This window comes from Corythoichthys intestinalis, chromosome 16, assembly GCF_030265065.1.
Source record: "Corythoichthys intestinalis isolate RoL2023-P3 chromosome 16, ASM3026506v1, whole genome shotgun sequence".
Lineage (NCBI taxonomy): Eukaryota > Metazoa > Chordata > Actinopteri > Syngnathiformes > Syngnathidae > Corythoichthys > Corythoichthys intestinalis.
Window position 1 is genome coordinate 51,341,370 of NC_080410.1, and position 121,674 is coordinate 51,463,043.

At 41.4% G+C, this 121,674-nt stretch overlaps 1 protein-coding gene across 1 annotated transcript; it reads right to left on the reverse strand.

The window, feature by feature from the left end:
* Positions 1-3,648: 3,648 nt before the first annotated feature.
* On the reverse strand, positions 3,649-93,840 carry shank1 (SH3 and multiple ankyrin repeat domains 1). The gene is made up of 28 exons (XM_057860695.1): positions 93,663-93,840; positions 86,370-86,551; positions 84,126-84,587; positions 64,306-64,509; positions 62,344-62,415; positions 60,178-60,286; positions 55,901-56,055; positions 53,004-53,171; positions 48,812-48,928; positions 48,646-48,723; positions 48,438-48,504; positions 48,191-48,360; positions 47,989-48,113; positions 47,764-47,909; positions 47,569-47,682; positions 42,093-42,168; positions 21,327-21,409; positions 21,139-21,263; positions 18,508-18,643; positions 18,354-18,434; positions 18,202-18,210; positions 17,774-17,800; positions 17,649-17,705; positions 17,379-17,494; positions 17,197-17,311; positions 10,162-13,540; positions 7,779-8,669; positions 3,649-5,464 (listed from the first exon to the last, which is right to left on the reverse strand). The coding sequence occupies exons 1-28, from the start codon at positions 93,838-93,840 to the stop codon at positions 5,386-5,388; spliced, it is 7,521 nt and encodes a 2,506-aa protein (XP_057716678.1). The 3' UTR covers positions 3,649-5,385.
* Between the last annotated feature and the right edge of the window lie 27,834 nt (positions 93,841-121,674).

The window sequence follows — 121,674 nt, forward strand, 5'->3', positions numbered from 1 at the left end:
AAAAAAAATAAATAAATAATAATAATAATTGGGAGTGATACCTCTCCTTAATCCAGCGAACGTGGATTTGTGCTTAGGGCAAGATCATCTTTCCTCAATTAACGATCTTTGATGCTATGCCTTTTTTTGCCCTTCATTCAAGAGAATCATGCTTGTTTTCTCACTCTGCGGCTGTAACACTCGACGAAGTTGCTCTCCCAGCTAAGCCTAGGCTAACATTCGTCTTTTATAAGCTTTTAGTTAGTTTGTATATCGAATTTCAAAGGAAAATATGTGTTTTGTTTTTGGCGAACTCATAGTGCTAATCTGTTTAGCTACTCACACATGGAAAAATACAATTGTACAACGTTTTAAATGTATTCATTCTGTATATTTCACTTACCAGGATTTGAGAGCTCAATAAATTGAAGAAAAGTATGCCTTATGTTTGGAGTATTTGTTTAGGGTTCGCTGGCTGTTTAGCCGATAATCACTTTCACACGCAGCAACAAACGGGAGGGGGTGAGCGCTGCCGCGCCACGCCACTTCTGGCTGGATTTTTGACACATGAAAAATGGCGAATACCGTACTACCGTCTGACGGAAAATTTTAGTGGTTTTGAAACCGCGACGTTTTCACACCACGGTAAACCATGAAACCGGTAACCGGCACATGTCTAATAGCAATAGAACAGAATTTTCTGCGGTCCTTCTTGCAAAATCAAGTAAAACAGCCGGGAGCAAAGAGCCTTGCTCCGGAGAAAATGGCTGGGAGTGAATGAGTTAATCTTCGTCTCATCAGACCGTAGGACATGGTTCCAGTGATCCATGTGCTTTGTTGACATGTCTTCAGCAAACTGTTTACAGGCTTTCTTGTGTACTGTCTTCCTCCTGGGGTGACAGCCATGCACACCAATTTGATGTATGGTCTGAGCACTAACAGGCTGACCCCCAACCTCTTCAATCTCTGCAACGATTCTGGCCGCACTCCTGTAACTAGTCACATGGCATTTTGGAGGGAAAATGACAAGCAGTACTCAATTTGGACATTTAAGGATGTAGTTTCTAAGGGGTGTACTCACTTTTGTTGCCAGGGGTTTAGATACTAATGGCTACATTTTGAGTAATTATGAGGGGAAAATAAATGGACTACTTTTCACTGTGTCAATTAATTTAACATTATCTGACAAAATTGCAGGGGTGCCAATACTTTTGGACAGCACTGTATGTCTAAAGATTTTAGGAATGAAAACCTGAAATGGTTCCGTTTTAGTTGAAAAGATGGTTTATGTCTATTATGTGGCCGAGTCCACCACTTGTTCCCGAAATCTTTTTGAAACAGATTTTAGAATCGTCAATTTATGGCTGTAATGCATTCATGAAAAGTTATGTTTTTGACTCAATACAGCATCATAAATATTCAATCTATTTCATAAAAAAATGTTTAAAACTATATCATTTGGAAGATTATGATGAGCTACGATGGTTTCTTTGCTTAAAAATGTTGAAGGAAAATCTGGTGTCCAAACATGCAGATTTCATTACTGTTGCACTGTGTACACATGTATGTATCTTTTTTTTTTTTAATATAAATGAAGCTTTTCTGACCCATAACGCACCACAAACAACGCACGACAAAAAGATGGCCACAAGGAAAGACTGACCTTTAAAACATTTGCCTATTTTCTCACTATAGATGATTATTACAATAATGTGGAATATGACATCCTTTTATACATGAATAAATTAGATATTTTACTGTAAATAAAGTATAAGGGAGCTCAAACGGTTGATGAAAAAAATGCAAGTGCAAATGCACGCAATGCATAGCTTTCACGAGAATTATGGAGGTAGATTTGTCTTTATTATTCAATCAAAATAAAAGTCGCTTCAATCAAAATACATATATTTTCAATAAAAAAAAAGTCACTTCAATCAAAGAAATAAAGTGATTCAATGCAAAAATAAATTTGAAACAAAAAAAAAAATGCATTTGAAAACATTTTTCTTTCATTGATACATATATATATATATTTTTTTTTAAGTCAAGTTTTTTTCAATTGAAGCAACTTTTTTGATTGAAATAATGTAGTTTTGCATTTGGGCCACATTTTGGCTAGGACATTTGTGTCTTTATTATTCAATCAAAAATAAGTTACTGTCAAAAAAAAAAAAAAAAAAAAATTTCGAAAGAAAAATCACTTCAATCAAAAAAAAAAAAAAATTTAATTGTTGAAAAAAAAGTTTTTGAATGTGAAAAAAATATTTGACACTCAGAAATTTTCATTTGAACACCTAATTTTTCATTGAAACTGTTTTGTTTTGAAGCGATTTTTCTTTTGAATTTTTGTTGTTGTTGTTGTTTAGCAGCAACTTACTTTTGATTGAATAATATAGACACAACTGTCCTACCCAAAATGTGGCCCAAACGCAAAACTACATTACTTCAATAAAAAAAAAGTCACTTCAATCAAAAAAAAAAAAAAAAAAGTGTTTCAATGCAAAAATAAACTTGAAACAAAAAAAATGCATTTTTAAACATTTTTTGTTTGATTGATTTTTCTTTTTTCTTTTTTTTTTAATTTTTTTATCAAAGTCAGTTTTTTTTTTTTGATTGAAGCAACTTATTTTTATTGAAGTAATGTAGTTTTGCATTTGGGCCACATTTTGGGTAGGACATTTGTGTCTATTATTCAATCAAAAAATAAGTTGCCTCAAAACAAAGAAAACAGTTTCAGTGAAAAATTAAGTGTTCAAAAAAAAAAAAAGTCACTTAAATAAAAAAAATGTGTTTGAATGCAAAAATAAATTTGAAACTCATAAAAATGCATGTGAAAAATTTTTCTTTGATTTAAATTTTTTTTTGATTGAAATCAGGTTTTTTTTTATTGAAGAACTTTTTTGATTGAAGTAATGTAGTTTTGCATTTGGTCCACATTTTGGCTAGGACATTTGTGTCTTTATTATTCATTCAAAAAATAAGTTGCTGCAAATCAACAACAACAACAAAAACTCAAAAGAAAAATCACTTCAATCAAAAATAAAAAAAATTCAATCATGTAAAAACAGTTTTTGAATGCGAAAAAATTATTTGAGACTCAGAAATTTGCATTTGAACACTTAATTTTTCATTGAAACTGTTCTGTTTTGAAGAAAATTTCTGAGTGTCAAATATTTTTTTCGCATTCAAAAACTTTTTTTTCTATGATTTTTTTTTTTTTTTTGGATTGATTTTTCTTTCGAAAAAATATATATATTTTTGGCAGTAACTTATTTTTTGATTGAATAATAAAGAAACAAATGTCCTACCCAAAATGTGGCCCAAATGCAAAACTACATTACTTCAACCCCCCCCCAAAAAAAAAAATCAAAGAAATTTTTTTTTCAAATGCATTTTTTTGAGTTTCAAATTTATTTTTGCATAGAAACACATTTTTTTTTTAATTGAAGTGACATTTTTTTTGATTGAAAATATATATTTTGATTGAAGCGACTTTTATTTTGATTGAAGCGACTTATTTTGTAATTGAATAATAGACACAAATGTCCTACCCAAATGTGGCCCAAATGCAAAACTACATTACTTCAATCAAAAAAGTTGCTTCAATAAAAAAACAAAAACTTGACTTAATAAAAATAAATAAATAAATAAATAAAATCAAAGAAAAAATGTTTTCAAATGCATTTTTTTGAGTTTCAAATTCATTTTTGCATTCAAACACTTTTTTAAAGTGACATTTTTTTGATTGAAAAATAAATATTTTGATTGAAGCGACTTTTATTTTGATTGAAGCAACTTATTTTGGATTGAATAATACACAAATTTACCTCCATACAGAAACACCCTGTTATAAAAAATGTCATACTTTTCCTATGATTTCACAAATCAAATGAGGAAGATTCAATGTCCTTTCTAAGCCATTCCAATTTGTCATTTTTCTCAAAAGAGATGAAAGAAGTAAAGAGAATCCAAGCGCGTGTATCAAAACCTTTTCATCATCTTTATTATAATTCTAACAATTTGTCTCTTAAAACACTTTATATTCATATATATTTATAGGAATGTGTATATGCATCTCACATATACATACTGTATGTATATATATATATATTTATATGTAGTAAATTATCTTGCCATAGTTCGTATTCTTTTTTTAAAATATCTCTTAAAAGAAAAGAAAAAAAAAATGCTTTCTATGCAGTCGAGCCAAATTATTTATTGACCAAGTTTCAAGCGTTTAGAATGTTTCTGCGAGTCTTCTGTGGTGACGGAAGCAAAAGGTTTTTGCATTTAAAAAAAAACATGCTGGTCAACAACAAATTAACAAATATAGGGCTCCAAACTGTATAGAAAGCGTTAATTAGAATAAACACATAATACATCTTTTCATTTGGAAGACAAGAGATTGCGTATAGAGCTTAAAACCACATTAGCTTCATTCGTCCTTATTGTTATTCTCAAATGACCAATCATGGCAAAAGACGCAAATATTACAATAAAACCCCCGATTCACCACGGCTGTAGAAGATGTGAGACAAGAGAGAGCCCTTTTTTCCACCCTTTTTGTTTTAAATCCATTTCAACTAGCGCTACGTCGTTAGCATTTGAGCGTCCTAGCGCAACGTGAGCGCGGAAGCGGGAAAAAAAAAACAACAGAAGACTGAAATGTGCTCGAGTGCAAAAATACTTTGTCTGGTACTTAAAGCGCGGGAATAACAGTAAGGACGACGACAGCGCCGTCGATTGAAATGTGCCCCGTCGACGACGGCTGTCGGCCTGCTAAAAAGTTGTACGAAGAATCCCGAGTTGTAAAAGGAGTCCCCCGGGATCGGGAAGAAAGGGGGGCATGGCAGTTCGTATCCAGAAAGTGGTTTTTCCAGACTGAAAGTCTTCAAAATTGTGTTTTTTTTAAATCCAAAGATCTCCATAGATCAGATATTCCTGCATGTGGCTCATAAACGTGTTGAGGGGAGGGGGCCTCGGTCATTTCCTACTATTGCGTGGAGTTGCCTTACCAGTGAGCAGAAAGAAAACCTATCGGAGGTACTGGAACTAAACGCTCAAAGGGCTTTTTTTATCTGTTGTCGGTCTGGGCACTTGTTTATGCTACAACATGGGGATACAGTGACCAGTCTGTACGTTTGTCACTAAAAGTGACGTCGGATGTGGATCACAGCGCAGAGGTAAGCCTGGAAATAAATTTCGTCCCATGTCAACTCGTACCTTTCTCAGGTTTCAGACCTGTCCTTTGGTCAGTCTGGGAATTGCCGAACGGCGTGTCGTGTGCGTTTCGGGATGAGCGGGTCGCATACGGGGAGCCCTTTGTTGGTCCCGACACATCCCGGTCAATCCGTTTTGGGAAAAACCGACGTCTTTCACAGAGTTCTTGTAAAGCCGAGTCGCAGCTCAACTCCGACTCCCGTCATCCATCCTGCCCTCGTCTCGAGGCGAAAGGACCGACATGGGAAAGGGGCTGCTGGAAAGCCTGAAGGAAACAAAAAGCAAAGTGACAAATGAGGGCACTTACAAACTAGACCAGACATGTCCAAAGTCCGGCCCGGGGGCCAAATGCGGCCCGTGGTCGGATTTCATCCGGTCCCCAGCCTCTGTCATAAAATCAATAACGTCTGGCCCGCACACAGACTTAATAAATTGGTCAGCAGTACTGCTACAAGCTTACACACTAAATGCTGCTCTTCATTTACCCACTAAAAGGGAGCAGCACTCTAAGTAACATTAGCACATGTGACCCTTTACTCCCAATTTTCTAAAATGTCGACAATCAACAACAACAAAAAAGTTGACTGCAACGGCTGGCGCTTCAAAGATAGGTGGAAACTGGGCGATTTCGTCACTAAAATACGCAACAACTGTGTCTGCCTCATTTGCAAAGAGTCAGTCGCTGTTTTTAAAGAGTTCAATATGAGGCGATATTACCAAACAACACACGCTGACATGTATGACAACATTACAGGGTAGATACTTAGCGAGAAATTGAAGCAACTTGAAGCTAGTTTAATTTCACAGCAGCAGTATTTCGCAAGAGCCCGAGAGTCGAAAGAGAACGCCACAAAGGCTATTTGCAAAATTGTTGAAATTATTAATTAAAAAAAAAAAAAGTAGTGCTGCAACGATTAATCGATTAACTCGAGTATTTGATGAAAAAAAAAAAAAATTAATTTTGTTGCTTCGAGTATTCGTTTAATTATAGTGGCATTGTAATGGTTGATTTTAATTTTTTTTTGGAATTTTACTGATGAGGGGGGATACAATGCCCTCTGGTCTGCCTCTGATGAGGGGGGATACAATGCCCTCTGGTCTGCCTCTTTTCACATGGCTGAATCCAACTGCTCCCTGTTAAGACCAACATAAGCTAAGCTTTTGTTTGAGCAAATGATTTTTAATAAATGGTTTGTAGGTATATTTAGCCGTTTTTTGTGGGAATATGTGTCCGAACCACTTGTTAAGAGCATTGTAAAAAAAAAAAAAAAAAACTAGCATTTTATAGCATTTAAGCTAGCAGACTTTTTCTATCCAAGTTAGCCAATTGTACTTTTGTTGTACACAGATCCTCATTTAAAAAAAAAAATTATATCGTTTGAGGCTCAGCTCAGGTGTTTTAATTTTTCATGTTCCTTATCCGATTACTCGATTATTCGAACTAACTAGTCCATCGATTAATCAACTACTAAAATATTTGATAGCTGCAGCCCTATAATAAAGCAAATGTGACACACAGAACGGCTTGCTAAAATTTGCTTAAATATATTGTTCTACGTAAAGGACGTCAGCCAAGGTCGGCCCCCCACATTTTTGCCACACCAAATCTGGCCCCCTTTGCAAAAAGTTTGGACACCCCTGAACTAGACCAAAGGTTCTTAACCTGGGTTCGATCGAACTCCAGGTCAGTAAGTCTAAGCGGTTCGGCGAAGGTAAGAAACGCAAAGCCCTATTTTCGTATGCTGGTAAACAATGTTCCCTCTAATTTTCATGTGTCTTAGCAGACAAACATAAATAGTCTGAAATATCAACAAATCTCAGCTGCCTCTTACATTCCTAACCATAAAAAAGGACAAATGCTGCAGCAAGATGTTGATGAACTCTGGGAGGCATGCGAAACTGCTTTCTTTGATGTTCCTGATGACTTCATCAATAAATTGTATGAATCCTTGCCAAACCGCATAGATACAGTCCTTGAAGCCCATGGAAGTCATACAAAATATTCAATTTGGATCTCCCACTACTTAATTTGCTCATGTTATGTAACATATTTTTGTACATATTTTGTTCAATTTTCACACTACTTTCTGTAGGCGACAAAACTTTTGTCTTGCCAAAATTTGACCTTCATTAAATGATCAATCTTTTTTCAGTGAAACAAATATTCAACATCATTTGGGAGGGTCTTAGCTTTCATATGAGCCATTTCTGAAACCAATTGGATCATAAACAGTCAGGTTATTAGCAATTGTTTCTACAAAATGGATAAGCCACAAGATTTTTGTCAGGGACTGTATAGTCTGAAAATTATGCTAGACGAAATTTCTGAATTTTCATCAACGAAAACTAAACGAAGACAAACACATTTTGAAATGACTAAACTATGACTGGGACTAATATGTATTTTCGTCCAAAAGACTAGGACCGAAATTAGAAGGGCTGACAAAAAAACAACACTGGTATGAACATTATAATCATAAATAAATAACATTTTTTAAACTGAAAAATAGGGACAATCCTACTATCCTGGACAACAGTCTAGCAAAAGGTCACTCTTGACTGTAAATCGGTAGCCGTACCTCTCAATCACCGACCTCAGGGCCCGTTCTATGTTCATGCGGTGGCCCACGCGGGTGACGCCCAAATCCAGGTAGTCGTCTTTGGTGAGCGAGGGCAGGTGGGTCCCGTCGATCTCGTTATCCAGGAAGCGGTCGCGATGTTCGGCCAGATTCAGGTAGCCCAGCCAGTCGGCCACGTCGTACTTGGTCCAGTAGGGCAGCGGCTTGGAGGCGAAAGGCTTGGTTGGGGACGGGGGCGGCAGGTGGGGGTAGCTCAGACAGGTGGGCGGAGGGAGAGGGTGAAGGGGTGGCGAGGATGTCCCGGACAGGAAGTGAGTGGGCGAAAGAGACCGAGAAACGACCAAGGTGGAGTTTGGAGGTGGAGGGGCACCGGACGGTGCAAAGAGGGGCGGCGAGGGTGAGAAGTAGGGGTCGCCGAGAGGGTTACCGGGCGAGGGTGGGGTGATTGAGCCCCGTAGGTCGTACATGGCGCTGTACAGAGGAGAAGTGGGCAGCAGAGGGAGGGACGATGGACGGGGGGGCCCCAGTTTAGGCCTCTCTGACGGGGAGATGAGAGGACTGGGCGCCCTCCTCCGCTGGAGCATGTGAGGCTCAGCTTTGCGGGGATCCCGACTCGGGATGAACTGGAACTCCAGGGCTTTGGTCCGGTAGACGGGTCTGTGCTTCGGGGAGGTGGGATAAGGCGAATACGATGTAGGGGATAGCGGGGAATGAGAACGGGGAGGCTGAGACGGGGAAGTAGGCTGAGGGGACGGCGACCGTCCCCAGTTGGGGTATTGGGAAGTGGGGGTCGGGGAGGGACACAGGGAAGGTTGCGATAAAGAGATTGGCGAAGGTGACTGGGAGCGAGCCAACGGCGGACTCAGAGCTGAGGCTGAATCTTCGGAGAATCTGAGGAATAAATAGAGAAAGTCAGGAGGTCGCTGGTCAGATCGTAGAATCTTCCTCACTTATAATCAGTAACTTAACTGAACTAACTTATTACCTTCGATCTGAATATACTTCTACCTCTCTGTATTGTCTTCTCAATTAAACTGAGACTCACAAAAAGCTCAGCTGAGGTTAGACCAGCTATTGGTGAGCTAAACTTTGTGGGATTTTCAATGATAGATGTCATATATTTGGCTAATGCAAACAATAAAGATTTGTCAAGTCAATTAGTCTCAAGTCATCAATTTAGGCGAGGTTCATATCGCAGGTCTTAATCAACGAATCAGATTTTTTCGTGTTTTTCCGACTTGAGTGAGGCATTAACTTGACCAGGGGTCTCCAAACCGGTCCTCGAGGGCCGCTGTGCGTCCTGGTTTTTGTTCATACCGATCAAGCACAGACCTTTTAACCAATGTGGTTTCTACTAAAACAGGCAGCACCTGACTGCAATCAACTGATTACACTGATAAAACACCAGATTGGGGAAAAGGTGTGGTCTTGTTTTGTTCGAGTGAAATCTTGCACCCAGTGCGGCCCTATGTGGAATAGTTTGGAGACCACTGAACTTGATGGTCTGAACGGGACAAGTCGCATAGAAGAGGATCATTTTACGTCCGATCTGGGTCACTTTTGTATGTGGTTTAAATCCGATCTGGGCCACATATTTCCAGAGTGTTGCGGCGGTCATAGCTGTCTTGTCCCCCAAATTGGAATTTATGGAGCAATTAAGTCAGCAAGCAGCGAGAGAGAAAGGGCGCTACGGTAGCGGTGCAGCTGTGCATTAGCGTTAGCGCCTAGTTTGAACGCAGCTCTTGGGGAAGGGGCGGGTTTGGTCTTAAAAAAATAAAATGAGTTGAGGATAAGCCTGAAAATGCTCGGTTTTCTCTCTCTGCTCCAAATGAGCAATATTTCAAGATTGCTTACACCAGTGGTCTCCAACCCGGTCCTCAAAGGCCTGCTGTGGGTTGTGGTTTTTGCTCCTGCTGATCCAGCACAGATAGTTCAACCAATGAGGTTTCTGCTCAAACAAGCAGCACCTGACTGCAATTAACTGATTGCACTTGTAAAACACCAGATTGGTGAAAAAGTGTTTGGTTGTCTGGTTGGAATAAAATCCTGCACCACAGCGGGCCTTTAAGGACCGGGTTGGAGACCACTGGCTTACACGACCGGGAGTCGGGGCAAACTGTTTGTATGTGTGTGCATCATGTGTAGTCATCTGTTTTGATGCTTCTGTGCATGCGGGTCAGTTTGCTCAGCGCGTCTCGGACTGCAAATTAGTGAGCATGCGTGAAACTTGAACGTGCTCAGTGGACAAAGGCAGTCTGAACGGGCACGCCAAAAAAACAGATATGACAAAAAATCGGAATTGTGCATTAAAACCTGCGGTATGAACCTAGCCTTAGTCACTTTTCAGGAGAAGGCCGCAAAGCAACGAAAACACCTTTTATACCTGTGTCTGCCGAGTGGTCTCTGGCTGCTCCAGTTGTCCTTGGTTCTTTGCTGTAGTTTGTTGCTCATCTCCATCATGTTTGGCTTTATACTTGAAACCTGGCTGTAAATCTTTTTCCCCTCTAAGAGTGCCCCGAACTGCCCCCCGGCGTCACCCCCCATTTGACCCTCGCCCCAAAGAGGCTTCATCTCGGGAGTGCGTGGACGGTCAAAGTAAGGTGAGCTAGGACGTCCTAAATTCTGCATGTCTCTCATCCCAAACCCGTCCTGGTTGCTTTCGTCTGCCGTTGTGGCACCCTCCTCAGCCTCTTCTTCTTCCTGTTCTTGGTCATCTCTTCGCCTGTGAGAGAGGAAGGATGCGGGGGCAGTGCCGGTCTGTCTGTGGAGCTCACCCCCTCGAGTTCCCTCCCTTAATCGGCTGCTCTTCGGGTAGGTTGAAGCTGCCGCTGTTGCGTTCTGCATTTCAAAGGTTTGCCCGTCCAGGTAGCTCATGTAAGAATCGAGAAAATCCCCACGCTCCCCCGATTCTGCCGTCCCGCCCACTAATCGACCACCCCCTCTCTCCCCTCGGTCTAATCTGTCGGCTCGAACGTTAGCTAGGATGCTGTCCAAATGGTGGTCGCTACTACTGCGGCTGTCCAGCTCTTCTATTCCGGAATCCACCACCGTCTCCTGGGATTCTCCCTTTTTGGCAGCAGGAGGTGGCCGCTGGCGCTCCGCTGTCCTGTGGTGGGCGCTCTGGACGGGGGCCGCATATGTACCGTGCGTTCGCTCGTGGTAGAGCTGCGTGGAAGTGCTCGTTGGGGCGGCGGTAGTTGTGGTGGCACAGCTCGTGGTTGTGGCAAATGAGGCTGCGCCCCTCAGAGGGGCAGAGGCAGCGGCCGTGGAGGAAAGCGCAGGGGGACCCCGGTAGGCGGGAGGTGGCGTTACGGTGAGCGGAGGAGTGGGTGAGGAGCGCCCGGGAGCATGGGTGCTGTTGTACAGGTGGTGGGGATGGGCCACGGATAAGGGACGGTGATAGGAGCCAGGAGGCGGGGGCGGTGACACCGAGGGCGGAGGCGGGGGTCCACCTGTTGACGAAGGCTGCAGGATAGACGGTGAGTGGGGAGGAGGTGGGTTGGGTGATGTCTGGGAGGGGGAGTGAGCAGATTGAGTCAGGTTAGCGACCTCGCTGTCATAAGACGTGAGGCTGGAGGCAGTGGAGTCGCCCGCCTGCGGCGAAGGCAGGGGCGTGTGAGCGGGAAACGCACTTCCAAACATTTCTTTCTGGGCAGGCGGCGGTGGAGGCGGCGGCGGTGGGGGAGGCGGCGCCTTCTGTTGGTTGATATTGGGGAGAAGCCGATGTTGCGTATATCCCCTATCGAAGCTGTTGGCAAACTCTAAAGGCGGCGGGAGAGGTTCGGCGTAGACAAACTCGTCGTCTGCGTCTACCGACGGAGCGGGGGGCGGAAGAACCATCAGGCCGGACCCAGTGTTCCCTGTAGCATTAACCGTCGGCTGAGTACTGCTCGGTAGTGTGGAGGTTGCGTTAGGAGACAAGCCGTATGCGTCAGTTTGACTCTCCATTCTGAGGAATGAGGGTCGCCGAGGCTGCTGCGATGCCTGCTCATTTGCGGCCTGTTCTGCTCTCCTCATGTAGCCGGCCTGCTCTTTCTCTCGCTCTACGTCCCTCGAGGCCTCCCTGTCTCGCTCCCTCGACCGCTCCCTCTCCTTAAAACCGGGTTGATATGGCTGAGATTGGTAGTGGTGCGTGTGGACAGTTTTGTCTTCTGAGAAGCGAACTCTGAGTCCCTCACGGGCGCCCCCGCTTTCTCGTTCTCTTTCGGCAGCGTCGCTCTCCTCGGGCCACACGCCCCCTCTGACGATTCTGGGAGAGGGCGGCCGTCCGACAGAAGGAGTGGTGGCGGCCAATGAAGAGGAAGTGACCAAGTAGGAGCTGGAGGACTGGGCGGAGGACGACACCGGCTGCGAGGTGACAGACGATGGGAAGACCACGCTGGACATCTGGCGGATGAAGGGGCGTTCCGGGCCCCTTCTTAACCTGCTGTCATCCCGTAGTGCACGTTCTCTGGCTGCCAGAGCGAGGCCCAGCGGTGATGTGGGGTCCAGAGCCTTTCCTGTCAGCGGGTGAATAAAAGTGGAGGAAGAGGCGGCGGACTGCCTGCCCGCGGTGGTGTACAGGTCGGCGGGCACCGACTTGGGCTGATAGTCCAGGGCGGGCGATGAGTACTCGGGTAGCCCGAAGGCTGGAGGCATGCTACGGGCATGGTGGATGAAGGTGTCCGCAGAGAACATTCCCTCGTCGATCGACTTTGAGGGCCGCAGTTTTGAGGAAGAACTTTCCGCTTGCGTATTTAGCTGCTGCTGCGACAGGTGAGCCCGCGTAAGTCCTCCCATTCCGTCGCTACCGAGACCCATGTCCTCATCCGCCGACATGAAAAGAGAAGCGCTTTTCCTGCGGGCTTCGTGGAAGCGTTCGCGATCTCGCCGAGCCGCGCCCACCACCGCTGCCCCGAACTGGCTGGTGTAGTCCAGCCCGTCCTGAGCTCGCACGGAAGGCAGCGACGGGGGAGGCGGCGCGGGGACGGACGGCGGCGCAGGGGGCTGAGGAGCGCAAGTGCGGGGGTGAGCACCGCGATGGGCTTTGGAGTCATCCGCCTCTCCGGGGGCAGGGGTGTCGGCCTCCACGCTGCTGCCCTGGCTGCTACGGCCGCTGCTGCTGGTGGAGGGCGCCTTGACGATGATGGTGGGGATGGGGATGGAGCTCTTCTCCACTTTGCCTCCCAGTGTGCCTTGAGCTGCTCGCAGGTCCTCCACTTTGGATTGTTTTACCAGGGGACCCTTGCCTCTCCGGGCGCCGCCTTTAGGACCTCCTGCTCCGGTCGCACTTCGCTCTAACCGTTGTTGTTGAGCCGTCTGCTGTTGCTGCGGCATGACGGTGGCGATGCTGGAAGGAGGGACCGCGCTGCTATAGCCCCTCCGAAGACCGGCACCTTTGATGCCCCCGATAGGCTCTCCGGCATAGGCGACTTTACGCGTAGCGGTCCTGCTTTGGGGAGCGTGGGCACCCACTTGGGAATAGAAAGACGAGTGGTCCGCCGCCGTCCCGCCAGTCCTCTCCCGCCCCAAGTGGGTGAGGTGCACCGCCTGGGAGTAGGGTTGGTAGTATGAGGCAGAGGCGGCCGAGGACTGCGCCGCGGAGACGGAGGGCTGCTGGGACGACTTGGCTCGCCAACCCAAGGGCGGCGCGGAGGAGAAGGGCGGGTCCGGCGGCGCCGTGGTCGGGGGTGGCGGGATATCGTCCGGGCCGGGCACCGACAGACTACGGGCAAACTTCACAGCCGGCGGATGCAGGAACTGCTTTTCCTCTTCAGGAACCCCTGGGAAAAGAAGAAAACTCACAAGTTAGTATAGTAGAATTTCTTTGGGACAACCCACATAGGAAATCGGAGGATGTCTGTCTCTATCTACCTGCCCGTCTACCTTCCGCCAAGTCTGTCTGTGAGTCTCGGGCTAGTTAGAGTCCATATCTTTTTTGAAGGACTTGTTAATGTTTAAGTAGACTGCGTTTTGTGGAAAAAAAAATCTCCAGAGGGTCGTGCTGCCCTTTCCACCATTGTAGTAGGTTATTTTTCAGGGTCAGAAACTCACGATCTCTGTACCGCTCCACACTTCAAACTAGCTCTGTCCCATGCGAACAGATCTGGCTACCTTCCTCACTTCAAAGTCCAACTTTTGTTTTTCCTGGGTGCGTTGAAAATCAATCGCTGCACGTCGCTGACGTCGGTGCTCAAACTGTCCATTGTTTTAGCATGTTGCTTCGTTGCCACTACTAGTTTCGTTTTGGTTTTGGGCTGTGAAGAAAACGCTACGCAGCGTGCGTTACAGTGGTTTTGTTAGCCCTCGCGTTGTTATGACACGCCCGTGACGATCGGGTAATGACGGCGACTAGTAGCAGTTCTGTCGAAATGCAGGGGAAGTTGTGCGTACGGTCCAGGGGTCGCGTTAACTGAATATTTTCCGTCATTGACCGGTTTTTTAAAACTGTGATGGAAAAAACTGAAGTCCGTCCGTCATTTTGACAGGTTGCAATTCACAACCTAGACCACAGGGTGGCGAGTGAGCATATTAATTAGCTATTGTCTCTCTTAATGCATGACGTCGTTGTCTATTCTGTCAGAATATTGTCGCGTCACCGGGGTCTGGCGGCGGCGCCGTGATTGACACATCAACGCGAGGTTCCTATTGGTGCACCCGGTGTGCCAGCGCATCATCCAATTGGTGGACTAGATTGCCGCCTGTGTATAGACCCCAATCACATGACGTCACAACTCTGCCCCCCTGACTGGAGCCGCCATATTGTCCGTCAGCTCGTCGTGTTTACACATTACCGCTACGTACATCCCTCCTATTACGGCGTGTTTTTCTGCTCGTTAACAATAATAATCAAAATGGTGAAGGCGTGTGTGGCGGTTGGTTGCAGTAACAGAGAAGATAGACGGAGAGACTTGAAGTTCTACCGTATTCCGAGAGACCCGAAGAGGAGAGCGAGATGGACTGCTTTAATTCGACAAGAAATCTGGGCACCAAACGATCACCACAGACTATGTAGTAGTCATTTTATATCTGGTAAGATGCATTTAATATATATTTAGAAGATTTTGGGCTGACAACCACAATTAAGATCATTGTGTGACGTTGGTGATTGGGGTCTATAGAGTTGCCTCTTTTTCTTTGGGGGCGGAGTTGTTGTTTTGTTGGTGTTGTTGGCGGTAAGCAGAGTAAAAAGAGGGAGAAAAATACCACGACTTCCGTGTCTAATTTTTCGCCGCCAAGCGCAGCATGTGAGGTAAAAGCTAAATTATTATCATATTAAGCAATGCATTGAACTAGGCATTAGAAGCCGATTCTTGTGCTCGCGATAGCCGAATTCTATCTCTACTATCGGTTCATTGAATATTTAATGGCTAATTACTGTCGAATGGTAACTTTACTATCGATAAAGCTGTATCTCTCACCTGTAAAACTGGATAACCGGTCATATCGGTTTATCGTTCTCAAGCTTAATATACAGTGCCTTGCAAAAGTATTCGGCCCCCTTGAATCTTGCAACCTTTCGCCACATTTCAGGCCTCAAACATAAAGATATGAAATTTAATTTTTTTGTCAAGAATCAACAACAAGTGGGACACACTCGCGAAGTGGAACAACATTTATTGGATAATTTAAACTTTTTTAACAAATAAAAAACAGAAAAGTGGGGCGTGCAATATTATTCGGCCCATTTACTTTCAGTGTAGCAAACTCACTCCAGAAGTTCAGTGATGATCTCTGAATGATCCAATGTTGTCCTAAATGACCGATGATGATAAATAGAATCCACCTGTGTGTAATCAAGTCTCCGTATAAATGCACCTGCTCTGTGATAGTCTCAGGGTTCTGTTTAAAGTGCAGAGAGCATTATGAAAACCAAGGAACACACCAGGCAGGTCCGAGATACTGTTGTGGAGAAGTTTAAAGCCGGATTTGGATACAAAAAGATTTCTCAAGCTTTAAACATCTCAAGGAGCACTGTGCAAGCCATCATATTAAAATGGAAGGAGCATGAGACCACTGCAAATCTACCAAGACCCAGCCGTCCTTCCAAACTTTCTTCTCAAACAAGGAGAAAACTGATCAGAGATGCAGCCAAGAGGCCCATGATCACTCTGGATGAACTGCAGAGATCTACAGCTGAGGTGGGAGAGTCTGTCCATAGGACAACAATCAGTCATACACTGCACAAATCTGGCCTTTATGGAAGAGTGGCAAGAAGAAAGCCATTTCTTAAAGATATCCATAAAAAGTCTCGTTTAAAGTTTGCCACAAGCCACCTGGGAGACACACCAAACATGTGGAAGAAGGTGCTCTGGTCAGATGAAACCAAAATTGAACTTTTTGGCCATAATGCAAAACGATATGTTTGGCGTAAAAGCAACACAGCTCATCACCCTGAACACACCATCCCCACTGTCAAACATGGTGGTGGCAGCATCATGGTTTGGGCCTGCTTTTCTCCAGCAGAGACAGGGAAGATGGTTAAAATTGACGGGAAGATGGATGCAGCCAAGTACAGGAACATTCTGGAAGAAAACCTGTTGGTATCTGCACAAGACCTGAGACTGGGACGGAGATTTATCTTCCAACAGGACAATGATCCAAAACATAAAGCCAAATCTACAATGGAATGGTTAAAAAATAAAAGTATCCGTGTGTTAGAATGGCCGAAGCAAAGTCCAGACCTGAATCCAATCGAGAATCTGTGGAAAGAGCTGAAGACTGCTGTTCACAAACACTCTCCATCCAACCTCACTGAGCTGGAGCTGTTTTGCAAGGAAGAATGGGCAAGAATGTCAGTCTCTCGATGTGCAAAACTGATAGAAATATACCCCAAGCGACTTGCAGCTGTAATTGGAGCAAAAGGTGGCGCTACAAAGTATTAACGCAAGGGGGCCGAATAATATTGCACGCCCCACTTTTCAGTTTTTTATTTGTTAAAAAAGTTTAAATTATCTAATAAATTTTGTTCAACTTCACGACTGTGTCCCACTTGTTGTTGATTCTTGACAAAAAAATTAAAATTTTATATCTTTATGTTTGAAGCCTGAAATGTGGCGAAAGGTTGCAAGGTTCAAGGGGGCCGAATACTTTTGCAAGGCACTGTATAACTAATAAGAATGCATGGAAAAAATGTGTCCGGCATACATGTGATGCACATAAAGGCAAGCAATGCAGTGTTCTCAACAATGGTTTCAAAACACTTGAGCATAGTTGGTTAACAATAAATATTGACACAAATTATGCCCTGCAAATCAACCACAACATTTATTCTCCGTGCTCAAGTGTTAGTGGGTTGCCCATAATGATCACGTTTATGGCACAGGCACACTGAGAAACAAAACAGCGGCCTCCCACACGGGCCAAGGACACAGTGCTGATCCATAGGACAGACAGACAGACGGACGGACGCACGGGTAGAAGAAACGGACCGCCTCACCGATGGATTTCTGCCGCAGCATACCGTGCGGTGGGCCGTGCGGCGTGGCGTAGTGTCCCCGCTCGTAGGCCAGAACCAGGCCTGACGCCAGGCCGGCTTGCTCGGCGTAGTTTTGCTGCGAGAGCAGACGGGAAAATTGGTGGAGAAAAGTAGAAGGACAACGACAAAAAAACCATACGCACCTCATTGCTATAGAAAGCGCGTGCCCGGTCCCGTTTGGGCACCTGTCCCCGTGTGCCCGTCGCCTCGTTGGTGCTGATTGTCTGCTGAGCCGCTGCAAGAATTTCATCTAATTTATCTGAGAGCAAGAGCCGGGAAAGAGGAGGCCAAGGACAGAAGAGGAGGGAACGCACACGCCAGTGAAACAGAAAAAAAGGGAACAACGAGGCACGCCGGGACAAAAGGGAAGGCCAAAACGACGACGACCGTAGGCTGCGACGACGGCGCCTTACTCAGAGCCATCTGATAGACGGTCCGCTTCTTCTCAGCCACTTGCGAAGATTCTATTTCTGAGACGAGAACGCCAGGAGTGAGCGGGAGCCGGGCGGGAACAATTGGGGAACGGACGGGAGATTACCTGACTTTTTTTTCCACGGGGTAGCAGCTGCGAGGAGGACAAAAAGGACACTTGGCGTTGGCGGGAAAGTGACAGTGTTGGTACGCGGAATATTAATTGCTTTCCCTGGTCCGTTGGTATGCAAATACTTGAGTGGGAATGACAACTAAAGTTATCCCACGACAACTTTTTATACCTTATATCTCTGAATTATGTTGTTGCCTGTAGGCCTTAACTGATTCACTGCCATTGACAGTTCTAGACACCAAATCCATTTCAACTGGAACGCTAGCGTTGAGCGATGATGTTTCACTGCCTTTGACGGTGATAGACGTCCATTCCAATTTGACAGGTGGGCTATACACAGTACATTCACTCATTGGCTTGCATTGACCAAGAGTTAAAGAGAACGGATTTTAAAAATGCAATACATTTGGAAAAGTTCTCACCTCTTTCCACTGTGCAAATATTCAGACGGCACCATGTGAAGACAAAAAGATGAAAGAATTTGTAAATTGTCGCAATAGTATATCTTTTTCAAGTGAAAGCAAAACGCATGCATGCGGGCGAGGCGAGGCGAGGCGAGGCGGGGTGGCTTCACCCATCTCTTCCAGCTCGGACGTCATGGACTTGGAACGCAGGGCGATGGCCGGCGTGCTCAGACGCTTGCTCTGCTGCGGGACTGCAAGGCAAATTACGGTCAAAGGAGGTCACTCGCGCGGAGTCCGCCGCTCGCCTTCCTGTCGAAGCCTTACTTTTCTTGCGGACGCCTTCGTCCATGTCGGGGTTGCGGGTCACCATCACCACCTTGACCATCAGGCTGTTGCCGCCCTGCCGGATCATGTTGACCACTTGCCGGTGACCCACCTTCACCACGTTCTGACCGTTGACCTGCCAGAGACCGGAAAACTTTTCATTATGGCTGCATCTTTTTGTCACTCATCATTTTTTTTTGACCTCCCCGCCTGTAAAGGAAACCAGTGGTGTAAAAAGAGGCTACCTACATTTTCCACTTGCACAGCCCATCCCTACTCCCGCAGCTCCAGCAAGGGAGCCGCCGTGGTACGTATTTGGTATTTAGCAAAATGGCTTTTGGCATATGGAATTTTTTGTGGCATTTTTTTGGCATGTGGCAAAATGGCTTTTGGTATGTAGTTTTTTTTTGGGGGGGTAGCATAAATATTTTTTTTTGTACATGGCATTTTTGCAGGCCATGCACATCCATACCATTGATGACCATTTTTCATTTTGCCATTTACATGAAAAAAAAAAAAGCCATATAACAAAATCCATTTTGCCACATACGAAAAAAATGCCGCATACCAAAATCCATTTTGCCATATACCAAAACAATGCCATATACCAAATAAAAATGGCATATACCAAAAGCCATTTTGCCACATACCAAAAAATGGCACATGCCAAAATCCATCTTGCCACATACCAAACAAATGTCACATACCAAATCATAATGCCATCTACCAAAATCCATTTTGCCACATACCAAACAAATACCACATACCAAATCATAATGCCATATACCCAAATCCAATTTGCCAAATACCAGAAAACGCCACATACAAAAAAAAGTCACATACCAAAATCCAATTTGCCACATATCAAAAAATGCTACATACAAAAAAAATGCTATATACCAAAATCGATTTTGCCACATACAAAAAAAAAAAAAAATGGCACACATCGAATAAAACCATTTTGCTACATAACAAAAAATGCCACATACCAAAATCCATTTTGCCACATACCCAAAAAATGCCACGTACCAAAATCCATTTTGCCACATCACAAAAAAATGCCACATACCAAAATTCACTTTGCCACATAACAAAAAAATGCCACATACCAAATCATAATGGCATATACCAAAATCCATTTTGCCACATTACAAAAAATGCCACATACCAAAATCCATTGTGCCACATACCAAATAAAAATGCCACATACCAAAATCCATTGTGCCACATAACAAAAAAATGCCACATACCAAAATCCAATTTGCCACATATCAAAAAATGCTACATACAAAAAAAAAGCCACATACCAAAATCCATTTTGATACATACCAAATAAAAATGCCACATACCAAAATCTATTTTGCCACATAACAAAAAAAGGCCACATACCAAAATCCAATTTGCCACATATCAAAAAAATGCTACATACAAAAAAAAAAAAATGCCACATACCAAAATCCATTTTGCCACATACAAAAAAATGGCACACACCAAATAAAACCATTTTGCTACATAACAAAAAAATGCCACATACCAAAATCCATTTTGCCACATCACAAAAAAATGCCACATACCAAAATCCACTTTGCCACATACCAAACAAATGCCACATACCAAATCACGCCATATACCAAAATCCATATTGCCACATTACAAAAAATTCCACATACAAAAATCCATTTTGCCACATACCAAATAAAAATGCCACATAACAAAAAAATGCCACATACCAAAATCCATTTTGCCACATCACAAAAAAATGGCACATACCAAAATCCACTTTGCCACATACCAAAACAATGCCATATACCAAATAAAAATGGCATATACCAAAAGCCATTTTGCCACATACCAAATCACGCCTTATACCAAAATCCATATTGCCACATTACAAAAAATTCCACATACAAAAATGCATTTTGCCACATCACAAAAAAATGCCACATACCAAAATCCACTTTGCCACATACCAAACAAATGCCACATACCAAATCACGCCATATACCAAAATCCATATTGCCACATACCAAATAAAAATGCCACATACTAAAATCCATTTTGCCACATAACAAAAAAATGCCACATACCAAAATTCCTTTTGCCACATAACAAAAAAATGCCACATACCAAAATCCATTTTACCACATACCAAACAAATGCCACATGCCCAAAAAATGTCAAATACCCCGAAAAAATGCCACAACCCCCCCAAAAAATGCCATATACCAAAATCCATTCTGCCACTTACCAAATAAAAATGCCATACACCAAAATCCATTTTGCCACATACCAAAAAAAAAAAAAAGCCACATACCAAAATCCATTTTGCCACATATCAAATAAAAATGCCATATACAAAAATCAATTTTGTCACAGAGCAAACAAGAAAAATACCACATGCCAAAGGCCATTTTGCTATATACCAAATACCACTTTTTGTGCCCGGCCCTGCTGGAGACCTTTTTGTGGGAGTTGAATGAAATATAAGAGTTAGAACCGTTGCACTCACAGCAACGTCACAAAAAGCGCCACCACATGACGTCTCCCAAGAAACGTTGCCTCAAAAAAAGGCAAAGAAGAAGCGGCGAATGACAGATTTTTTTTCCCTTGAGGAAAATAAAAAGTGTGCACCTCGATGAGGAAGTCGCCCATCCTGAGACCGGCCCGCCAGGCCACGCCGCCCTCGTCCACCGACTCCAGGTACTGCAAAGCGGGGAAGGCGGGCGTCGGGGTGAACTCCTCGATGGGAGTCTGAGCTGGAAGACCACAAGGAATCAGCCAGCTCGCCGTCTTTCCGTCGCGGACATCGTCTCCCTCACCTTTGGCGCCTCGCAGCACAAAGCCGAAGCCCTCGCTGTCTTTCTTCTGCAGAATCACCGTCTTCTCCTTGATGATGTAGTCACTGCGTGGCGGGAAAAAAAAAAAAACAAGCGGTTGAGATGTCATCTGCGTGGATGGACTCTAGCGCAGACATTTCCCTAGCTTTCGTGGCTCACAATTGCTTGATCAGAATGCCAATTGCAACTACAAAACGTGCCTTAAATTGTCCTCAGAAATGGGTAATGTATTGTAATGCCCTGGTCCAGATCTGGAAGAAGATCCCTCAGGAGAACATCTGTTGCCTCATCAGGAGCATGCACAGGCATTGTAGGGAGGTCATACAAGCACGCGGAGGCCACGCACACACTACTGAGCCTCATATTGACTTGTTTAAAGTGCGTATGACACAAAAAAATACATGTTTATTTCATATTTCATGCGGTGTTTTATGCTGCTGAATGAAAAGGACTGCTTGGATGTGTGTGGAAGCGATCGTTTTATATATTCAATTTTTGAATCCCGCTCCATGAAAATGAGTTACTTCCGGTTCCAGTTTTGGGTTGAGGACGAATGCGAATGTGACGTCACCCGGGTCAGCGTCTCACAATACAGCATTGCTTTATAGCATGCAGATGGACTGCGGATTCAGCTGATTTTGCGGATTAATTAGTGTATTTTTCGCATCACACCAGCCAAACGGCTGCAGAAAAATGTTGCTGCACTAGAGAGAGGTGTGTGAGCCATTTTGGGGTTTCAAAAGGTTCCCATTCACCGGTGGATATTGGCCAAAACAAGCCCTACTACTGTGGGACCAGTGGACTCACGAGGAAGTCAAATTTTCCACCCCCATCAGAAATTGCAACTTTGTGTTAAAAATGGCCGCGAATGCAGCAATTACAAACTAAACACTACAAAATTTCTTTAAATAAAGGACTATTTACTTACGTTTGATCATGGATGGGCATGTACAAAGCTCTCCTCAGACACATTCTGTCATGTTAGCTGCACAACAACTGCAGGCGCTCTCCTATGACTCTCTCGCTGTTTACGTCTTCGCCGAGTAGTAAAGCATTATTTTGCCATACAGTGGGGCAAATAAGTATTTAGTCAACCACTAATTGTGCAAGTTCTCCCGCTTGAAAATATTAGAGAGGCCTGTAATTGTCAACATGGTTAAACCTCAACCATGATAGACAGAATGTGAAAAAAAACTCCAGAAAGTCACATTGTTTGATTTTTAAAGAATTTATTTGCAAACCATGGTGGAAAATAAGTATTTGGTCAATACCAAAAGTTCATCTCAATACTTTGTTATGTACCCTTTGTTGGCAATAACGGAGGCCAAACATTTTCTGTAACTCTTCACAAGCTTTTCAGACACTGTTGCTGGTATTTTGGCCCATTCCTTCATGCAGATTTCCTCTAGAGCAGTGATGTTTTGGGGCTGTCGTTGGGCAACACGGACTTTCAACTCCCTCCGCAGATTTTCTATGGGGTTGAGATCTGGAGACTGGCTAGGCCACTCCAGGACCTTGAAATGCTTCTTAATAAGCCACTTCTTTGTTGCCTTGATTGTGTGTTTGGGATCATTGTCATGCTGAAAGACCCAGCCACATCTCATCCTCAATGCCCTTGGTGATGGAAGGGGATTTTCACTCAAAATCTCTTGATACATGGCCCCATTCATTCTTTCCTTTACACAGATCAGTCGTCCTGGTCCCTTTGCAGAAAAACAGCCCCAAAGCATGATGTTTCCATCCCATGCTTCACAGTGGGTATGGTGCAATTCAGTATTCATTTTCCTCCAAACAAGAGAACCTGTGTTTCTACCAAAAAGTTCTATTTTGGTTTGATCTGACCAAAACACATTCTCCCAGTCCTCTTCTGGATCATCCAAATGCTCTCTAGCGAACCACAGACGGGCCTGGACGTGTACTTTCTTCAGCAGGGGGACACGTCTGGCAGTGCAGGATTTGAGTTCCTGGCGGCGCATTGTGTTACTGATAGTAGCCTTTGTTACTGTGGTCCCAGCTCTCTGTAGGTCATTCACTACGTCTCCCCGTGTGGTTCTGGGATTTTTGCTCCCCGTTCTTGGTATCATTTTGACGCCACGGGGTGAGGAGGGAGTTGAAAGTCAGTGTTGCCCAACAACAGCCCCAAAATATCACTGCTGTAGAGGTGATCTGCATGGAGGAATGGGCCAAAATACCGGCAACAGTGTGTGAAAAGCTTGTGAAGAGTTACAGAAAACGTTTGGCCTCCGTTAATGCCAACAAAGGGTACATAACAAAGTATTGAGATGAACTTTTGGTATAAACCAAATACTTACTTTCCACCATCATTTGCAAATAAATTCTTTAAAAATCAAACAAAGTGATTTTCTGGGTTTTTACCCCACATTCTGGCTCTCATGGTTGAGGTTTGCCCATGTTGACAATTACAGGCCTCTCTAATATTTTCAAGTGGGAGAACAAGAGAATAGCTCGCCGATGGATAGCACGCTAGCTCAAATCAGCTCATTCTGTTTGGAGAGCTGTGGGGTGGGGTGGGCGGGGCCAGGCAACTGAGAAAGGAGAACTAATTCTGTCTATTTTAAAAAATGAATTCATGTCAAAAATATGCACCGCTATCGTTTTAAGGCCACTTGTCGTCGTATTTCATAGCACCTTTAACCCATTGGCCGCCATCGACAGACACGTCACCCTACGCAGAAGGTTAAATAACAGCAACTGATGAGTCGCTTTGATGGCACTGTCATCGCTCAGCACGTGTTTCATACGCAAAAACGTCTTTTTTTCTGGCAGTAACTAGGATAAAAAATGTTTGAAGGCTTTGCTTTGGTTTGTTGTGTATCACAAAGTCTACTCTCTCCGGGTTTTGAATTCTCCATTTTTTCTTTTAAAGAACACCTCAAAGCAGGAGTTATTAATACACAGTAAGTTTACTCGCCTTATAATCAGGTGTGCCTTATGTACAGTGGTATGAAAAAGCATCTGAACCTTTTGGAATTTCTCACATTTCTGCATAAAATCACCATCAAATGTGATCTGATCTTTGTCAAAATCCCACAGATTGAAAAAACAGTGTCTGCTTTAACCAAAACCACCCAAACATTTATAGGTTTTCATATTTCAATGAGGATAGCATGCAAACAATGACAGAAGGGGGAAAAATAAGCAAGTGAACCATCACATTTAATATTTTTTGTCTGGTTGAAGTTATTGTAAATATAATATAAATATATATATGTGTAAATATATGTATATATATGTAAATATATTCGTTAGTAGTTTTTGAAAACAAAGATTTGAATTGAACAGTGTATCACCAAAACCAATTGTATATGGCCCGCCTCCACATTTGGTCCGGCCCCCTGAACAATACCAGAGATCTTTTTTTTTTTTCTGTCTCGTGTAGTGTTATTCATTTCCTGGCGTTTTTTCTGTGAAGAACCCAGAGAGGGTTTATTTGGTTATTATCTATTTAATTAATAGTGTTACTATCATGTATTATCATATTATATTTTATCATATAAAATTATATTAGTGCTGCAATGATTAATCGATTAACTCGAGTATTCGATTATGAATGAATATTCAGATTAAATTTTATTGCTTCGAATATTCGTTTAATTAAAGTGGCGTTGGATTGGTTTATTTTGAAAGTGTTTGCATTTAGTTTTATTGATTAGGGTGGATACACTGCCCTCTGGTCTGCCTCATTTCACATGGCTGAATCCAACTGCTCCCTGTTAATACCAACATAAGCTAAGTTTTTGTTTGAGCTAATGTTTTATTGCATTTGTAATTTTGTTTATAGATATATTTAGCCGTTTTTTGTTGGAATACATGTTTGCACCTTTTGTTAAGAGCATTGTTTAAAAAAATATTTTAAAAAACTAGCATTTTATAGCATTTAGGCTAGCCGACGTTTGCTTTGCAAGTTAGCCTATTGTTCTTTTGTTGTACATAGGTTTTTTTTTAATACCATTCGAGGCTCAGCTCATGTATTTTTTATTTTTCATGTTCCTTATCCGATTACTCGATTATTCGAACTAACTAGTTCATCGATTAATCGACTACTAAAATAATCGATAGTTGCAGTCCTATATTATATTATAATATATCTATTATTATAATTTTATTTACTTTTGTTCCGTGAAGAATCCAGAAAGGGTTATTTGACTGTGGCTTTCTGGAAAAACAATACATTTTTACATTTAGGCACTCCTGCAATCATCACACGTTTTCTGTTACAAACTGACCCCGGCCCCTCATCAGAGAAGGGAAAAGTTATGTGGCCCTCACAGGAAAAAGTTTGGGGACCCCTGATTTAGCCTATCAATTATTAAGGTTCATATCACCCAATCTATTTGGTCTTATTAATGTCCCGTCCCCAACAAAAAGTGTTCATGCAGGTTATATGGTCCCTACCAATGTTGAGACCAAACCTACGCCCTTGCTTCAGGGTGTAAGTCCCTTTAAAAAAACCAAGGTATTTAAAGGGTAAATTCAGACTTACGAGGAAATCCGGGTTACACCGCCAGCGCAGGAACGGAACTCGTTCGTAAACCAGGGACTACCTGTACATCAAATTTCCAAATATCATCCCGATATATCGGCCGTCAGATATATCTGTCTATCTCTAATATCGTCCCTACCAATGTTGAGACCAAACCTACGCCCTTGCAGTCACCAGATGCCAATGAGTTCATTGGTATTTTGGGTGGAAAGGTTGGACAACTATCATGTGGAAGAGGATAATTGGCGAGACTAAATTTCAACCGCGCATGAGTAACGTGTCCCGAAATGAAGTGGCGAGAAGAGCATAAGTCTCGCTTCCGACTGCATAACAGACCCTCAAATACAGTGCTAAATACATGCACAACAAGACTGGCGCACACAATATGGCATCAATTCACAGAGGCGTGACACACGCATGTTTGGCCATCCGGCGAAAGGTTGGCACATGTGCCTCGCATGCACGCACGCACGCACGCACCAAAACACATCCGAGCGTCGTTTCCATCGATCTCGCCGGCGGCCACGACTTAACGCGGAGGGACGGACGAACGGACGGGTACCTGTAAATGAACCAGATGCTGCGATTCATCGGGCCCAGCATCGGCCAGGAGGAGGAGAGGGAGATGGAGAGGGAGCGGGAGCAGGAGAGATCCTCCTCGCCGCATGCCCCCGTCGCCATTTCCTCCCCTCCCTCTCCTTCTCGACGGCGGCGGCCAGAGGCGAAAGGCGAGGAGGAGGAAAGCAGGAGGAGGACGGGAGTGGGCCGCGCTCCTCCAGCCCCCCTTCATGCTTAAAAAGAAAGCAGGCGGCGGCCGACGGGGGAGCTGCGTTGGCTGCGACAGGGACGGTCGGAGGAAGGATGGAGGGAGGGAGATGCGAGGTGACTGGCTTTCTGCAAGCGAGGGGGCGGGGCCTTCAGGATAACACATGCATTCGCCTCACTGTCATGACACCAGTCCCATTCATAAAAAAAAAAGAAAAGAAAAACAACACAAAGTCCGATTGGGAACCTAGCACTGGCTAGCTCCCGATACGATTTGCGATATAAGGCTCACGATAACGATGATCCCACACAGTGTCGCCTCCAGAAATTTTTCATAGAGGTGGCCGGATGGAGCCACTTAAAATCCTGGGGTGGCCAAAACTAAAACCCATAATTTCAGGTTTTCATTATATTACTGCAGTAAAAAGGTCAGGGGGAAAACTATAAGAAAGACTTAAGGACAAGGCTACTGATATACTTTGGTGTATTATGTAATATTTGATGTTACTAATGATTTAATGTGCATAGTCCATAACTGTCCTGTCAACATTTGAGTTCCACAACAATTCTGTTTTATTGTGTTATGTATATAATAGGCAAGACCGGCCCAGCCTATACGCAGACTATGCAGATGCTTAGGGCCCCTGACCACTAGGGGGCCCCCAAGCTGGCAACCTCATTTTATACGTTGTTAATAGAGCATCGTGAATAATGTGGCACACATTGCCGTTTATGTATGCAAACATCCATTTTCTTGTCATTACAATCTGGCAACCTGGGGAGTGACGTTGAACCTGCTTCGCGATGCTTGGTGCTCAAACTTGCTTGGAAAATAGATGCACGAATATGTCGAAGAGAATTTATCCTTCTGGAGCAGATATACGAAAAATCTGATTAATATACAAAATATGGACGTATGGGTTGGATTGCATGTATGGGTTTCACAGTACACTGTGACGAAATGTTGGGCCCCTTGGCATTATTTTGCTTAGGGCCCCAAAACGGCTTGGGCCGGCCCTGATATTAGGCATAAGGTGTACATTTAACGAGGGCTGTCAAACGATTAATTTTTAATCAAGTTAATCACAGCTTAAAAATTAATTAATCATAATTAATCGCAATTCAAACCATCTCTAAAATATGCCATATTTGTCTGTAAATTATTGTTGGAATGGAAAGATAAGAAAAGATGGATATATACATTTGACATACTGTACATAAGTACTGTATTTGTTTATTATAACAATAAATCCACAAGATGGCATTAACATTAATACAATTCTTTCTGTGAAATGGATCCACGGATAGAAAGACTTGTAATTCTTAAAGGATAAATGTGAGTTTGTATATTGTGACTAAATATTGCCATCTAGTGTATTTGTTGAGCTTTCAGTAAATGATACTGTAGCGACTTAACTGTTCTGCCCAAATGCATGATGGGAAGTGGTGCAACCATGACTGTGTGTGGTGGCTGCAAATGCTATATTTTCTCTGTGTTGGGTACACTACAGGGTATTAAGAAAAAGATCAACTCCTGTCATTCTTCCCCACGTCGCTTCCCACAATAGTTGCTGTGGGAGAGATGACAAAGCTTTTGCCAATTAAAAGCACGGCCCCAATGAATGCTTGTAACAACTCCACTCATATGACACTGCCTCTTATCTGTGTATATAAGTAAAACGGCGCTATTGTAGGCTGTTTGCGGCAATGTGTGAATAAGTCGTACCGCGAATGCGTTAATTGCGATAAATATTTTCACGTGATTAATTTGAAAAAATTCATCACCGCCCGTTAACGCGATAAATTTTTGCTGTTTAGAGAAAAAAATTGTTTTTAAATGCCTTCCAGTTCAAAAATTTTCTTCCCCCAGAAAATTGAAATTTTAAGCTTTCCAATGATGTATCACACATGTATACAGGACACTATTGAAATTTGGCCAAATTGGGGGTCTCAGAGCGGAACTTCAAGTCATCTGAGTGTTTTCTGCCATAGTACCGTATATACTGTAGAATGTTTTCTACTCAACAGGTTACAGGTTACTCAAGCTTTATTCTTCCCAAAAATAATTAAACAATAAAAACGCGAAAATAAAATAAAAATAAAAATAATGATAATTAAATAATGATAAAAAAAGAATATACCGTAATGCAGAACCATGGAAATATAGTCCAGTCAATACACACACACAGTAGGCTATGTGCCAACTGAACTTTTTTATAAATTTACCATGTGCCATTTTTTTGCCATGTGGCAAAAATGGATTTTGCCATGTGGCATTTTTTTTGCCATGTGGCAAAACAGATTTTGGTATATGGTTTTTTGTTTTGGTATCCGTCATTTTTTTTTTTTTTTTGTGGTATATGGCATTTTTGCAGGCCATGCACGTCCATGCCATTGACGGCTATGCACGTCCAAATTTCCATTCATTTTAAATGGCAGAAAAAGAACATGTGTGGCTGCGACTTTTGACTATACACTTACCATTACAGCCCATTGAAATCCAACAACGGAATTAGGCTATACCATTGACAGCTATGAACGTCCAAACTTTCCATTCATTTTAAATAGCATAAAAACGTGTGGTTGTGATTTTTGACCTTACACTTTTCATTACAGCGTATTGACAATCAATTGGCACCCAAGTAAGGCCATATGCCATTGACAACTATGCACCTCCACATTTTCCAAATGGCAAAAAAACGTGTGGCCAAATACCAAATACCCCCCCCCCCCCCCAAAAAAAAGCCTCAAATTCATTTTGCCACATGCCAAAAAGAAATGCTACATGTCAAAATACATCTCGCCACATGGCAAAAAAATGCCACAAGGCAAAATCAATTTTGCCACATGGCAAAAAAAAATGCAACATGGCAAAATCCATTTTGCCACATGGAAAAAAATAATGCTTTATGGCAAAATCCATTTTGCCACATTGCAAAAGCCAAATGGCAAAATCCATTTTGCCACATAGCAAAAAAATTCCACATGGCAAAATAAATTTTGCCACATGGCAAAAAAAAATGCAACATGGCAAAATCCATTTTGCCACATGGCAAAAAATGCCACATGGAAAAAAATAATGCTTCGTGGCAAAATCCATTTTGCCACATGGCAAAAGCCAAATGGCAAAATCCAGTTTGCCACATGGCAAAACCTCCTGACTACCAGTAGTTCAAATTTGTCCTCTGTACAGGACATTTATTAACCTAAATATCTCCCACCCACTGCATCCAATTGAATTAATTCCTTGCATGCTTTATAGAGGACATTCAGAGCTTTCCAATGATACCAAATGTGTAGGGGTGGGGTTTTGTTAACCTTTACTTTCCAATGGATGAAAATGGCTTCCGTCAATGCAAGCACGTTTTACGGGAAGAGGAAAAGTAAGTGTTTAGTACTTTTTATCAAACACATTTTGTCTTCAAATGCTGTTGGTGTTTTGTCTATAATACTCTTAAGAACACATTTTAATGTTGTTTGAGTTATTTTAAGTGTATTTTAGCAGAGTATTCAAGTGTTTAAAAAATGTCCAGTGTATTCGACATTTGAAGTTATTTCGTCCATTTTGCTTTTTCCCAAATGACAAGAAGGGTCATTCTCAGAAGCCGAGTGAGATTTACTGCGGATTGTTGATGGAAACTCAGACATTGAGTTATCTGATGAAGATGATCAAGATCCACTATTTGAGGCAGAAATAGAGGAAGATGATTCAGGGAGCCCTGAGGAGGAAATTCCAGCAGGGCAGACCAGAAATCGGTTTTACAAATTCAGAAACTCCATCAAGCTTGTCAACCAACTTGATGTTTCAGATGAAGAAAGAACAAGTGATCTGTTGTGGAGAGTCAGGGCCATCTTGAACAAATTAAGGCAAGGATGTCTGAGTCTGCCAAGAACAGGAAAATTGTGACAAGCAAATGGTTCCTTTCACTGATCGATGCCCAGTGTGCCAGTATGTACTGGGCAAACCAAACCCAAGTAGACTGAAGGTAGATATTTGTCTTGGGTGCACCAACTGGTCTAGTTTTGGATTTTGTGGTATACCAAGGAAAGACAACCTTCACAGTTACAGGAGGAAAGAGCAACGGGGAACAAGCTGTTCTTCAATTGACGTAGTCTGTTCCCCAAGGCACCCACCTGTTCTTTGACAGGTACTTTATAACAATCAGCATCTTGACATCCTGATGACAAAAGGGCTGACAGTGACTGGAACCCTCATGAATATCAGGGTTCCATAAGACTGCAATGTCATAGGGGATGAGCTCTTCAAAGGGGGTCACCAGAGATGGCTGTGAGACAAAGCACACCTGAACTGTCATAAAATGGTTGGACAACAAGCCAGTGGTCATGGCATCATCTGCTTATGGGATGAACCTCCAGGACACATGCAGAAGATGGTCCAAGAAATAGAAAAGGTTTGTCCAAGTGTCAAGGCCACTGGCAATTGCTGAGTACACCACCAACATGGATGGTGTGGACTTGATCAATCGAATGTTGAGTTTTTACCGGATGGCCTCTTGCACTAGGTAAATGGACAGAGCATGCCATTTTCCACTTTTTTGACCTGGCAATCACCAACTCATGGCTTTAGTATAAGAATGACTGCCATTGTCTGGGGAAGAAAACACAGAAGTTCCTTGACTTCAAACTGCTCCTTGGTGAAGAATAAATTGCTCAAGCCCAAGCAGGACGTGCTGTAAGTGATAGTGAAGATGACTACACTCCTCCATGTCAAAAATGAAAACTACAGACAAATGTAGCCCTGAGACGCTATGGTGCTGTGCATCTTCCAGAGATGGTGGATGAAATACATGCATCAAGGTGTCGCCGATCTGGCAGCAACAGTAAAACATACAGTATGTTATGTGCTCCAAGGGCAAGATTGTCCTTTGTGTTACCAAAAAAGGGAATTGCTTTTGAAGTATCCTACCAAATAAACAAAATTGAAGCAAAAGTGAAACAAAAGAAAAGACATGATGGACAGTTATTGTTTATTTTGAACCCTTTGTCAAGTTGAGTTTTTGATATTTTCTGTTGGAGTAACTGTTTGACAATGAAGTTCTGTTTCCCCTGTATTGGGTTCCGATGTCCACTTTATAGGACACATCAAAGCTTAAAAACAAAAGTAAAAATGTCAAAAAATTCTTTTGCTGTATTCCAATTACTTCACGTAGATTGGGCAATTTCAAAACAAATGTGATTGGACAACATTTTTTCCCCTGGTAGTCAGGTGGATATGGAAAAATGGATTTTGCCACATGGCAAAATCCATTTTGCCACATGGCAATTAAAAAAAAGGCCACATGGCAAAAAAAAAGCCACATGGCAAAATCCATTTCGCCACACGGCAAAAAAAAAAAAAACAAAAAAAAAAAAAAACAAAAAAAAGGCAAAATCCATTTTGCCACATGGCAAAAAAAAAAAAAAAAAACGGCAAAATCCATTTTGCCACATGGCAAAAAAATGGCACATGGCAAAATTCATTTTGCCACATGGCAAATAAAATGTCACATGGTGAAATAAAAAGCCAAATGGCAAAATCCATTTTGCCACATGGCAAAAAAAAATGCCACAGGGCAAAACCAATTTTGCCACATGGCTAAAAAATGCCATATGGCAAAATCAATTTTGCCAAATACCAAATATACCACTTTTGGTTCTCATGCCCAAGCCCTGCTGAAAAAAGTGGGACAAGCTATCAATTTTCGGTCATGTCCCATTTGCGTATTCCTCACGCAAGCGATGTATGAATAATGACGCAAAGACTGCCCCCTTCCTCCCGCCGCCACCGATTATTCATGCACAACCATTTTGTTTGCACACAAGAAACGTGAAGAGGAAGGCGGCGTAAACTCACATCATCATCATCATCTCTCAGTCCGAGTGAGGAGGCGTCCTCGGCGGATTCCTCCTCCCCTTCCCACCATCCCTCAACCCACAGCACAGCGCTCGCAAGCATCCATTGCACCTCCTTCCCTCTCTTCCTTTCCCCGCTACGCTCGTCTCCTCCCGGTTTCTCGCGCTCGCACAAACATCGCAGCTCTCGCGCATCCGTGTGTGTGAGCACGCGCGTGCGCGCTGTTGGCCGCTTTCCAGCCAGGCGTCAAGGACTCTGCAGTATGACAATTAGACTCTGAAGTCATCTCAAAGCACTATAGCTGCATGGGACAAGCACTTTTTTTTTTTTTTTTTAAACAAAAACAAATTAACTGTATTGTTTTACTTAAAATGACGTCAGACTGAAGTTAGTTTTTTTAATCTTGAAAAAGTACAAATATTACGCCTTAATTGAATCATTATTTCTAGGAAAATAACCTTTTTTTTAATTTGAAATGAATATTTTTACACCAAAATACTTCAGCTTTTTTATTTTTATAAACTGAGTAAAATGTAACTTTGACCAATTTTGAGCTTTAATATGTCATTTTACATTGTAATATTTCGTAAAATATTATTTCCGTAAAATAAGTACATTTTATCCCCCAAATAATATTTTTTTTTCTTGAAAAAAGATGACTATTTTAAGGAGTGATCTTTGAAATAGGATTTTCAAAAGCCGTTCTTCCTGAAAGATACTACTTTTTTGTTGTTTTTTTAACTCTTGCTGTTTGCCATTACACCATGTAACACATTTTGTTCCCAGGTTAGTTTGTTTCGTAACATTGACATAGCAAAACACTTGCTTCCTAAAAAGTCTGGGTTTGTGGTTACAATTTTGAAGTTCTATTTTCCACTTTCTAATGCTTTTATAAACAGTGGTATGAAAAAGTATCTGAACCTTTTGGATTTGTCACGTTTCTGCATAAAATCACCATCAAATGTGATCAGATCTTTGTCAAAATCACACAGATGGAAAAACTGTGTCTACTTTAACTAAAACCACCCAAAAAATTATAGGTTTTCATATTTTAACGAGGATAGCATGCAAACAATGAGAGAAGGGGGAAAAAATAAGTAAGTGAACCCTCTGCCTAAGGAGACTTAAAGAGCGATTGAAACCAATTTTTACCAAACATTTTAAGTCAAGTGTGTGCCCAATCACTGATGAGTGGTTTAAAGCTGCACTGCCCACTATTAAACACACACCCGGTAAAAAAAAAAAAAATGTCTTGATGAGAAGCATTGTCTGATGTGCGTCATGGCTCGGTCAAAAGAGCTGTCTGAAGGATTGTTGATTTGTATAAAGCTGGGAAAGGATACAAAACCATCTCTAAAAATCTGGATGTTCATCCATTGACAATCAGAGAAGTTGTCTACAAATGGAGAGAGTTTGGCACGGTCGCTTCTCTCCCAAGGAGTGACCGTCCAGAAAAGATCACACCAAGAGTAGAGCGCAGAATACTCAGAGAGGTAAAAAACAACCCTAGCGTGTCTGCTAAAGACTTATAGAAATCACTGGCACAGTCCAATATGTCTATGCACATATCAAGTAATGTAAAACTATGGCCAAGAATGGTGTTCATAGGAGGACTCCACGGAGGAAGCACCTGCTGTCTAAAAAATAACATTGCTGCTCGTTTAATGTTCGCAAAAAGGCAGTTGGACACTCCACAGAGGTTTTAGCAAAATATTTTGTGGACTGATGAAACCAAGGTTGAATTGTTTGGGACTAACACACAACATAATGTGTGGAGGAAAAATGGAACAGCTCACCAAAATCAACACCTCATCCCCACCGTGAAACATGGTGGTGGTAGCATCATGATTTGGGGCTGTTTGCTACCTCGGGGCATGGACAACTTGCAATCAATAATGGAAGAATGAATTCAAAGGTTTTGCAGGAAAAGCTGAGCCCGTCTTTATGTCAGACATTTGGAGCTAAAAAGAGAAGTGATGCTGCACCAAGGCAATGATCCAAAACACAGAAGTAAATCAACTTCAGAAGAACAAAATACACATTCTGGAGTGGCCAAGTCAAAGTCCAGACTTGAACCCCATTGAGATGCTGTGGAATGACCTAAAGACAGCGATTCATGCCAGACATCCCAGCAATCTGACTGAACTACAGCAGTTTTGTAGAGAACATTAGTCCTGATCAATGTGCCAGAATGATCTGCAGCTACAGGAAGCGTCTGGATGAAGTTACTGCTGCCAAAGGGCGGGCACAACATATTAAATGTGGGTTCACTAACTTATTTTTCCCCCTTCTGTCATTGTTTGCATACTATCCTCATTAAAATATGAAAACCTACAAATGTTTGGCTGGTTTTAGTTAAAGCAGACACTGTTTTTTTCATCTGTGTGATTTTGTCAAAAATCTGATTTACATTTGATGGTGATTTTATGCAGAAATGTGAGGAAATTCAAAAGGTTCAGATACTTTTTGTGTGATTCATGCCAGACATCCCAGCAATCTAAATGAACTACAGCAATTTTGTAGAGAAGAATGGGCCAATATTAGGCCTGATTGATGTTCCAGACTGATTTTTAGCTACAGGAAGTGTCTGGTTGAAGTTACTGCTGCCGAAGGGGCGCGTGGGGGTGGGGGGGGGGGGGGGGGGCACAAAATATTAAATGTGATGGTTCTCTAACTTATTTATCCCCCTTCTGTCATTGTTTGCATACTATCCTCATTGAAATATGAAAGCCTATAAATGTTTGGGTGGTTTTAGTTAAAGAAGACACTGTTTTTTCATCTGTGTGATTTTCACAAACAATTTGATGATGATTATATGCAGAAATGTGAGAAATTCCAAAAGGTTCAGATTAGGGCTGTCAAACGATTAAAATTTTTAATCCAGTTAATTAAAGCTTAAAAATTCACTAATCGTAATTAATCGCAATTCAAACCATCTCTAAAATATGCCATATTTTTCTGTAAATTATTGTTGGAATGGAAAGATAAGACACAAGATGGATATATACATTCAACATATAGTACATAAGTACTGTATTTGTTTATTATAACAATAAATCAACAAGATGGAATTAACATTATTAACATTCTGTTAATGCGATAAATAAAATTAGTAAAATTTTCAATCAAAAAATAAACTACTAGCCTGCCATTGTTGATGTCAATAATTACAAAATGCTAATGGGTGCTTAAGCCCATAAAATCAGTCGCACCCAAGCACCAGCAGAGGGCGACAAAACTCCAAAAAACACAAGTAACAAGTGGACATTGCACTGTGCTGTCATTTTAATCTGTTTGAGCGGGGCATGTGCGTTAATTGCATCAAATATTTTAACGTGATTAGTTAAAAAAATGAATTACTGCCCGTTAATGCGATAATTTTGACAGCCCTAGTTCAGATACTTTTTTCCATACCACTGCACATAAATATAAATATGAAAAATGATCACTGTATTTTTGTTTTTTAATATGCTATTCCTATGCCGATTTCTCGGTTTTGGGGCGCACGTACCATTTATATCATACCAAACCAAATTGTTTTTGTTTTAGATTTCTTTGTACAAAAAAGGCGTGAAAAGAATGGCATGATCATTTTGTTTTAAACTATATTGACAGCAATATGAGGCCTTATTCTGCAAAGGATGACTTTTTTTCCTTAAAAAAATAAAACGCTGGTCTTTCTCTCCACTGGCATGATTGCGCGTACACTATGCTCTCCCATGCTTGCGCTTGAGCCGTTTCCATCCAAGCGTCAAGGACTCTGCAGTCTGACAATTAGACTATGAAGTCATATCAAAGCTCCATCTGCATGCGTCTCTTTGTCGCTCTCAGCGTGTCGACGGAAATCTTTGAAGGCTAATTTGGAACAAATCCGCCACTCGGGATAAATTGGGATCCAATTTTGGGGCTTTGTGCACCAAGCCAGGATCCACCCTCCCCACCACAGCCCCCTTTTTGTAGTACAGCAAACTATTGCATTGACCTAAAAAATTATCGTCGTGTTTTTTTTGTGTTTTTTTTTTTAAATGTGAAATAGCACTCTTGTACTTTATAAAAAGATACATGACATCACATGGAGGCACTTGAGCTCCTCAGTAAAATGCCATAATCATCATCATGCTTTGGGGAGGATAAAGAATACGCTTGTGCATTTTTGTAACGCGATACATCCAAATGGCTGCTTGCTATGAAGTGTCATATTTTTTGCTAACAGGTCAAAGCAATGAGCAATATTTTAATTTGAACTAAGAGTTCAGTTAAAATGTCTATCTCAGTGGTGTCAAATGTATGGCCCGTCAGGGGGTCCATTTCGGCCCGCGGGGTTGTCCTGCCTGATGGGCACTTTGTAGCTCCTTCATACTGTACACAGGCTTCGTACACCTTTTTCATGTCCAAATTCAAGCACTTCTTAGAGACCTCTGTAATCCAGTGTAAATTTGTCAAAGAATTCATGTTTTCAAATCAAACTGTTATTTCGCGATGCACCTGAATGCACCACGGCGCAATGTACGCCCTCTCTTGATCAACCCACTCACTGCAAGAGAGAGAGCGGGAACATTAGACTATTTTTTTCCCCAGAAACTTCCACTTAAATTGGATGAAAATATAACACTCCATGATAATTAAATGTTAGTCATTCACGTTTTATTTTAAGCTAGAAGGTGTTGGAGACGAGTCCAGTGCGTATTGAGCCAAGGAGAGGAAAGTTTGTTAAAGTATACCTTATCTGGTGAGTTTCCTACATATGCTAATTTGGGCTAGTTGCCTGATGTTCGCTAAAAAATGTGGATATATCCAAACGTAAAGTTATAAAAACCAGCTAGGACAATACTATTGGGGGAAAAGATTTGTGATGATATTTATGTTGTAATGTAAGTTATGTTGAAGAGTGGTGAAAAAGAAAAAAAGTGTTTTAGCGAACTTTCCAATGTGTTTTTAGCATTAGCACATGAGCTATGCTTGTTATAGGAACGGTGTTGGCTGTATTTGAGTCCAGTTATATATATTTTTTCATCAAGCTAGCCTAGGGTGACCATATTTTGATTTCCTAAAAAGAGGACACTCGGCCCGGCCTCGAGATACTTGAATTTTACTCCAAGATCACTCAAAGATGCCTATATCACCCACTTTTTGTTACTCAACTGGTTACTCAACAGGCGTTATTCTTCCTAAAAATAATCAAACAATTAAAAAAAAAAAAAGAATCATGATTAATAAAAGCAATATAATGCAGACCCATGGAAATGTAGTCCAGTCAATACACACACACACACACACACAGTAGGCTATGTGCCAACTCAACATTTTTTTAAAATTACTATCACGACAATTGTTGTTAACAAATTGTTATTCCCACTCAATTTTTATTCTCATTCAATATTCTAGATTGTACGCAAACAATAACCGAAATAAACTGACAAGCTATTCAACCAGCATGTTTCCAAACTGAGCAGTTCAAAACTACATTGACCATAATGCCTAGCGCGGCTGAGCTCACTGATTGCTACCCTATTAGCGAGTACGGGAGCTAAATCAGAATTTGCTATAAAAGTTTACAATCATCGGCAGCGCAAAGATGCGACACTGAACGGGATTTTACGGATTACACCAGTACAAATATCCGACAGAAATCAACAGTTGACATTATATACGTATTCATCGTAAAAAAAAAAAAAAATCATAAGAAACAGCTATTTAGAGGCGTGTGAGCCTTTTTGGGTTTCAAAAGGTTCCCGTTCACCCCGAGATTGGCCAAAACGAGTCCGACAACTGTGGGACCATTGGACTTATGAGCAAGTGAGTAAACATCGTGTTTTGTATTATGTCAAATACCGGGATCATGGCACACGTTTTAACATGGAGGTGGCTTGCATTTTGTGGCTGATTGTCCACCGAGAATGCCACTTGGCCGACGACCGGCGGGTTGTCGCAAACCCCCCTCGGTCCTCTTCGCTTGCCCGCCGGGAGAGCGCTATACTCTGCGTATTGCCCTCTTCGTGTGCCCGGTGTTCTGTCAAATTTTGCACCCCATCAGAAATTGCAACTGCGTTAAAATTGTCCGCGGATACAGCGATTACAAAGTAAACACTACAAACTTTCTTTAAATAAATGAATATTTACTTAAGTTTGCTCATGGACGGACACGTACAAAATTTCCCTGACATAATCTGCCATGTTAGCTGCACACAAAAACTGCATGCTGCTCTCTCATTGTTCACATCTTTGCCATGTAGTTAAGGATTAATTTACGCTATATTCGTTAGAGCTGGGAATCTTTGGGCACCTAATGATTCGATTACGATTACGATTCAGATGGTCCGATTCGATTCTAAAACGATTAATGATGCACCCCCCCCCCCTTTTTTTTTTTTTTTTTTTTTTTAAATATTTTGTACATTTGTTCCAAAATTGTTCAAAAATACTCTCAGGCTAAACCAAACTACTATTTCAGTATCAAGTTAACATATAGCAGTAAACAAATATACAAAAATAACAGTAAATAAAAAACTCCAGTCCCCATTCTGTATCAGCAGCTTTAAACTACATTCAATTAATTTAATGTTGTGAATCAACCGTTAAAGTTGTTAAAATTGCTCCCGTTAATCCATAATTTCCCTTTTGTCAACTTTCGACATGTGAAAGTTTTAAAACTATTTTAAAGATAGATTCAAGTCAATATTTTACCGATTTAGGAGTATTTTAGATAAAAAGTTAATTAGGTTTGCTTGGAAGGTTCGCTACAACAGCCTCGCAGAGAAGTGTACTGCTTTAAGATGGCGGCCGTTTACTACGTCTGCATCTAGCTTTTTGTAGATGTGCTGCAAACGCTACCGCTACCGTAGTGCATCTAGTCTTATATAAATGATATCTACCGTAACATTATGTGGATGACGTACTTTTGTAGCAGCTTCAGGTATGTTGTTGTGTTTTTTTTTTTATCTCGTGGCATGAGTTGAGCTAGAGCCGTGAGTTGAGCATTGGCATTACCCGAGGGGCCGGGTAATGAGAAGCATGATGTTTAGCTACTCTCGCTCCGTTGCTCATTGACCACGCGGCGCGCTGAGTGTGTTGTACTTCCGCTTTACTTGGCATATTTCAATAATCGGAATTTGGATGTTTGTGAATCGTTCTCGAATCTTCCACGGCCGAATCGCGAATAATCTAAGAATCGGAAATTTTCCACACCTCTAATATTCGTATATATATATAACATGTATGCTTACAATGTTACGGTACTTCTATATTTAGCACCTGTGGATAACATTGAGAGTCCAACTGAATGTAAAAGAGGGCTTATTCACAGCCACAACAGCTTTGGGAGCAAAATATTATAAGGGTGCAAAATTTGGCAGAACACCAGCAATAGACCACTATCCTCGGGTTGGGCTCGAGCAGCTACGTGCTCTTCCGAAATCGGCCGGTTTGTCCGGCTGTCATTCTCCAGCTGCTTCCCCGGCAGACGAGCTCTCCTGCCCGCAGCAGGGGAATGACGAGCTGTTACTCGCTTGCCGCTGGGGGGGGTTGCCAATCGGCGAAGACAATCAACAACCCCGCTGCTGTGTGAAATGATCTGGGGTTGTTTTGTGTTATTTTTCGCTTCGAAAGGTGAGAATAAGACCTGGAAATGCCGCTCGGTTTGGGTTAGCATGTCGGCTAGCTGTCATGCCTCCTGGTTTGTTTACGCTCTCCAAAGCCAGGGCAGGGAAATGACAAAAGCAGGACTAACTCCGGTGGCATAAAATATCGTTCGGGAGGTGCAAAAAGTCGACAGTTCTGACCATCATGAAGTAATTTAGCCATGTCGTACTGAATAAATGCATTTTTAATATTTCATATTCCGATTAGCGCAAGACTGTTATTTGTCATGACCATACCATTTATTTAGCAGTTGGGGAAAATTCTTCAATAAAACGAATATCCCGTAAAAATATTGGAGTAGAGAGATTTAAAACAATGACATTTTGCTGCTTTCTTCGTCACATTTTCCCCATTCTGAATAATCCCCCCTCAATGGGCTGAATTCTAAATCAGCTGAAATTGTGACCCTGCCGACGTCATCTTCCAGCTGGGGACGCTAGAGCGCTATAATGACAGGCGTGGCTAAACGGCAGATTAGAAGACTAATTTCTCGTCATCTGCGCTTTGCCAAATTGTTGTATATAGTCGAATCATGTCAAAATATAATTCAAATTCACATAATAATGCTATTTAGGACTTTTTAATCCTGTCATAGGCACTTTAAAAGTACAATGAAATGGTGACAAAACCAAAAAATGAAAATGACTGCACGAACGTCATGTTACAAGTAGAAAACGTTTTTGCCACTCAAATCTGTCTGTTTTTTTGTGGCCATTTCATTGTTCTTCCACCACTAGGGAAACTTTTTTTCAGCAATTTTGGTTGTGACATCACTTCCAGAATTGATGACATGTCTAGATTTCTAGCTAGCAAGCACATGTTGACAGAACTAGTGCTGCAACGATTAATCGATTAACTCGAGTATTCAATTAGAAAAAATATGCAAATTAAATTTTGTTGCTTCCAGTATTCGTTTAATTAAAGTGGTGTTGTATTGTCTTATTTTGAAAGTGTTTGCATGTAGTTTTATTGATTTGGGTGGCAACAATGAATATGATGTAACTCATTTCTCATGGGTGAAACCAGCTGCTCCCTGTTAAGACCAACATTAGCCAAGTTTTTGATTGAGCTATTTTTTTTTTTAATGCATTCATGATTTAGTTTATAGGTATATTTAAGTTTTTTGTGGAAATATGTGTCTTAACCACTTGTTTCGAGCATTGTTAAAAAAAAAAAAAACTTTAGCATTTTATAGCATTTAAGCTAGCAGACTTTTTCTGTGTAAGTTAGCCAATTGTTCTTTTGTTGTACATAGATCCTCATTTTTAAAAATTGTTTTATACCGTTTTAGGCTCAGCTTGGGTATTTAAATTTTTCATGTTCCTTATCCGATTACTTGATTATTCGAACTAAATAGTCCATCGATTAATCGACTAGTAAAATATTCGATAGCTGCAGCTCTAGACAGAACGCTCACATGGCAACAAGAAAACAGAAAGCCTGTGGATGGCATGCTAGCAGAAATCTGCAGCTCATTTTGGTTGTGACATCATTCTCTGTTTGGTGACTTTTTAGTGGGTGGAGCCAAGGAAAGCTGGGGAAGGACAACTAATTACAATCTACTGTCATCATTATGTCACTTTTTTTTGGATAGATTTGTGTCCATAAAATGCTCTGCTGTCATTTTAACGTCACTTGTGTCGTGTTTCATAGCACCTTTAAAGATGCCACGTGATTGATCACGCCTGCGTGATCATAGGCCTCAGAGGGTTAAAAAACAAGCTCATGATACGGTGAGGGTAACTTCGACGAAGGATTTGACTCATGCGGACGGGCTAAAAAACGAGTTGGGAAACGGCTCAAACATGACGCTGACGGCACCTGAAACGAAACGAACAGCTGGCATTCCGCCGCCGCGCTAACCCCGAAACATCTGCTACCTCCTCCAGGGAAAGCGCATCCTGGTTGTGACAGTCACAGCCACAACAACAACAGCAGAAGCAGCGTGAGCGATGCGACTCGGCGTGCGCTCGATGTCCTTTCTTACCTGGGAGCGTCCAAGCTGTCGTACGAGCCCACCGTGTAGTGACGGAACAAACGCTTGGCCCGCTCGCCGCGGCTCTCTGTGATCAAACAGAGGATCGGAATCAGGTAAAAAAAAAAAAAAAACATTTTATAAGTAGGTATATTTAAGTAGAGTTGTCCGATAATTACTTTTTACCGATATACTGATATTGTCCAACTCCAAAAATACCAATATCAAACTGATATTGATATACAGTGATATGAAAAAGTATCTGAACCATTTGGAATTTCTCCCATTTCTGCGTAAAATCACCATCAAATATAATCTGATCTTTGTCAAAATCACACAGCTGAAAAAACAGTGTCTACTTTAACTAAAACCAGCCAAACATTTATAGGTTTTCATATTTTAATGAGGATAGTATGCAAACAATGGCAGAAAGGGGAAATATAAGTAAGTAAACTATCGCATTTAATATTTTGTGGCCCCCTTTTGGCAGAAATAACTTCAACCAGTCCCTTTCTGTAGCAGCAGATCAGTCTGGCACATCGATCAGGACTTATCTTGACCCATTCTTCTCTACAAAACTGTCTGGCATGAATCGCTGTCTTTAGGTCATGCCACAGCATGTCAATGGGGTTCAAGTCTGGATTTTGGCTTGGCTACTCCAGAACATGTATTTTGTTCTTCTGAAACTATTCTAAAGTTGATTTACAGTACTTCTGTACTTTGGATCATTGTCTTGTTGCAGCATCCATCCTCTTTTTACCTTAAACTGTCTGACGGACAGCCTGAGATTTTCCTGCAAAGCTTTTGAATTCATTCTTCCATTAATGATTGCAAGTTGTCCAGGCCCCGAGGCAGGAAAACAGCTCCAAATCATGATGCTCCCTCCACCATGCTTCACGGTGGGGATGAGGTGTTGATGTTGGTGAGCTTTTCCATTTTTCCTCCTGTTAGGTTTTGTGTTGGTTTCCTCCTAGTGTGTCCCCGTGATGCCTATTAATTTCACCTGTTGTGCCTTCCCCTAGTTTATCTCTGAACATGCATCCTCCTGTGCTCACCTGTTCCTCGTTGTCTCGTTACCCCTTGTCTGCGTTTGTGTATATAAGCTCCCAGTTTCTTTTCATTCCTTGTTGCGTCATTGTCAATGTACTGGTCCACGTTCATGCCTGCGTCCCCCCCCCAGTTCCTCGTGTTACTCGCCCTGCTTTGAAAGTAAGTTTGTTTGTTAGCCCGACTTTTGTTTGTTAAGAGTTTTTGGATACCCCAGTCGTTTTGTTGGTACTTTGTTTTTGTTGGCATTAATTAAAACCTTTTGCAACGCCCTTCTGCCGCACTTCCTTTTTCCTGCTTTTGGGTCCACACAACCTGTCTGCCCGCGTATTCCTGACACCTCCACACATGACATTGTGTGTTACTCCCAAACAATTCAACTTCAAACAATTTAACTGGTTTCTTCAGTTCATAAAATATTTTGCCGAAACGTCTGTGGAGTGTACAAGTGCCTTTTTGCGAACATTAAACGAGCAACAATGTTTGCGAACATTAAACGAGCAACAATGTTTTTTTTTTTTTAGACAGCAGTGGTTTCCTCTGTGGAGTCCTCCCATGAACACCATTATTGGCCATATAGTTGATGTGTGCACAGAGATATTGGACTGTGCCAGTGATTTGTGTAAGTCTTTAGCAGACACTCTAGGGTTCTTTTTAATCCTCTGAGTATTCTGCGCTGAACTCTTGGCATCATCTTTGGTGGGCAGCCACTCCTTGGGAGAGAAGTAACAGTGCCAAACCCTCTCCTTTTGCAGAATACTTTTCTGACTGTTGATGATTGAACATCCAGACTAGATGGTTTTGTATCCTTTCCCAGCTTTATACAAATCAACAATCCTTGATCGCAGGTCTTCAGACAGCTGTTTTGACCGAGCCATGAAGCACATCAGACAATGTTTTTCATCAAGACAATTCTTACCAGGTGCGTGTTTTATAGTCGGCAGGGCAGCTTTGAACCACTCATCAGTGATTGGGCACACACCTGACTTAAATTGTTTGGTAAAAATTGGTTTTGATTGCTCTTGAAGTTTCCTTAGGCCGAGGGTTCACTCACTTATTTTCCCCCCTTCTGTCATTGTTTCCATGCTATTTTCATTAAAATATGAAATGTTATAAATGTTTGGGTGGTTTTAGTTAAAGCAGACACTGTCTTTACATCTGTGTGATTTTGACAAAGATTTGATCCATTTAATGGTGATTTTAGGCAGAAATGTGAGAAATTCCAAAAGGTTTAGATAATTTTTCTTACTACTGGATGGTCGTCGACTTAACATATTATGGCGGATTGTATTGTAGTGCCCTACCGGACGCTTTAATAATGATAATGCTCAGATAACAAATCCCAAGCGTCTTAGTTTAGAGACATCTAACGGTCAATAAGCATAACTGTTGTCCTAAGCTGTGACCAGCCCTTGTACAAAGGCAGAAGGCTTCGACATTCACTTTGAAGGCACCAAACACTTTGGCCCAAAACCGATAATGAAAAATCCATGTCGATATTATCAGATATCAGATACCAAGGCTTTTATTGGGTAGTTAATAATATCGGACAAGTCTATTTTTAAGCATTAACTCCTTGGCTTCCAGTGACTGTGATAGATTCGCGCCTCCCAGTCAAATTGGATTGGACATCATCGTCAATGACATTGAAATATGATCTTTCGATACCAGTTATAAATGGATTTGATGTGGAACAAAATGTAGGTTGAATTGAAACTTAGGGTTAGTCTTCGTCTTTTTTTTGTTGACGAAAACTCTTGACTACTTTCGTCTAGTTTTAGTAGAGGCTGTAAAATTAGAAAGTTTCACTCCATCAATAAATAATTAAAAAAAAAGGTTTCCAAGTTACTATTTGGAATGAACATTGACAGACGAGCAAATAACAAGGACAACACTAACTTGGTGATAATACACACTCAGCAGGAAAACAGTACATTATTTTTAATTAATTATACCCACCTGAACGTCACGAATTGTATGTCACAAAAAGCTGTCCAAGAGTTATAGAGGACGCTCACTGTTAGCAGTAGCCTAATGCTAATGCTAACGCTACGAGTTACATTTAGTTTGATAACTCAGCAGAAACCTTTAAAGGGTAAAGAGACATTGCATATTCTCCCTTGCCAAGGTAAGAAGACAAATTTTACCCTGTGTGCCTCAAAACAAGCAATGGGGAGACTGGAGAGGACATTAGCAGGTGAATTGGGGGGGTCACAGCACGTCAGGAGTGACGCAACCAGACACTGCTACCATGCAGGCTAACGACACAGAAATGTCACACATTATGAACGTGTAACGGAAACCACAGTGGTATAAAACAGTCTTCGAACCTTTTGGAATTTTTCACATTTCTGCATAAAATCACACATCAAATATGATCTGATCTTTGTCAAAATCACACAGATGAAAAAACTGTCTGCTTTAAGTAAAACCACCCAAACATTTATAGGTTTTCATATTTCAATGATGATAGCATGCAAACAATGACAGAAGGCGGGAAAAAAAGTAAGTGAACCCTCGGCCTAAGGAGACTTCAAGAGCAATTGAAACCCATTTTTACCAAACAGTTTAAGTCAGGTGTGTGCCCAATCACTGATGAGTGGTTTAAAGCTGCCCTGCCCACTATAAAACACACACCAGGTAAGAATTGTGTTGATGAGAAGAATTGTCTGATGTGCATCATGGCTCGGTCAAAAGAGCTGCGATCAAGGATTGTTGATTTGTATAAAGCTGGGAAAGGATACAAAACCATCTCTAAAAGTCTGGATGTACATCAATCAGCAGTCAGAGAAGTTGTCTACAAATGGAGAAAGTTTGGCACTGTTGCTTCTCTCTCGAGGAGTGGCCGTCCACCAAAGAGGACGCCAAGAGTTCAACGCAGAATACTCAGAGGTTTAAAAAGAACCCTAGAGTGTCCGCTAAAGACTTACAGAAATTACTGGCACAGTCCTCTATCTCTGTGCACACATTAACTATATGTAAAACTATGGCCAAAAATGGTGTTCATTGGAGGATTCCACAGAGGGAGCTACTGCTGTCTAAAAAAACAAAACAAAACAACCGTCTGTCTTGATGAAGGCCTGCACGGCCGAAACATGTCGGCATTTTTTAAAATTTGCACTAAGCCATGACTGAATAAAGGCTTTTTATTTTTTGTACTTCTTGAGTGCCTCGGTTTTTTTTAATTCAAAACAAAACAATGTTGCTTGATTAATGTTCGCAAAAAGGCACTTGGACTCTCCACAGAAGTTATTTTGTGGACTGATGAAACCAAAGTTGAATTGTTTGGGAGTAACACACAACGTCATGTGTGGACGAAAAATGGAACAGCTCACCAACATCAACACCTCACCCCCACCGTGAAGCATGATGAAGGGAACATCATGATTTAGAGCTGTTTTGCTGCTTCACGGCCTGGACAACTTGCAATCGTTAATGGAAGAATGAATTCAAAAGCTTTGCAGGAAAATCTAAGGCTGTCTGTCAGACAGTTGAAGCTAAAACGAGGATGGATGCTGGAACAAGACAATGATCCAAAACACAGAACTAAATCAACTTCAGAAGAACAAAATACACGTTCTGGAGTGGCCAGGTCAAAGTCCAGACTTGAACCCCATTGAGATGCTGTGGCATGACCTAAAGACAATGATTAATGCAGACATCCCACCAATCTGACGGAACTACAGCAGTTTTGTAGAGAATAAAGGGCCAAAATTAGTCCTGATTTATGTGCCGGACTGATCTGCAGCTACAGGAAGCGTCTGGTTGAAGCTATTGCTGCCATAGATGGGGCCACAAAATATTAAATGTTGATGGTTCACTTACTTATTTTTCCCCCTTCTGTCATTGTTTGCATACTATCCTCATTGAAATATGAAAACCTGTTTGAGTGGTTTTAGTTAAAGCAGTTTTTTCATCTGTGTGATTTTGACAAAGATCAGATCACATTTGATGGTGATTTTATGCAGAAATGTGAGAAATTCCAAAAGGTTCAGATACGTTTTCATACCACTGTATGGTGCATTTCCGTTTTCCGGCACGTTTTTTACTTATTACCGTCTCATCATCGTCATAAAAAAAATTGTTCATTGACGAAATATTTTCGTTAAAGTCATCGTTGACGAAAACAACAATGCAATTGACTAACCCAAGTAGAGATTTGTGTACATCGCCCTCTAGTGGTTGCCCACTATTACTGGAGTGTTTGCATACTTGTAGCAGCCCAGTGTCAGTCAATTTAACAGTAATGTTAGCTGCTGTTGACTGTGTTGCGGCTGGCACACCTCAGCAATGGCGGACGGGGTCTTCCGGTCGTTTTGCTCGGATTAGTCAATACTTTTTTCATCACTTGCTGGGGGCCAACAAAACTAGGCAGCAGTTGGCCCACGGGCTGTAATTCGAACACCCGCGATATAGAGAATACAACACAAGTAAAAGTGACCTGATCTGGCTTCTTGACTCCGAAGCATGACTTCTTCCACGCAGTCGGAGGGGAACCAGCCGGTGCGACCGCGGACCGTCCCCTCCCAGTAGCCGCCTTCGCCCACGCTCAACACTATGTGTCGCACAAACAAAACAAAAGTGGCTTGTCATTGACTCCAGAAGAAAGGACGCACAAAAAGCGTACGGCACTGACCTTTGACCCGGTCGCCCTTGCCAAAGCTGATTTCCCGCTCTCCCTGCGCGGAGTGGGCTCGCGTGGCCACAAAGACGCGTCCCGGCACGGCGCTGTATAGGCGTCGACGCTGGCCCGCCGTCTGCGCGCCGGTGGCGGCGGACGGCCTGGGGCGGGAACACACAGAAAACCAAATCAATTTTGCGGCAAAATGGCGGGACGGTTCTGGCGAGCAGGCTTTGTCACCCTTGCTTGCGACTCTGCTGCCGACCGCGGTCCTCTTTGTCGCCCGGGCGGCCTCGGGAAGGGGACCGCGTCCGGGCCCCTCGGGGACTGCTAGAGCTGCGGATGGTGCCCGTGTGTTTGAAGCCCTACGAGAAAAGACGGGGTTTGAAATGTATTTATCAGCAACTTTATGGACAAGTTTAGTGTTTTGTCCACCGGGCACCTGCACGGAGACGATGTTGGCGCTGAGCGAGTTGGGCGCCGCCATCCAGTCGGGTATATTCATGCTGCTGTCGCTGTTGGCGCGCAGGAAGGGCTGCGGGTGAGGCAAGCTCAGCGTCTGCGCGCTCTCCCGCCTCTGGGGGGCGTACTTCGGGGACTCCACAAAGGGAACTGAGTTGAAGTGAAGCTCGCTTAGGCTCAAAGCTGTCCAAATCATCCCCATGGTTACGCGAAAGTCAAAGACTGACCTATGTCGGCATCCCGGTGGTTTTTGATGATCTCCCCCAGCTCGAAATGACCCGACATGACGGCCACCTGATGGAATGACATCAAGAGATTTTTCTTTATACAGGTGTTAGGAAATGGGTCAAAAAATTAAAACTTTTGTCATTTTGCATGTAGAAAATGTCACTTTTAAACAACAACAAGAAAAATGCTGGAATGTTGCAACGTGACCTGAAAGGGGGTTTGGCCGCTGTTGTTCTTTGTCTCTTTGTCGGCTCCTCGGTACAGCAGAATTCGCGCACAGCTTTCCTAAAAAAAAAAAGATAACCGTATCTCATTGGTGACACAATTGCCACCAAACAGATTGGACGTGGATCGTCGTTGAGGCCATATGCACCTTGTTATATAAAGCACAGATGTGCAAGGCAGTGTTTCCAGATGCATTCTGGGAGGTGGAGTCGGCCCCGTAGAACAGAAGATGCTCCAAGTGCTGGGAGTTGCCGTTTTGACACGCCTGGCGGGAAACAGCACAAGTCTCTCCATTTCCACGGCAATGCCATTTATGCGACAAATTTAAGGCTTTACTCATTTGTTCCCAGAGTTGGGCACTATCTCATTTAGGGATGTCCCAATCCAGGTTTTTGCACTTCCGTTTCGATACTGATATTGTTTTGCACTTCCGATCTGATACCAATACTGGCCGATACCGATACCGGTATCGGAATGTTTCAGATAGTTCAGAATGAAAGTTTTAAAACTGTTTTGAAGATAGATTCAAGTCAAGATTTTGCCGATTTATGAGTATCTTAGAGAAAAAGTTAATTAGGTTCGCTTGGAAGGTTCACAACAGCCTACTAGGGAAGTCTCCTGCTTTAAGAGGGCGGCTGTTTACTAACGCATGTAATTTTCCATACTTCAATGTTGCTAACGCCGTCGAGTCTGTTTTCTACCATCTAGTTCTATATACATATGATATCTATTGTCTACAGTAAAACGATGTTGACGTAGTTTGTAGCGGCTGTCAGCAGCAGTCAGGTATTCTTGTGTTTTTTATCCAGCGGCATGAGTTGAGCTAAAGCCGTGAGTCGAGCATTGGCATTACCCGGGTCTATGACAAGCATGATGTTTACCCTCGGGACGCAATGCGGTCCGTTTCTCATTGCGTCCCGAAGACTGCGCTGTGTATTAGTTCCGCTTTACTTGACATATTTCAATAATCAGAATTTGGATGTTTGTGAATCGTTCTCGAATCTTCCGTGGCCGAATCGCTCAAGGATGTAATGACGGCTGGGCATGTTGTACCGTGGTTCTAAGTGTTGGATGGTGCTGTAAAATGCGGACGGAATTTTAGGGAAACTGAAGCAAAAACTGGAATGGATTATGTAAATCGGTGCACTGGAAAACCCGGACCAAACTTTCAAAAAAACGGGATCGGAATTTTTCCATGTCGGCCGATCCGATACCGATGCGCATTTTTTTGCCCATATTGGCGCCCGATCCTATCCAAGTATCGGATCGGTATATCTCTAATCTCATTACATTTACTTATTTGAGTAACTTTTTGAGAAATGCACTTTGAAGAGTCGTTTTACCACGCCATACTTTATATTCCTACTTGAGTAGAGGAAGAATTGCTACTGTAAGCGGCAAAACAAATGGGAGTCAACGTCACTCCAGTTCTATACATTTTCTATGGAACGAGCGCGACGAGACAAAAATCGCCAAACCTCTTGCTGGGAAGTGACACGTGATGTTGGTGCGCGTAAAATTTCACGCTCGTACACGTGCACACGCGGACCAGTGATGCTATATAGCGAATTGGAAAATGTCTGCTCCGAACTTCCGGTTTAGAAAGAACAACATGAAGTGCGTTTGAAGTAAGCAGTGTGTTGACAAAGTTGAAACTGCAAAATCAAATCAGAGGAACTCAGGGAATCTCTAAAAATGGATTCAATACGATGCAAATGACACTATGAGACTTTCTGTGCTGTGCGTGAACTCCTGGAAGCGCCTATAGGCTATATAGGGTTTGAAGTGGAATGTTTGAACAGTGTCCAGCTTCAAAGCGCCAGTGTGGATCCACCTCGCCATACGCCTTAAATCGAAACCAGCTGCAGACAATAAGTTAAGGATGTGCTTTAAACCTAACGATCTACCTAAAAGATTGTGTGTTTGTTCTTATCAAATCGTTGATCATTCGTGGGCAAAATTATAATAACCTGTGTCTGGGTGAGGTGTAGATTGCTACGCCGGCCACTTGAGTGACCAAAATGAGGTGAAATTGAAGGAATTCGGCTTCCCAGCCAAGTCGCAGACATCCCGCCAGCCGATACGGTAGGCGTCCCGCCGGCGCAGCACCCGCAAGTCGACCGGAAAGCCAAACCCTGCGTGTCCACTCCAGCGTTAACCCCTTGTACTGACTCCATTTTGAAAGGTTTAAAAAAGGCTCACAGAAAACAAGTTGGCAATTTATTCAGATCGACAGAGATCAAAACGGCAATGCGGAACAGAAACACTCAGGCGGACAAAAAGGTTCCCTAGAAAAATGACAACGCTTAGTTAAACACTCAGTCTTTTAAAGGCTCTCGCGGGACGGGCCGTGGGCAGGGTGTGTTTGGGATTATTGTCTGTTTGTGGATTGGACAGGAAGATTCGGGAGTTACTGTTATCCGGGCAACGAGGATGTGGATTTTGCCAACTCATCGTCAACGGGGCTCTTGGAATCTTTTCAGTCGTGTTATTAGTTGGGTATCGGGCGTTCTCCTGTGTTCCTTGTGTTAGGACAGGCCGTCCCACCGGGAGAACTGTTTGTGAGACTTGATGGTGCAGACGTGGGCTTGTCAGCGTTAATCTTGCCCAGTCAGGTGCATGTCGCACACATTGGACTTCCGTGATAAGAAGGCGTCATGTATCTCTTATGCCCTATAACCTGCTTGTTTTCCTTAAACTATGGTATAAGCGCTATTTATTCTATATTGGGTGTGAGTAATACAAACAGTAAATACGAGAAACGATACTATTCCCTGATTGATTATATTAAGTGTGTTAGAGTAATGCAAACAGTTAGACGGTGCCCACGAGAAAAGGTACTATCTCCTTCAAATTACAAATAATATTGTATTTGCCGAATGCAGAAGGGCTGACGCGGATTATGTTGTTACAGGGAAATACGACAAGGTATGTACTAGAGATGTCCCGATCGATCGTGTCCGATCACGTCATTTTCAAAGTATCGGAATCGGCAAAAAAATATTGGACATGCCTTTTTTTAATATATGTATATTATTTAATTAAATCGTTTTCTAATTGTACTTAACGTTACAGACATAATATGTTACACTCATCCAGAGTCTTTAGTTTAGGCTTAAGGTAGGGTTATCAAGTTTATCCCAATAACTGCGGTAATTAATTTAAAAAAAAATCTATCACGTTAAAATATTTAATGCAATTAATGCATGTGCTGCACGACCCACTCATGCATTGTCGCGCTCAATCTGTAATGGCGCCATTTTACCTATATAGAGAGCTAAAAGGCAGCGTAAAATGAGAAGAGTGAATTTTGGCAGCCTTTGGAGCCTTTATTAATTGGCTAAAGCCTAACAATCCCTCTCCCTACGATTAGAAATATCGTGGGAAGCAATGTGGGGAAGCAAGGTAGTAATTGATCTTTTTCTTAACACCCTATGTTATTTCCCAACGCAGAGAAGATATATCAATTGGTAGCACTACGCACAGTCATGGTTCCACTTCCCATCATGCATTTGGGCATGGCTACAGTATCATTTACTGAAAGCACAACAAATACACTAGATGGCAATATTTAGTCACATTTATCCTTTAAGAATTACAAGTCTTTCTATCCGTGGATCCCTCACAGAAAGAATGTTGATAATGTAAATGCCATCTTGAGGATTTGTCATAATAAACAAATAGTTGAATGTATATATTCGTCCGAGTTTTATTCATTTTTTTCTTAATGCGTTGCCAAAATGTATATGATCGGGAAAAATTATCGGGAATGACTGGAATTGAATCGGGAGGAGAAAAAAAGCAATCGGATCAGGAAATATCGGGATCGGCAGATACTCAAACTAAAATGATCGGGATCGGATCGGGAGCAAAAAAACATGATCGGAACAACCCTAGTATGTACATATAAATAAAAATAGTATGTCACTCTTGAGTTATTTTGAGGGGAAAATAAATTAACTATGATATAAGCTGCACACAGACTACTTTTCATTGTGTCATAGTGTCATTTTGTCAGTGTTGTCCTATGAAAATATATACTTAAATATCTGAAGAAATGCGAGGGATGTAATCACTTTAGTGATACACTGTACATGTGATATCTATGAGACGCATCAGACGCTACCATCGTAGCATCGTGTGGGAGTAGTTTATTGGGGAGTGGTTTGTATGAGGCATGGTTTGTAGCAGCTGTCGTTTGGCTCGGGGCTACAGTCATGTATTATTGCTACTATGGGCTACACTAGAGTCGTTACTGTATTTTAGCCCGAGCAATGCTACTCTTACTTGAATAGGGTTTTTGGGTTCTCACTGAATCGCGTCCTTCGACAGGCACGTACCTGGTGCGTTTCGTCCCAGCCGTTCTCGTCCCTGATGCCCAGCTTGGCGTGGTGGTAGAGCAGCGTTTCACAGCACGAGGTGTCGCCCCCTGTCAGCACAGTGTGGTAGAGCGGCGTCAGACCCCGCCGGTCCTTGTAGTCCGGGGAGGCGCCCAAAGACAGCAGCACCTGTGCAGCCCGCAAACATGCAATTTTCAGCATTTTAAATGGTCACCGAAGTTTAGTCGCATCAACGAAAAACTCACAAACAAGTGGCGCTGGAGTATAAATCGTATTATTCTGTTTTTTTTTTTTTTTTTTTTTTCCGGCAGAGGGGCTAGTCACATGTTACCTTCGTTACATTTACTTGAGTAACTTTTTGAGAACAATGTACTACTAAAGGTAGTTTTACTAAGCCATACTTTTTACTTGATTAGATTTGTGGAGAAGAATCTGTCCCAGTTTTTATTTGGAGATACGATCCCTTTAGATTCATAATAGCAAATATGTTTTCTCCACTAGAGGACAATCAAGCTCTTTGGACGAATGATGCATTATCGCTGTTTTTCTCTCGCCAGAATTCAATGATTTTTGTTTCTTTGGCTTAATGTGGTTATGTAATAGGTTATAGTGCAGTTTAACCTCTGATAGACCTCTGTCCTATATGAATGTCATAAAAACATTGAAGAAAAACATCCTAATTTGTGGATGAACGAGTAAACTAACTGGCTGCCATTGACGGCAATATACGCTAATGTTGGTTTATTTGCAGCCAGCTCTCCCAGTTCAAACAGATTGGACGTCTACTCATTATAAACTCATTTCAAGAGCCATTCGATTGGACGTCTATTGTCGTCAATGGCACTGAAAAAGTCCAGCCAAACTAGGACACAAAGTGCAACTTAAAACGCCTTGCAATGTAATCGTTTCTATTGTATGTATTTTGGAAATTTTCAAGACATATGGTTGATTTGATATTGAAGGGAATAATATATTTTCTCGAATTTACCGATCGACTGTTTGAATTACTCTAACACACTTTATATAATCAGTCAGGGAATAGTATCGTTTCTCGTATTTACTGTTTGACTGTTTGTATTACTCTAACACACCCAATATAAAATAAATAGCACTTATACCATAGTTTAAGGAAAACAAGCAGAATATCGGGCATAAAAGATACATGACGCCTTCTCATCACGGAAGCCCAACGTGTGCGTCATGCAACTGACTGAACAAGATTGACGAAAGTTCTCCCGGACAGTCCAGAACAAATGGCGGGACGTGCTGTCCCAACACAAGGAACACCGGAGAACGCCCGATATCCAACTGATAACACGACTGATAAGACTCCAAGAGCCCCGTTGACGCCGTGGTGGCAAAATCCACAAGTCTAGTTGCCCTGACAACAGTAACTCCCGAATCCTCCTGTCCAATCCACAAACAGACAATAATCCTAAACAACGCCTAAAAAACACCCTTCTTCCTGCCTATGGCCCGCCCTGCAAGAGCCTTCAAAAGACTGAATGTTTAACTAAGCGTTGTCATTTTTTTTCTCAGGAACCTTTTGTTGACTTGTGATATGGTGACCTTGGATCCTCGCCTGGGTCCCTCTGTGCTGTATGATTGCTAGAGGTGTGCAAAATTTCCGATTCTTAGATTATTCGTGATTGGGCCGTGGAAGATTCAAGAACGGTTCACAAACATCCAAATTCCGATTATTGAAATATGCCAAGTAAAGCGGAATTACAACAGACTCAGCGCGCCGCGCGGTCTTCGGGACGCAATGAGGCATGAAGCGAGAGTAGCTAAACATCATGCTTCTCATTACCCGGCCCCTCGGGTAATGCCAATGCTCAACTCACGGCTCTAGCTCAACTCATGCCACGAGATAAAAAAACACAACAACATACCTGACTGCTGCTGCAAAACTGCTACAAAGTACATCCACATAATGTTACGGTAGATATCATTTATATAGGACTAGATGCAATATAGATTCTGTAGCGTTAGCAGCACATCTACAGAAAGCTAGATGCGGGCGTTAGTAAACGGCCGCCATCTTAAAGCAGTACACTTCCCTGCAAGGCTGTTGTAGCGATCCTTCCAAGCGAAACTAATTAACTTTTTATCTAAAATACTCCTAAATCGGTAAAATATTGACTTGAATCTATCTTTAAAATAGTTTAAATAGTAAATAATAATAAATAAGTAAATAATAGTAAAACTTTCACATGTTAAAAGTAGACAAAAGGGAAATTATGGAATAACAGGAGCAATTTTAACAACTTTAACGGTTGATTCACAACATTAAATTAATTGAATGTAGTTTAAAGCTGCTGATACAGAATGGGGACTGGAGATTTTATTTTCTGTTATTTTTGTATATTTGTTTACTGTTATATGTTAACTTGATACTGAAATTGTAGTTTGGTTTAGCCTGAGAGTATTTTTGAACAATTTTGGAACTAATGTACAAAATATTAATTAAAAAAAAAAAAAAAAAAAAAAAAGAAAGAAAAAAGGAGGGGGGTGCATCAATAATCGTTTTATAATCGGAGCCTCTGAATCGTAATTGTAATTGAATCGTTAGGTGCCCAAAGATTCCCAGCACTAATGATTGCTGTTGAGTCAGAATAAATTTTCAACTTGTGCTTTGAAGTTTGAAGGGGTTAAGACTAAGTGGAGTTTGACCTTTTGGCCGGGTTGTCGGGGTCTCGCCGGCCTAGGTCGTTGGAGCTGCGCCGGCACGGGTCCGGTGAGACCCCGACAAAATAGGAAACCCTTTTAACTAGAATTAGTGACGTTTTCTCTGACGCTTATCTTAATGTGTCACATGCTGAAATACAAGAATTTATTTTGTACTTTGTCTTAGTGACACAATGTGAGCGTGCAGCTTTGTTTTATGAGAGGCGTACCAGCAGGGCGATATGGCGGTGGCCTCGAACGGCCTTGTGGAGCGGCGTCAGGCCGTCTTTGGCGCGGAAGTCGATGTGGGCGCCGCCGTCCACCAGCACTCGGATGGGCTCGCCGCCGCCCGGCTCGCACTGCACCGACAGCGACAGCGGCGTCTCTGGGGAGGAGCCACACGTGCGCTTCAACGCAAATGTGAGCGCGATCAGACAAACACCGATGCCAACGCACACAGAAACACATACAAACATATATAAATAAACAGGAAGGCCGTAAAGATATAAAAATTCACGATTCGGTTGGTAGCACCAATTTCTCCTCACAATTTGATAAAAGTGATTTTTAAGTATTTTATTTAAAGTCCCACTCTCACCCAGTGGCGCGGGAAGTGGGGCGCTGAGAGTGCAGCAGCACCACCGGTTTTTGTGTGTGTGTGTTCAAAATAAATTAATAAAACATATTGAAACAATAGCGTATTTAACTTTGGGGATTAAATATATACAGTGGTACCTCTACTTATGAACGTGTCTACAGACAGAATTTTTGGTTTAAGACACGCCTCAACGGGAAAATATTACCTCTTGTCATGAAAGAAATTTCAGGATAAGAAAGGCAAAAATGGCTGGTACTCGCTTGCCTGGTACAGCCAGACTATTCTCCCTGTATTTTTCAAACACTGTGAGAAATAGTCTGGGACCCAGCCCATTAACGGCCTCTCGAGCAAGGTACAAAATCAATCGTCTAATCAGATTCGTTTATTTGCGTGACGTGTTCTTAACGAGTAACGTCACTCTTGCGCGCCGAAAGTCGTGTCTACAACAACACAGATGGCGAAAGGGAGAGCCAAGAATATGTTCCAATCCGTGGTAAAACCAGTTTTAAATTACCAAAAACACATCGAAACAAGTCATTGACAACAGTCAACATGGCTCGCGCTAGCCATGTTGAATAAACTTCTCCATTCTCCGCTCACGCTAATTACTTGTCGCTTTAACAACGTCACGTCTGCCCGTCGCTGATTGGTCCACTCCGCTGTCTGTTTGCTGTGGCTTGCTCCGCTCTCGGAATTTGATCCGCCGGACGGTCGCCAGACTCAATCGCTGGAACAGCGGTGAGTCTGGTATACCAGGCAAGGTACTCGCAGCTCCCACAGTTTACTGAACGTAACATACTTATTGCTGCTCTGCCATAGCAGATTAATCATAGAAGGTAATGCCGTGACTTCCGCTCACAACACAGTAATTGTTCGTTCACAAATATTTGTAAATTGCACAGATTACATTTTGGGCACATATGTAACAAAAGTGCCTGTAATGTCAAACCCTGAAAAATACTATTAATTTCTTGATTTCTAATTTCTTGAAGTAATATCTGGGCCACGCTAATTTGCCTTACACATGTTTTTGGATAGTTATTTTGAGATTTGGGGGCATTTAAAGGGTTAATTCCGACTTGCGCGGAAATTCGGGTTATGTCACCCAAGCCCGTCGACAGGTGGGGGGGGCAACCGGGTATGTTGTCCCAGGTCTCAGTACCATAGGGGCCCCTAAATGACACTTAATTTATTTTACTTTACATTCACATATTTATTTTTAATTTAAATTGTTGTCTGATTAAATATTACGTTCTGCTATACTGTATATATACTTAAAAACTTTAACATATTTAATATTTCAAATACAGTGGTACCTCTACATACGATCACTTCGACACACGATCTTTTCGACATCCGACGTAAAATTTGAGCCGCCATTTGTTTCTACATCCGACGAGTTGCTCGAAATACGACGACATGACAGCACTGCAAACGAACGCACGGTGGATTTTCTTGTGTGAGAAATCAACACAGTTTTCAAAAAAAGTTGATACAGTTGGAGAAACAAGGAAAAAAGTGATGCTTACCTTTGAAATGAAGATGCAAGTTATAGAAAAATATGAGCTTGGGGTGCGCGTCCCTGAACTGGCTCAACAATACAGCTCCATGGTCCTCTTCCGACCACCGTTCGCCACTATTTATAAGTTAAGGTGACAATTATTATTGTGGTAACATTGCCAAGGAAATCGCCAGCTTCGTCACGTTTTTATCATTTATTTAAGAACTTATCCAACACAAAACGCCCATTGTCTTAAGCAGTTGACCGCTCTCAAGAAAACGAAAGTATTATCTCTACCGCACCGACCTATCTCACTGAGACGTCACCTTCGCGGTGCGTTCAGGGACAGTAAAAAGTGTCCGCCATATTAGAATCCGATTCGTTACATTATTTACAGGAATAATTATTAATTATTCTTCTTATTATTATATTATTCTGAATTATTTATTTATAACTTATTTGTTTTTCTATGTTTAATTGCCATTTGTAACAGTGCCAGCAGTATTTATTAAGAATTTAGTGTATGTTTTTAGGCTTTGGAACGAATTAATGGAATTATAATGTATTCCTATGGGAAAATCCTGCTCGACATACGACCATTTCGACTTACAAACAAGGTCCTGGAACGAATTAAATTCGTATGTAGAGGTACCACTGTATATATATATATATATATATATATATATATATATTTTTTTTTTTGCACAGTGCCCACAGTCACCCTCAAAGCGTCTGCTGTCCTCAAGATGGAAGCAGCATTCTTGCTGGCTGACAGTGGGGGATGGGAACGAGGCTAGCATTCAGGTGTAGCAAACACAGAAACGTTAGCAAGCTTAGGAAAGCATTGTCTAATTGAATGAGCAGGGACAAAAAACCTGGAGGCATAAGAAGTACGTGCGCTATTCTCAAACCTGAACGCACCTCAAGACTTGGATGACAAATAAACAGAGCAGAGTAGACTCGCTACCGCTGGTAGTTTCTTCAATTTATTCAGAGTAAGTAACGCACCGCTTTTGACCGTCAGTAACGGTAACGGCGGAAAAAAATAATGACTTAAATTACCCTGTTAGTGAAAAAATAACGCCGTTATCATTATCCACCATATCACAGGGCAGGCTTAACAACCTAGCCATGCTCTCCATTGAATATGACTTGCTCAAAAATTCGATTTTACTGATGTTACAAATGACTTTGCTGTCAAAAAATCTAGGCGCGTCACTGTTTGAGGGCTTGATAACCCAAGGGGGGGACAGGCACAGGATGTTTAGTTATACTGTTTAATTGCTTAGCAGGCAGGCATAGCACTCTCAGTTGTATTGTATTGTAGCCTACATGGGACAATCGATGGAAATTGTTTTTTTATATTATGTCACATCGGGCGGCTGTGGCGCAGTTGGTCGCTGGAGTTGTTCTTGGACCAAAGGGTCAGCGGTTCGATTCCCGGCTACGACTGTCCACTGTCAAAGGGCCCTTGGGCAAGGCACTGAACCCTGATTTGCCTCCAATGGGTTGACAGCGCCTTGCATGGCAGCCGCCCCATTGGTGTGTGAATGTGTGCGTGAACGGGTAAATGCGTGCTAATGTAAAGCGCTTTGGGCATGGTAACAATGCAGATACATGCGCTTTATAAGTAGATTCCATTTACCATCACATCACATTACAATCTTAAATTTAACTGTCCACCTCCAACAAAATAATTTGAAAATTTAAACTGTCATTGCTTGCAAAGCATTAAAAGTACTACGTATGTTATCATCACAAGGCGGTGGCAGGGGTGGGGTGGGTGGACTGGGGTTTGGGCCTTTTAATGGTCTCTTGTCCCCGGGCCCCTGCAAGTCTGTTGACGGCCCTGACGTCACCAGCGTAGGAAGGGAACTCGTTCGTAACCCGGGGACTACAAGTAGCCCCCAAAAATATGGTAACTAGTGTGTGTGCGTGTGTGTGTTGGGGGGGTGACAGTGTGACTAAGTCTGAGTCTTTTTTTTTTTTTTTTTTTTTAATAGCCGTCTACTGTACAGTAGTGATCACTGTCTTTGAAAGGGTTAATAAACACAAGCACTGATGCAGAACAAAGCAACACAAAAAATAAAGATGCAATCATATTCACATACAAAAAATGACACACTTCGCCACAGACGTACAGAAGCAAACACGTGCATGCGAGCTCTGAAACACAAACACACACAATGAGTGTTAGCGTAAACAGTCAGTGTGTGTGTGTCACACTCAAGTTGACAGGACGCGTCTGTCGCCTTGACACCTCGCTGATACTTCACGAGTGTCAACAGACCAGCGGGAGCCGCCGGGCGGAGAGCAAATATGACACCCGGCGTCATATTTGCCACTTTTTTTCCCCCTCCGCCGGTCGGCATGTACGTCTATCGTGTCGGACGGCGAGGCGCGCTCACCGCCGGTGTCGGCGTCCTGGAAGTTGGGGTCGAGACCTTTGTCCAAGAACTTGCTCATCTTGTCCACGCTGCTGGTTTGGATGTAGTCCATGAATTTCTTCAGACTGGCCTGCAAAAGTGGCAACATGAAGTCAACTTTCGGTGACATTGACATTAATAGACGTCCAATCACGTGGCTCTTTTCATTAGGAGTGGGAACCTCTTGGTACCGCATGATACGATACGGTTTGTGATACAAAGCTCATGATAACGATGATCTGACGATATGGCGATACAACGATTATCGATACATTGGTCAGGAAATCATTCTAAGATATTCTAAAAACAACTAATAAATTGAAAAACAAGCTTCTGCTGTGAATTGGAATGAGTTTACCACTAGTAGAGACGTCCAATCCATTTGAACTGGGATGGTGGCAGCGAATGAACATTCTTTCATTCACTGCCACCCCCCCCCCACACTTCAAACAGATTGAACGTCTAAGGCGGTCAGTAGCAGCCAATGCCAGGCAATGAGGTCATTTTGGGCCATTTAAGGTCATTTACCTGTTGATTTTCAGTTACGTCCTGTTGATTTTGGGGTATTTTATGGGTCACTTCCTGTTCATTTTGTGTTACAGAACAGGAAGTGACCTGGAAATCAACCAAATGAATAGGCAGTGACTCAAACTCAACAGGAAATGACCTAGAAAATGCCCTAAAATGAATAGCAAGTGACCTATAAATGCCCTGAAAATCTGACAGAATGACTGTGAATGTAATTGAGACACTATTATGGTGGAAGATTTTGTTAGCGACTTTTTGGTTTATTTTAACTTTATTTTTTTTTTTTAGACATTTACACCTTTTTTTAAACGATATCTCGGTTCTTGGCAGGAGCATATCAATAACCTTTTGAGATACAAAGTATCACGATATATCACCATTATGATATTTTGTCACACCCCTCGTTTTCATCCTTCTGTCGTAAATATAAATGGGTTTGAATGGCGTACCGCAAGCAACACGTCACTTCCGCTCATTAATATTCATGACGTTAGCTACTGTTGCTAAGTGGAAGACAAACGGGAGCTTAACCCAAATACTAAATGAATGGAAATCGTGTACGAAGGAGATGTTTACAGAGCTAAACCTACCAATTCTCTCGGAAAATGATGTCCCTTGTGCCAAATTCACTAGCAAAGATGGGGAAGAACATAAAAATGTTCAGTTAAAGAGATGGCTTGAGTGTCTAGGGCTGAAAAAGACGAAAAAAACGAGCCGACCTAAGCATAGCCTTAGCTTTTTTATCGACACCTTTTTCTTACGTGACTGACAATGATATTCTCCTGTTTCAACAAGCTATCCTTTACCACCATATGCCCTGTCTTTCTTATATATTATATCCTCTGGTTGTCGTACGTCTCTGACCGTTCGTGGGGGTAATTCATATTGTTAGTTTTGTTGAGCAATCGCAAATGCTACTCAGTGACAGCCAACCAACACTTAATTTTTTCGTTGATAACCATTCTTGATTCTGTAATTTATTTACACTTCCCCCTTACTAAAGTTATTTTTTTACAACCGAAAAGGTAATATTTGAATTCTTTTCAGGTCATTTATTGTCAGACAGAAGCAGCACGGCACAACGTCACGCTAAAAAATACGTTTAAAATATCAAAATGGCTGACCTCTTTGTCCTCTGAAAGACCATGCCAACTCAACAAAATGTTTACTGCATATGAAATGCGAATGGATTCACTGAGCTGGCGTTAAAAGTCTGCACAAGTTATTTCACATTTTTTCCTCCCGAGTTTTTGGTTTCGGGAAAGGTTTGAAGAAAACATCCTTCATATGCCGTAACGTCTAAACTCGTTTCTACAAGTTCCAAAAAAAGCAATGTGTAATCGGCATATTCGTTTTTGAAAGATTACCGGAGAAAAGTAGCAGAATTAACATGGTTTCTATGCGAGGGCGGGTCTATAATGTCCAACTTCTGCTTTACTTCGGCTTTACGATGCGACGTCAAGGTCTAAAAGTAGCATGCGTGCGGTATGCCATTGGGAGGGCTGCCAGCCTTCCAAGTTCAAATGGATGGGAAGTCTGGCAGCCAATGAGTTGACAGGTAGGTGACCACAAAACCCCCTAAAATGAATGTGCGATATGCTTGTTGGTATAGTTTCTGACCTTAGTGTGCAGTTTGGCCAGCTGCTTCTCATCCAGGTTGGTCTGCTTGTACACTCGCGTCTTGTAGCGGAACTAGCGAGAAAAGGGAAGTGGTGTTTGCGTGGCCAAGGTGAGGCATAGACTTCATAACCTATTGACATGACACGGGAAACGGGGCCGATTCGTAAGGGGGCCTATTTTCAAAAACTTCAAATATTTACAAAACCAAACTTGCTACTGACCTAAAACCAAAACAGGCACCTACTTTAGCCATATATGAGTCTCCATGAGCAGTGGCATCAAAAAATTCAAAGTCGTTCCCTTATAAAATCTAGATTAATTATTTTCTATTTAGGTATAACACAACTTAAAATGGCTATAAAAGTCTCAGATTTTACACGAGATGCACAAAAATCACCAAATGCAGAGATAATCACCTATATTTTCAGGATCAATAGCAATATTTAACATATCATATAGGTTTTTGACCAAAATTGCAACTATCTTTTTTTTAATCGACTGCAAGTTTTCAACTGCTAATAAATCACTCAATTTAACATCAGAAACTTAATACTTGAGGAAAACAGATGCAAATGCAGAATCAATTATAAATAATACGTAAATTAGGGCTGTCAAATGATTAAAATTTTTAATCGAGTTAATCACTGCTTAAAAATTTATTAATCGTAATTAATCGCAATTCAAATCATCTATAAAATATGCCATATTTTTCTGTAAATTATTGTTGGAATGGAACGATAAGACACAAGATGGATATATACATTCAACATACTGTACATAAGTACTGTATTTGTTTATTATAACAATAAATCAAGAAGATGGCATTAACATTACCTTTCTGTTGAAGCGATCCATGGATAGAAAGACTTGTAGTTCTTAAAAGATAAATGTTATAGAAATGTTATATTAAAACCCCTCTTAATGTTTTCGTTTTAATAAAATTTGTAAAATTTTCAATCGAAAAATAAACTAGTAGGTTGCCATTGTTGATGTCAATAATTACACAATTCTCATGGTCATAAAATCAGTCGCACCCAAGCGCCAGCAGAGGGCGACAAAACACAAGTAACAAGTGTACATGAGCCTGTTCTGTCATTTTAATCTGTTTGAGCTGGGCATGTGCGTTAATTGCGTCAAATATTTTAACGTGATTAATTTAAAAAATTAACGCGATAATTTTGACAGCCCTAATGTAAATAAATTATTAATAAATTCTATATACAATCACAACTTATTATAGAATAGAATAGCCCTTTATTAATATTATAGCACTATATACTGTTAGCGAATGAGGCTAGAGGCCGCCATATGTAAAGAGAGCTTTTCTAGCGGAAATTCTTGTGAATAAATGCTTAAATCCCCAAATTCTTCATAGATTTGGACGTAAAACAGTCTCGATTCTTGGTTAAAATCAACAAAACCGTGCAGCTAGCATTTATTTTACGTATATTGACAAAGTACAATGCCACTATGCTACCGATGAGGCTAGCGGCCGCCATGTGTAAACAGAGCTTTTCTGGCGAAAATTGTTCTGAATAAATGCTTAAATCCCCGAATTCTTCATAGATATGGACGTAAAATCGATTCTTGGTTAAAAGCAAAGAAACCGTGCAGGTAGCATTTATGTCACGTAAATATTGCCAACTATGAGGCTAGTCAGTTCCATGTGTAAACAAAGAAGAAAATTCCTGCAAATAAATGCTTCAATCACACATGCATGGTACGAAACATTTAATATATATACCTTGAATCCTCAAACAAATCACTCCTGAGACAATGCAGAGGTAAGTCCAATCGTAAGTAAATCCAAGCTTAAATCCGACATGGGCGTGTGCCGTCTTCGGCTATTACGAAATGAAGCTCGGCCCCCTCTGATAAAGCGTCGCGCAAAGAATGACGAAGTGTCAGGTCAATAGATTTTTGAAGTCTATGGGTGAGGGTGAGCCTAAGCTGGCCACCTACCTCTAAATACGGCACCCCTTTCTCGAAGGACTGCGGATACTCCTTGAGCAGGCGCTCCTCCTCCAGGAACTTGGCGTCGTGGCCGTCGGTGGCGGGCTGGAAGAGGCCGTAGTTGAGGACGTCCCGCAGCGACTCGGTCAGCGAGCACAGGACCTGCTGCTTGGCCTTCCACACCGTCGCGTCCGGGTTGAAGCGTAGGCATTTCTGACAAAAGAGGAATGCGCCATTTCACTTTAGGACAGTGGTTCTTAAACTTGCAAAAGGTACCGAATCCCACGAGATTTACCAAACCCTTCGGAATTTAATAATGAAGCTTTTTGTCACTTCAAATTCAAAACCAATATAGCTAAGCTGGCAAGCAAATTCCTGTTGAAAGTTATAGAAATTTACGACTAATGAATTTGGTGTTTTGCAGTTAATTTTCACGACACGGAGAATAAGAATCTGAGTGTCCTTATGGTGTTTTATTAGGAGTTTGATAAACAGAGACCCCAGAGACACAAAACAGAATGAAAAAAATTTTTTAAATCATTATCATTTTACACAAAACTCCAAAAATGGGCTGGACAAAAGTATTGACACCCTGAGCCTAATACTTGGTAGCACAACCTTTTGACAAAATAACTGCGAACAACCGCTTCGGGTATCCATCAATGAGTTTCTTACATTGCTCTGCTGGAATTTTAGACCATTCTTCTTTGGCAAACTGCTCCAGGTCTCTGAGATTTGCCATTTTCAGATCTCTCCACAGGTGTTCTATGGGATTCAGGTCTGGACTCATTGCTGGCCACTTTAGAAGTCTCCAGTGCTTTCTCTTAAACCATTTTCTAGTGCATTTTGAAGTGTGTTTTGGGTCATTGTCCTGCTGGAAGACCCATGACCTATGAGGGAGACCCAGCTTTCTCACACTGGGCACTACATTATGCTGCAAAATTTGTTGGTAGTCTTCAGACTTCATAATGGCATGCACACGGTCAAGCAGTCCAGTGTCAGAGGGAGCAAAGCAACCCCCAAACATCAGGGAACTTCCACAACATTTGACTGTGGGGATTGTGTTCTTTTCTTTGAAGGCCTTGTTTTTTTCCTGTAAACTCTCTGTTGATGCCATTTCCCAAAAAGTTGTACTTTTGTCTCATCTGACCAGAGAACATTCTTCCAAAACATTTTTGGCTTTCTCAGGTAAGTTTTGGCAAACTCCAGCCTGGCTTTTTTGTGTCTCTGGGTGAGAAGTGGGGTCTTCCTGGGTATCCTACCATAGAGTCCCTTTTCATTCAGATGCTGACAGATAGTACGGGTTGACACTGTTGTACCCTCGGACTGCGGGACAGCTTGAACTTGTTTGGATGTTAGTCGAGGTTCTTTATCCACCATCCGCACAGTCTTTGGTTGAAATCTCTCGTCAATTTTTCTTTTCCGTCCACATCTAGGGAGGTTAGCCACAGTGCCATGGGCTTTACACTTATTGATGCCACTGTGCACGGTAGACACAGGAACATTCAGGTCTTTGGAAATCGACTTGTAGCCTTGAGATTGCCCGTGCTTCCTCACAAATTTTGCTCCTCAAGTCCTCCGACAGTTCTTTGGTCTTCTGTCTGTTCTCCATGCTCAATGTGGTACACACAAGCATACAGGACAGAGTTTGAGTCAACTTTAATCCATTTTAACTGACTGTAAGTCTGACTTAGTTATTGCCACCACTTGTTGTGTGCCACAGGTAAGGTGCTGTTAATTACACAAATTAGAGAAGCATCACATGATTTTTCAAAGGGTGCCAATACTTTTGCCTGGCCCTTTTTTGGAGTTTTGTGTAAAATGATAATGATTTTTTTTTTTCCCCCCATTCTCTTTTGTGTTTTTTCATTGCAAGCAAAATCAAAGAAGATATTACTCCCAAAGCATTTCTGATTGCAATCATTTTCTGGGAGAAATTGAGCATTAGCTGACAGAATTGCAGGGGTGCCAGCGGCATATATCCAATTAGGACACAAACACATATTTGATGATGATACTGAATGATGTTTCAACCCGAATCGATTAGTAAAGACAAGAAAACGCTGTTTCGTGGGAAAATGCGAGGAACCTAAGTCAGGCGTAATGCTGGATTGTCCTAAGCGTATTGTTACGTTCAATGACGCCCTGAAACCAAAGGACAAATGCTGAATAAGAAAAGCGGACGCGCAGTAGACCTTCCGTGCAGTAGGGGGCGCAAAATGGCTCCGATCCCAGTCAAGAAAGTGCATTGAATATGAATGACTACACTGCAGCTATACACACACAGGCACATTCCAAGGAAGTGGAAGAAGTCAATGCGAAAATACACACGAAGGGCGATGGTTGTCATGGCGACGGCACACTGCCGCACATCGCGCTCACACAAACACAGATTTGCGTACGCATCAGATTGATTCGCCCTCCCCGGGTTTTCTTTCTCCGGCCTCACGAACAGCCGGCGCTGTTACCGCGGCAACCGGTTCATTAGCCGAGCAAGCCGCTTGTTGCTTTGGCGACGGCCCTGGAGACGGGTGACTGTCAAGGGGGCGGGGCTTCTGAGCAAACGATGAGTCCCGCATCCGATCCTGGGAATTTTTGTATTTTTTTTGTTTGTTTCTTTTGTGACGTCCCGTAGCTTAACGCTTCGTCTCCATTGACGGCAATAGACGTCTGATCCATTTAAACAGGGAGGGCCTGGAAGCGATGATTCGATCGGTAGGTGTCTTTAATATCAAGTTTCCAGTCAGCCCAGGTTACAGAGTATGCGTTGTGGTCAGGGGTGATGGGTGTTTGGCGGCACGCGGGCCTAGGCCTCTAGGGGGCAAGGTTTGCGGGCGTAAAGGGGGCTTGGTTTGGTGAGGGTAGGGTCGAACAGAAAGGTATGATGATGCGCGGAGCTTTAAATTAATAATAACCAGGCCTGCAAGCAGGGCTGAACGGGCCCTCGCAGTTTGGCGCAACTCGGACGGCACGCAGTTCAGGGTGGTGGGTGATCGTCCCCCTCTCATCATATCATGAGAACCTAACATGCTTGAAACTCTCATCTTTTTGGGATTAGAAATACATTCGCACACCTAGGTGAAATAAACCCTATTAAAAGAGGGTCCTACAAAAAAGGAAGCACTACTGCAGCCACACCCTTATTCAAAACCAAAATCAATCTTCTAATTGAACCAATTCGACCCACTGTGCCACATTTTGTGGCTCTATAAGCTGCCTAAGTTCCTGAAGAAATCTACTTCCTTTTAATGGCGAACAAAGTAGCAACACACAGAGACACATGGACACGGGCCTTAAAATTTAGTAGTACAAAAGGTGTTGTAACTACACTGGCCAACCTGAGAAAAACTGGACAAGTAAAATTAGTACTTAGATTAACTTTCTGTTGCCACTAGTTGGCGCAGTAGAGTTGATGCAAACGACCCCTACAGTACCCTTCAAGGTATGACTCACCAAGCACAGGAAATGTGGCGCAGATATGTTGTATATCTGACAAGTTATGACTGTTCAAAATTTGTGGTAAAACAAAATGGCGGCGGTCATTTTCACTTTCTTGTTTGGACCCCTCTGCTTCAACGAAACCTCAATATTTCTCATCAGGCACCTGAAACATCTCTTTTGGCTCCCATGATGCAGGGTTGAGGTCAATTGATTTATTTCCCTTGAAGGAGGAGCCTGTCTACTAAAAAAAACAAAACAAAGGCATTTCCTGATCCCAGCAGGGGGCACCAGGCCTAATGGATAACATTTCAATGCAGTCGTGTTCAGGCTGTGATACATCACATACTTGCCAGATATTAAAAAAGATTGAACCTTGGATCAGGGAGTTATTATTCATATGCTGAATTTGGCGTTTTGCCCCCCAAAAAAGGCCGACTTTGTCACTCCGCCAAGGTTAGGCCCGTGAATGAAAACTCACCATTTTAATAACGTTTAAAAACAAACTTAGATTTCATATGTCTCATGAACAGTCTCACCAATTTTGAGGAGGATCAAGCTAACTCCCTAGGTGCCAATGTCTTAGATATGCGCCCTGTACCTCCATACAAATTTCACATTCGCGAGGAAAAGCGGCATGGAAAATGAATGAATGAATGAATCCAAAATACCCAAATTCCCGATGGGTTTGGAGTATGGATGCAAGAGACTTTTTGGAGCAGCTTTGCACGAGTTATCAACTCCCTGAATTGCATTGCTCTTACCCTGAAATAACCTAATAGGAGAGAAGTTTTTGAAAATTTTAAGGGAATACCACTGAGCCATTTTGTTACGTTTTTTGGCAAGGTCGCAAAATTATCAAAATTCATACCAAGCCGCATATTTGTGCAAATTTTGGTGAGTTTTTGAGTATGTTAAGGCCTCCAAATTGGCTATCATTTACCATGAAAAAATAAGAATAATCCTTTGCATTAAAATTAGGGATGTCCCGATCCAGGTTTTTGCACTTCCCATCCGATACCGATATTGTTTTGCACTTCCGATGCCGACCTATCTGAGCATGTGTTAAAGTTTAAAGTTATTTAGCCTCCTTACTTAGTTGTCAGACTCATGTTGAAAAAGGTTTTAGTACCCTTGATAACAACTAGCCAGTTGAATTAGGTGAGTTTGAATAACACACAACGGTTGGTAACAAGAAACTGACCTGTTTATTCAGTGACAAACACAAAACATTATAAATAACAATCAGAAATGGCAGTCAGTCAGTAAAATGTGTCAATAATATTGTAAACTGTCTTAAAAAAGCAAAACACACCAACAACCTCAGTGGAAAATCCCACAAATCCCCCAAGCTATTAGATGCTTTTAATGTTTCTTGCATTAGTTACAAAAATTGTATAAATAGCCTGTCAGGTTTAAATAAACAACTATTTCAGTATCAAGTTAACATTTTAAAACAGTAAATAAAATACTCAAGTCCCCATTCTGTATCAGCAGCTTTAAACTACATTCATTTAATTTTGCGAATCAACTGTTAAAGTTGTTAAAATTGCTCCCGTTATTCCATAATTTCCCTTCTGTCTACTTTCGATATGTGAAAGTTTTAAAACTGTTTTGAAGATAGATTCAAGTCAAGATTTTGCCGATTTAGGAGTATTTTTGATAAAAAGTTAATTAGGTTCACTTGGAAGGTTCACAACAGCCTACTAGGGAAGTCTCCTGCTTTAAGATTGAGGCCGTTTAGTTTTCCATACTTCAATGTTGCTAACGCAGTCGAGTCTGTCGTGTGTCGTGTAGCATCTGGTTCTATTTACATATGATATCTATTATCTCCAGTAAAACGACGTCAAGTAGTTTGTTGTGGCTGTCAGCAGAAGTCAGGTATTCTTGTGTTTTTTATCCAGCGGCATGAGTTGAGCTAAAGCCGTGAGGTGAGCGTTGACATTACCCGGGTCTAAGACAAGTTATGTTTACTTTGCGCATTGCGTCCCGAAGACCGTGCCGTGTATTAGTTCCGCTTTACTTAACATATTCCAGTGATTGGAATTTGGATGTTTGTGAATCGTTCTATAATCTTCAGCGGCCGAATCGCGTGTTGGATGGTGCGTCTTTACTCACGTGAGATAATGGCTCGTCATCCAGAATGAATTCTTCGGCAATGACTCTTGTTATTCTCTGGGCTTTGGGACTGTCGAGTGCCAGTTTGTCACGCATAGCAAAAGTTTCTGCCAGTGTTAGTTGCGTAGGACCTTTCTTTTTGTCTCCGGTTTTCTTAACATACTCCTCATATTGTTTGTGGTGGTATTTCGCTAAATGCTTGATTAGGTTGGTTGCATTAAAACTTCTTACAGCTTTACCACTACGCTTGACTTTATTGTGGCATATGTTGCTCTCTGCCTCTTTGTCTTTGTCGTCCTTTAAGGTGAAATGAGCCCACACAGCTGTCATTTTACCGATAAAGTCTCTCGGTAAATTGGCAGACGGTAATGTAAATGTAGTGTGTTGAAGGTGTGCCGTAAAATGCGGCTCGGATTTTAGGGAAACCGAAGCAAAAACTGGAATGGATTATGTAAATCGGTGCGCTGGAAAACCCGGACTTAAAAAAAAAAATTTTCCTGTGTTCCGATCCGATACCGATGTGCATTTTTTTGCCCATATCGGCGTCCGATCCGATCCAAATTATCGGATCGGGACATCTCTAATTAAAATAGGGCTCTCGCACCAGTTGGTGCTAGGGCCCTAATAATAATAATAATAATAATACATTTTATTTAAAGGCGCCTTTCTGGAACTCATGGCAGCCGTACAATCATTTAAAAAACAATTTAACAAATTAAAGACTACAAACAGTAAAAATGATCAAGTAAAGAATGTTTAAAACATGAAAAATACTAATAGATAAAAATAATTAGCAGAAAAGTAAAACACAAAGAAATCAGGGATTATTATGGATAGGCGAGTCTGTACAGGTGAGTTTTGAGTTTGGATTGAAAAAGGGGGAGTGAGTCAGTGTTCCTGAGATTGGGTGGTAGTGAATTCCAAAGCCGGGGAGCAGAGCGGCTGAATACTCTGCTCCCCATTTTGCTGACGTGAGCAGGGGGACAGACAAGAGTATGGAGGTGGAGGACCTGAGGGCACGAGAGGGAGTTGTAGTATGGAGGAGGTCGGACAGGTATGGAGGGGCAAGGTTGAGGATGGCCTTGAGGAGAACGTTGAACTAGGATGGGAAGTGGATCGGGAGCCAATGGAGCTGGCGGAGAACTGGAGTGATGTGGTGGATGAACGGGGTATGGGTTATGATGCGAGCAGCTGAATTCTGGACCTGTTGGAGTCTATGGAGTGTCTTTTGAGGGAGGCCAAAGAGGAGGGAGTTGCCGTAATCCAGGCGGGAAGTGACAAGACGGCTGCCAGGTTGGCAGCAGAATGGGAGGTGAGGAAGGGGCGGAGGCGGTTGATGGTGCGTAGGTGGAAGTGGGCAATCTGGGTAATATTATTAATGTGTGAATGAAAAAAAAGTGTACTGTCCAGGATGACACCGAGGCTCTTGACTTAGAGGGAGGGTGAAACAGTGGATTTGTCGGTGGTAATGGGATGGCTATGATATTTGGATATGGTGGATTTGGAGCCGGGGCATCACATTGCTCAGCCTCTCTGGGAAAGTTTAGTCCAAGGCACTGGAAAGGAGGGTGCGGCCGATTGTGGAACCTCTGATTGAGGAGGAACAATGTGGGTTCCTTCCTGGCCGTGGAACAACAGACCAGCTTTTTATACTTGCTAGAATCCTGGAGGGGGCTTGGGAGTAGAACAGGGCGGTAAACCGAAAATTTACTGTCACCGAAATTCTTCACGATGACCGACGTAATTTTGACCATGTCGGTAAATTTGGTAATTTAATAAAACAAGAAAATATAGTCTTTTCATCCCGCTTTGACTGTGTTGTTCGGCAATGTTCGTTCCCCTTTAAGAAAGCAGAGAGTGTGCTTACGTATGGAGTCACGTGGTTTTCAGGAAGCCAAACAAACAGAAGCCCGGTAGGCTAACGCTAGCGGCTAAGTCGTGCTTAAGTTAGCTTCGCCAAACTTTCACCCGACATTAAGTAAACTCTTGGTGGGTTCCAGACGGGCTGTCACCCGCTGCCCTCCCTGGTTCTCACGATATCAGGAGAAGATGCTGTCAGTGCTTTCTTCTGGTAGCCAAGCCACAGGCTAACGCTAGCGGCTAACAGCGGCTACAAATAAACGTGAAAGAGTCGGATAGCAGCTCTAACCTTGTCGAAATGGCTGAAATTAATGAGTGGACTTCATGTAGCAGTCATCATGTTGCGTTATTTGGCATCTCTGTGTGATTTCTCTGAAAGCTTTCACGATGGTAAAGCACTCAGCATAAAGTATAATCCAACAGTGAAGCCTATCTATAATATGACAGTTTAATGGCCACAGCTAATTTTCTGTATGTGTTAGCTTTATTCTGCCATCATAAAACCTTAATTGTTTCATTGGCATCGTTAAAGCTGCAAGTCATTTGTGTTAGAATGACATGTTTGCACAGTCGTCATATTGATTTTTATAATGTTGTACATTTTTCAAGTCATACAAGCTGTTATAAATGTTCACACTAGAATTCTTATTGTTTACAAGATTTTTTTTTATACTTAAGGTTTAGACTGCATGTGCAATTGTTCAATTGAAAGCTGGTTAAATAAACTTAACGAGAAACGGTTAATTTGTATTCCATGCATTGATTCAAATTTTCAAATTATATAACAGTCCGCTTGGGCGAATTTATCGTCATTTATCGTTATCAAGGTAAATCTGCTTAATTTATCGTGATACGTACTTAAGCCCATATCGCCCAGCCCTACTTGGGAGTATGATCATGTGCTTTGTGGACCTGGAAAAGGCGTATGACCGGGTCCCCCGGGATATACTGTGGGAGGTACTTCGGGAGTATGTGGTGAGGGGGCCACTCCTTAGGGCCATCCAATCCCTGTACACCCAAAGTGAGAGTTGTGTCCGTGTCCTCGGCAGTAAGTCAAACTTGTTCCAAGTGGGTGTTGGCTTTTGCCAGGGTTGCGCTTTGTCACCAATTCTGTTCATCATTATTATGGACAGAATATCAAGGCGTAATCGTGGTGGAGAGGTTTTACAGTTTGGTGGGCTGAGGATTGCATCGCTGCTTTTGCAGATGATGTGGTGACAACTGGATTCAGTACCTTATAGAAGTGTGCAAAATTTCCGATTCTTAGATTATTCGCGATTCGGCCGTGGAAGATTCGAGAACGATTCACAAACATCCAAATTCCGATTATTGAAATATGCCAAGTAAAGCGGAAGTACAACACACTCAGCGCGCCGCGCGGTCAATGAGCAACGGAGCGAGAGTAGCTAAACATCATGCTTCTCATTACCCGGCCCCTCGGGTAATGCCAATGCTCAACTCATGGCTCTAGCTCAACTCATGCCACGAGATAAAAAAACACAACAACATACCTGAAGCTGCTACAAAAGTACGTCATCCACATAATGTTACGGTAGATATCATTTATATAAGACTAGATGCACTACGGTAGCGGTAGCGTTTGCAGCACATCTACAAAAAGCTAGATGCAGACGTAGTAAACGGCCGCCATCTTAAAGCAGTACACTTCTCTGCAAGGCTGTTGTAGCGAACCTTCCAAGCAAACCTAATTAACTTTTTATCTAAAATACTCCTAAATCGGTAAAATATTGACTTGAATCTATCTTTAAAATAGTTTTAAAACTTTCACATGTCGAAAGTTGACAAAAGGGAAATTATGGATTAACGGGAGCAATTTTAACAACTTTAACGGTTGATTCACAACATTAAATTAATTGAATGTAGTTTAAAGCTGCTGATACAGAATGGGGACTGGAGTTTTTTATTTACTGTTATTTTTGTATATTTGTTTACTGCTATATGTTAACTTGATACTGAAATAGTAGTTTGGTTTAGCCTGAGAGTATTTTTGAACAATTTTGGAACAAATGTACAAAATATTAAAAAAAAAAAAAAAAAAAAAAAAAAAAAGGGGGGGGGGTGCATCAATAATCGTTTTAGAATCGAATCAGACCATCTGAATCGTAATCGTAATCGAATCGTTAGGTGCCCAAAGATTCCCAGCTCTAGTACCTTATTTCTATTCATCCTTCACACAGCCGCTGGAAAAAGATGTTCTTTAATCTATCTGCAGGCGACCGGGAAATTTTTTGATGGACTGATTGATAATTTTCCGACACTGTGCGGGTATGTCTGGTCCTCATGGGAAACGCAGTCCTCCTTAAGGCAAAACAGTACCGCTTTTGTCCACCGGCGTCGCTAAAATCGACCAGAACTGATAAGTTACTGGTTGCCTGAAGGGGCTTGCAAATAATTATCCACTAGGACCCCCACCCGGTCACCTCGGGGGGCCTGTTTATACTCATCACACCCCAGACCCTGTTCACATTTGTTCCACCCATGGTTGTGGTAGTTAGTAAAAACCTGAATTTTGTGAATATTTGGATGTGTAAATCATGTGAATTGGACAAAAATTGGATGGCAAGTAGAATTTTTGAAAATTGGAAAATTTTAAATGTTTTTGGCATCACAAATAAATGACTTTTTTTTTTTTTTTTTTAACCACCACCGTAAATGTTAGGAGGTGAATGCGTCATGTGAATTTTTGGAAGATGGAGCGGTCTGAATCAGTCAAAGCGTGTGGGCTGTGTGGGGCGCCCTAAAATTGGATATAAAATTATCAATATTACATGTCGGGAGCTTTGCTTTTGGAAAGTATCTCTACAATGGAAAAGCCATTTTTTAACTTCATATTAAAAAAAAAAAGTTATCTTTTAATATATGAAATTGATCATGTCAAAATTTCGCATCAATCCAAACAATGAGTCGTCGTAAGTTTTATCGCGGACGGTTGCGCGGAAACTTTCTTGCCTGCCCGATATTGGTTTTGATGACAACATATTTAAGGCTTAACGGGCTGAAAATGAGGTCAAGTTAAAGAGAGCGCATGACTTTTATGACGCCTTTTACGAGTCCCGTGCGGATTTATGCCGCGGTCCCCGTCGGGGCGCGCCTTCGCCAATCGTGGCGGCGGCAGCTCGTGCCTGCCAACCTCGTTTCACCTCTGCCCATCTCCATTTTGCCTCCGCCTCCCTTTATTGCGCCCGTAACTCTCTCTCCTTTCCCAAATGGCCAATCTTTTTTGGTCTCCCACTTATCCATCCTTCCCATTTGTCCGAATAAACAAGCGCCGATGTGAATTATTCATATCGGAATTTATTTTAAACTGTGAGAAAATGTGGCGGATCAATAATACATCACACATGGCGGCGGGAAGGAGAGAGAGAGAGAGAGACGGAGAGGAGAAGCATTTATAGACTGAGATAATATTCCGACTTCTACTGTAGTTCTGGGTATGATTGCATAGGTCTTCTGGCTTTTCACCTACAAATTTGCGCAACATCAAAAACATCTAGGAGCGCTATCATTTTCTGCATGACTAACACACGCCAGAGGTGGTACACGCATGACTAGGAGCAAGAGGACACATTCAGGGTAAATAAAATGGTTTGTGCCAGGATTAGCTATCAGACAGCAAAAAGTAGGACTCAATACTCACAAGTGATTTGTACTAATACTAGGTTCCCTACTTCGCATGACTAACATTGCGTGTGTACTCACCTTACCCTGTCACACTCCTATCTGAACTATCTTTCCTCCTATTATCTTTCGGTAACTAAGACAATAGCAGCTTTCGGACTATAGGAACTTGAGTACTTACAGTAGTTCGTACAACTATGGCCTCTCCAGTAATTATAGGAACTACAGTGGGATGAAAAAGTATCTGAACCTTTTGAAATGTCTCACATTTCTGCATAAAATCACCATCAAATGTGATCTGATCTTTGTCAAAATCACACAGATGAAAAAAGCAGTGTCTGCTTTAACTAAAACCACCCAAACATTTATAGGTTTTTACTAGGGTTGTTCTGATCATGTTTTTTTGCTCCCGATCCGATCCCGATCGTTTTAGTTTGAGTATCTGCCGATCCCGATATTTCCCGATCCGATTGCTTTTTTTTGCTCCCGATTCAATTCCATTCATTCCCGATAATTTTTCCCGATCATATACATTTTGGCAATGCATTAAGAACAAAATGAATAAAACTCGAACGAATATATACATTCAACATACAGTACATAAGTACTGTATTTGTTTATTATAGGGCTGTCAAACGATTAAAATTTTTAATCGAGTTAATTACAGCTTAAAAATTAATTAATCGTAATTAATCGCAATTAATCGCAATTCAAACCATCTATAAAATATGCCATATTTTTCTGTAAATTATATATATATTCTGTAAAATGAATTGTTGGAATGGAAAGATAAGACACAAGATGGATATATACATTCAACATACGGTACATAAGGACTGTAGTGGGCATTTCACTCTACTGTCATTTAAATCTGTCTATGTTGTCCTCATTCCGAAGCGTCTACTTTTTCCAAAGCTAGACAGCTAGTGAACGACGCCTTAATAATCAGACTTCTTCCTTTTTCATCTGATTTATTAATAAAATGGCCTCAAACCACTGTCCTCTTTAGACCGTAGTGAAACAACAACAAAAAAGTACAGCATTGCATTAGCAACAACGTTAGCTTAGCACGCTATACAGGTTCACTAAACATAAACAAAAAGCGTCTCATACAAAAAATATAACATTTCGCTTACTAACATAATATGTACATCAGTGGTCTCAAACCGGTCCTCAAAGGGCCGCAGGGGGTACTGGATTTCATTCCAACCAAACGAGACAAATACCTTTTCACCAATCTGGTTTCTTACAAGTGTAATCAGTTGATTGCAATCAGGTGCTGCTTATGTTAGTAGAAACCTCATTGGTTGAACTGTTTGTGCTGGATCTGTTGGAACAAAAACCAGGACCCACTGCGGCCCTTTGTGGAGTCGGTTTGAGACCGCTGATGTACATTTTTTACAACAACCATACTTACGGACAAATCTTGTCCAAGGATCATATAAGCACAACATTATCAGCCCGAGACGTCGTGCAGCCATAATGAAGAAAAGAAGAAAATAATAAACCATGTCGCAAAGCGACCACAAGAGTTCGCTGTTGGACAGCGCAAAAAGCCTTGCTGTAAACCTTACCAAAAGGCAGACTACTTTCTGAGCGGGACATGTGCGTTAATTGCGTCAAATATTTTAACGTGATTAATCAAAAAAATTAATTACCGCGCGTTAACGCGATAATTTTGACAGCCCTAGTTTATTATGACAATAAATCCTCAAGATGGCATTTACATTATTAACATTCTTTCTGTAAGAGGGATCCACGGGTAGAAAGACTTGCGACTTTGTATATTGTGACTAAATATTGCCATCTAGTGTATTTGTTGAGCTTTCAGTAAATGATACTGTAGCCATGCCCCAATGCATGATGGGAAGTAGAACCATGACAGTGCGTAGTGCTACCAATTGATATATCTTCTCTGCGTTGGGAAATAACATAAGGTGTTAAGAAAAAGATCAATTGCTGCCTTGCTTCCACACATTGCTTCCCATGATATTTCTAATCATAGGGAGAGGGATTGTAAGGCTTTAGCCAATTAAAAAAAGGCTCCAAAGGCTGCCAAAATTTACTCTACTCATTTTACGCTGCCTTTTACCTCTCTATATAGGTAAAACGGCGTCATTACAGATTGAGCGCGACAATGCGTGAGTGGGTCGTGCAGCGCATGCATTAATTGCGTTAAATATTTTAACGTGATAAATTTTTTAAAAAATTAATTACCGCCATCATTGGGATAAATTTGATAACCTTAAGCCTAAACTAAAGACTCTGGGTGAGTGTAACATATTATGTCTGTAACGTTAAATACAATTAGAAAACGATTTAATTAAAAAAAAAAAAAAAATATATATATATATATATATATATATATATATATATGTATGTATATTAAAAGAAGGCATGGCCGATATTTTTTTGCCGATTCCGATACTTTGAAAATGACGTGATCGGACCCAATCGATCGGGACATCTCTAATCTGAACCTTTTGAAATGTCTCACATTTCTGCATAAAATCACCATTAAATGTGATCTGATCTTTGTCAAAATCACACAGATGAACAAAAGCAGTGTCTGCTTTAACTAAAACCACCCAAACATTTATAGGTTTACATATTTTAATGAGGATAGCATGTAGGGCTGCAGCTATCGATTATTTTAGTAGTCGATTAATCGATGAACCATTCGTTCGAATAATCGAGTCATCGGATAAGGAACATGAAAAATTAAATTACCTGAGCTGAGCTCAAACGGTATAAAAAATAAATAAATCAGGATGTACTGTATGTACAACTAAAGAACAATTGGCTAACATACATAGCAAAAGTCGGTTAGTTTAAATGCTACAAAATGCTAACTTTTTTACAATGCTCTTAACAAATGGTTCAGACACATACTCCCACAAAAATAGGCAAAAAATACCTTTAAAATAAATAACAAATGCATAAAAAAAAACTTAAGCTCAAACAAAAACGTAGCTTATGTTGGTCTTAACGGGGAGCACCTGGATTCAGCCATGTGAAATAAGTCAGACTAGAAGGTAGAGTATCCACCCAAATCAATAAAACTAAATGCAAACACTTTCAAAATAATTCATTACAGCGCCACTTAAATTAAATACTCAAAGCAGCAAAATTTAATTCTGATCTTTTTTTCTAATCGAATACTCGAGTTAATCGATTAATCGTTGCAGCACTAATAGCATGCAAACAATGACAGAAGGGAGAAAAAATAAGTAATTGAACCCTCTGCCTAAGGAGATTTAAAGAGCAATTGAAACCATTTTTTTCCAAACATTTTAAGTCAGGTCTGTGCCCAGTCACTGACAAGTGGTTTAAAGCTGGCCTGCCAACTATAAAAACACACACCTTGTAAAAAAAATGTCTTGATGAAAAGCATTGTCTGATGTGCATAATGGCTCGGTCAAAAGAGCTGTCTGAACACCTGCGATCATGGATTGTTGATTGTATAAATCTGGGAAAGCATACAAAACCAGTTCTAAAAGTCTGGGTATTCATCAATCGACAGTCAGAGTTGTCGTCTATAAATGGAGAGTGTTTGGCACTGTTGCTTCTCTCCCAAGGAGTGGCCGTTCACCAAAAATGACGCCTAGAGTTCAGCGCAGAATACTCAGAGAGGTAAAAAAGAACCCTAGAGTGTCTGCTATAGACCTACAGAAATTGCTGGCACAGTCCAATATCTCTTTGCCCAAATCAGCTATATGTAAAACTATGGCCAAGAACCGTGTTCATGGGAGGACTCCATGGAGGAATTCACTGCTGTCTAAAAAAACATTGTTGTCTGTTTAATGTTCGCAAAAAGGCCCTAGGACACTCCACAGAAGTTTTGGCAAAATATTTTGTGGACTGATGAAACCAAAGTTGAATTGTTTGGGAGTAACACACAACATCATGTGTGGAGGAAAATGGAACAGCTCACCAACATCAACACCTCATCCCCACCGTGAAGCATGGTGGAGGGAGCATCATGATTTGGGGCTGTTTTGCTTCCTCAGGGCCTGGACAACTTGCAATCATTAATGGAAGTTTTGCAGGAAAACCTGAGCCGTCTGTCAGAGAGTCGAAGCTAAAAAGAGGATGGATGCTGCAACAAGACAATGATCCAAAACACAGAAGTAAATCAACTTGAATGGTTTCAGAAGAACAAAATACATGTTCTGGAGTGGCCAAGTCAAAGTCCAGACTTTGACAGCGGTTCAAGCCAGACATCCCAGGAATGTGACTGAACTACAGCAGTTTTGCAGAGAAGAATGGGCCAAAATCGATTTGCCAGACTGATCCGCAGCGACAGGAAGCGTCTGGTTGAAGTTACTGCTGCCAAAGGGGGGGCACAAAATAATAAATGTGATGGTTCACTTACATATTTTCCCCCTTCTGTCAATGTTTGCATACTATCCTCATTGAAATATGAAAACCTATAAATGTTCGGGTGGTTTTAGTTAAAGCAGACACTGTCTTTTCATCTGCGTGATTTTGACAAAGATCAGATTACATTTGATGGTGATTTTATACAGAAATGTGAGACATTCCAAAATGGATTTAGATACTTTTTCATACTACTGTAGTAGAAGTAAATATTACTCTTTGTTCTTATTAAGCCAATACATCTAAAAATAGGTTATTTTTCATCTCAATCAAGAACAATTTGCTTTCAAATAATGTTTTGAACCATATCTATTCTCGAATTAAGAAAATTAATGGGAAACAAGTTTTTTTTAGGATTAAATTCGAGCTAGGGGTGGGCGATATGGCCTTAAACATGTATCACGATAAATGGAGCAGATTTATCTCGATAACGATAAATGACGATAAAGTCGTCCAAGCGGACTTTTATATAATTTGAAAATCTGAATCAATGCATGAAATACAGATTAACAGTTTCTTGTTGATTTAGTTACCAGCATTCAATTTGATATATTTAACAAATGTACATGCAGTCTAGACATTAGGTTTATATAAATGAATTGTAAACAATAAAAATTCAAGTATGAGCATTTATAACAGAGTGTATGGCTTGAACAATGTACATTGTCAAAATCGATATGCCTGTGCAAACATGTCATTGTATCACAAATGACTTGCAGCTCGAACAGTACACTTCAAAAAGACAATTTATTGTTAATGGCTGCTGTGACATAATTATTCAATACAAGTGTTTACTTTATGGTTTCAGGGTCTCCCCCCCCAGTGCATTTTTTAATAAATGCACACATACATGAACCCCCAAACAGACAGACAGACAGACACACATTAAAGCTATATTGATCTTCTGCAAATGAAACACTTAAGATTTTATGATAGCAATAATGACACAGAATTAAACATACAGAAAAATAGCTGGGGCCATTTGTGCTTTATGCTGAATGCTTTACCATCACAAAAGCTATCAGAGAAATCACACACAGTCAGATACAAAATAACGCGACATAGTAATTGCTAGATGCAGTCCATGCCCAATCCACTCATTAAATTCAGCCGTTTCGACAAGGTTAGAGCCGCTATCCGACTCCATCACGTTCATTTGTAGCGTTAGCCGCTAGCGGCCGCTAGCGTTAGCGGCTAGCGTTAGCCTGTGGCCTGGCTACCGGTAGAAAGCACTGAAAGCACCATCTCCGGAAATTGTGAGAACAAGGGAGGACAGCTGGTGAAAGCCCGTCTGGATGCCACCAAGAGTCTATTAAATGTCGGGTGAAAGTTTGGCGAACCTCCCTTAAGCCACACTCCATCATGTTTTGCTTGTAGCATTAGCTGCTAGCGTTAGCTTACCGGGCTTCTGTTTGATTGGCTTCCTGATGATCACGTGACTCCCTACGTAAGTACATTCACTGCTTTCTTAAAGGGGAATGAGCATAGACGAACAACAGAGTTAAAGCGGGATGAAAAGACTATTTTCTTGTTTTATTAATTTACCGACATGGTCAAAATTACGTCGGTCATCGTGAAGAATTTCGGTGACGGTAAATTTTCGGTTTACCGCCCAGCTCTAATTCGAGCTGTCAAAATGATCGCGTTAACGGGCGGTAATTAATTTTTTTAATTAATCAAGTTAAAATATTTGACGTAATTAACGCACATGCCCCGCTCAGACAGATCTAAATGACTGTACAGTGAAATGCCCACATGTTAATTGTGTTTTATGGAGTTTTGCCGCCCTCTGCTGGCGCTTGGGTGCAACTGATTTTATAGGCTTCAGCACCCATGGCCATTGTGTAAGTAATTATTGACATCAACAATGGCGGGCTGCTAGTTTGTTTTTTGATTGAAATTTTTACAAATTTTATTAAAAAGAAAACATTAAGAGGGGTTTTAATATAAAAGTTCTATAATTTGTACTAACATTTATCTTTTAAGAACTACAAGTCTTTCTATCCATGGATCGCTTTAACAGAATGTTAATAATGTTAATGCCATCTTGTTGATTAATTGTTATAATAAACAAATACAGTCCTTATGTACCGTATGTTGAATGTATATATCCGTCTTGTGTCTTATCTTTCCATTCCAACAATAATGTACAGAAAAATATGGCATATTTTAGATTATTATAGATTAATTACGATTAATTAATTTTTAAGCTGTAATTAACTCCATTAAAAATTTTAATCGTTTGACAGCCCTAGATTAAATATAATAAATTATTGCTAAAAATAAGGCTGTTAAGCATATTTTAAGCTAGCTATTTTTCTTATTTCAGAAATCTAAGTAAGTGAAATTTATTCGAAAATCCGGCTCGACATACGACCATTTTGACTAACGAACGAGGTCCTAGAACGAATTCATTTCTTATGTAGCGGTACCACTGTAGATTTGATTTTTACTTAGTATTTCAATCATTAATGGGATAGACGTCCGATTCATTAAAACCGGGAAAATTGACCATGAATGATCATGTGTGTAACATATTTATGTCACACTGCTGCTGCCATAGTTGTTACAAAAAAAAAAGGAAACTCTCTGATGAGTCGTGTGCCCATGTGATGAGAAGCACAGTGAATAAAGAAGTGTAGTTCCACTGCAGTCTCGGCCTTAAATGGACTTAGAATAAGGAAGATAACAATGTGTCAGTGCTATTGATGCCACTATACCAGGGGTCCCCAACCACCGGGCCCCGGACCAGTCCGCTAAAGAAATAATAATTTATTAACGACTGCATAATGGCCAAATTAACTTTAGTCTGTGCCTATTAACACACCAGTATCCCTGTCTACTCTAGATATAATACTACAGGATGTAATGTCGTCATAGAAATCCATTGATTGGACTGCTAGCAGTGCATCTTGTTTTGTATATCTATATGCGCTTGTCCTCGATAATATTGTCTGACGTAGGGCGGGCGAATCACAATTGTTCCCGGAAATAATTAGCCCCCACACTAGAATGACTGAAAAACAGATGTCTTTGGACAGATTTTTTACAGGGAAAAGGGCACCTGACGAGCCAGAAGATGAGCCTACAACCTCGAAGAAAACAAAATTCACTCTACTTCCCAAACATAAAAGACCCACCAACTGCGAAGGAGTGGATTCGTGACCTGTTTGTGAATAAACCGAGTGATTCGAGCAGGAGGAGGATCAATTTGTAGAGATCGCAAATGACTGCGACCTTAAACGTACATTTCAGACAACAACTCTGCCAAGGTTTTGGATTAAAGTCATTCCATAATAACCTGACATTGCTAGGAGAGCATTGAAAACCGTGTTACAATTTCCAACATCGTATCTTTGTGAAGCGGGCTTCTGTCAGTCTCCCATCACACATCGCACTTTACATTACGGGGCTAAAAACAAATGTTACTTTATATTTGCTGTATTTTTCTGCCGCACTTTGCCGGTGTTCTGACAAATTTTGCATGCGTGTAATGTTAAAAATGGCCGCGAATGCAGCGATTCCAAAGTAAAAACTACAAACTTTCTTTAAAGAAAAGAATATTAACTTACATTTGCCATGTTAGCTGCACACAACAACTGCACGCCACTCTCTCACTTAACGAATTAGCCGTGTCGTTAAGCATTATTTTAAGCCATTTTCATGTTGCACATGTATGTTTATGATGTAAATAGTTTTTTTAGCACCGTTGGATAACGTTGAGACAACTTGAGAGTCCAACTGAATATAAAAGAGGGCTTTTTCACCACCAAAAAAGCTTTAGGAGCAAAACTTTATAAGGGTGCAAAATTTGACAACACCGGTCAGTGAAAAAAAGACCCAAAATACACCGGTCCGTGGTGCAAAAAAGGTTGGGGACCCCTGCCCTAGACGTCTGATCCATTTTGACTGGGAGGAATGTTCATTCGCCCCTCCCAGTCTAAATGGACTGGACATCTAGCACCGTCAATGGCAGGCAATGAGTGCCCTGTAAGGGTTAAAAATGTTTAAAAATCATACTTCGTGCAGGGAATGTTAGAGTGACCGAAAATGATGCTTTTAGGGCCTCTTGTCGCTTTCCGTTTCCCCTCTCGTACTGATTTTTCCGCATGAAGAGCTTTTAAGCGGCTGTCGCTGAGGGCAATCCAGTACTTTGTTTTTGTGGGAGGCCACCTTCAATGTCCGGAGAAGTCCTCGGGGCCAAATAAACGCCGGTCGTCGCGCTTCATCCCGAGGACGGGGCGTCTGTGGCCGTCACAGGCGGCGAACGTGTCTGTTTTGTAACGTTTGGCGGGCACGCAAATGCTTTGTGTTGTTGCCACGGTTACAACAAGCGAAGCTGGCAAAAAGAAGTAAAAAAAAGCGTCGGCGTTTTGGCCTCGGCATCCACTCACCGTTTGTTTGATGTCCGGAATGCCGATGCGGAACACCATCATGGCGATGTGGGCGTCCTCAGAGGGCGGCCCGGAAGCGGACGCGCGCTCCTTCGGCCTCCGCTGCTGCGGATTGGCCGGTGGCGGACGGGCGGGGTTGGCCGAGTAGGGGTTGGACGCACGTCCCGGGTTGCTTTTGGCCGGGCGGCCGCCGTCCAGATCACCGTTCTCTTCCCCTCCGTCCTCGTCTTCCTCCATCTCCTCCTCCTCCTCCTCTTCTTCCTCCTCCTCTTCCTCCTCTTCGTCCTCCGCCCCCGGGTACGGGTGTCGGCTGTTTCCCAGCATCCTCTGTAGGTCCTTGTCGCCGGACGGCGGGCTGAAGGGCATCGTCAAGGCGATGGCGAGGGAGGCGTCGACGCCATCGTTCCCGGGGTGACTCTGCACGGAAGAGATGGAGTCGACGGAAGTACTGATGAAGCTCCTCTTTAAAGAGAAAAAAAGAAGTAAAGTAGTTGTCAGGGAAATTCAGTTTTGAACTCCAGACAAGTGTCAACTCGATAGCTTGATAAGAAATGAATCAGACCCCAACCATGGATTGCTTGCTTCGAAGACTTTATGAACAAGAACTCTCGGGTACAGACGCGGAGCTACGCACAAAGCATCCTCTCCGCATGTGGACAAAAGAGAAATGCAGGGCATGCCTCTACAGTGGGGCAAATAAGTATTTAGTCAACCACTAATTGTGCAAGTTCTCCCACTTGAAAATATTAAAGAGGCCTGTAATTGTCAACATGGGTAAACCTCAACCATGAGAGACAGAATGTGGAAAAAAAACCCAGAAAATCACATTGTTTGATTTTTAAAGAATTTATTTGCAAATCATGGTGGAAAATAAGTACTTGGTCAATACCAAAAGTTCATCTCAATACTTTGTTATGTATGGCAATAACAAAGGCCAAACGTTTTCTGTAACTCTTCACAAGCTTTTCACACACTGTTGCTGGTATTTTGGCCCATTCTTCCATGCAGATCTCTTCTAGAGCAGTGATGTTTTTGGGCCGTCTTTACGCAACACGGACTTTCCACTCCTTCCACAGATTTTCTATGGGGGTGAGATCTGGGGACTGGCTAGGCCACTTCAGGACCTTGAAATGCTTCTTACGAAGCCACTCCTTTGGTGCCCTGGCTGCATGTTTGGGATCATTGTCATGCTGAAAGACCCAGCCACGTCTCATCTTCAGTGCCCTTGCTGATGGAAGGAAATTTTCACTCACAATCTCTCGATACATGGCCCCATTCATTTTTTTTCCTTTACTCGGATTAGTCGTCCTGGTCCCTATGCAGAAAAACAGCCCCAAATCATGATGTTTCCACCCCCATGCTTCACAGTGGGTATGGTGTTCTTCAGATGCAATTCAGTATTCTTTCTCCTCCAAACACGAGAACCTGTGTTTCTACCAAAAAGTTCTATTTTGGTTTCAGCTGACCATAACACATTCTCCCAGTCCTCTTCTGGATCATCCAAATGCTCTCTAGCGAAACGCAGACGGGCCTGGACGTGTACTTTCTTCAGCAGGGGGACACGTCTAGCAGTGCAGGTCCCTGGCGGCACATTGTGTAACGAATAGTAGCCTTTGTTACTGTGGTCCCAGCTCTCTGTAGGTCATTCACTAGGTCCCCCAGTGTGGTTCTGGGATTTTTGCTCACTGTTCTTGTGATCATTTTGACGCCACGGGGTGAGAAGGGAGTTGAAAGTCCGTGTTGCCCAATGACAGCCCCAAAAACTCACTGCTCTAGAGGAGAATTGCATGGAGGAATGGGCCAAAATACCAGTAACAGTGTGTGAAAAGCTTGTGAAGAGTTACAGAAAACGTTTGGCCTCTTTTATTGCCAACAAAGGGTACATAACAAAGTATTAAGATGAACATTTGGTATTGACCAAATACTTATTTTCCACCATGATTTGCAAATAAATTCTTTAAAAATCAAACAATGTGATTTTCTGTTCCCCCCCCCCCCCCACACACACATTCTGTCTCTCATGGTTGAGGTTTACCCATGTTGACAATTACAGGCCTCTCTAATATTTTCAAGTGGGAGAACTTGCACAATTAATGGTTGACTAAATACATATTTGGCCCACTGTATATATTTTGTTGTTGCGTCATCTTCTGGTTGGATGAATCTCGTTGGAAAAGGCTGCTGGACGACAAACTATGGCAACAGTAAAAGGTGCGTCCCATTCAAGTGTCCTAAATGTCTTACATTGACCCCTTTACTGCTGTATATTCCTAATGTCAGGGGTGCCTGCTGCGGCCCTGAATGAGTTTGTCGCGTCTGCCGCTTTATATGCGGCCGTGTCAAACAAGCGGGCGGGCAAATTGGCCGCTCCACTTTTGGCGGCGGGAAAGTGGGCCGACACATTTTCTGGAACTTTCCCAAATGTCCTGGGGACAGAGATGAGGAAAAGGTACGGCTGTCCTAAATAGATGCCCGTGCGGTGTGATGAAGATGCGCGACTTTTGGCTTCGTTTTGCTCGGCGGTCGGCCTTCCCTCATATTTTAGCTTCCGCTTCGACTAATCTATGATTACGTATGAATGAATCCTTGTTGTCCTCGGCGCGCGGACTACCTTTTTTTGCATTTGAAAATGAGCCTACCTTCCGCTAACCCCCTCTCGATGGTTCAGCGGGGTTAATACGCTTTTTAAAATGCGAAGGCGCTAACGATTTGACCCCTCGCCGAAAACGGGGTCCCCGAGGAGGCTCATTGAAGCCAGAGATGGATGACTGCGAGATTAGAGAGCGGAGATTACCGTGGCTACTTTGAAGTTTCCGTGGCTTTCTTTATCCGTTCGGGGAAAGTGGCCGTCGACGTAAACTCGGCTGTCAGTTTGATGCTCTCGTGCAGATATTTTGACAGTTTACATGACTTAAAAAAAGAATAGTGACTAGGGTCGTGACAAAATATCGAAATGGTGATGTATTGTGATACTTTGTATCCCAAAAGGTTATAGATATGCTCCTGCCAGGAATCGAGATATCGTTTCTGGGATCTGGGCTATTTGCAGGCCATGACATTGACTGGATGAGTCTTTCTCCAAGGAATGCTTGAACAGTTTTAGCTCTGTGGCATGCATTGTCATCTTGGAAAATGACAAACATATTTTCAATTGAAGGGATAAGAAAGCTGTCTAAAATTTCAATGTCAACTTGCGCATTTATTGAAGATTTAATCACAGCCATCTCCCCAGTGCCTTTGCCAGACATGCAGCCCCATATCATCTAGGAGTGAGGGAATTTTGATGTCTTCTTCATAGAGGTGGGAATCTTTGGGCACTCAACGATTCGATTACGATTACGATTCAGAGGCTCCGATTCGATTATAAATCGATTATTGATGATATGTTGTGTTTGATAGAACAATATGTCTATATGCTGCCATAGCAGTTTCATGGCACATTAAGCCCCCGAACAATTTTTAATTTGTCCGTTTTACCCTGGAGACCCCGTTTACAGACACCTTATTTGTTTCAACCCAGCCATAAAAAGAAAATAATTATATTTATTAGGGCTGTCAAATTATTAAAATTTTTAATCGAGTTAATCACAGCTTAAGAATGAATTAATCGTAATTAATCGCAATTCAAACCATCTATAAAATATGCCATATTTTTCTGTAAATTATTGTTGGAATGGAAAGATAAGACACTAGACGGATATATACTTTCAACATACTATACGTAAGTACTGTATTTATTATAACAATAAATCAACAAGATGGCATTAACAGTATTAACATTCTGATCAAGCGATCCATGGATAGAAAGACTTGTAGTTCTTAAAAGATAAATGTTAGTACAAGTTATAGATTTTTTATATTAAAACCCCTCTTAATGTTTTCGTTTTAATAAAATTTGTAAAATTTTCAAACAAAAAATTAACTAGTAGCTCGCCATTGTTGATGTTAATAATTACACAATGCTCATGGTGCTGAAACCCATAAAATCAGTCGCTCCCAAGCGCCAGCAGAGGGCGACAAAACATCAAAAAACACAAGTAACAAATGGACATGACACTGCTGTCATTCTAATCTGTTTGAGCGGGGCATGTGCGTAAAATGCGTCAAATATTTTAACTTTTAAAAATTAATTACTGCCCGTTAACGCGATAATTTTGACAGCCCTAATATTTATAAATCGAAATGTCTGTCATTTTTAGCTTAGAATCATTAATTGATGAAATTGAAATTGAAAGTGTCTGTAAATAGATCATGGATATCTACCTCATAACTATTGCTTGATTGTATTATTTTTGTCACTGTCAAATTTCCCCCGGTTTTTTAGATGATAAACGATCCAAACAAAGAAAAATTGAGAGAAAAAAAATGCTTAAAAGGTTAAATATTTGAAAAAGAACATCTCGACCCTTACTATATTACCGTGTTTCACCCATAAAATCCTCAAATGGAGTTTTTGGATTGAAACAAGGCAAGTACATGATAATATCTCGTTAAAATCATGACGTCTTTAATTATTATTATTATTATTTTTTTTAATCTTTATTTAATCAGGCAGTCTCATTGAGATTAATATATTTTTTACAAGAGAGGCCTGAGTACAAAGAAACATTCACAAATATCAAACAACACAAAATACACTAACGGAAACGGTTACAATAATCAGTAAAAACATCAGACAATAGAGATTTAAAATCACCAAGATGAATGATTGACTGTAGTTTAAGAGTAGTTTGCAATTTGTTCCATTTAAGAGGAGCATAGTAGCTAAAGCCAGTTCTGCCCACATTAGTGCGAGTGAATGGAATGTTTAGGGTTAAGTACCGGTAGTTGGATGATCGTGTTTTGTAGTTACTGGATTTGAATGACAGGAGAGATGTGAGTAGTTCGGAAGTTTGCACAGTAAAGCCTTATAGATGAATAACATGATATGGATATTTCTTCTGTGAGGACCAACCAACGTTTTGATAAAGGGTACAATGATGAGTGTAGAAATTGCCATTGGTGATGAAACGTAGTGCACTGTGATAGACCGGGTTTAACTGTTGAAGAGTTGATGGAGCTGCATGACAGTACAAGATGTCCCCATAATCGAGAACAGAAACAAAAGAAGACAATACAGTGGTACCTCTACATACGATCACTTCGACACACGATCTTTTCGACATCCGACGTAAAATTTGAGCCGCCATTTGTTTCTACATCCGACGAGTTGCTCGAAATACGACGACATGACAGCACTGCAAACGAACGCACGGTGGATTTTCTTGTGTGAGAAATCAACACAGTTTTCAAAAAAAGTTGATACAGTTGGAGAAACAAGGAAAAAAGCGATGCTTACCTTTGAAATGAAGATGCAAGTTATAGAAAAATATGAGCTTGGGGTGCGCGTCCCTGAACTGGCTCAACAATACAGCTCCATGGTCCTCTTCCGACCACCGTTCGCCACTATTTATAAGTTAAGGTGACAATTATTATTGTGGTAACATTGCCAAGGAAATCGCCAGCTTCGTCACGTTTTTATCATTTATTTAAGAACTTATCCAACACAAAACGCCCATTGTCTTAAGCAGTTGACCGCTCTCAAGAAAACGAAAGTATTATCTCTACCGCACCGACCTATCTCACTGAGACGTCACCTTCGCGGTGCGTTCAGGGACAGTAAAAAGTGTCCGCCATATTACAATCCGATTCGTTACATTATTTACAGGAATAATTATTAATTATTCTTCTTATTATTATATTATTCTGAATTATTTATTTATAACTTATTTGTTTTTCTATGTTTAATTGCCATTTGTAACAGTGCCAGCAGTATTTATTAAGAATTTAGTGTATGTTTTTAGGCTTTGGAACGAATTAATGGAATTATAATGTATTCCTATGGGAAAATCCTGCTCGACATACGACCATTTCGACTTACAAACAAGGTCCTGGAACGAATTAAATTCGTATGTAGAGGTACCACTGTACAATGTTATTTTTCGGTTAGAAGTTGACAGACAGCCTTTGATTCTATACAGGAAGCTAAATTTAAATTTAAGTTTACGGACTAGATGATGAATATGAGTTTTGAATGATAAATTACTGTCAATCCAAATTCCTAAGTATTTGTATGAATCAACGAGAGTAATTTGAGTACCAATTAGGGATTTGATTCCGGGTAAGTCATTGTCAGTAATAGTGGAAGTGGAGAAAACCATGTATTTAGTTTTTTCAGCATTTAAAACTAATCTGTGATTATGAAGAGATATTTGTAAGCTATCAAAAGCAGTCTGTAAATGAGTCAGAGCTAGAGATGGGGAAGAACCGGGCGCGTATAGAATACAATCATCAGCAAAAAAGTGGACATTACAATATTGATTAGGAAGAAAAATATTGTTAATGTATAACGTAAAAAGGAGTGGTCCAAGAACAGACCCCTGCGGTACCCCATTTTTAATAGTAAGTGGACTTGATTGAACACCGTCAGCAGCAACAGTTTGTATTCTGTCTGTAAGGTAGGACTTAAACCAGTTGAGGGCATTAACGTCTAAACCTATGGCCTGCAGTTTATGAAGTAGAATTTTATGATCAACAGTATCGAATGCTTTTGAAAGATCAATGAAAAGAGCAGCACAGAACTGTTTATTATCAAGAAAGGAGACAATGTTATTTAGGACAGAAACTGAAGCTGTAATTGTACTGTGACCTGGGCGAAAACCAGACTGTTCTGGCTGAAGCATGTTAGATGAGTCAAAAAAAAGAATGTAGTTGAGAATTGATCAATGGTTCAAGAATTTTGGATAAAAACAGACGCTTGGATATTGGACGGTAATTACTGAGGTCAGAGAAATCACCATTTTTATGTAGCGGGATTACAGTAGCAGTTTTCCAAGGGGGTGGGATGATGCCGGAATGAAGGGTTTGGTTAAAAATGTGAGCTAAATATGGACTGATAAGAACTGCACTTAATTGAAGAAGATATGGATCTAGATGGCCTGCACCAGCATTTTTGGAAGCCTTCCCTTTCCTCAAAATTTTAAAAACATCAGAACTTTGAAATAAGGAGAATTTAAGGACTATACTCTCTCATGTTCTCACCTCGAGTTAGGGTTTAGGGGTTTAAAAAAATAGAATTTTTTTGGTAAATGCCCTCCTGTTCAAAACTTTTCTTCCCATACAAAATTGAGATTTCCAATGATGTATCACACATGCATATGGGACAATCTTGAAATTTGGCCAAATTGGGGGCGTCAGAGTGGAACTTCAAGTCACCTGAGTGTTGTCCGCCAAATATATTTAAAAAAAAAAAAATGTAAAAACCTGATCCTTGTCACCTGATTCCGATCCTCTGAAAAATGGCCTTATCGGACCGATTTCCGATCACGTGATCGGATCAGGGATATCCATTCATTTTATTTAATTCCCATAATTTGCAACTATAAATGGCACCTGACTATAAACCAGTACTTCTCAAATAGTGGAGCTAAAGGCAGGAATGGCGCATGTGTACAGCTTTTTTACCGTAATAGAATAACGTGCCATTGCACATCCACTCAGTGGGTGACAGTGGCGCGCTCATTTTCAGAGTGCGCAGTACTTTTGAACCAAACAATTGCACACAGCAAAGAGCACTGGAGATATGAAAAGCTAAGATGAGGAAATATGAAAAAACGTATGTAGCATTTAGCGTTGAGCTTTGACTTTTAATACAGTGAGAGATGAGGAAAGACCTGTCTGTCTATGGTGTCTAAAAAGGTTTGCAGCGGACAGCGGGAAACCAAATCAATGAAGACGTCACTTAAAGACATTAGACCCCAATCACATTGATAAGCCACTTGATTTTTTTCAGCGAAAACAGGACAGGACAGCTGTCCTAGATCAATGTCAGACGAGTTTACTACTCAGTCATATAGGCCAAGGCGACAGTCCAGCCACACCCAATACTGCCACCAGAGGACAGTGTATTCGCTATCGTTAAACAAAATACAATCCTTTTGGACTTTTTGGATAGTTATTTTTTTAAAAGATTTAATTCCGACTTACACGAAAATTGGGGTTACGTCGCCAGCGTAGGAACAGAACTTGTTCGTAACGTGTACATATTACAGAATAGGAGTGGGAACCTCTTGGTACCTCACGATACGATACGATTTCTGATACAATGCTCACGATAACGATGATCTGACGATACGGCGATACAACGATTATCGATATATTGGTCAGGAAATCATTCTAGGATAGTACAAACAACTAATAAACAGGAAAAAAAAGTTTCTGCTGTGAATTGGAATGAGTTTATCACTGGCAGACGTCCAATCCATTTGAAGTGGGAGGGATGGCAGCGAATGAACTTCGCTGCCATCCCTCCCACTTCAAACAGATTGAACGTCTATGGCTGTCAGTGGCAGTCAATGCCAGGCAATTAGGTAATTTTAGGCCATTAAAGGTCTCACTGGAACAGGTTCTTCAGGCAACCATCTTTGTAAATCTCACCTGAATGGCACCAATCAAAGGTTCCAGCATCATCACCTTGTCAAGAGTCAAGAATCTGCATTGGACAAGGAGTAAAGAATCTGCATTGGACAAGGTGTCAAGAGCCAAGAGTCTGCATTGGACAAGGTGATGATGCTTGAACTTTTGTTTGGTGCCATTCCAGTGAGATTTACAAAGATGGTTGCCTGAAGAAGACATCAAAATTCCCTCAGTCCTTGATGATGTAGGGAGATGGCTGTGGTTAAATCTTATTAAATTTCAAGAGTTTACATTGAAATTTTAGACATTTTAGATTTCTTATCCCTTCAATTGAAAATATCTTTGTCATTTTCCAAGATGACAGTGCATCATGCCACAGAGCTAAAACCGTTAAAGCAGTCCTTGGAGAAAGACTTATCCAGTCAATGTCATGGCCTACAAATAGCCCAGATCCCAAACCTATTGATAACCTGTGGTGGAAAGATTGACACCTTTTTAAAACGATATCTCGATTCTTGGCAGGAGCATATCGATAACCTTTTGGGATACAAAGTATCACGACATATCACCATTTCGATATTTTGTCACACCCCTATTACAGAACATATTCAATCCTTTCAAAAACAGTAGACAGCTATTCAAAAGCTGACACGAGTGACTATTTTTTGTAATAAAACAAAGCTTTGGCAGGTGTGTGCAATGTTAAGCCTTTCTGCTCACTGAACGGCAATATGAAATGTTTTCAAATATCGAGCGTCAGCTCGGCGGTCCCGGGAGCGACTCTCGGCGGACCGTGACTCATCGGAACCGTCCCGACAAGAAACCCACAAGACATCAGCACCTCTGACGCACTACCAAAGCATAGAGTCCCACCACCGAGACGCGAGGGGGTGTCTGAGAGTACACAATGACGCCACCCGGGACTATTTTTTACATTTGAGGATGTCAAAAAGGGGAGCTGGCGTTGTCATCACGTGGCGATTAAAAGACTCCGCGTCACCCGCTGCAATAACAATGCCGGTGATGAAATTATGACACATCTACAACTAAGTAATAAGACAAAACTCTTGACTATAGTTTTACCCCTTCGAGCAGCCTCCGACCCGACCCGGCTCGACCTGCGTGCCAGATTGTTCCTATCCTCTGGAGATGGCGGCGCGGTCCGCCGAGAACTGGGCAGGCCCGCAAATAGCCTCCTAATTAACGGGCCGGGCTCTAGAGGCGCCGATGAAACACGATTTTTGCCGGGGTTCTCATCCATAAGTCAGCCACGATGGGCATCGCCACAGGCATCGACATATGAAGCGCTGTGAAATATTAACGCAAAACAAAAAGGGGACACGGACACAAATGAATATGGCCTTCTTTTCAAGACAAACGGGGTCATTTGTATTTTTTCAAAGGCCTCCATAAAATTGAATTGTATTTCCAATGTACAGTGGTATGAAAAAGTATCTGAACCTTTTGGAATTTCTAACATTTCTGCATAAAATCTTCAAATGTGAGCTGATCTTTGTCAAAATCACACAGATGAAAAAACAGTGTCTGCTTGAACTAAAACCACCCAAACATTTATAGGTTTTCATACTTTGATGAGTAAAGTTGCAAACTGACAGAAGGGGGGAAAATAAGTAAGTGAACCCCCTGCCTAAGGAGACGTAAAGAGCAATTGAAACCAATTTCTACCAAAAATTTTAAGTCAGGTGTGTGCCCAATCACGGATGAGTGGTTTAAAGCTGCCCTGCCCACTATATAACACACACCTGGTAAGAACAGTCATGATGAGAAGCATTGTCTGATGTGCCTCGGTCAAAAAAACTGTCTTAAGGGTTGTTGAGTTGTATAAAGCTGGGAAAGGATACAAAACCATCTCTAAAAGTCTGGATGTTCATCAATCGACAGAGATGTTGTCTACAAAAGAAGAGAGTTTGGCACTGTTGCATCTCTCCCAAGGAGTGGCCATTGACCAAAGATGACGGCAAGAGTTCAGCGCAGAATACTCAGAGAGGTAAAAAAAGAACCCTGGAGTGTCTGCTAAAGACCTACAGAAATCACTGGCACAGTCCATTATCTCTGTGCACACATCACCTATATATAAAACTATGGCCAAGAATGGTGTTCATTGGAGGACTCCACGGACGTGCAGTCTAAAGAAACATTATTACTCATTTAATGTTCGCATAAAGGCATTTGGACACTCCGCAGAAGTTTGGGCAAAATATTTTGTGGACTGATGAAACCAAAGTTGAATTGTTTGGGAGTAACATACAACGTCATGTGTGGAGGAAAACTGGAGCATCATAATTTGGGGCTGTTTTGCGGCCTCAGAGCCTGGACAACTTGCAATCATTAATGGAAGAATGAATTCAAAAGTTTTGCAGGAAAACCTGAGGCTGTCTGTCAGACAGTTGAAGCTAAAAAGAGGATGGATGTTGTAACAAAACTATGATCCAAAACACAGAAGTAAATCAACTTCAGAATGGTTTCAGGAGAACAAAATACACGTTTTGGAGTGGCCAAGTCAAAGTCCAGACTTGAACCCCATTTAGATGCTGTGGCATGACCTAAAGACAGAGATTCATCCCAGGAATCTGATTGAACTAAAGAAGGTTTGTAGAGAAGAATTGGCCAATATTAGTCCTGATCGATGTGCCAGACTGATCTACAGCTACAGGAAGCATCTGGTTGAAATTACTGTTGCAAAATCGGGGGCCACAAAATATTAAATGTGATGGTTCACTTACTTATTTTCCCCCTTCCGTCATTGTTTGCATACTATCCTAATTAAAATATGAAAACCTATAAATCTTTGGGTGGTTTTAGTTAAAGCAGACACTGTTTTTTTCATCTGTGTGATTTTGACAAAGATCAGATCACATTTGATGGAGATTTTATGCAGAAATGTGAGAAATTCCAAAAGGTTCAGAAACTTTTTCATACCACTGTATGGGGCCAAAAGTTAGAAAACGAGGCAATGAAGCCTTCAACGCTGCTTCGGCACATAGAGACTAAACAACCTGGAGTAATGGATAAACCTTTGAATTTTTTTAAACAAAAAGCGCAGTCATGAAGGACAGAAACAATTAGTGATGGCCATCAAATCAACAGAAGCAAATGCACCGAGAGCAGCATACCTCATGGTGAAATGTAATGCTGAAGCCAAGAAACCTTTAACGATTGGAGAAGAACTTATGCCTGCGACCAAGGACATTTACCTTCAAGTTTTAGGAGAGGCCATGTTTAAAAAAAGGTTGATTCAGCAGCTGGTGAATTACATTTTCCCTATACTTAACTCATTTGCTCTCAAAAACGTATAAATACGTTCTATTTTTAATTGTTTCAGTGTCCCAAAGATGTATTTATACGTCCGCTATCTTAAATCCTACGAATGCTAGCGTATTTACAATTTTCAAAGTCAAATCGCTCACACATGACTCCACAAACTGTAGCTCTAAACTTAATGACAAATGCATACTAAAGCAGGGTGGTAAACCGAAAATTTACCGTCACCGAAATTCTTTACGATGACCGACGTAATTTTGACCATGTCGGTAAATTCGGTAATTTAATAAAACAAGAAAATATAGTCTTTTCATCCCGCTTTGACGCTGTGTTGTTCGGCTATGTTCATTCCCCTTTAAGAAAGCAGACAGTGTGCTTACGTATGGAGTCACGTGGTTTTCAGGAAGCCAAACAAACAGAAGTCCGGTAGGCTAACGCTAGCGGCTAACGCCACAAGTAAACGGGATGGAGTCGGGCTTAAGTTAGCTTCGCCAAACTTTCACCCGACATTAAGTAAACTCTTGGCGGGTTCCAGACGGACTTTCACCCGCTTTCCTCCCTGGTTCTCACGATATCAGGAGAGGATGCTTTCAGTGCTTTATTCTGGTAGCCAAGCCACAGGCTAACGCTAGCGGCTAACAGCGGCTACAAATGAACGTGAAAGAGTCTGATAGCGGCTCTAACCTTGTCAAAACGGCTGAAATTAATGAGTGGACTGGGAACGGACTTCATGTAGCAATCATCATGTCGCGTTATTTGGCATCTCTGTGTGATTTCTCTGAAAGGTTTCATGATGGTAAAGCACTCAGCATAAAGTACAATCCAGTAGTGAAGCCTATATATAATACGACAGTTTAATGGCAACAGCTATTTTTCTGTATGTGTTTGCTTTATTCTGTCATAATAAAACCTTAAATGTTTCATTGGCATCAGAGCAATACAGCTTTAATCTGGTTGTGTCTGTGTAGGGGGGTGCATGTATTAAAAAATGTTTCGGGGAAAAAAAAAGAAAAAAACCTGAAACCTTGACGTAAACACTTGTTTTGAATAATTATTTCACAGCAGCCATTACCAATAAGTTGTCTGAAGTGTACTGTTAAAGCTGCAAGTCATCTAGGTTAGAATAACATGTTTGCACAGTCGTCATGTTGATTTTTATAATGTACATTTTTCAAGTCATACAAGCTTTTAAATAAATAAATTTTCACACTAGAATTCTTATTGTTTACAAGACTTTTTTTTTAAATACTTAATGTTTAGACTGCATATGCAATTTTTAAATTGGAAGCTGGTTAAATAAATTTAATGAGAAACGGTTAATTTGTATTCCATGCATTGATTCAAATTTTCAAATTATATAACAGTCCGCTTGGGCGAATTTATCGTCATTTATCGTTATCGAGGTAAATCTGCTCAATTTATCGTGATACGTACTTAAGGCCATATCGCCCAGCCCTAATGCATACACAAAAATATGTTAGCTGAAAAAACTTACAGCCAAACGAAAGGCCAGCTGCCTTTCATCCATGTCAAACGAGATTCCGCTCCTCAGCCATAAGGCAACAGTCCAGCCAGACCCAACGCTGCCACCAAAGGGGAACTGTATCCTCCATCATTAACCAAATAAAATACTTTTGGACTTTTTGAAAAGTTATTATTTTTCACTCATTTGCTTGCAAAAACGTGTAAATACGTTCTGTTTTAATTGTTTTGTTACATCTTTTGCGTTTTTTTTTTTTTTTTTTGTACATGAGACATCTCTGGGTTCTGATTCAATTTAGCTCCAAAGCACAAAGCTGAAAATCCATTTTAAAGCAATAAAACTGGACACTGAATGGCAGTAGCGCATTTGGTAAGACCCGCAACCCGATTCAATGGCAACAAACGGCCGGGCCGGGGGGCCGGCGGAAGACGACCGAATGGAGAACAACCGAGAGGACGCTCGGAATGCCAGGCGCTGGACGACCGAGCAGAACGACCGGGACCACCAGTGCAGCGGACGATGCCTTTGAGTCCATGCTGCTCACCGAGCAGACCCCGCAGAGACTCAAAAAAATCCATCTTTATGAGACAGGCGGCGATGAGGGAAAAGTTTACCCGGCTGTCGCGGCCACAACAGCGTCATCTCTCAGTTAGGTATGTGTAAATAAATTGTTACTTTGCTATCAAAAGCTCTATTTGTCTTGTTGTTTATGTTATTTTGTAAAAGGAAAACATTATTCAGATGTTTGGGATGTAACTAAAGCAAAAAATAGCTGTGTTAAAGTCAAAGTTATGTTTGAAATGTATGCTCAGTTTCTCTGTTTTTTCATCAGAAATTGGAAAATTGCTCAAACTAAGCTATTTTCTAATGCTGATTTCTAAAGAATGCAAAAAGAAAATTTTGTGCTGCTACCGTTTCGTAGATATTGAGATGAGGGATGTCAAAATTATCGCGTTAACGGGTGGTAATTAATTTTTTAAATTAATCACGTTAAAATTAGGGTTGTTCCGATCATGTTTTTTTGCTCCCGATCCGATCCCGATCGTTTTAGTTTGAGTATCTGCCGATCCCGATATTTCCCGATCAGATTGCTTTTTTTTTTTTTTTTTTTGCTCCCAATTCAATTCCAATCTTTCCCGATAATTTTTCCCAATCATATACATTTTGGCAATACATTAAGAAAAAAATGAATAAAACTTGGACGAATATATACATTCAACATACAATACATAAGTACTGTATTTGTTTATTATGACAATAAATCCTCAAGATGGCATTTACATCATTAACATTCTTTCTGTGAGAGGGATCCACGGATAGAAAGACTTGTAATTCTTAAAGGATAAATGTGACTTTGTATATTGTGACTAAATATTGCCATCTAGTGTATTTGTTGAGCTTTCAGTAAATGATACTGTAGCCATCTGTTCTGCCCAAATGCATGATGGGAAGTGCACCCATGACTGTGCGTAGTGGTACCAATTGATATATCTTCTCTGCGTTGGGAAATAACATAGGGTGTTAAGAAAAAGATCAATTACTACCTTACTTCCCCACATTGCTTTCCACGATGTTTCTAATCGTAGGGAGAGGGATTGTATGGCTTTAGCCAATTAAAAAAAGGCTCCTAAGGCTGCCAAATTTCACTCTACTTATTTTACGCTGCCTTTTAGCTCTATATATAGGTAAATTGGCGCCATTACAGATTGAACTCGACAATGCGTGAGTGGGCCGTGCAGTGCATGTGTTAATTGCGTTAAATATTTTAACGTGATAAATTAAAAAAAAAAAAAAAATTACCGCCGTTAAAGGGATAAATTTGATAACCCTACCTTAAGCCTAAACTAAAGACTCTGGATGAGTGTAACATTATGTCTGTAACGTTAAATACAATTAGAAAACGACTTATATAAGAAAAATATATATATATTTTAAAAAAAGGCATGTCTGATATTTTTTCGCCGATTCCGATACTTTGAAAATGACGTGATCGGACCCGATCGATCGGGATGCCGATCGATCGGGACATCTCTAGTTAGAATATTTTGACGCAATTAACGCGCATGCCCCGCTCAGATTAAATTGACAGCAGTGTAATGTCCGCTTGTTACTTGTTACCTGTTTTTTGTTGTTTGGCGCCCTCTGCTGGCGCTTGGGTCCAAATGATTTTATGGGTTTAGGGAGTGAGCATGGTGTAATTACATCAACAATGGCGAGCTACTAGTTTATTTTTTGATTGAAAATTTTAATAAAACGAAAACATTAAGAGGGGTTTTAATATAAAATCTCAATAACTTGTACTAACATTTATCTTTTAAGAACTACAAGTTTTTCTATCCATGGATCGCTTTAACAGAATGTTAATGTTGATGCCATCTTGTTGATTTATTGTTATAATAAACAAATACAGTACTTATGTACCGTATGTTGAATGGATATATCCGTCTTGTGTCTTATTCATTCCAACAATAATTTTCAGAAAAATATGGCATATTTTGTAGATGGTTTGAATTGCGATTAATTACGATTAATTTTTAAGCTGTAATTAACTCGATTAAAAATTTTAATCGTTTGACAGCCCTAATTGAGATATTAATTTCGAGTGATAACGTGACTCACAGCTCTGTATGTAGAGACGTTCATAAGTAGAGGTACCACTGGAATGGAGTCTTTGCGATGTGAAAAGTGTGGCAAACAAGTGGAAGCCTTCCTTTCTTGCTGCATACTTGTTCATCCTCGCCATTTCAGAACTAAACGCCCACTGCTGCTGGCACCGCAAGACAAAGGCGTGATAAGCGCGCCGGGGGCGGAAGATCGGACAAGAAGATGCCGTTTTTTTTTTTGTTTGATATGTGTTTCATCGCTGCCATCTACTGGTGATTATGTGGCAACAAAATGGTTTCTGTGCTCGAAATGGACAGAAAAACAGAAGATGCAATTTAGGGATATTGTGTGGGAATGCTTTGCCTGTTTCTGTAGATTTAAGTCACTTCCTGTAAGTTTGGGGGCTTTTTCTTCCTTCTTAACTCATTGGCCGCCACTGACGGAGCTAGACGTCCAATCTATTTTGACTGGCATGGGCAAATGAACATCGGTTCATTGATTTTGGTTCACTTTCTGATGATTTTAGCGGTATTTTCAGGTTACTTTCAGTACATTAAGAGTCACGTCCTGTTCATTTCGGAGCAACTTGAGGACTTTTTTGGGTCTAAGAAACAAAGAGTTGAAAATCAATAGGAGTGAATGTACATTTTTGTGACAGCTCAATGGGACTATTGAAAACGTATGGGGAAGATTTTGTCCCATTTTGACGGAAAATGACGTTTTTTTTGCCAAAAATTACAGGATCATCTTTTTCAATGTGTGAATTATGCAAAAGGGTAAAAAAACGCTATTCACCAAATGTTGAAAGTTTGAAATGAATGGGTTTTTTGTCACCCAAAAAAAAAGAGGGCCTGTGGCTTGTGAATTTTTGGGAACGTTCGGAAGTCGGAATGACAGATGGAACAAAAATCTGAATATTATATGTGGGCGAGCCTGGTGAAGCATCCCATCAAAAATGAAGGGTAACACTATCTGACAGTAGGTTCATAAGACTGTCATAAGACCGTTATAATTATGACACGACACGGTCATTACATTAATGAATGCTTTTGACAGATGTCGTTATATGGGTCTTTGCTATAAGAAAGGTCCAGATAGTAAAATTCTAACACCCGAACTGTTTGACCGATCGACACCGTTCGAATATCGAAACGACCGGAATTTTTGTGCGACGCAGGGACTTTTTTGAACCACCCCGAAAAATTTACCGTTCGCCCATAAATGCTTTTTCGGGGGGGGGGGGGGGGGGGGGGTGCAAAATATATCTAGTCCTACAATTTTTGACCAATGGCATTTACTTCGGTTAATGCAATTGACGGCCATGGACGTCCAAATTTCCCATGGCAAAAAAAAAAAACAATGTCCCCAAATCAACAGGAAATGACCAGATATCACATGTCCCCCAAATTTCCCCAAATGACGTGATACGACCAGGACATGTCCCCCAAATGTCCCCAAATGACCTGATATGACCAGGACATGTCCCCATAATGTCCCCAAATGAACTGATAGGACCAGGACATGTCCCCAAATGACCTGATATGACCAGGAGACGTCCCCCAAATGTCACCACATGACCTGATATGACCTGCACATGTCCCCCAAATGACCTTATATGACCATGACATGTCCACAAATGACCTGACATGACCAGGACATGTCCCCAAGTGACCTAATATGACCAGGACATGTCCCTAAATGACCTGATATGACCTGGATATGTCCCCCAAATGACCCGATATGACCAGGACATGTCCCACAAATGTCCCGATGTGACCAGGACATGTCCCCAAATTAGCTGATATGACCAGGACCATGTCCCCCAAATGACCCGATATGACCAGGACATGTCCCCAAAATGTCACCAAATGACCTGATATGACCAGGACATGTCCCCAAATTACCTGATATGACCAGGACCATGTCCCCCAAATCTCCCCAAATGACCCGATATGACCAGGACATGTCCCCAAAATGTCACCAAATGACCTGATATGACCAGGACATGTCCCCAAATTACCTGATATGACCAGGACCATGTCCCCCAAATCTCCCCAAATGACCCGATATGACCAGGACATGTCCCCAAAATGTCACCAAATGACCTGATATGACCAGGACATGTCCACAAATGATTCAATTTGACCAGGACATGCCCCCAAATGACCTGATATGACCAGGACATGTCCCCAAATCAACAGGAAGTGACCTGAGATTGTCCCCGAAATTTCCCCAAATCAACCTGGACGGGGCCAAGATCTATCTCCCCACAGCAAAGCCCCATAGTAATTTCTTCAGAAATTGCAGTTTCTAGTTAAGTGTCAATTTGGTCACTTTTTTTTGGTCACCATTTTTGTCCAGTTTGCATCTTTTACATCCATTCAAAAGTGACATCATTTGTCGGATGACACTTCATGACGTCTGTCATAAGCATTCTTTAATGCTCATGACAGTGTCATGTCATAATTATGACGGTCTTCTGAATCCACTGTCAAATATAGTGTGACCAAATCAAGCTGTCAGGTCCCGGACACTTGACTTGCATGCCGACGTGTACCCCTGTGGAACACGGCTACCTTGAACGCATGCAGCCCTGTTACACAAGCCCAGCTTTCCAGCTGCTTTGTTGGCGTATTTCAAGCCCGGGAAAGGAAAGCAAATCATCCGTAGTGAGATTTTCTTTGATCCTTGCCAGCTTTCCGCAGCGTTTGACACACATCCGCGCGTGCACAAAGACGGCACATGCACCGCCAGAAACTCCTCCCGGCGTGCGTCTTTCCCGCCGTACGTGAAAAGACGCACGCGCGTGCGTCCGTCCGTCCGTCCGTCCGCCTGAGCTAAAAATAGAAGCGGCACTTTGATGATGCTGCGGAGATGCCTCCGTATACAACCCCCACGCGCCGTGCCACGCCGCTCAATAGCGCAATTAGCCCCAATAAACGGAGAGTGACTTCATCGTGCGTGCGCGCGGGCACACGCTGACAATTTCCCCTACGACGAAGTCATCGGCCGCTATTGACGGCGATCCAAGTCCAATCCGATCATTTCCGCTTCAAATGGATAGGACGTCTACCGCCCGATGGGAAAGACGGTCAATAGTCAATGCAAGCTCAATAAAAAACAGCCAAAATTACAAGCTCCCGTTCAAGATATACAACTCAATCTACGTTTAAATATGACAACCAGAGTAAAATAAATCAACAGTGGGAAACATATTGCAGTTGAATCATTGCTGTTACACAAATGAGCATCATTAGAGATAGTAAACTTCCTTTTTTTTGAATGGCGTTTCTTAGGCGCACCGCACAGCCCAAACCGCGCGATGCATGGAGTTTTTCGAATGCCCCCCAAAATTTTCCGTTCGCCCGTAAACACGGGTTTTATGACAAAAAAAAATGTTTCTTTCAAAATATATCTAATGCATAATTTACACATTAACAATTCTAGGACGGTAGGCCATAAATGTTCTATATTGAATCCCCCCCCCCCAAAAAAAAAAATTAAATAAAATTCGCCCCCCAAAAATTGCCCATTCATTTTCATGGCAGAAAAACCAGTGTGGTTGTGATTTTTGACCAAAAACTCACTGTTAAAGCCTATTGACATTCAGCTTGCACCCAAGTAAGTCGATGCCATTGACAGCCATGCAACAGGACGTGTCCCCGAATCAACAGGAAGTGACCTGATATCAACAGGACCTGTCCCCGAAATGTCCCCAGATCAACAGGACGCGACCTGATATCAACAGGGCGTATCCTCGAAATGTCCCTAAATCAACAGGAAGTGTCCTGATATCAATAGGACATGTCCCCGAAATGTCCCCAAAACAGCAAGAAGAGACCTGATATCAACAGGACATGTCCCCGAACTGTCCCCAACAGCAGGAAGTCAGCTGACATCAGCAGGACCTGGCCCCAAATCAACAGGAAGTGACCCGATATCACCAGCAAATGTCCCCAAAATGTCACCAAATCAACAGGACATGACCTGCTATCAACAGGACGTGTCCCCAAATCAACAGGAAGTGACCCGATATCACCAGCAAATGTCCCCAAATCAACAGGAAGTGACCTGATATCAACAGAACGTTCCCCCTCAAATGTCCACAGAATCAACAGGAAGTGACCTGATATCAACAGGAAGTGTCCCTAAATCAACAGGAAGTGACTCAATATCAACAGCAACTTTCCCCGAAATGTCCCCAAATCAACAGGACGTGACCTTATGTCAACAGGACGTGTCGCCGAAATGTTCCTAAAGCAAGCAGTGACCTGATATCAACAGGACATGTCCCCCAAACGTCCCCAAAACAACAGGAAGTGACCCGATGTCACCAGCAAGTGTCCCCGAAATGTCTCCAAATCCAGAAGTGACCTGATAGCAACAGGACGTTTCCCCCAAATTTCCCAAATTAAACAGGAAGTGACCTGATATCAACAGGACGTGTCTCCTAAGTGTCCCCATATTAACAGGAAGTGTCCCCAAAATGTCCCCAAATCAACAAGAAATGACCTGATATCAACAGGACAAGTACCCAAAAGTCCCCAAATCAACAGGAAGTGACCCAATATCACCAGCAAGTGTCCTCGAAATGTCTCCAAATCAAAAAGCAACCTGATATAAACAGGATGTGTCCCTGAAATGTCCCCAGATCAATAGGAAGTGACCCAATATCACAAGCAAATGTCCCAGAAATGTCCTCAAATCAATAGGACATGACCTTCTATCAAAAGGAGGTGTCCCTGAAGTGTCCCCAAATCAATAGGAAGTGACCCAATATTACCAGTAAATGTCCCCGAAATGTCCCCAAATCAAGAAGTGACCTGGTATCAACATGTCCCCAAAATCAACAGGAAGTGACCTGATGTTAACAGGACGTTCCCCCTCAAATGTCCACAGAATCAACAGGAAGTGACCTGATATCAACAGGAAGTGTCCCTGAAGTGTCCCTAAATCAACAGGAAGTGACTCGATATCACCAGCAAGTGTCCCCGAATTGTCCCCTAATCAAGAAGTGACCTGATAGCAACAGGATGTTTCCCCCAAATGTCCCAAAATAAACAGGAAGTGACCTGATATCAACAGGACATGCTACGGCTAGCGCTGAAAGATAAACTGGAAAGGGGGTAATGTTGACCTGGCTCAGGAGGTACAGTGGAGCAAATAAGTATTTAGTCAACCACCATTTGTGCAGGTTCTCCTACTTGAAAAGATTAGAGAGGCCTGTAATTGTCAACATGGGTAAACCTCAACCATGAGAGAGAATGTGGAAAAAAAACTGAAAATCACATTGTTTGATTTTTAAAGAATTTATTTCCAAATTAGAGTGGAAAATAAGTATTTGGTCACCTACAAACAAGCAAGATTTCTGGCTGTCAAAGTGGTCTAATTTCTTCTAACGAGGTCTAACGAGGCTCCACTCGTTACCTGTATTAATGGCACCTGTTTTAACTCATTATCGGTATAAAAGACACCTGTCCACAATCTCAGTCAGTCTCACTCCAAACTCCACGATGGCCAAGACCAAAGAGCTGTCGAAGAACACCAGAGACAAAATTGTAGACCTGCATCAGGCTGGGAAGACTGAATCTGCAATAGGTAAAACGCTTTGTATAAAGGAAATCAACTGTGGGAGCAATTATTAGAAAATGGAAGACATACAAGACCACTGACAATCTCCCTCGATCTGGGGCTCCATTCAAGATCTCACCCATGGCGTCAAAATGATAACAAGAACGGTGAGCAAAAATCCCAGAACTACACGGGGGGACCTAGTGAATGACCTACAGAAAGCTGGGACCACAGTAACAAAGGCTACTATCAGTAAAACAATGCACCGCCAAGGACTCAAATCCTGCACGGCCAGACGTGTCCCTCTGCTGAAGCCAGTACACGTCCAGGCCCGTCTGCAGTTCGCTAGACAGCATTTGGATGATCCAGAAGAGGACTGGGAGAATGTGTTATGGTCAGATGAAACCAAAATAGAACTTTATGGTAGAAACACAGGTTCTCTTGTTTAGAGGAAAAAGAATACTGAATTGCACCATACTCACTGTGAAACATCATGCTTTGGGGTTTTTCTGCAAAGGTCCCAGGACGACTGATCTGTGTAAAGGAAAGAATGAATGGGGCCATGTATTGAGAGATTTTGAGTGAAAATCTCCTTCCATCAGCAAGGGCATTGAAGATGAGACGTGGCTGGGTCTATCAGCATGACAATGAACCCAAACACACAGCCAGGGCAACAAAGGAGTGGCTTCGTAAGAAGCATTTCAAGGTACTGGAGTGGCCTAGCTAGTCTCTTTAGATCTCAACGCCATAGAAAAGCTATGGAGGGAGTTGAAAGTTCTTGTTGCCCAACGACATCCCCAAAACATCACTGCTCTAGAGGAGATCTGCATGGAGGAATGAGCCAAAATACCAGCAACAGTGTGTGAAGAGTTACAGAAAACGTTTGGCCTCTGTTATTGCCAACAAATGGTAAAATAACAAAGTATTGAGATGAACTTTTGGTATTGACCAAATACTTATTTTCCACCATGATTTGCAAATAAATTCTTTAAAAATCAAACAATGTGATTTTCCGTTTTTTTTTCTCTCCCCACATTCTGTCTCTCATGGTTGGAGTTTACCCATGTTGACAATTACAGGCCTCTCTAATCTTTTCAAGTGGGAGAACTTGCACAATTAGTGGTTGACTTCATACTTATTTGCCCTATTGTTTGGCATCCAAGTGAAATGGGATAAATAAGACCTGACCCTTACTTCTATCATCAATCCCCTTTTTGACACAATTTACATACGCACACACAGGAAAAAGAATTGAATTTCCACAAGCCCCATTCCGACTAACCCTCGCTCGTAGAACCAAATAGCTCGAGCGGCGCACAAGTAGGACAGAGCGCCGGGGAGGCTCCCTGTCCCAGATCGCTCGTTAACCCGCGGTGAGAAAAGGGGAGAGAGAGAGCCAGGACCGAGCGAGGCGCCGGCTAAATCTGGAGTTACCGACCCCCTCTGGTGCCAGCAAAAATAGCGGGAAAAGGCGAGGGGCGGCACGTGAAAGGGCCTTGAAGAACTGTCGATAAAGCCGTGTAACATCCTCGGCCTCTACGCCATAGCTGGGTGAAAGGGGTCAAAGAAATGGGGTGACACGCCATACTGCTAGCTGATATTAAGTGGAACTTTTGCATACAAATGGTTTTCAGAACCAATGCAAAATCCTCTTCGCATTGTTGTGTCATCCTGTTGACGCCGACGTGAACTTTGACTGAGAGACTGAGTCAGCCGGTCAAACGCTCGGCAGCCATGGTCATGACGATGGGGTTTTGCTGCGGTAGCTACGGATCTATCAGGTCACTTTGGGGACATTTAGGCTAGGTTCATAACTAGGGTTGTTCCGATCATGTTTTTTGCTCCCGATCCAATTGTTTTAGTTTGAGTATATGCCGATCCCGATATCTCCCCATCTGATTGCTTTTTTTTTTTGCTCCCGATTCAATTCCAATCATTCCCGATAATTTTTCCCAATCATATACATTTTGGCAATGCATTAAGAAAAAAATAAATAAAACTCGGACTAATACCGTATTGGCCCGAATATAAGACGACCCCGATTATAAGACGACCCCCTCTTTTTCAAGACTCAAGTTTGAAAATAGACTTTTTGAACACCAAATTAATTTTTATACAGAAAATAATTACAATACATCTGAAACAAATGATTATAACAATATATTTGAGAGAAAAGGCATTTAATTTCGCATTCAAAACTTAATATCTGAACATTTAAACATTTAACATTTAAATATGTAAACTAAAGTGCAATCAAATTCATAAATGAATGGCTTCTGGTTTTTGAAATATAAATAAGAAAAAAATACCGCCGACACCGCCTCATTTATCATTTATAATGCAAAAAACACCGTCTTATATTCGGGCCAATACGGTACATACATTACATATACAGTACATAAGTAATCCTCAAGATGGCATTTACATTATTAACATTCTTTCTGTGAGAGGGATCCACGAATAGAAAGACTTGTAATTCTTAAAGGATAAATGTGACTTTGTATATTGTGACTAAATATTGCCATCTAGTGTATTTGTTGAGCTTTCAGTAAATGATACTGTAGCCATTTAACTGTTCTGCCCAAATGCATGATGGGAAGTGCAACAATGACTGTGCGTAGTGGCACCAATTGATATATCATCTCTGCGTTGGGAAATAACATAGGGTGTAAAAAAAAAAAAAAAGATCAATTACTACCTTTCTTCCCCACATTGCTTTCCCACGATATTTCTAATTGATGAGAAAGGGATTTTAAGGCTTTAGCCAATTAAAAAAAAAAGGCTCCAAAGACTGCCAAAATTCACTCTACTCATTTTACGCTGCCTTTTAGCTCTATATATATAGGTAAATCGGCGCCATTATAGATTGAACGCGACAATACGTGAGGGGTCGTGCAGCGCATGCGTTAATTGCGTTAAATATTTTAATGTGATTAATTTTTTTTTTTAAATTACCGCCGTTAACGCGATAAATTTGATAGCCCTACTTTAAGCCAAAACTAAAGACTCTGGATGAGTGTAAGACATTTTGTCTGTAACGTTAAATACAATTAGAAAACGATTTAATTAAAAAATATATATATATTAAAAAGAGGCATGTCCGATATTTTTTTCCCAATTTCGATACTTTGAAAATGACGAGATCGGGACATCTTTATTCAGAACACATGAACTAAGGACGCAAACTTTAAAGCGCGAAGTAACGAGGAATCACTGTAATTCTGTAATTTGAAAATTTTGTAAGCAGAGACGCATTTTCCATGTAAAAGACCTAATCCGTTCCAAGCCCCCAAGAATTCATAAATTTTTTATAATGCATAAATATGCATCTCAACATGTGACAAATACATGTTATAATTAGATTACTACACAACAAACATAAAATCAGAGTTGTGCATAATATAATAGATCAAGAATTAATAATAAACGTTAATACACTCTTGTAAAACTGTCAGAACACAAGAAGCGAATGAAGAGGACGCTGGGATTCACACATACAGTGGTATGAAAAAGTATCTGAACTAGGGCTGTCAAACGATTAAAATTTTTAATCGAGTTAATTACGGCTTAAAAATTAATTAATCGTAATTAACCGTAATTAATTGCAATTCAAACCATCTATAAAATATGCCATATTTTTCTGTAAATTATTGTTGGAATGGAAAGATAAGACACAAGATGGATATATACATTCAACATACGGTACATAAGTACTGTATTTGTTCACTATAACGATAATTCAACAAGATGCCATTAACATTATTAACATTCTGTTAAAGCGATCCATGGATAGAAAGACTTGTAGTTCTTAAAAGATAAATGTTAGTACAAGTTATAGAATGTTATATTATAACCCCTCTTAATGTTTTTGTTTTAATAAAATGTGTTAAATTTTCAATCAAAAAATAAACTAGTAGCCCTCCATTGTTGATGTCAATAATTACACAATGCTCATGGGTGCTTAAGCCCGTAAAATCAGTCGCACCTAAGCCCCAGCAGAGGGCGACAAAACTAAAAAAAAAAAACACAGGTAACAAGTAACATTGTACTGGGCTGTCATTTTACTCTGTTTGAGCGGGGCATGTGCGTTAATTGCGTCAAACATTTTAACATGATTAATTAGAAAAATTAATTACCGTGCGTTAACATGATAATTTTGACAGCCCTAATCCGAACCTTTAGGAGTTTCTCACATTTCTGCAAAGAAACACCATAAAATGTGATCTGATCTTTGTCAAAGCCACACAGATGAAAATACAGTGTCTGCTTTAACTAAAACCACCCAAACACGTATATGTTTTCATATTTTAGTGAGGATAGCATGCAAACAATGACAAAAGGAAGAAAAAATAAGTAAGTGAACCCTCTGTCTAAGCCTCTAAGGAGACTTGAAGACCAATTGAAACCAATTTTTACCAAACATTTTAAGTCAGGTGTGTGCCCAGTAACTGATGAGTGGTTTAAAGCTACCCTGCCCACTATAAAACACACACCTGGCAAGAATGAGAAGCATTGTCTGATGTGCATCACGGCTCGGCCAAAAGACCTATCTGAAGACCTACGATCAAGGATTGTTTATTTGTATAAAGCTAGTAAAGGATACAAAACCATCTCTAAAAGTCTAGATGTTCATCAATCAACAGTCAGAGAAGTTGTCTATAAATGGAGAGAGTTTGGCACTGTTGCTTCTCTCCCAAGGAGTGGCCGTCCACCAAAGATGACACCAAGAGTTCAGCGCAGAATACTCAGAGAGATAAAAAAGAACCCCAGAGTGTCTTCTAAAGACTTACAGAGATCACTGGCACAGTCCAATATTTCTGTCCACACATCAACTACATGGCCAAGAATGGTGTTCATCATCGGAGGAAGCCACTGCTGTCTAAAAAAATGTTCGCAAAAAGACACTTGGACACTTGGCAAAATATTTTGTGGACAGATGAAACCAAAGTTGAATTTTTTTGGAGTACCACACATCATCATGTGTGGAGGAAAAATGGAACAGCTCACCAACATCAACAACTTATCCCCACTGTGTCGGAGGGAGCGTCATGATTTTGGGCTGTTTTGCTACCTCGGGGCCTGGACAACTTGCAATTATTAATGGAAGAATGAATTCAAGAGTTTTGCAGGAAAACCTGAGGCTGTCTGTCAGACAGTTGAAGCTAAAAAGAGGATGGATGCTGCAACAAGACAATGATCCGAAACGCAGAAGTAAATCAACTTCAGAAGAACAAAATACACGTTCTTCAAGTCAAAGTCCAGACTTGAACCCCATTGAGATGCTGTAGCATGACTTAAAGACAGCGAATCATGCCAGACATCCCAGCAATCTGACTGAACTACAGCAGTTTTGTAGAGAAGATTAGTCCTGATCGATGTGCCAGACTGATCTGCAGCTACAGGAAGCGTCTGGTTGAAGTTATTGCTGCCAAAGGGGGGGCCACAAAATATTAAATGTCATGGTTTACTTACTTCTTTTTCTCCCTTCTGTCACTGTTTGCATACTGTACTCATTAAAATATGAAAACCTATAAACCTTGAGATGGATTCAGTTAAAGCAGACAATGTTTTTTTCATCTGTGCGATTTTGACAAAGATCAGATCACATTTGATTGTGATTTTATACAGAAATGTGAGAATTTCCAAAAGGTTCAGATACTTTTTAATAATCACTGTACACATACAGTAGAGGTCCGTCTTAGCCAATTGGATGCCAGGAATGCTCGGCAATAGCCAATGGCAGAGTAGCTATAAGTATGTTACGTTCAGTAAAGTCTGTGAGCTGCGAGTACCAGCCATTTTTAACTTTCGTATCCTGAATTTATCTTAACGAGAGGCAATATTTTCCCGTTGAGGCGTGTCTTAATCTGAAAATTCTGTATGTAGAGACGTTCTCAAGTAGAGGTACCAATGTAATATTACTCAAGTAAAAGTAATCATCCCAAAAATGTACTTAAGAACAAGTAAAAGAAAAGAATACTCAGGAAATGCGTAACATCGTGAGTAAGTGCGTGCGATGTTTGATTTTTCTTTTCTTTTTTTTTTTTTTTTAAACAATGTTTTTTTTCGCTGTGCAAAATTTCTACAGTGTATCACAAAAGTGAGTACACCCCTCGCATTTCTGCAGATATTTCAGTATATCTTTTCATGGGACACATTGACAATATGACACTGACACAATGAGAAGTACAGTGTGCAGCTTATATAATAGAGTTCATTTAGTTTCCCCTCAAAATATAGCCATTAATATCTAAACCCCTGGCAACAAAAGTGAGTACACTCCTAAGAAACTACCGTATTGGCCCGAATATAAGACTGTGTTTTTTGCATTGAAATAAAACTGAAAAAGTGGGGGTCGTCTTATATTAGCGGTCTAGATGTTATACCCATTCACGACGCTAGATGGCGGCAGATATCATTGAAGAGATGTTCTGTCATGACAGATCTCAGCTAGTTTAACCAGTTTGCATTATTTTATTGCAATGTTTTTCCTTATTCAGATTTGTTTCAAGACTACAGTTACAGTTAGACCTCACTTTGATCGCTAACGCAATTTTAGTGTTTTATCACAATAGATTATAGTTTATTTACATTTCAAAAACCAGAAGCCATTCATTTACGAATGTGATTGCACTTTAGTTTACATATTTAAATATTCAGATATTATGATTTGAATGAGGCAAAATAACATGCTCTTTCTCTCAAATATATTGTTATAATCATTGTTTCGGATGTACTGTAATTATTTTCTGTATAAAAATGAATTTGGTGTTCAAAAAGTCTTTTTTCAAAATTCAGACTTGAAAAAGAAGGTCGTCTTATAATCAGGGCCGTCTTATATTCGGCCCAATACGGTACATCCCTAAATGTCCAAATTGAGTACTGATTGTCATTTTCCCTCCAAAATGTCATGTGACCCGTTACAGGAGTGCTGTCGGCATTGCTGCAGAGATTGAAGAGGTGGGGGGGTCAGCCTGTTAGTGCTCTGACCATACATCAAATTGGTGTGCATGGCTGTCACCCCAGGAGGAAGCCTCTTCACGAGAAAGCCCGCAAACGGTTTGCTGAAGACATGTCAACAAAGCACATGGATTACTGGAAACATGTCCTATGGTCTGATGAGACGAAGATTCATTTGTTTGGTTCCGATGGTCTCGAGCATGTGTGGCGGCGACCAGGTGAGGAGTACAAAGATAAGTGTGTCATGCCTACAGTCAAGCATGGTGGTGGGAATGACCCCCCTCCCCCACCACCACCTCTTCAATCTCTGCAGCAAGGCTGACATCACTCCTGTAACGAGTCACATGACATTTTGGAGGGAAAATGACAAGCAGTACTCAATTCGGACATTTAGGGATGTAGTTTCTAAGAAGTGTACCCACTTTTGTTACCAGGAGTTAAGATAGTAATGGCTATATTTTGAGGGGGAAATAAATGAGCTCTATTATATATGCTGCACACAGACTACTTTTCATTGTGTCAAAGTGTCATTTTGTCAGTGTTGTCCCATGGAAAGATATACTTAAATATCTGCAGAAATGCAAGGGGTGTACTCACTTTTGTGATTCACTGTATATGAACTGTTATTGCTATACTGCACTATTACATAACATCATTCAGCCAAACACACACACACACAAAATTGAATTTCGGCGAGAGGAAAAAAATCCACAGAAATAATGCATCATTCGTCCAAAGAGCTTGATTGCCCTCTAGTGGAGAAAACATTTTATATTACAAAATTAAAATGATCATTTCCCTGGTCAACCAGTGCCAAATAAAGAGACGTTTGTAAGGAGAGAGATTGTTCTATATCTATTTTTGAAGTGTTGAGTTGTGTAGGTGATGCCGGAAGTTGTCAATGGGCCAGATGACCCCTCCAAGTCAGGCGACTTCCCGATTGGCTGTTTTCCAAAATGGCAAAAGCTGCTGTTTGAATGGGTTTGTAGCCTCTCATCACCTCGTTTGTGAAGTCTGTATCAATTGTATTTGCAGAAATGTACGTATTAATTCTTTTTGAAGCCTATGACTATTTTTTTTTGGGTGGGGGTTGGCTGGGTACCCCCCTCCACCCCAAGTGGTGGCAAACAACCACACTGTTTCCACACTACGTGTCATTTTCTGCAGCCGATGGCATTTTTTTTCTAGCGTCCATACATACTGTACGTGGGCGGGACTTTGCAGATGTGACAGCGAGCAGCTGCTGCTCCACTTCCACGTAATGTGGCGGCGATGCAGCATCTGGGCTGCCTTGCTCCAGGGCACCTCATTTTCACACGCGCGATAATGACAGTAACACTAAGGAGAGGTTCTTACCGTCTGGAAGCGCCGACGACGGTGAACGCCGAGAAGAGGAGAAGTCCGGAGGAGACGCTGTCAGGGAGAGAGCGCAAAAAAGGGTGGAAGACGGAGACTGAGAAGAACGGGAACCGTGGTAACCAGGCAGCTCTTCTTTCTCTCTCTCCACAGGATGGAGGAGCGTTTATTCCTCCTACTGCTGGCTCCCCCTCCCTGCAGATGGGCATCCCCCCTTTACTTATTTTCGCTCTCATCCGTTGGTTGGTCCCTCCCTCCCTCCCCTCCCTGTCTTTGATGCTTGGACAGAGAGAGAATGCAAGAAAAAGCAGATTAGCAGCACCGCCGTGGGGGAAGAAGACATTGCTGCAATGCTTATTATTAACCACGTCCGTGCGATGAGTTGAACTCGTTCTGCGCCGTTGACGGCGATAGAGGTCTAATCCATTGGGACTGGAATATCTACCGCAGGAAATCGGGCCCAATCATGTTTTCTCACAAGAACGGGTTTTTAAAATATATTCCTTTTCTAACTAGAAACTGCAATTTCTGGAGAAATTACTATGGGGCTTTGCTGTAGTAGATACAGATCTATCGGGACACGTCCTGTTGATATCAGGTCACTAACTGTAAATTTAGGGGACATGTCCTTTTAATTTAGGGACATTTGAGGGACAAGTCTTGCTGATATCCATTTTAGGGATGCTTTCCTGTTGATATCAAGTCACTTCCTGTTAATTTTGGGACATTTGGGGGACCCTTCAAGTTGATATCAGGTCACTTCCTATTAATTTGGGGACATTTCGGGGACACGTCCTGTTGATACCAGGTCACTTCCTGTTAATTTAGGGACATTTGAGGGACATGTCTTGCTGATATCCATTTTAGGGACACGTCCTGTTGATATCAGGTCACTTCCTATTAATTTGGGGACATTTCGGGGACACGTCCTGTTGATACCAGGTCACTTACTGTTAATTTAGGGACATTTGGGGGACACGTCCTGTTGACATCCGTTTGGGGGACACTTCCTGTTGATTTGGGGACATTTCGTGGACACGTCCTGTGAATATCAGGTCCATTACTGTTAATCTAGGGACATTTGAGGGACATGTCTTGCCAATATCCATTTTAGGGACACGTCCTGTTGATATCATGTCACTTCCTATTAATTTGGGGACATTTCGGGGACACGTCCTGTTGATACCAGGTCACTTACTGTTAATTTAGGGACATTTGGGGGACAAGTCTTGCTGATATCCATTTTAGGGACACGTCCTGTTGATATCAGGTCACTTCCTATTAATTTGGGGACATTTCGGGGACACGTCCTGTTGATACCAGGTCACTTACTGTTAATTTAGGGACATTTGGGGGACACGTCCTGTTGACATCCGTTTGGGGGACACTTCCTGTTGATTTGGGGACATTTCGTGGACACGTCCTGTGAATATCAGGTCCATTACTGTTAATCTAGGGACATTTGAGGGACATGTCTTGCCAATATCCATTTTAGGGACACGTCCTGTTGATATCATGTCACTTCCTATTAATTTGGGGACATTTCGGGGACACGTCCTGTTGATACCAGGTCACTTACTGTTAATTTAGGGACATTTGGGGGACACGTCTTGCTGATATCCATTTTAGGGACACGTCCTGTTGATATCAGGTCACTTCCTATTAATTTGGGGACATTTCGGGGACACGTCCTGTTGATACCAGGTCACTTACTGTTAATTTAGGGACATTTGGGGGACACGTCCTGTTGACATCCGTTTGGGGGACACTTCCTGTTGATTTGGGGACATTTCGTGGACACGTCCTGTGAATATCAGGTCCATTACTGTTAATCTAGGGACATTTGAGGGACATGTCTTGCCAATATCCATTTTAGGGACACGTCCTGTTGATATCATGTCACTTCCTATTAATTTGGGGACATTTCGGGGACACGTCCTGTTGATACCAGGTCACTTACTGTTAATTTAGGGACATTTGGGGGACACGTCTTGCTGATATCCATTTTAGGGACACGTCCTGTTGATATCAGGTCACTTCCTATTAATTTGGGAACATTTCGGAGACATGTCCTGTTGATAACAGGTCACTTGCTGTTAATTTAGGGGTATATGAGGGACATGTCCTGTTGACATCCATTTGGGGGACACTTCGTGTTGATATCAGGTCACTTCCTGTTGATTTGTGGATATTTCGTGGACACGTCCTGTGAATATCAGGTCCATTACTGTTAATTTAGGGACATTTGAGGGACATGTCTTGCCAATATCCATTTTAGGGACACGTCCTGTTGATATCATGTCTGTTCTTATTAATTTGGGGACAGTTCGGGGACACGTCCTGTTGATAACAGGTCACTTACTGTTAATTCAGGGACATTTGGGGGACATGTCCTTTTGATATCCATTTGAAGGACACGTTCTGTTGATATTCGGTCACTTCCTGTTGATTTGTGGACATTTCGGGGGCATGTCTTGTGGATATCAGGTGACTTACTGTTAAGTTAGGAACATGTGAGGGACATGTCTTGCTGATATCCATTTTAGGGACACATCCTTTTGATATCATGTCACTTCCTATTTGGGGACATTTCGGGGACACGTCCTGTTGTTAACAGGTCACTTAACATTTGGGGGACATGTCCTTTATATATCCATCTGAGGGACATGTCCTGTTGATATCATGTCACTTCCTATTAATTTGGGGACATTTCGGGGACACGTCCTGTTGATAACAGGTCACTTGCTGTTAATTTAGGGGTATATGGGGGACATGTCCTGTTGACATCCATTTGGGGGACACTTCCTGTTGATATCAGGTCACTTCCTGTTGATTTGTGGATATTTCGTGGACACGTCCTGTGGATATCAGGTGACTTACTGTTAAGTTAGGGACATTTGAGGGACATGTCTTGCCAATATCCATTTTAGGGACACGTCCTGTTGATATCATGTCCGTTCCTATTAATTTGGGGACATTTTGGGGACACGTCCTGTTGTTAACAGGTCACTTAACATTTGGGGGACATGTCCTTTATATATCCAACTGAGGGACATGTCCTGTTGATATCATGTCACTTCCTATTAATTTGGGGACATTTCGGGAACAAGTCCTGTTAAAAGCAGGTTACTTACTGTTAATTTAGGGGAAACGTCATGTTGCTATCCATTTGGGGGACACCTCCTGTTGATATCAGGTCACTTCCTGTTGATTTGGTGACATTTCGGGGACATGACCTGTTGATATCAGGTCACTTAGTGTTAATTTAGGGACATTTTGGGGACACGTCCTGTTGTTAACAGGTCACTTACTATTAATTTAGGGACATTTGGGGGACATGTCCTTTATATATCCATTTGAGGGACATGTCCTGTTGATATCATGTCACTTCCTGTTAATTTAGGGACATTTGGGGGACATGTCCTTTATATATGCATCTGAGGGACATGTCCTGTTGATATCATGTCACTTCCTATTAATTTGAGGACATTTCGGGAGCACGTCCTGTTAAAAACAGGTCACTTACTGTTAATTTAGGGACATTTAGGGGACACGTCATGTTGATATCCATTTGGGGGACATCTCCTGTTGATATCAGGTCAATTCCTGTTGATTTGGGAACATTTCAGGGACACGTCCTGTTGATATCAGGTCACTTACTGTTAATTTAGGGACATTTGGGGGACATGTTCTGTTGATTTCCATTTGGGGGCAACGTCCTGTTGATGTCAGGTCACTTCATGTTGATCTGGGGACATATTCTCTTGCTATCAAGTCACTTCTTTTTTATTTGGGGACATTTCGGGGACACGTCTTGTTGATATCAGGTCATTTGTTGTTAAATTAGGGACATTTAGGGGACACGTCCTGTTGATATCCATTTGGGGGACACTTCTTGTTGATATCATGTCACTTCCTATATTATTTTTTTAATCCAAATGCAGATTCTTGACTCTTGACAAGGTGATGATGGTGGAACTTTTGTTTAGTGCGGTTCCACTCAGATTTACAAAGATGACTGCCTGAAGAAAACAACAAAATTCCCTCAGTCCTTGATGATATTGGGCTGTGAATCAGGCAAAGGTACTGGTGGTTAGATCTTCAATAAATGCACAAGTTTACATTGACATTTTAGATTTTCTCATCCCTTCAATTGAAAATATGTTTGTCATTTTCCAAGATGACAATGCATCATGCCGCAGAGCTAAAACTGTTCACTCTTCTGTGTTTTTATTTGGCACCGATTGACCACGGGAAACCGGAGATATGATCCTTTTAATTTGAAAATGGTAATTATAAAAGAACTCTTCACTTTCCAAACTAGGAACTATTTTCTCCACCAGAGGGCAGTCATGCTCTTTGGACGAATAAACTGCATTTGTGTATTTTTATTTTTATTTTCTCTCGTTGGAATTCAATGATTTTTTGTATTTCTTTGACTTAACGTGGTTATGTAATGGGTTATTGTACAGTATCATTATAATAACAGTCCATATAGATAACTTGTGCTCAGAGAAAAATACTGTTGTTTAAAGAAAAATCAACAAAAATATAAGCAGTTACTCAGAATTTTAATCATTACTTTGATATTCTTTTCACTGAATACTTTTTTACTTGGACTTGACTATATTTTTTGGACTATTTTTATGCGAGTAATATTACACTGAAGTAATGCTACTTTTACTTGAGTAAATTTTTTTGCTACTCTACCCACCTCTCGTTAATTCTATCCTTACAACATGGGAAGATAATCTAAATTACCTACCGTAATTTTCGCACTATAAGGCGCACCTGGCTATAAGCCGCCAGCCACCAAATGTGACACGAAAACGGCATTTGTTCATAGATAAGCAGCGCTGGACTTTAAGCCTCAGCTGTCCTCACTGTAGTATGGGGATATTTACATCAAAAGATATTAACTGGTAACGCTTAATTTGACAGCGGCATCATACGACTGTCATAAGACCAAATGAACCACCATGAAACTGAACCAATTGGCTGCAGAGCTTGATTGCTTCAAGAAGCTTCATTTGGCCATCAATGCTCCTTTGGGAGAGACAGTCAATCTCTTCTGCCACCTGCTGTCAACACTGTTGTTATCCAACATGCCTCCTAGCATGCATTGCTGCGCTACACATGTAAATAACAATCAAAATTCATGTTCTGTGCTAATTATTTAGTCAGTTACTGTTCCAATCGTTTCATTAATTGCTAGTTATGGTTTTTTTTTTTGGTAACTATATTTGCCAGTGGCGCCATAGGATCATAAATATGACATGACACTGTCATGAGCATTAATGAATGCTTATAACTGATGTCATTTAGCGTTATCCGACAAATTATCTCACTTTTGAACGGATGTAAAAGATCCAAACTGGACATAAATGGAGTTAGTAACAATTTGCAGGATAACACCTAATGACATCTGTCATAAGCATTCATAATGCCCATGATAGTGCCATGTCATATATATGACCGTCATATGACAGTTTTACGACGCCACTGTCAAATAAAGTGTTACCAAATACCATAACAAGCAATGAACGAAACTGGAACAGTAACGGAATAATTAGCGGAGAACATGAATTTTGTTATTTACATCTGTCGCGCTGCAAAGCATGCTAGGAGGCATGTGTTGCCTATTAACCCAAATAAATCAACAAATAAGCCACACTGGACTATGAGCCATTCAAAACGAAGGAAAAAAGCAGCGGCTTATAGTCCGAAAATTATATATGACAGTGCCTTGCAAAAGTATTCGGCCCCCTTGAACCTTGCAACCTTTCGCCACATTTCAGGCTTCAAACATAAAGATATAAAATTTTAATTTTTTGTCAAGAATCAACAACAAGTGGGACACAATCGTGAAGTGGAACAAAATTTAATGGATAATTTAAACTTTTTTAACAAATAAAAAAACTGAAAAGTGGGGCGTGCAATATTATTCGCCCCCCCTTGCGTTAATACTTTGTAGCGCCACCTTTTGCTCCAATTAAAGCTGCAAGTCGCTTGGGGTATGTTTCTATTAGTTTTGCACATCGAGAGACTGACATTCTTGCCCATTCTTCCTTGCAAAACAGCTCGAGCTCAGTGAGGTTGGATGGAGAGTGTTTGTGAACAGCAGTCTTCAGCTCTTTCCACAGATTCTCCATTGGATTCAGGTCTGGACTTTGACTTGGCCATTCTAACACCTGGATACGTTTATTTTTGAACCATTCCATTGTAGATTTGGCTTTATGTTTTGGATCATTGTCCTGTTGGAAGATAAATCTCTGTCCCAGTCTCAGGTCTTGTGCAGATACCAACAGGTTTTCTTCCAGAATGTTCCTGTATTTGGCTGCATCCACCTTCCCGTCAATTTTAACCATCTTCCCAGTCCCTGCTGAAGAAAAGCAGGCCCAAACCATGATGCTGCCACTACCATGTTTGACAGTGGGGATGGTGTGTTCAGGGTGATGAGCTGTGTTGCTTTTACGCCAGACATATTGTTTTGCATTGTGGCCAAAAAGTTCCATTTTGGTTTCATCTGACCAGAGCACCTTCTTCCACATGTTTGGTGTGTCTCCCAGGTGGCTTGTGGCAAACTTTAAACGAGACTTTTTATGGATATCTTTGAGAAATGGCTTTCTTCTTGCCACTCTTACATAAAGGCCAGATGTGTGCAGTGTACGACTGATTGTTGTCCTATGGACAGACTCTCCCACCTCAGCTGTAGATCTCTGCAGTTCATTCAGAGTGATCATGGGCCTCTTGGCTGCATCTCTGATCAGTTTTCTCCTTGTTTGAGAAGAAAGTTTGGAAGGACGGCCGGGTCTTGGTAGATTTGCAGTGGTCTGATGCTCCTTCCATTTCAATATGATGGCTTGCACAGTGCTCCTTGAGATGTTTAAAGCTTGGGAAATCCAAATCCGGCTTTAAACTTCTCCACAACAGTATCTCGGACCTGCCTGGTGTGTTCCTTGGTTTTCATAATGCTCTCTGCACTTTAAACAGAACCCTGAGACTATCACAGAGCAGGTGGATTTATACGGAGACTTGATTACACACAGGTGGATTCTATTTATCATCATGGGTCATTTAGGACAACATTGGATCATTCAGAGATCCTCACTGAACTTCTGGAGTGAGTTTGCTGCACTGAAAGTAAAGGGGCCGAATAATATTGCACGCCCCACTTTTCAGTTTTTTATTTGTTTAAAAAGTTTAAATTATCCAATAAATGTTGTTCCACTTCACGATTGTGTCCCACTTGTTGTTGATTCTTGACAAAAAAATTATATTTCATATCTTTATGTTTGAAGGCTGAAATGTGGCGAAAGGTTGCAAGATTCAAGGGGGCCGAATACTTTTGCAAGGCACTGTATATAAGTGAAGTGAAGCCTTTTCTTAGCCTTTCTTTCTCAAAGTGAAGCCTTTTCTTAGTCGCCACGACCTTGAAAAAGCAATTCACGCTTTTATAAGTTCAAGGCTGGACTACTGCAATGTACTTTATGTTGGCCTACCCAAGTCCTCGATTTCTCGGCTGCAACTTGTTCAAAATGCTGCTGCTCGATTTTTAACAGGTACACCTAGACGTGAGCATATTACCCCCGTGCTATCATCACTCCACTGGCTTCAAGTCCATTTTAGAATTGATTTCAAACTTTTACTGTTTGTTTTTAATTCTATTAATGGCCAGGCTCCATCTTATCTATCGGAAATTGTAACTTTTCGAAACTCTGGCAGGACTCTTCGCTCGACCGGCCAGCTTCTTTTAGATGTTCCGAGGTCAAAACTTAAACAGTGGGGAGACCGATCCTTTGTGGTTGCTGCCCCCAGGCTGTGGAACAGCCTTCCCCC

Bases quoted from the DNA above. Each gene is read 5' to 3' on its own strand.
- shank1 (XM_057860695.1), bottom strand. From the start codon at position 93,840: ATGGATGAGAACCCCGGCAAAAATCGTGTTTCATCGGCGCCTCTAGAG. The intron at 60,287-62,343 runs GTCAGAAACTAT...CCACTTTTGCAG, and splicing joins TGGCCAAACTGCACACTAAG to GCCAGTCTGAAGAAATTCAT. The intron at 47,683-47,763 runs GTCAGTGCCGTA...TGCGACACATAG, and splicing joins CAAGGGCGACCGGGTCAAAG to TGTTGAGCGTGGGCGAAGGC.